Raw genomic sequence first — 144,179 nt, 5'->3', positions numbered from 1 at the left:
GCAGCCCTGGCCAAAAAGATCTATGAATAGTTCATTGTTTTCACATGACAACTGTATATAGAGTAGGTGGACCTTGTTTGATGACTATTTTGGATGAGACTGGAGAGTAGCATCTGCAAAAGAAGGTCATTACAGGGCATTCAGAGTTGGAGCCTGGGATAAAAACAAAACAAACAAAAACATTAGATCATTTTGTCCACCTTGGCATTCAGCATGTTTTCCCTCTTCCCTTTGATATGTTAGTTTCTCCTTTGTTTCCCTTTCACAAGAAGGAAGAGTACCGATGTAATTTTAATGGAGTAAGTTAGTTCTTGAAAATGGAAATAAAGATATTTAAAGAACTACCAACACCATCTCCATCGCATTCCTCACTCTCACTTCCTCTGATCCTAAATAAAACTCATTTGTATGATTTTAAACCTATATGCTTATTGCCTCACTTTTGCTTTAAGGATTAAATCCTGTGGGATTGTGACTGGGTGAGATATGAATGTGTAAATAAATCTAGGATTATAAATTTTAATTGTATTGCAAAATGTGGGTCTGTGGGCACAGCTGAAGGTGTTCAGTGGCATCGTAGTGGGGTTGGGGAGTGTTCTAACTGCCTGCATCTCAAGGTTGGGAGGAGGGGAATGGTATTCAGTTTTCCTCAACTGAAAAGGAATGGTCAGCTGGTCTTAAGAGAAGCCTAGTTAGTCACTCAAGTGTCCCTTTTGTGGGCAGGGCAAAGCTTTGGACCTGATTAACAAAATATATGGAAATGTATTAACTAGATCCCTGGCTCTCTCACTTAAGAGTTTTAATATTTCCCTAGAGAAGCCATAAAGTAAGAAAAGGATGTCAGGTATAGAGGTCACCCAATGGTGGCAGCAGAAGCAATTGCAGATGGAAAGGACAAATGCCAGGTGGAGCAGCATTGATGGAATGGCAAGGAGTTCCTAGTCAAAGCAGAAGAGTTCATAGTTCAAGGAGGTCCTATAAGAGCCGAGCTGAGACAGAGTAAGGTTTAAAGCTATGATGTGGAGGAACAAATTTGGATTTTGCCCTTAACTGGTACTGTAAGTCATATGGATTATGTAGGTCTGAGGAAGGAGAGCATTTTTGTCTGGCAAAACCAATGCTTTTACCATGTGGTGGGCATAGGGAGAGTCTCCACTCTAGGGTGGTACTATAATTTTGGAATGACTGTATAAGTCCTTGGGAAAGATGGGGCTTATCAAAGCAGGTGTGCTGCTCAATTACCTAGAAACCCTGAGCTATTTCTTGAGTGGAGTGGGGCAGGAAACCAGTAGAGGGAAAACTTTCTAGATTGTAACTTAAGTAAGAGTCTCTTCTGTACTCTTTGTCCTATGTAACAGACTTTTCCCATGATGCATGTTTAGTTTCCTTGGTGCTTGAAAAGGAACTGAGGATAGCTAGACAAGTTCTAGAAACTAGACAGAATCTGGTATTTTGGAGGTCAAATGCTAGATTGAGGCATGAACCAAAGAAAATATTATTGAAAAGCTTCAAAACTAAATATTGTTCTTGTGAGCTCAGAGCTTTAGCAATGAGCTGATATCTGGAGAGGGGAGGCTAGTCTAAAATGTGGGATTTTTTTTTTTTTTTTTTTAGTGTTAGGTAACCTGAAGCTGTGATTTAAAAGTCAAGACCCCTCCCAACTTCCAAAACTATATCTCACAGGTTATATTTTAGCAGTTCATGCAGGATTCATTGATGCAGTCTTACCATCAAAGCCTGGAGTCCTGAGTCAGGAACTGACAGGCTTTGGGAGTCCCCCTCCCTGACTTTGATCTCAATGTCTTGGGTTCCTAGATCTATTCTTCCAAGTCCTACTCATGGAGCATGATGAGCTGGCCAGCCTGCAGATATACTATGTGACAAAGTTCAGCATCAGGGCTCCAGCTAAACTGGTATCCTGGCTCCAAATTCCGTTGTTCTTCATTTATCTGCAAAGTCCCCAAAATCTTTTCCTCCCACCAGGAGAGTCGTCTGATCATGTTTCCTAAAGCCAGTGGGAACCCATAGGTTTGCCCAGAGGAAATGCTCTGCCTACCTGGGGCTCAGCTCTGCCATTCTTTCTGGTCTCTCTGGGAGGCAGCAGAACTATGGAGGCCTCCAAGATCTGCCAAGACAAGAATGGATGAGAAAAGACCCATATGAAGGTTGCTTCTAGCAGCTGGAGCCATACTGAACCCCAATAGGAAGAGGGAGGTAAGGCACAATTTTTGTCTCATCCCACAGAAACCTCAAACCTGGCATGTCCAAAACTGAACTCATTATCTTTCTCTCCAAATTTCTCTTTGTCTGAACTTCCCTATTCCCTGTTCCAACCATCCTCCCATTCACGCAAGCTCACAACCAAGTGTAGTCTCCATCTCTTCATTCTCTCTCATCCCCCATATCCGATCTGTTACCAAGTTCTGTGGATTAATAACATCTTTCAATAAGCCCCTTTCTCTGCTCTGCCACCACCACTGCAACGGTACAGTTCCTTATCACCTCAAGCCTTACAATAGCTCTTTGGTTAGTCTCCTTGCTTCAGGTCTCTCCCCTTTCCAGTCTATCTTCCTTTCTGCTTTCAAAGTGATCTTCTTGAAGGACAGATATGTGCTTTTGTGAATTCCATTGACTCCCCATTACCTCCAGGATCAAATATTTATAATTTTTTTAAATAATTTTTTGTTTTTCCCCAATTACATGTTAAAATAATTTTAAACTTTTTTTTTTTAAAGTTATGAGTTCCAAATTCTGTCCCTTCCCCTCCCAGAGATGGTAAGCAATCCAATATAAAATTCTCTGTTTGGCTTTTGAAATCCTTTACAATCTGATCCTTTTCTACTCTTCCTTTTTTCCTTGGTGATCTGGTGACACTGGCCTCCCTGCTGTTCCCGGCACAGGACAGACACTCCTCCCAACTCTGGGCATTTTTACTGGCAGTTCCCCATGTCTGGAATGTTCTCCCTCTTCATCTTTGTCTTCTGGCCTCTCTGGCTTCTATCGAGTCCCAGATAAAATCCCACCTTCTACAAGAAGCTGTTTCTTATCCTCTTCAATGTTGGTACCTTCCCTCTGAATCTCTGCCCCTAGGCAATCCTTCTACACCATCCTTATCAACTGTTACCCACTCTCCAGAGCAGCTCTTAAAAACCTTTTTATCTCTTCTCAAATTTCCCATGGCTTGCCTTACCCCCACCCTCTCAGCTGAGAGCTTTACTTTACAGAAAAAAAATAGAGGCCATTTGCCGTGATCTCCCTCTTTTCTCCTCTTCCTCATCTCATATCGCTCAGATGCTTTCCACTGCTATCTTCACCCCTGTCTCACATGAAAAGGTGACCTCAATACTTACCAAGACAGACCTCCCTCTACCCGCACAAGCAATTCCATACATTCCATTTCCTTCAATTTCTTTCATTCCTATCCTTTCTCTTCTATCTTTCCCTGTCTACTGCTACCTTCCCTACTACTTACAGACATGGCCACATCTCCCCTAAACTCAAAAAACTCCCACTTGATCTTTTCATCCTATATCTCGTCTACCCTTTGTGGCTAACCTTCTGGAGAAGCCCATCTTTCTCTTCTCTCACTTTCTTTTTGTTGTTGTTGTTCAGTCATGTCTGACTCTTTGTGACCCCCTTGGGGTTTTCTTGGCAAAGATGCTGGAGTGGTTTGCTATTTCCTTCTCCAGTTCATTTCTACAAATGAGGAAACTGAGGCAAACAGGGTCACACAACTAGTAAGTGTCTGAGGCCAGATTTGAACTCAGAAAGATAAGTCTTCCTGACTTCAGGCCTAGCACTCTATCCACTGACCCACCTAGCTGCCCTGCAATTCAGTTATAAAAAATATTTTTGAAAAATTTGTGGACCCCAGGTTAAGAACTCCTGATTTAAAGGTAATTTTATCTGAAAGTGTGGGGATAAAATGACTAATGTCTCAGAACCCCTTCCAGATCCTTGACTGCATAATTCTTTGTGGAGCCTATTCTGACATGCTAATCTCAGTAGAAAAAACCATTTTGTTTAGTCAACTTGTGCCCACTTGTGTACCTCCCAGTTTGCAAGGGACAATTATAAACTTTCAGTCTCCCTAGTTCTATCCTTGAGGCTGCCTGGAGGCAAGGTAACACTGTCATCTACCTCCTGGCTTCTATCAGGCTCCTGGCCAGCTCCAGGTCCATTGCTAAGTCCTGATTGGGTTATCAGACTCCCTGGATCCTCCTGCTTCTGTCCGTCGAGCAGCAAGCCTCCTGGAACCTCCCTGAACACAACATCACATGTTGTAAGGTCAGGCCTCAAGCCATGACCTTGAAGCCTTTAATCATCTGCCTCCCTCAGGGGACCTCTCTTCTTCCACTAAAACTCGGCCTAGATTCATTCACCAATGTGAATCATACTTCGAGCCTTTTATACTTTTCATTTTCAGTTGATACAGACACTCTCTCCCAAAGGACTATTCTAGTCTTGCTCACACCTTCCACTGTGCTCTCTGAAATGCTTGCTCCATAATTAACAAACTTCTTTTCATCTTAAACTTCTTTTGTCTTTCCTTCTATCTCCTGACATTCAGGGAGGACTACTTCCACCTTGGCAATGTCAGTTCCTTGGCCTGCTTTCCCAACTATGTCTATAATTCCTCTCATCTCTTTGAATCCTTAGCTGTGGTGGGAGAATGCTCCCCATTATCACTTCCAGACTTTCTGCCACCATCACTCTGTACATTCTCTTGTGAACTTTATGTTATCCAAATTTATCAAGCAATACTGATCCTGCTGGCCATTTCCATTTTCCTTTCTTTTCTTTTTTTTTTTTCAGTTCAACGAGTTCAGTGCTTGGCTCACAACATTTCTTTGCAATCCAACTCCTACCCTCATACTAAGGGACTTCAGCATACATATTGGCACTCTGTCAAACATCCTAACTTCCTACTTCCTCAGCCTACTCAATTTCCATGACCTGTTCTTCCACTTCACCTCAGCTACACAGAGATGGTCATATCCTTGATTTTACCATCACCCACCAAAGATTTGCCTCCAGGTTCATGAACTCCAAAATGTCTTTATCTCATCAAAATCTTTCATCATTTCATCTTTCCCTGTCCTTTAAAAAGCCTTACTCTATTCTTCATCCTTACTGATACCTCCAATTCCCTTACCTCTTAAAGTCTTTCTCAGGCTATCACTGTGGCACTGATTATACTCTACTCCCTTGTGCTGACTCTTGGTAAATCAATTCAACTCCTTTACTTCTTTGAGGGGAGGCATTTGGGGTTAAATGACTTGCCCAGAGACATGCAGCTAGTAAGTGTCTGAGGCCTTATTTGAGCTCAGGTCCTCCTGACTCCAGGATTGGTGCTCTATCCACTACACCACCTAGCTGCCCCTAACTCTTCTTCTTGCAAATCCTTTCCTCTCTTGTCCTGTTACCTATTATGCTTTGACAAACCCCCAACCCTGGATTACTCCCACCAGCCTCCTCCATCCGTCCTATTCACATGCTGCTGAATGGAGCTGGAAACAGTCTGAAAACCATGCTGACTGGCTCCACTTTAAATTTATATTATCTAATTTCAACTGAGTTCTCATTGCAGCAAGGCAATCCTTTCACTCCTCCCTATTCAGTTCTCTGCGCCATTCATCACAGCAACTCTTCCAAAGCTTCCTGTGTCTCTGTCTCTCTCTCTGTCTCTCTTTCTCTGTCTCTCTCTTTCTCTCTCTGTCTCTATCTCTCTCTCTCTCTGTGTCTCTCTGTTTCTCTCTGTCTCTGTCTCTGTGCCTCTGTCTCTCTCTGTGTGTCTGTCTGTCTCTCTATGTTTCTCTCTGTCTCTCTCTCCCTCTCTCTTTGTCTCTCTCTCTCTCTCTCTCTCTCTCTCTCTCTGTCTCTCTGTCTCTCTGTTTCTATCTGCCTCTGTCTGTCTGTCTCTGTCTCTCTGTGTCTGTCTCTCTATGTTTCTCTCTGTCTCTGTGTCTGTCTGTCTCTCTCTGTGTGTCTCTCTCTGTCTCTCTTTCTCTGCAAGCCTCTCACAGCAGCCTTTTCCCCACATTCTCAGCTGAGGACCCCATCTCATACTTGACTGGAAAAAATTGAAGCTATTTGCCAAGAGTTTCCTTTTTTCCCCTTCTCTTTGCTTTACATCCCTGCTTCACTATCTCCTCCTTCACTCCAGGCTTTGATGAAGAGGTAGCCTTTCTCCTGACCAAGCCAATCCCTTTCCATGTGCTCTTTTTAAAAATAGTTCAGAGATTTTATTCCAATAGCTTTAATTACAGTGCTTGATTGTTGAAATAAAAACAGAAAACAAGTATATAAAAGAGTTGGTCACTAATTCTGTATTGAAAGCAGTGTTTCTACAACACCAAACCAATTCTGAGTTTTTTCCAAGATACAATTTAACAGCTCCAGATTCTTCGGTGTTTATTAAAATACAAAAGAAAAAAAAGTAGTTTTTTTCAGATGGCAAATCTGACCCTTGTAGTACGAGGAGTACTAAAGGACATTTCACACAAATATAGATAGGGTGATTTTTCCCAAATGAGACCAAATATTTTGAGAATGGAATGATTCCCCAAGCTCTCATGCTCAATTTATTTTCTTTCAAAAGCCAGACACCATAGAGAAATGTCTGGTGTTCTTGACTGTGTCTTTGAACTATCTCCAACCAAACTCACTATAGAGGGAGGTTGCTGGAGTGGTTTCAAACAGAAGCACCACACTCTTGACAAAAATTAAAAGGTGTTTTTGTCTTCAAAATATGTCAAAAAGCTCTATTTAATGTTTATAACTAACCATAACTGCGTCCTTCTTAAGAGTTATTCAAGTGTAATGGAGAAATAATTCTAGCCTTTCCTGAACTACAAGGGGGGAAACAGTTTGTGATTGAATATCTATTAATGTCAGTGTTCAACTTGCTCTGAACTAGAACCCCCAATTTTTTTTTCCTAATAAGTATCTGTTGCTATTTCATGGTGTGTTGTGGGGGTTTCTCAAATGAATTCACGGACTCAGACCACCTCCAATCCAAGCAAAGGCATTTATTGAGAGTGACACCTCTCAGAAGTAGGCTGGGTTCCTGGGGGGAACCAGCAACTTATCAGAGGAAGATGGAGATTTTTATAGCGTAAAAGATGGGATTATATAACAATATATAAATATTAAAAAGGCAGGAGGGGTTTGTTAAGAGATTAAGTAATGGGGAGGGGTCCTATTCTCAGTGGAACTGTGCATGTAATTACCCTCAATGCATACAGAAAAACCCAAACGGGGGGGGGGGCATTAATATATGATGATGATATTATAATCAGCCTCTCTATGTCATAAGTTCACCTAAAGGACAGCTTTTGCTAGTATTGTGCAGGTGCCTACTTAGGGAAAGTCCCTTCTATTTTTGGGGGGTCCACATCTTACTCAAGCAGCCTGGCGGTACAGCTTTCTGATTGGCTGGCTATTGTGGTCCTTTCTGAAATTAGATGGATGTGGTTGTGGTTGAGTGCATTGACATACCTACTGTTTCTTTGGGAAATATAAGGAGTGGGTCTGGGGGCAATGGCTAGCTAGAGGCAGCGGCTGGCATTCCATCACATGGACACTCCTGCTGTTCTACTGGGGCATGAGTTCATGGACACGCCTGCTCTTCTGGTGAAGCAGTGAGGCATATAGGAGGAAGTTAGGATATTGAGTCCAGTGGGGGGCAGGGCAGTGGCTAGGTAGGGGCAGTGAGGCCTATGATTGAGTATGGGGGTCTATGGTGTGGTTAAAGCCAGATTGTATGGTTAAATCACAACATGCTTGCTGTTCCATGAGGCCCATAAGGAAGTTAGAATATTGGGGCTGGGGGCAGTTTTGTTAGGATTTGTTAGCTGCATTCATGGCATGAGGAAGATCCTGTTTGTTAGCAAACACTAATAAGATGGCATCTTATCTATATGAGCACAATTACAAGCATAAACTCTATAAAATACTTAAAGATCCCTAGGCATAGTTTTTCTTTTTTTTTTAATTTATTTTTTATTTTTGGTTTACAACACTCAGTTCCACAAGTTTTTGAGTTCCAAATTTTCTCCCCCTTCCTCTCCTCCCCCCTTCCCCTCCAAGATTTTGTGTAATCTGATATAGGTTCTATATATACCTTCGCATTAAACTTATTTGCACGACAGTCAAGTTATAAAGAAGAATTATAACCAATGGGATGAACCATGAGAAAGAAGAAACAAAACTGAAAAAGAAAAAAAAAAGAGAGAGCAAATACTTTGCCTCAATCTTCATTCAGCCTCCGTAATTCTTTCTCTGGATGTGGATAGCTGTTTCCATCATGAGTCTTTTGGAGTTGTCTTAGACCCTTGCATTGCTGAGAAGAGCCAAGTCTATCAAAGTTAGTCATCACAGATACCATGTGTCTAATGTTCTCCTGGTTCTGCTTCCCTCACTCAGCATCAGATCATGTAAGTCTTTCCAAGTTATAATCAAGTCCGTGTGCTCCTCATTTCTAAAAGCACAATAGCATTCCATTCCATTCATATAACACAACTTGTTTAGCCATTCCCCAATTGATGGGCATCCCCTTGATTTCCAATTCTTTGCCACCACAAAAAGAGCTGCTATAAATATTTTTGTACATATGGGTCCTTTTCCTACTTGTATGATCTCTTTAGGATACAGCCCTAGAAGTGATATTGCTGGGTCACAGGGTATGCACATTTTTATAGCCCTTTGGGCATAGTTCCAAATTGCTCTCCAGAATGGCTGGACCAGTTTACAGCTCCACCAACAATGTAACAGCATTCTAATTTTTCCACATCTTCTCCAGCATTTATCATTTTCCTGTTTTGTCATGTTAGCCTAGGCAGAGTATTTCATGGATCTCTATTTTAACCATACAAAATTGATCACTTGTTTGCTTTTTGCCATCATTTCTCAAGTTTCAAAGGAGAAATTGTAGACAATTAAAGTGGTTTGGTTTTCAAGTTGTCACTCCAAAACCCCCACTAAGCATATTTCTCCTTTCTCTGTGTTGAAGTGTTTTACTTGTCTTTAATTTTTTTTTTTACTATTAAAAAAATACACTAAGCTTGGGCTAAAAACCTACCACCAAAATGGATTTCAATGTAGATCTCATAAGCCAATAGGAGTAGTATTTGCTTCTGCTACCCCTTGTTAACTCCTAGCAGTTAATGTTCATAAAATACCTACTTGGTATTAAATAATGAGTTGATTTTTTTCTAACAATATGAAAGCTGAGTAATATTGCATAGGAGTGCCAGAAACTGCCTCTTTGGAAGCAAAAACTACTTACATTAAATAAAATTAAATTTTTAGGTCTGCATTTGCCACATTTAAAGTGTGGTACAATACATACTGTGACAAGGGAGAGGAGAAAACTAGCTTCTGGCACTCAGTACCTCAAAGTAGTGTAGTTTGCCATAGTACAGTGAAGTATAGAGCAAATAGGAGGAAATAAGGAAAAGAAGGAAAAGAGGAAGAAGGAGCTTGTTTCATTTCTGGTTTTGGCACTGATTGGACAACTAGTCTAACCCTTCATAGAGCCCATCCCCACTAGTGGTTGCATAGGTGGCTTGGATGGAGTAGTTTCTGTGGTGAAGAGAATGCAGTCTAAGTCATCTGGTATTTCAGCTGCATTCATGGCATGAGGAAGATCCTGTTTGTTAGCAAACACTAATAAGATGGCATCTCTAAGCTTGTCCTCTGCCAGCAATCTCATCTGTTCTTCTGGGGCCTCATTCATTCCTTCATTCTCTGTCATTAGTCAACCATAAAAAAAATCAATCCTTGTATATTCTGGAAATATTGGCATCACAGGGGTTGGATCTTTTCCTGGCCACCTAAATCCTACACCATGAAGCTAAGCTTGTTTTTGTATTCTACAGTTTCTACATTGAAAGCTATAATGGGAATAGTAGTTACCATTTTCACCCAGCTTCTGTTTGTACAAAATAGTTGTTTTTCCTGCTGTTTCCTGCTGCTGTTTTTCTTGCAGCATCCAGACCAACCATCAGAATCTGCATTTCTTTTTTGCCGAAGAATCCCTTGAAGAGGTTAGCAAATGTATACCTCATGTTCCAAGTGTGATGTATTGAACATTAGTGAAAAATACTTCCCTGCTCATGAGTCTCAAGCTTTTAGTATCCTCCCCCAAATTGGCTGCTCCTTCTTTTTTCCACTCTCATGGTGTTGGTTTCTCTCCTAAAAGATGGTAGCTCTTGACGACAACCATATGGGTGCCAGGACTCTACATGTACTTTTGATCTCATCCTTCCTGTCCTCTCCAGGAGATTGTGCCCTCTGTCAACTCTCTCTGTCTCTCTCTCTCTCGTTTTCAATCTTTCCCTGTCTAATGGCTCCTTCCTTGCCTCCTATCATATCAACACACCCGTTTCTCCCCCAATCTTCTACCACCACTGTAAGCTATCATTCTGTAGCTTTCCTACCCTCATCAGCTAAAATTCTTGAAAAAGCTTTTTATACTCAGTGCCTCCACTTCTCTCACTTTTTTCTAAACTCTTTGCAATCTGGTTTACATTCTCATTAAATTTGAATTGCTCTCTCCAAAGATACCAATAACCTCTGGAGAAGCATAAAGTTTTTTAAAATGCCATTAGATTTGTCAATTAACACTACAAGGAAGAGAATTTTAAAGTACCTTGAAGGACCAAGCTGTTGTCAAATTTATGGAGTACATTTTTTTTTCCTGTAGCATAGTTAGGTTCATCGAAGGTTCATTTCCCTGCCTGTAGCACTGTACTCAGTTTTGCTGGGTAAGTTGTTCTTGGATGTAACCCACTATCCTTCACCTCCTGGAATATTATATTCCAAATTCTCTGCTCCTTTAAATCAGTGGCAGCTAAATCACATGTGATCCTGATTGTGGCTCCTCAGTACTTGAATTCTTTCTATCTAGCTATGGTATTTACAGTATTTAAAAAAAAATTTGACCTGGAAATTCTGAACTTTGGCTAAGATATTTCTGGAAGATTTTATTTGGGGTTTTCTTTCAGGAGGTGATGTGGATTCTTTTCATTTCCACTTTGTCTTCTGGTTCTAAGAGTTCTGGGAGATTTTCTTTTAAGATCTCCTAAAATAAGTTGTCTAAGTTCTGTTTTTAGTCATGGCATTTAGATAGTCCAATGATTCTTAAATTTTTTCTCCTCAATTTGTTTTCCAAGTTAGTTGATTTTGCAAAGAGATACCTTAGATTTTCTTCTATTTACTTTAGATTTTGTTTTAATATTTCTTGTTGCTTCGCATAGTCATTGATTCCTAGTCTGTTCTAATTTTCAGGGAATTTGTTGCTAGGGCAAGATCTTGTATTTCTTGTGCCAAGCTGCTAATTCCCTTTCCAATTCTTTCCTCTGTAACTCTCATTTCTTTTCTAATTTTTTTTTCCTTGAATGCTCTCTTTCCATTTATAAAAATATTTTAAAACTCTTTTAAAAAAATCTTGCTTCATGTCTTCCAGGAATTCTTGCTGAGTTTGTGCCCAAGCTGTGTTTTTTTTCCCTGAGACTTTGCTTGTAGATGTTCTGGAGTTAGTCTTATCTGCATTGTGTCTTGAGCTTCCTTGTGACCATAATATTTTTTGTGTGAGTTTTTTTTGTTTGCTCATTCTTCCAGCCTAATTCCTGATATTGTACTTGAAGTTAGGGTTGAGCTTTGCAACACTTCTGGAGGGAAGGTCTGGGTTGGTCCTGTTGCTTCTTTCACAGGAGGTATTAAATGCTTTCTTATTCCAGGATTTCACTGACAGGTTTGAAACACACAAGCTTTCAGTGCTCCCAAAGTGGTCTAATCTAGGGCAACTGATTGCTGCCTCCCTAGTCTGAGCTCCACAAATTCCTGACATGGGTTTGGGTTTATGTAAAAGTAGAATGGTGCTCCTGGGGCAGCTGGATGGTACAGTAGAGAGAGTGCCAGCCCTGGAGTCAGCAGGACCTGAGTTCAAATCCAATCTCGGATATGTACTACCCGGGCAAGTTGTTTAATCCCATTTTCCTGTTTCCTCATCAGTAAAATGAGCCAGAGAAGGAAATGGCAAACCACTCCAGTATCTTTGCTCAAGAAAACCCCGAATGTGATCCGGAAGAGTTAGAAACAACCGAACAACAACAACAACTGAAGGATGCTGCTGAATACTGCCAGTACCATCCAGTTGGAAAGCTCTTTAGGTTCAGAGTGGCAAAACAATAGAGTCACCTTTGGTCTTTAATTCCTGCCCTGGTTATTCCTCTGCAGGCTGGGCTAGATGCCAGAATGGAACCCTGATCTGCACCTGGGATCTGAGCCATGTCGCTGCTGAACTTCCTTCTTTCCCCATCTACTGCCCAAGGCCTCACTACCAGGAAGAGCCACCCCATGTGTATTTTCCCTTCTCGATTGCTCTTGATCTGTGACCCAGAACTGGGCAGTGGGTGACAAAGCTGCCGCTTGGCACCTGTTTCTGTTGTAGTGCCTTGGTATGGATCTGGTGGTGCTTGGGAGGGATCTGAGATCTCTTCTGATCCTGGAGCACAATCTCTCCTTGGCTCCTGGAGTGCTTCATGCAGCAAGCTCCTGGTTAATCTGTCCCCAGTGTCTGCAGACCTCCATGAATGTCTTTCTATGTTAAACTGTTCTGAACAAATGACTCACTATGACTTTTTCTGGATTCCCCATCAGGATTCAATCAGGCACACTTTCTAGATCTGTTTAGAGGAGCTTTTTGGAAAGGAACTCACCATACTTTTTCTTACCAGTTGGTCTTGGCCCTGCCCCTATTCCTTTCCTCTTCTAAAAGCCATTTCAACTTCCTCACAGAGCATATCACATACTGAAGTTATAGTTAAAACATGGTGGTTCCAGTGTAATTGGTGATAAAATAGATATAAAATACAAAGTGCTAAAAAAAAAGTTAACTCCTGTCACTAATAGCAACTTAGATAAATCTGTTCCATTTCCTGACCATTGTCTTTTTCCCAATTTCAGAGGCAGTCTAGAGTAGTGGGCGGAGTGCTAGATTTGGAGTTAGAAAGACCTGGGTTCAAATCCCACTTCAGATGCTTTCTAGTCATATGAATCTACTCTGGGCAAGCCCCTTAACTTCTCTGTGCCTCAGTTTCTTCATCTGTAAAAGGGAGAGGTTGAACTCAATAGCTGCCAAAGTCCCTTCCAGCTTTAATTCTATAATCTAATTATTATCTATAAACGTTCTCAGAATAAGTTTTCTTTGGGGAGTCAGTCAGTCAGTCAATTAGCATTTATTAAGTACCTAACACTTATGGGGTGTTCAGAGAGAACTAGCACCTTTGGAGTGGGGGTTTGTTTAGCCTTTTTCAGGGCTGTTCATCTAACTTTGGGGTACAACTGTACCCAATTCTCACCTATGGTTCCAAAAAGCTATAGTATGCACAGCAGTCACACCCCAGTAAAACTGTCTTGGCAGATGGGCTAAACCAGGTTGAGGGTAACTGACAGGCCTCAAACCATTGGTGAGTTAGAGGGATGTCCACCCAAATGTGTGAAGACTTCCCCTGGCAGAATGGTCAGATGACAACAATTTGTGTTCCAGTGGCCATGAAGGTGGCTGAAGCAGGAGCTGTGGGGCACTTAAAGCTTGATCAGACATCAAAGATGCAAGTAAGGTCATCCATCACATCCTGGACCATTGCCAGCCATCTTGACTTTTATCCAATCATTGGACTTTGATGACTCAGGAAAAGAGAGTGAGGCTGATGACTTGGTGCCACTCTATCTCACTTAAATCCAATTCACAAGCAAGTCAAGACATCACCCCATGATGTCATCCCATGATGTCACTGGTCCTCTTTGAAAATGAAGGACAAAGAACATTAAGCCCCTACTATGTGGCAGACACTGTTCACACTGGGAATACAAAGAAAAATGTGTAAAATCAGTCACTGATGCAGAGTCATTCTGATGTGACCCCTGTGTTTTCACATTGCTTGACATTGGGGAGGGCAGTCCTGTAGGAGAGGATAGCTCTAATCATATTTTCTTAGCAATAATCCCATCTGGTCATGAGTCCCTGTTGCCCCGTGAATCCCTCGAATGCTTATTTACTCCACCTCCTCATTAGGATTGTGGATCAATCAAAATACTTAGGGAGGTGCTGAGGTGGCACCAATTCCACCTTCTCATAGACACATAATCTAATCAAAGTATCTTTGCCCTTATATGGAAGCTGCTCACTTTTGTCTATAAAAGCGGTGCCTACTTTGACAACCTGGTGGCCCAGCAGCAGATCCCTCAATGCTTTTCTGCCTTGTTGTATTAAAAAAACTTTTTAACTTTCTCTTCATGAGTTTTACCTCTTTGATCAAGAAGATGATCTGAACATAAGATTTTCCTTTTAACAAAGGAAAAAACTAGTCCTTGTTAAGGAGTTCACAGTCTAATGGAGAAGACAGCACACATACAACTGTGTATAAACAAGATGCTTGTTGTTTGGACACTTTTTCAGTTGTGTCTGACTCTTTGTGACCCCATTTGGGATTTGGCAGAGATACTGGAGTGTTTTGCCATTTCCTTCTCCAGCTCATTTTACAGATGAGAAAACTGAGACAAACGGGGTGAAGTAATTTGCCCAGAGTCACACAGCTAGGAAGCGTGGGAAGCCAGATTTGAACTCATGAAGATGAGTTTTTTTGACTCCAGGCCTGGAACTCTAACCATTGCACCACCTAACTGCCCTTTATAAAGAAGACATATGCAGGACAAATTGGGGGTAGTCTCAGAGATTCAAGAAGACCTTAGCTAAGGCTTGAAGGAAGTTAAGGAAGCCAGGAGGCAAGAGATGAGGAAGGAGAGGATTCCAGGCATGGGGGACACTCAGCCGAATATTTGGAGAGTCTGGAGATGGAGTGCCTTTTTTTTTTGGAGGGGGGAAAACAAGGCAATTGGGGTTAAGTGACTTACCCAAGGTCACACAGCTAGTAAGTGCAAAGTGTCTGAGGTTGAATTTGAACTCAGATCCTCCTGACTCCAGTTCACTGCACCATCTGGCTGCCCCAGAGATGGAGTGTCTTGTTTAAGGAACAGCAAGGAGTCCAGTGTCATGCTTGGACTTTTGCAATAGTTTGCTGTTTAGTCTGTTTGTTACAAGTCTTTCCCTATTCCAGTCTATCCTAATTGATCTTCTTAAAGCACAAATCTAAACATGTCAGTCCTCCTATTCAATAAACTCCAATGGCTCCCTAAGACTTTTAAGACATCCTATATGTTGGTACTCCTTAGAGATGTCTCATTAGAAAAATTACTACTGCCTAATGAGGTAGGAATGTGTCTCACAGTATGACACACAGAAATAGACATCAGTAGATTCTCTTACCACCTCTAGTAGAAGGTTGTGGAGAGGAATTGGGTATCCTGAAGGCAGTTAAGGCTATCTCAAAGATTGTTTTAAAATTCTTGTAGGTTTTGAATAATGCCATTGTTATGGGAAAAGTATTACCTTCCTGAGTTCAGGTGCCAGATAACAGCTGCTGAAATAGATTTACCATGATACAGAAATTACAATGGTAAAAACCTAGGTTTTATTACTATGCTCATGCATAGGTTCAGGCCTCAGAGAAAACAATAAACCTGAACCTTCATTAGGATTCTAACAAGGCTTTTAAAGGCAAAATTACATCAGAGTGACAGAGAAAAAAATTCTTTTACATATTGCAATCTCTTAAGCTATTAAAATAAAAGAAGCAACAGATTCAAAATCCCATACTTCCTTCAGTATTGTAAAAGTTGGGAGCCATCTCCAGTCCTCCTGATCTTTATCTGGCCATTGGACCCAGATAGCTCTAGAGGAGAAAGTGAAGCTAGTGACTTTGCACAGCCTTTCCCCACTTAAATCCAATTCATTTGCAAGTCATAGCGTCACCTTCCTGATGTCATGGTCCTCTTTGAGAACAAAAGACGAACAACAACAATAAAAGTTGAACTAACTTAGACAGAATTATAATTCATAACTAATAAACCTAGTTAAACAGACTGTAGGTCAATTAAGTCAGGTTACAGATTAAGCTACATTTAGAAGGTTCACAAATAGGCTGATTGAGGGAGATTTACAAGTTGCCAAGGAGTCAGGGATAGTTGAGATTCTTCTTTTGGTTTCTTATTTAAGGAATGTTTAAGGACTTAAGGGACAGGTTCTGGTCAGGTAAAGTTAATAGTAACAGAAGACAGGCTTTCAGTTAACCAAAAGTTGCAGGAGGAATAACCCTGTGCCTCAAATAATAAAAATTAATAAAAGGAAATTAAAAAAAAGAAAAAATTCCCAATGCAACATTATAAGCATTTGTTATGAATATTTTATTTTATGTCCCACATTGTTCATTTTTATTTTTCAGATTTATTTTTAGGAAGAACACTGTTTAATAAAACCCTTAGGACTGGGTTATTGTTTCCTTTGACTATGAATCAAAACCTGCCTCGAGAATATTTTTAAAATTGCTGAGATGCTTTTTAAAATAACAGTCTTTGTGCCTATAACATGCTTTTGGGACTTGTCTGAAGATCCTTTTAAATTGTATACAGCACTTCTACAATCAATGTTCAGTAACAACTGAAAAGTTAGTTCAGCTTCATTCTTTGCAGTGACTATTCTAAAGGGCATGAAATGCCCTTTTTAATGAAATAATTAAACCTGAGGCAGAAGGATGTAGACTTCAGTTTTTTAATGTGGGAAAATGGTCTGTTATATGAAACACTTCATAAGAACTTTAATTTCAAAATAGTGCATACTATACTGGGTACTGTCTTCAGAATGCAGCAGTAAGAGAACATTACAAGGAACCCCTTGTTGCCTACACTGAGGGTTATCAGAAAACAACTGAAACAACAAGAGATGAACTTTGCCCAAGTGGAGGAACTCAGAGGCCTTACTGTAAATAATAGCTAGCATTTGTATAGCACTTTTGGGTTTTGTTTTTCCTCTTTTTTTTCCAAATAGGGTAGAGAAGTGGGGCAGGGGGCATGGCAAAGAGAACGTAGATTTTTTTTGTTAATTGAAAATAAATAAAATTCAATTAAAATGCATAAAAATCTCGGGTCTTCTTGGATCCAAGGCTAATACTCTATCCTTCCCTTGGTCCTAACTTGATGGTAACCCTTAGGCTACTGGTTGAGCTCTGCCTCCTGGAAAAATCCTGACCTGCAGATCCTAGATAAAATAAATTCTAGGCCTTGGGGAACTTCATAGGCTTAGCTATATGATAACTATATCCTATCTGCCTTCCATTCTGGTGCAAGGCCTAGAGAAGTTAGGATTATAGGCTGCCTTTGACTCCAAGCTATAATGAGGAAAAGACCTAGAATCATATTATTAGGGATAAAATGGGCCTCAGAGATTCATGCTTCATTTTACAGAAGAGGAAAGAGGCCCATAGAGGCTGAGTGATTTGCCCAAGATCACAGTTAATGGCAGAGCCAGGGCTAGTACCCTGGTCTTCAGAGTACTGTTCCCAGTGTTCTTTCTACTACAGTTATTCCTTTCATATCATGACTTTCCCCATGTGATTTTGATATATTGCAGGCCAGCATAGCAGATTAAATGGGAATTTGGGGGAGTTCTACCAAAGCCATAGATGACACAAGAAAGCCAGAAGATGATACAGAAAAAGTTTAGACACTCAGAAATGCATAAAACATATGCAAAGTATCGTAATATGTCACATATTTTATCTTTTAGTACCATAATAATTCAGACTTGTTCTCTGGTACAAGGGAGGGCCAAAAAATTTTACATGGATTTTCTAGATCATGGGGGCACCACACCCTTAGCCCCCATAATGTGGAAGGGATAACTATATACAATACTGCCTCATAAATCAGAATAAACAGTTCTGACAGAATCCAAGGAACAATAGAATATATGGAAGGATATATCCTATTCACAATAAGATCTATGAAATATAGTAAAAATGATAATATTTAGCAAACTAACCAAGAGAACACATTAATTAAAGGAACAAAATAGAAAATCCCAAAATTGAACTTGGTGTATATTGGTAGGGTTATAGATTCAGAACTGGAAAGGACCATAAAGTTTACATATAGGAAGGAAGAAAATAAGCAATTTATTAAGTGCCTACTATGTGCCAGGAACTATACCAAGTGTTTTACCATGATTGTCTCATTTGACCCTTACAACAACCCTGAGAGGTAGATACTATGATCTCCATTTTTTTTTGTTTTGTTTTTTTGGGCAGGGCAATTGGGGTTAAGTAACTTGCCCAAGGTCACACAGCTAGTACAAGTGTCAAGTGTCTGAGGCTGGATTTGAACTCAGGTCCTCCTGACTCCAGGGCCGGTGCTCTACTCACTGCGCCACCTAGCTGCCCCCATGATCTCCATTTTATAGTTGAAAAAACTGAAGTAGGCAGAGGGTCAGTCACACAGCTAGTAAGTATCTGAAGCTGGATTTGAACTCACATCTTTCTGACTACAGGCCCAGTACTTTGTCCACCATACCACCTAGCTGCCTATAAAAGGTTACTATTAAGATTGGAATTACTATTCAATGAAAACTGTAGGCAAAACTAGATAACAATATGGTAAAAAATGGGCTTTGATCCATGCTTCACACTATAAGGACATAACTATTTGCCTGCTGATCAATTTCATAGATGCAAGGTACCCCAATATAAGTGAGCAAAAACTCTGAATGAATGTTGACCTCTTTACTGCATCTTTATAGACAGCATGCATTAAAATTTTGAGACTAACTTCTGATAGTTAAGGGTTAAGAAATTCAGGTCAAGGATGAGACTAATGGCATCTTAATTTTTTGATGTTATTTCCCGCCTTCAGTTCTGGGATTACATAAATAAGGAATCTCTCACGGACCTCAGCCAAGGCCATGAGAGCAAGCCTCCATTTCTATGCAATGAATCATGCATTTCCAAGGAAAACCTTGGGTGAGCCAGCCTTAGCTGCCACCTTTTTCTTGTCTCCCTCTTTTATCTCTGTAACTAATTATGATGTTCAAACAGTGGAAGGAACAGTACTCGGCTGTCAAATTGATCTTCCTAAAGCACAGGTCTGACCTTGTCACACCCCCAGCTCTCAAGGGGCTGAGGGGTCTAGTGAGGGAGACAACATGGAAATAACTATGTACAAACAAGATATAGACAGGATAACTTGGAGATACTCAACAGAAGGAAGGTGTTAGTGTTAAGGGGGATTGGTAAAGGCTTTTTGCAGAAGGTGGGATTTTAGCTGGGCCCTGAAGGAGGCCAGGCCACAGAAATGAGGAAGAGAGATTTCCAAACATGGGCAACAGCCATAGAAATGCCCAGTCAGGAGATGGAATGTCTTGTTCAAGAAACAGCAAACAGACCAGTGTCACTGGGTCATAGAGTAAGTGGAGAAGAATAAGGTATAAGAAACCTGGAGCGGTAGGAAGGGGCAAGATTAAGAAAGGCTTTTAAAAGTCAAATCATGTTGTATTTGATCCTGGAAGAAATAGGGAACCACTGGAGATTAACAAATGGGAGGAAGGGAGGGAATATGGATGATGTAGAAAATAAGTACTATAGAAGTCACATTGATTTAACTAATATCTCTTCTCTTCCCATTTCCTTTCTTTCCCTTTCCTGGTCATAGAGGGAGTCCAACTGTTGTTTGTTGTTTGCCCTTCATTCTTGAAGAGAACCAATGACATCAGGAGGATGATTTCTTGACCTGCAAGTGAATTGGATTTACGTGAGGCAGGGATGTGCAAAGTCATCAGCCTCATTCTCTCCTCCAGTTATTGGAATCCAGTGGCAAGACATAAGTCAAGACCACTAGTGATGGCCCCAGATGAGGAGTCTAACTAGACAGGAAATGATTCTGTTTTATCTTGATGATCTTAAGAGAAGAATGGGTGGGAAAGAGGAATACACTGGGAGAGGGAAGGGAAAAGAATGTTAGGGAAAATTATCTCCCATCATCTGGCTACACAAGTAGAAATTTGTATAAACAAAGAGGAAGGGTAGGAAGGGACAGGTTGATACTCAAACCTCATTCTTATCTGAACTGGTTTAGAGATGGAAGAATACATAGACACATATTGTTGGATAGAGAAATACATTCCACTCTACAGGAAAATAGGAGGGAAAGAGGAGAAGGGGAAGGAGGAATTAGAGGGAAGGTAGATTAAGAGAGGGAGCAGTCCTAAGCAAAACAAACCAAAGATATACAAAAATATTTATAGCTGTTTCTGAGGTGGCAAAGAATGGGAATCCGAGGGGGTGTCCATTGGAGAATGGCTGAACAAGTTGAGGTATATAAATGAGATGGTATACTACTATGTTGTGGGAAATAATGAAGAGAATAGTTTCAGAGACTCCTGGGAAGACTTCCATGAACTGAAGTAGAATGAGGTAAACAGAGTCAGGAAAATATACAACCACATCAATATCAGTAAAGGCAAACAAATTTGAAAGACTTAGGAATTCTATCAGTGTAATAACCAACCAGGATCCCAGAGGACTAATGAGGAAACAGGGTACCCATCTCCTGATATAGAAATGAAGGAATAAGAGGACTGAATTAATCACTCAAACCGTGTATGTATATATATATATATATACACACACACATACATACACATGCATACATATGATTATATATATATATGTACATACATATATATTTCTTGTTTTTGTTTGGTTTGGATGGGAGAAGGCAGGGCAATTAGGGTTGAGTGACTTGTCCAAGGTCACACAGCTAGTCAAGTGTTTGAGGCCGGATTTGAACTCAGGTCCTCCTGGCTCCAGGGTGGGTGCTCTACCCACTGTGCCACCTAGCTGTCCCCCATGTATATTTCTAACAGTTTTGTTTTTCTTTTATTCTCAGTTGGGGGTGGGGTAGGAGAAGAGAAGGAGGAAAGAAAGAAAGTGGATTTTTGCTGATTAAATAATTAAAAAAAAGAAGATTCCCTTTAAGGTTAAGATAATTTGCCCTCAACAAGAAGGGGAGATATGGGATACTTTTTAAAATGAGCCAGTACTTGTGAATAGAATTCCATTGATATTACTTGCCCATCTGGTAACCTGTTTTTGCACTGTCTATTGTCTGTCAAATTAAGTCAAGTTCTGCCCTAGCAACCCTGCCTTGGAACTCCTGGTGCCAACCTTTGGCTCATCTGTTCATTATGACTCATCTTGCTCCATGCCTTAGAGTGGAATTACATCCAACATGGTGGTTAGATTCTAAAGTTAGCATGGAAGGTGGAAATTGCATATAGTAAAATTGTCCTCTCTCCATATGCCCTCTGGTATGTTAGAACAATGTAGTGTGGAGAGTAAAATGCAGTAAAAACAAACTAAAGCATGTGTTCCCTGAGCAAGATAACAGTTTATTAGCAATGACAAGTATTAGCTTTTAATCAAGTGGGTCAGACAGGCACCCTCAGTCAGGTCAGTGACTTTGATGAGAACTGAAAATCCCTCTTTATTAAGATACAGGAAAGGAGGAGTTCTGAGTGTTTGGGGAATACCATAATTGGTTACAGCTGGGAAAGGTGGGTTGGTCTTCAGCTGTGGATGATCTTGCCCTTGCACCATTAAGGAAGGCTAATTCCTTTGTGGGCTTCCACTGCCCCCAGTATCTTGGCTAGAAAATCAGTGGCAACCAGGATCGATCAGTAAATTGTACCTTTGGGGGAGATCAAACAACCCCTAATTTTACAAGTTGAGTCCAGGGTGGAAAAATTGTCTTTTGGGGAGCGGCTCAACCAAATCTGGTTTTTGTTTATAGGCAACAAAACTGATTTCTCAGGTTAAACTGGTGAGTAGGCAAATGTCTCAGGGGCTAGTTGAAAGGGAAGGATGTTATTGTCATGAACATCCTTCCCTTTCAACCAAACCTTTAAGCCAATATTGGTCAAAAGAGACCATCTTCTTGTTCTGGATCAATTCAGGCAGAAATTGACCATTATAAAAATCAATACAGAATAAAACCAATTATGCTGTAAAATCAATAGAGTAGAGTAATCATATTAATTTTTATCTCTCATAGTAGGTAAAGGAAGTTGGAAAGACAGGGCTGTAATTTCTGGATGAGGAGTGACTTTCAGGGGTTAGTCAGTAGGACGGGGGTGCAAAATGATACTGAGTATGTACTATGGGCAGAGAAGGCACCACTTGCTCCACTAGCAGGGAATAAGTAGGACAGCAGAGTCTGCTGGGAAGTGAGGGAGCATGACATTGGGGCTTGGAATGCTAGATTCCTATCTCTCATTTTGGGCTTACTTTGGGGAATATGTTCACTGGGTAGAAAGCTGGATAGACTTGTCCACACTATTAACTATTCTTTCTCTATGTATCTTATTAATCTCTCTCTCTCTCTCTCTCTCTCTCTCTCTCTCTCTCTATCTCTCTCTCTCTCTCTCTCTCCCCCTCTCTCTCGCCTCCCTCTCCTTTTTTTTTTTGTCTCTCCTCTGTCTCTTTTTGTCTCTGTCTGCCTCTCTTGCTGAGCACTGGAATTTTGAGGACACCAACAATACGTTCTTTATCAGCAGAAACATCTGAGCTTAGCACCTAATTAGCAAGAATAATTGATTAAAACAAGAAGCTCCAGTAGTTTTGTCCCTAGATTGACCACATCCCACACACACCAGTAGCAATCAGCCCAACAGTGGTCTTTCTATATCCCAGGGTTCCTGCCCCTAAGCACAAAAACTGATAATTACAGATTGGCCAATTTATGTATTTTGAATTTTTGCCTATTTGGGAGCTGTCCATCTGCATTAGCAGTGGGAAAGGGTGATGTACCAGCCCCATCTGCTGGCTGAACTCTGAATAGCTGGTAGATACAAAGTAATGTATCCTGACAGTGTTTGGTGGGGCCCTGCCTTAGCGCCATGGCTCAAAGTTAATATAGCTCAGGGCAGCAGTCTGGGGTGGGATGGGAAAGACCCAAGGCTCGTACCTATACAATCAGGATGGAAACCTGCCTTATGTGCAAGGCAAACTTCCCTGGCTACATGTTGCCTTTTGGTGGTTTCTTTTGTCAGTCAATAAACATTTATTAAACCGTGTACTGGGCACTGTGCTAAGCACTTTATTATCAAGGCTGTTCCTGATATTCGTTTAAAATTGATTTGTATGAAGATATTATGCATGGGAGAAGATGCAGCCTTGTGGTGGGGAGGTCAGAGGAAAGATATGTGCACAGTTTGATTGTTATCAGTCTGTACTAGAGGTTCCCAAACTTATTTGCCTTTCCGCCCTCTTTTAAAAAAGAAATTTACTTAGCACCCCCCTGGAAATCTACTTTCTCTAACCCTTTAACCTTTTAAAAAATTTGCATCATTTCAAAAGATATTAATTTTTTAGAACAATGATGCATCTTAAATTGAATAATTTTTTGTAAATTTTTTTTCCTGCATTGAAATTTTGATGACACAATATTGTATGTCATGTAACCATATGGTATTGTCTTGTCTACAAGTCATTACATGCATATATTCCTGCCAATGCATGCTGGACTTCCCAACAAAGCGCAACATGCTTGCCTCCCAACCCTTGCTGGTTAAGACCTGTCAGTGGATTTGATGACTGATGAGTCATAACTTGCATTTTGTGTGTTTATTTGGAAAATAATGTAATCACCCTGACTTTAAATCTGTTACACAACAGATGAAACATGTGTGAAAAGTTTTTCAAAATTTTCTTCTCTTCTTTCCTTATGCTTCCACCACCCTGCCACCCTCCCCCAATTGCACCTGGGGCACCACCTCCTTGGATCATTCCAGTGCCCCCCCCAGGGAACAGTATTGCCCACTTTGGGAACTTCTGGCTCTATACCTTGAAAATAAGACATGGTTCTATTGCCCTGGAGGGGCTTACTATATCATGGGGGAAATAAGATTTTCAACCACAAATTAATTCCAGAGCAAGATAATATGTAAGAACAAAATGCTAAACTGTGAAGCATAGACAACAGTCGCAATAGAAGCAGTTATAAGCTGTAAATATTATCTAAATCAGTTAATTCAGCAAATGATTATTAAGCATCTAATATGTTCAAGGTGCTATATTAGGCACGAGCAATATGAAGATCAGGCCCCTGCTCTCAAGGACCTTACATTCTACTGGGCAATACAACATAGAAGAAGATAAGTAAGTACAAGATTATGGGAGTTGTTATTATTCAATATTTTGGATGGATAACATATGTATGCATGTGAAATACAATAAAACCTTTTGTCTTAAGGAGCACCAAGCACTTGGGAAAGCTAGGTTTATGTGAATATGTTGTGGGCAATACCTTGCTTCCTATAACATGTTCCCTGAGATTAGAGAGGGGCAGCTGAATGTTATAATGGATAGAGTGCCAGGCCTGGAGTCAGGAAGACTCATTTTCCTGAGTTAAAAATCTAGCCTCAGACACTTCCTAGCTGTGTGACCCTGGACAAGACCCTGTTTGCCTCAGTTTCCTCATCTGTAAAATGAGCTGGAGAAGGAAATGGAAAACCAGTCCAGTATCTTTGCTAAGAAAATCCCAAATGGGGTCATGAAGAGTCAGACACGACTAAAAACGACTGAACAACAAGAGAATAGAATTTTAGACCTTGATGGCACTTTGCTGATTGTCTATATTGTAATCTCATAGCTGTGTATATAAGTTCAAATTCTATGCATTGGAACATATTTGACTCAAAGTTTCTATTATTTAAAGTGCTCTTTGAACAAGACGCCCCTAATGTACTGATAGTATGATTGACTCAGGTTTGCATAAACTATGATACCTTCTCAGACACCTCTGGAAAGGAGTTATTTGCATAAATCGATGTTCATGAGATTTTCCATTTTTAAAATGGGTAGTGGGTTATAAATGGCTAATGTAACCAGTAATTCTACTTTTCTGAGTGTCAGGTTTCAGAAAAAATATTGCAGACACCATTTCATGCACATATACCAGTTTTCTCTTTTCCCTGTGTAGATCAGCTATGTGGCACAGTGGATAGCATGTTAGACCTGGAGTCACGAAGACCAGAGTTCAGATGCTACTCAGATACTTGTTAGCTGTGTGATGCTGGGAAAATCACAACTTCTCTCAGTCTCAGTTTCCTTATCTGCAAAATGGGGATAGTAACAGCACCTATTCCACAAGTTTGTTGTGAGGATCTAATGAGATAACATATGAAAAGCATTCTGCAAATATTAAATAATCTTTGTAAATTTTTTGCAAATATTAAAGTGTTACGTAAATGCCAGTTATTGTTATTGTTATAATTTTTACTACTTGGCAGCTGTTCCCTTTCTCTTCCACCATCAAGGTCCCTAACCACTATTATGGGTCTGTCTCGTGTGAAAGAGAGAGGTTTCCGAGGCCCTTATGGAGTCCATAGCAGGAGCTGATTCTGAGGCTCAAGCTGTCACCATTCGATTCTTCATTGTAGTTTCTGGTGTTAGGTGCTCTAATGGCTTATTGGTACAGACATCACACCTGGGGAAATACACAAACACAGGATGTTTATTCCCTTCTGGTTGCCCTCTCCAGATGGGACTATGCCTTCAGGACACAAGGAAGGGGAGGCATCTGTGGGCCCCAGCACATTGTGACCATGCAGTTTGATTATGTAAGGGTCTTATCTTCCTTCTTTCTTTGCTCCCATTCATTATAAAGTGGCAGAATCATGAGGACCAATCACGAAGGGGTACCATCAGTAACACGCCTCTGCTCCTCTCTCATTTACTGCACAGCTTAATTGTAACTCCAGACTGTGTAAACAGTGAGGTTTCTTTTTCTTGTTATAGTGGTTGCAGCTGCTCCTTTCCCTACCTCATCCTGTTAACTACTGCTAGTCTTGCTGTGTGTAGTAACACCTTCTGCTGAGAGATCGGTGCTCTATCCTATGCCTTGGCTGAAGCTCTGCTCCAATCTGCCCCTCCTAGATTAAGGGAAACCCTGATGAGTATGTTTAATTCACTTTACCCACAAGAGGCAGTGTGGTGCAGTGGTAAATGTGCTAGAAATGGAGCCAAAGGACCCAGGTTCAAGTCCCTTCTCTGTTGTTCTGTGGCTCTGTACCTTTTGTGAAAGCAAGGATTTAGAGTAAAGGAAGAGATGGGCAGTGGTGCTTGAAGACTCTCTGGTAGCTATTTCAATGTGGCCCCAACCACCTCCTCCTCCTCCTCCTCTTCTACCACCACCATCATCATTATTATCATTATTAAGCACTTATTAAGTTCTTAGTATGTTCCAGGCACTGTGCTAAGCACTAAAGATACAAAGAAAAGCAAAACCACAGTTACCGCCCTCATTTCTAGTCTTATTGGACATTATTCTTCCTCCCACACTCTGTGATCCAGCCAAACTGACCTCTCTGTGCTTTCCATTGGATATTCTATCTCCTGTCTCTGTGCCTTCACACTGTCTGTCTCCCATGCCCGGAAAGCACTCCCTCTGTCTCATAGAGTGTCACTCTTCCTTTATTTATTTATTTAAAAAAATTTTTTAAAAAATTTTTTGGAGCGGGGAAGGCAGGGCTTTTGGGGTTAAGTGACTTGCCCAAGGTCACACAGCTAGTAAGTATGTCAAGTGTCTGAGGCTGGTTTTGAACTCAGGTCCTCCTGCCTCCAGGGCCAGTGCTCTACTTGCTCTTCCTTTAAGATACAGCTGCTGATCCCTCCCATCCTCCACTGCTAGTGCTCTCCTTCTTGTATTACTTTGTATTTAACTACTTTTTATATATTAGTATTTGTTAATGTTATAGTTAGGCAGTATATATTTTTATACGTTCTTATACATCCTTGTCTCCTCCATTTATATGTCCTTGTCTCCATTTATATGTCTTTGTGTCCTCCATTTTTTTTTTTGCGTAGGCATTGCTTCATTCTTTGTTCTTGTATCCCTGTCATCAAACCCAGTACCTGGCACATAGTAGGGATTCAGTAAATTCTAGTTGATTGATTGACAGAAATAACAGAAAAGTCCACAATCTTCCCAGGGCATGCATTCAGAATATATGGGGATCCTCTAAAATCCTTTCAGATTGGTTGAATGCTACCCATCTCTCATGATTCATGATACTACCAGATGGAACCTAGGAAGAATTTCTAGGGATTATAAAAGTGTTGGGCAAAACAATTGATGATCCTAGGGTACTGCTTTCATCAGTATTGCCGATTGATGGTAGAGGATTCATAAAAGAAAAGCAGATTTTGAAAATTAACATCTGGCTAAGAAGATGCTGTTTGAGAAAGAGATTTGGACGTCTGGACTATGGGTTAATATATAAGAATGATGGGCTTATAGCAAGAGATGGAATGCACTCAATTTGAATGGATAAAAACATTTTCCTAGAGTCTTGTGAATTTTATTTAGGGCTTTAAACTGAAAAGAGAGTTATTATAGTTAAAGCTGATATGTCTAGTAACAAAGGAAATAGCTGGTACAAAGTAAGAAGGCTAGCAGGAGTAAATCACTGAAAACAGTGTAAGTATCCAGTAAGAGTTATCTTTGCTCCTAGGTGATTGACTTCCCTAATTAGAAATTCTGATGTTCTCTTATCTGACTGAAACCTCCTATCATTCTATCATTGCCTCACCCTTCCAAAACCTATTCTTTGTTCACCTGGAGCGTGTCAGTACCTCCTTTCCTCGGTACTTTCCCAGGCTACTCATTACCTTAATTTTTATTTCACAATCTTCCCTCTCAAACCTCAACCCAATAGTTTGTCTTTTCAACCCTATGCTGCCCTCTGCTCTTGAATCCCTTGCCCCTCTGTTCTATTGCTCCTCTTTTCTTGTCAAACATCAGCCTCAGATTACTTCTATCCATCCCTTCTGTTCATACTCACAAACCACTGAACACAGACAGGGGAAGTCTCACAACTCTGATGATTGGGTATGTTAAAATTCACATCATCCAGTCTCAGCTGGGTCCTCTTTACAGCAGGACAGATCTTTTAATCCTCTCTGATTTCCTATCTCACTGCCCACAGTAGCTATTACAAACCTTCTCTTCCTTCCTCAAACTTTCTACCCATCCCAACCATGTTTGCCTCTCCTCACCTTTCCCCTCACCCCAGCTTCCCCGACCACACTCCCACCTCAACTCAGGACTCTCTGTCTTTAAGTTTGCTGAAAAAAAAAAACCAAAAAACAAAACCTGGGGCCATTTGATGTGAGTTCCTTATTCCATTCTCTTCGTCACAAAAAACCCTTGCTGTCATCTCCTGTTCTCGATTCCTTTTCCTTAATCTCTAACAAAGGGAAGGTCCTTTTCCTAGTCAAGGCCACCCCTTCTATATGAGAACCTGATCCCATCTCTTCCCATCTTCTCTTGCATATTGCATCCTGAATCATACCCCCTCTAGCTTATCTTCACCTTCTCCCTATCAACTGATTCCTTCCCTGCTCCCTCCAAATATTGCCAAGTGTCCTGATCTTATAAATCCTCCACTTAGATCTTACCATATCCTCAAGATATCACACAATATTCTTAGTTATTGTCTCCATTTCCTCTTCTCTCATTCACCTATTCTTCCACCTTTTTCAATCTGGCTTCTAACCTTATCACTCAACTGAAACTGCTTTCTCCAAAGTTATCAGTGATCTCTTAATTTCCAAATCTGATGGTCTATTCTCAGTCCTAATCTTCCTTGATTTATCCGCACTGTTGACCACCCTACTATTAGCTACTTTCTCCACTCTGGGTTTTGGTGATGCTTCATTCTCCCAGTTTGCTTCCTATCCATCTGACCACTCCTCACATTGTTTTGCTGGCTCATCATCCGTGTCACTTCCTCTAGCCTTGGACATTACCCGAAGTTCTGTCCTAGTCTTTTCCTTTCTTCCTCTATATTCTATCTTGGTAACTTCATAGTTTCCATGAGTTTAATTATCATTTCTACATAGATAGCTCTCAATTTTTACATATCTAGTACCAGTCTTTCCCCTGAGCTTCAGTCCCACATCACCAGTTGCCTATTGAGCATTTCAGACTGGGTATCCTGGAGACCTTGAACTCAACATATTTAAAACTAAGCTACTTAAACTCTCTTTCCTACCTAACTTGTCTTTTTTTTCTGTTGAAGATACCATAGTCTTTCCAGTCTCCAGGGTTTGTGATCTCAGCGTTATTCTTGATTCTCTCCTCTACTTATCTAATCAATTGCCAAGTTTTGCCATTTCTACCTTCACAACATCTTTCATTGAACTCCCTCTCTCTACTCACATAGCTAGCACTTTAGTTCATTTAGATTATTGCAACAGCCTTCTAATAGCTTTCCTTGCCTCAAATCTCCTCCTGATCCAGTCCATCCTATATGCTATTGTCAAAATTACTTTCCTAAAGCTCACAATCTAAGCATATGATTCCCCTATTTAATCAACTCCTGTGGTGACCTATTGCCTCTAGGATCAAATATAATCTCTGTTTAGCCTTTAAAACCCTATACAACCTGGTCCCAACCTATCATTCCAGCCTCATTGGACATTACTCTTCCTCCTACACTCTGTGATCCAGCCAACCTAGCCTTCTCTCTGTTTCTCATACACGAAGCTCTACCTCCAGTCTTCAGGGCCTTTGGCACTGGCTGGTACCCATGCCTGGAATTCACCGCCTCCTTACCCAGAGAATCCCTCTTCCTTTGAAATGCAACTTAACCATCATCTTTTGCATTAAGCCTTTCCTGACACCCCCTCCCCACCAACTAATAATGCCCTTCCTCTCTAATTACCTTTTATTTAACTACTTTTTATATATTCATATTTATTTACTTCATATTTATCTTGTATTACGTTTTCATACGTACTTATTTCTCTCCCCCTTCCTCCATGAGCATTAGCATTTAATTTCCTTGAGTGTAGGAATTATCTCATTTTTTGTACCTATCTTTGTACTTACTTTTTTCAAACAGTTCAGAGAAGGGATAGGGAGGATTGAATGCTTAATATTTTGTAGGAGAGAATCTGAAAAATGAAATTCCAAAGACATGAGAGAAATGATTCAATGAGGAGGAAAAAGAGGAGCTGCCTAAAGAGAATGAATGATATAGATTTGAGGTACTCTGACTCAGTGTCCATCAAAGTAGGTATTTAACAAATACTTGTTAATTGTTGATTGATTGATTGAAGAGAACCAATAATAAAACCCTGGACTTCAGATCACAATACAAAATATATAAATATGGGTAATAAATATAGTGAACTAGAGATACTAATAGAAAGGAAAATTTGGTCTCATATCTTTCACTGTGATTTGGTGGGATGAAATTCATTATAGACATTCGGGATAAGAAAAATGAAGGGTAAATACCTTCCCTAGAAAATGTACACTCAGAAATTATCCTGGGTCCTTGTTGTCATCCACTGATGAAGACTTTGCTCCGGCAATGAAGACATAACTCTATGAAAGGCAGAAACATTCCCATAAACATGTGGGGATGATTCATTCAGCCATGACTCAATGGTCTGGTCAAATACTTGAGCCAGGGTAATGAAATTAGTCTCTAAAAGAAAGAATCGGGGGAGGCTAGGTGGTGTAGTGAATAGAGCACTGGTCCTGGAGTCAGGAGGACCTGAGTTCAAATCTGGTCTCAGACATTTGACACACTTACTAGCTGTGTGACCTTGGGCAAGTCACTTAACCCCAATTGCCCTGCCTTCCCCCCTCAAAAAAAGAGAAAGAATCAGAGCTAAAAGATGCAGATAAGAGAAGGACAACACAAAGAAACTTGGTTTTCTAGTGGAAAAAGCCTGAGCATCTTTGAGGCTTCTCCAGAAAGGCGTATCTTCCCAAGAAAGGAATTACATAACAACAAGAAAGAAGGAAAGCACATAGTGCCAGAGATGGCAGTGGTGGGAGGCTGTGATAGGGCTATGAGTAATCTCTGGGGCATGTTGGGAGTTGCAGGAATGCTAGGTGCCAACAGTGGTGACAGAAAGTGATTAAATAACAGAGGAAACTCCTGGAGAAGTGGAAGAATTTAGGAACAAAATCTGGACACTGGGGAGGAATTCCTGGATGAGGCTGATTTTCCTTCTGAAAAAAAAAAAAAAAGAAACTTCTGGAAAACATCAAATTCTGAGACCACACAGAACTACTACCAAGGAGCAGCAAGATACACAGTCACCTAAACCTTTCCCTCCACTAGTATTCTGAGTTATGCTACCTATGTAGGTCTGGGAGAAAGGGAGTTAACTCCTTAGCAAGTCCAAGTTTTTCCCCCTGCCATCTGCTTGGAACCCCACCCTAATGTTTTAAGTCAGGAGGACTATACTGATGCCCAGGGATAGGATTGTTGCTCCATTCACTAGTGACTCAATGTTTTTCTTTTGTGCAGGATTGGGGAATGTCAACTACAAAGAAGTATTGCAAGTCTGGAGGGCTATATAGGTCCCTAGGGAGGGTGCAGACTCTCAGAAGTGGAGAGAGGTGTAATAGCATTGTATACAAAGAAATTATACTCACATGAGGAAATCTAGGGATGCAATAGGAAAAACATGGTAGAGAGTATTTGAGTAAAGATCAATGAAGGGAGTGTAGCAACAACTAGTACATAGAAAGCTGTCAACACAGGTTCTTTGATCTGCTTTTCTAAGGAAAGCAACTTTAAGGGGTTAACTGATGAGGTCAGAGTTGGGAGAGCTGGTTCATCAAATGTGAAAGAATTCACTTAGACCTTCTCTATAGCCATTGGGAGCTTTATTGATGCAAAAGCAGGGGGCCTGAGATTTAGCAAGGAGCTAAACAAAAGCACTGATGTAGGGAAGGAACCAGACTTACATAGACCAAAAGCTGTACAGCCTGTAGGATGAGTTTAGAGTTTCTTATGGGGGTTGGAGATTTAGGGATAGGATAAGCCTTCCAAGATAAGGACACAGGTAGAGGACAACAAACGACACAATATAAGGGAGGTGGGAAATATTATGAACCAGGGTGGGGCAAGAGACAAGGAATTCCATGGTCCAGGATAAGGGGGAAGTTATGTGGTAACTCAAGGGGAGGAGACTTTAGGATGGCCTCAGGTTCAGGAGGGGCCCCACAAGGTCCTTAGGGATCCACATCATTAACAATCTCAGTTTAATCAAACATACAATTATCATTCATGTAAGAAATGGGAGAAGGAGTTTTGTTTCCACAGAACTAAAGGTGTGCTTCCCCGCCCTCCCCCACCCCAGCTTTAGCAGAGACCAGGCCTCAAGGTCGGTCAGGTGAGAGGTCAGAGGCTTGTACACATGTGTGTGCTTTTTGAGAAGGCAGTCTGGGGAATTAGAGAGGCCAAACCCACTTGAACCAGTTCAAGCTTATCTAGGGTCTGGTCTTGGTCAAGAATCCAGGCCTGCTGATTTGAGTAATTTGCATATGTTAAAGAGAGAAAGTAGGGGAAATAAAAGAATATAGTTTAATCCTAAACTAAGACAAGGAAAATCTAATTAACTTCACTTTTGCTTCTGTATCCTTATTACCCTATTTATAGAAACTATATAACCTAGGGAAACTATGTAAAAAACAAAGATTGTAAACTAACCATGACTCTAGCAGGAGTGGAGGGAATGGTTACCCCTGCTCCTGCAGCTGTATCGGTGTGAGTGTTCCCACGAGCACTGCACCTGCTCTCCGGGGGAGTGTAATAAAATGCCTTCCTCTGCCCACTCTGGTCCTGAATTCTTTGGGTGTGAATGGGCAAATCACATGGATTTTCCTAAGGTCAAGTGAAGGGAAGCAACAGGCAGCGGAAGCTCACCAGGCTTACTCCTGGATCTTGTCTTGGGGTGTCATGTGATCCCCACTGTGGTGTTAAGAGGGCTACCACTCTGGATTCCCTTGGGGAACCCTGTGGTCTGCATGGCCTTCTTAAGGGGACATCACATGGGACTTCCGGCCCTGTCTCGGGAGCCTTGTGATCTTACTGCCATCCTAAGGGGCCATCACTTGGGTCCTCCCTAGGAGGCCCTGTGATCCCCACAGATTAAGGGATGGCTACCACTTGGTCTTCCTCTGGGAGTCTTGTGGTCTGTACAGCCTTCCCTAGGGATTATCACAGGGTTCTTCTTCAGGACTTTGGCCCTGCCTAGGAAGTCCAGTGATCGCCAAAACCACGGTTCTCACAATTCACAATTCAGGGGGAAAAGATCAGCCCCCTGAACTTCAAGGCAAATATAAACAGAAATTACAAACATCAACAGACAGACCTTGTCTGATCAAATCATAATTCATAGTTACCAGAGAAGAACCAACATCTGAGTTAGTGAAACTGGGGGGCAGTTACAGCTTGCCCAGAGTCTCAGCACTCCTTCCGTGAGTGTGCCCCAAAAGTCAAAAGCCAAACTCTCTTCAATTATATTCTGTTCAGAGCCCTGAGGGCTCTGGCCTCACCCAGGCTGGGTGTGGGAAAGTTCCTCATCCCCAGTATCACATCATATACAATTCAATGACTCTCTGATTGGCAAAATCCCAGTTTATCTGCCCCATTCAAACAAAGGCCAAGGCACTTGTAGAGTAGAACAGCAAAAAGTCCCACCTTAATTACTATTACAGAGAGAAACAGGAGTCTGGATATAAGTACTGTCTCTATTTGAGCCACTTTGACAGGAGGATGAAGGAGAGGAAATCCAGGTATTATTTGACTAGATTTTGGCTGAGCAGATTTCAAATAGTTCAGAGAAAGGATAGGGAGGATCAAATGCTTTAATATTTTGTAGCAGTCAGTCAAAGAGGAGGTAATCTGAAAAATGAAATTCCAAAAACATGAGAAAAATGATTCAATGAGGAGGAAAAAGGGGAGTTGTCTAAAGAGAATGATGTGGATTTGAGGTACTCTGACTCAGATTTGTTTAGAAGTTGAAAGGATAGGGACTGGATCTGTGATTTCATTGATTTAAGGGATTCTCAGAAGGGAAACTCTCTGGAACGATTCAAATGCAAATTTACAGTCTTAGATCATGGCCTAGAGCAAAGAGAGGCTAAGTGATTGACCTAAAGTCACATAGGCTGTGCAGATCAAAGGAGAGAACATGGAAATGAGGGCAAGTAACTGAAAACAAATGCTGAAGAATAGCAGGAAATCATGTCTCTGAGATTTTAAGTGCCTTCTCCATGGCCTCCCAGACAGCATCTAAAAAAGGATTCAAACCCAAGTCTCCAGATAGCAGATGCAAGGCTTTAACTACGAGGTCATGCTCTTCCAGACTCCACATAAATCCACTCATCATTATTCTTTGGTCTTCCAGTTTGGCAGCTGGTGCCACAGTAGAAAGACCACTAGGCCTGGAATCAGGAAGAACTGAGTTCAAATCCAGCCTCAGACACTTATTAGCTGTGTGAACCAGGGCAAATCTCTTAACCTTGGTCTGCTTGAGGTTTTTTACTCATAAGTGGAGATAATAATGTGCGGGATGAAAGAACCTCACCAATTAAAAGTTAATAAGGAGCCATCTCAGGGTGGGAACAGAAATAAATTTTATTCAGTTCTCAAGAATTGGGCATCCTCTGCTAGCACAGAGCAGAACCAGCAAAGGAGGCACTTTACAAAAGGCAAAGCACCCATAATTATACCTAACACAAAAGAATTCCTGCCCACCTCTGACCCTTCTCACCATTGGCTGGGAGGTGGGCTTACAATCTGAGCAGGAAAGCTAAGCAAAGAACCGGGAAATTGAGGCACAGAAACTCCAATTCCCATTCCCTTAGTTAATGATTACAACTGAGGTGACATCTATAAATCTAAAGAAGGAGAATAGGATAAGGGGAGGGGGAGACCCTCTGCATTCTTCTACAGTACTTTTACAGTAAAGGAAAGCAGGTCACAGTGACCCTGTCCTTACTGAGCAAATCTTTAAACCAGAACCAGAAGAAAGAACAAAAAGTTTCAGGGTAAACTTTCCCTGAGGCTGAGCCATCAGACTCCCATGGCCTTGGAATTTTTCCACTTCCTGTTTCTTCATTTTTAAACATTTCTTAGTAGAGATATAGATATGTATTTATACATATCTTCCCTGTGAAGTCTTCACATTTTATTTACCTCACAGAATTCTTGTGAGGATCAAAAGAGATGATTTTTATAAAGTGCTAGGTGCTATAGAAATATTTATTTTCTTCCCCACCTTCTTTGGTCTAGTTATTCAGCCAATCCTGAATCCAGCTCACTATAGGCATCTGAGTAGTTCAGTAGAGAGAGAGTTGGGCCTGGAGTCAGGACAGACCTGAATTCAAATCCAGCCTTAGACACTTCCCAGCTGTGTGACCTTGGACAAATCACTTAACCCCTGCCTCAGTTTTGCTGTTCCTTTCACAGAGCGTTCCTTCTCCCACCTCTGTGTCTGCATCCTCAGGTTTCTTGGCTTCCTTCATGCCTTCAGCTCAAGTCCCACCTTCTATACGAAGCCTTTCCTGCTTCCCTCAGCTGCTAATACTTTCTCTTCTGAGATTACCTTCCACGTGCTCTGCTCAGATCTCCTATATACCTAGTTATTTATATGTCATCTGTGCGTGAGAATGCCAGCCCCTTGAGAGCAAGGGTTGTTTTTGTTTTTCTTTGTATATTCGATGCCCAACATATATTGTTGTCCAGTCTTTTTTCAGTAGTGTCTGACTCTTTCCTGGCTGGGATACTGGAGCGGTTTGCCATTTCCTTCTCTGGCTCATTTTACAGATGAAGAAATTGAGGCAAGCAGAGTGAAGTGACTTGCCCAGGATCTCACAGCTAGTAAGTGTGTGAGGCTAGATTTGAACTCAGGAAGATGAGTCTTCCTGACTCCAGGCCCGGTGCTCTATCCACTGTGCTGCCTAGCTTCCTGGCATATACTGATGCTTAATAAATACTCTTTGGTGGACTCGTTAATTAGTTTGTAATTAAGGACAGTGGTTCTATTAGTGCTCCTTTGTGTTCTGAAGTCATGAAGAGTCTGACATGACTAATGGATCAAACAACAACAATAAAACCGCAAAAGGCAACCGATTAGAAGGACCCATACCATCTCTGTGGAAGATGCTTTGGCACAACTGATACTGACCACTAAGGTGGGTGCACTGTGTGTACATGAAATGGACTGGAGATACTAATGCTTTTGTCATATGCCAGCACTGCATTCATGACAAAACTGGAAATAGATCTTACCAGTTATAGGCAAGGACATCATACTGTTTTTTGTCAGTGTGACTCTCAGCTCTAAATTATACAATAGTATACAACAATCATAAGAAATAACTCAATTCCTGGGGCAACTAGGTGGCGCAGTCAGTACAGCACCAGCCCTGGAGTCAGGAGGACCTGAGCTCAAATCCGGCCTCAGACACTTGACACATGTACTAGCTGTGTGACCTTGGGCAAGTCACTTAACCCCAATTGCCCTGCCAAAAACAAAAAACAAACAAAAAGGCTAAAAAAAAATACTAAAAAAAAAAGAAATAACTTAATTCCTAAGCCCAGGTGAGGTGAAATAAGAATGGAAATGAAGTGTTTTTTTTTTTTAATCTGAAGAGGGAAAAGACAAAGAACCCGAAGGCATCGAAAATGTACACTTAACACAAACTTCAGAAGTATTATCTCATAATGAAACTGATTGGGAGAAATAATGCTGATGTATTGAACGATTTTGAAAGGCAGATGAGTATGCAGAATGGAATTTCACAAATCCCTCTTTGAGTTTGATGGTACAAATTCAACTAATATGCTAACTTGACTAAGACAGAGTAATTTTTTTAAAAAGGGTTATCTGTTATAACTATCATGAATGAATGCATTCTTCCATTATATGACAGAATTCAAAAACATTTCAGGGCCTGCACAGAATAGTATGCAGCTAAATGGCACAGTGGATAGAATGCAAGGCCTAAAGTCAGGAAGATTCATTTTCATGAGTTCAAATCCAGCTTCGGACACTGTGTGTCCAAATCCAGCTGTGTGACCCTGGACAAGTTACTTTAACCCTCCTTGCCTCAGTTTCCTCAACTGTGAAATGAGCTGGAGAAGGAAATGACAAACCACTTCAATATCCCTGCCAAGAAAACCCCAAAAGAGGTCACAAAGAGTCAGACATGACTGAAATAACTGAACAATAACAGCATAGTATATGTGGCAGCTGTTGCCATGGCAAGGACCACGGGAGGAAAAGTGGAGCTAATTAGGAATAGTCCTAAGGACAGGTGTCAAACATCACCATGGAAGAAGCGGTTTGAAAAAATTACTGAACTGCGGATAGACATTGGGAAATAGTATGGCCTCTGGAGTCAGAAGACCTGGGTTCAAATTACCCAGATGAAGGGGGACAGTGAAGGGAACAAGCATTTATTAAATACCTACTATGTTCCAGGCACTATGCTAAGCACTTTGGAAATATTATCTCATTTGATTCTTGCAACAACCCTATGAGATGGGTTGTGTTATTACTATCCTTATTTTGTAGCTGAAGAAGCTGAGTAGGCAGTTTGCCAACTGCCTTTATCACCTTGGACAACTCACCTCACCTCTGTGAGTCAGTTTCTTAATAAACAAAGGGCTTGGACTAGACTTTTTTTTCCAGCTCTACATCTCTTATCCAGTGATCTATGATGCTTTGATTTTGTCTCTGTTTAGTTGGAAGGCATAGTAGAAAAACATTGCTTAGCTTGACTAAAGGCAATGACAAAGAAAAATACTGAGTGAATCCAGGAAAGAAAAAGTATGAGAAATGTTTGGCATTTGTCATCACCAATGAAGAGAAAGTCAAACTGGGGATGGAAGGCTCCAGAGAAGCATGAAGAACAAAATAAGTAATTCAACATCCATCAAAAACTATATTATAGAGGTTTCAGAAACAAAGAAATGAGGAGAGTAGTGGAGGAGGAGAGAGTGAGAAGAGAGAGAAAGAGACATAGAGAGAGTCAGAGAGAGAGACAGAGACAGAGAAGGAGAAAGAGAGAGAGACAGAGAGATAGAGAGATAGAGACACAGAGAGAGAGAGAGAGAGAGAAAATGCCTAAAGGAGGGGAAAATGGGAAATTTCTGATCGTCTATTTGGTCCAACATCTAGTCATCTATTTAGTCAACATAGGTGCAAGTTGGATCAAACACCAAACAGAAAACCTGTTGTCTATCTTATGAACAACTGAAAGGTTACTTGAAAGGGAGGCAGGTGACTGAAATTCTAGGTTCTGCAAAATTGGAAAGCAGGAGGTCCAGATAAGATATGCAATTCTTGTCTCCAACAGTTTATAGTGGCACATGAATTATGAGCAGAACGCTTCCAGCTTCCTCTCTTATGGAAGTCTGATACCGTCCTTCTAAAAAGAAAGCATCACAAATCTATTTATTTTAAAATAAGTTTTTATTTTTTCATTATTCACCAAAATTTTCCCCAGCACCCCACTTCTTTTCCCTCTCAGAGAGCATTTCCACACAACAAACATTTTAAAATTTTAATATTTTATCTTTTCCCAGTTATATGTAAAAACGATTTTAACATTCTTTTTTCAGATTTTGAGGTCCAAATTCCCTTCCTCCCTCTCTTCCTCCACATTGAGAAGCCAAGCAAGCAAATAATATTTTTGAAGACAAAAAAAGGAAGAAGAAAAAGAGGAAAAACCCTACCAAAACTGATTGATACACTGGCATATAATAACTGTGAACATGGCTAAGTCATAACCTCTCAGAGCCTCAGGCAGCTTTCTAATACTATAAGTTACAAAATAGTCTCTGATCTGCAATGCTAGAGGAAGTTTCTTCACCAGAAGCTTCCAATACTAATGAAATCAAAGGTCTGGACCTATAATAGTAATACTAATAACTCGTATGTACCTAATGCTTCTCCTCTCAACTATGGCTATGGAATTTCCCTTGCCTATTATTCTAGCAATTGTCCTAAAAATTCTTTGAAGGATAGCTAAAATTTGAATAGATATATACGAGGAGAGGAAGAAAACCCACCCCAGGCAAAATGAATAGACTCATCAAAGGTGGGAATGGTCATATAGTTCATTCGGCCAAGTATTTTTATGTGCATTTCCCATAATTCACATTTATTATTCCATTTGATGTTCAAAATATTTCTTTGGGATGCACTGGACAACTATAATTAACTCAGTTTTCCAAATGAGGAAACTGAGACCTAGAGACTTTCTGCAACTGCCAAGATCACAAGCTAATTAGAACTGAGACTAAAACCTAGGTTTAGAATCGAGGAGTCAATTTTATAGGAACGATGCTATAATTTGTCTTGGGCAAATGGCCAAATTACTTATGGAGGAATTTTGGGATGTTTAATATTGGCGGTGTTTGGTTATGATGTATTGATGTTACTGGAAAGTCATGTTGGTTGGGGCAGTATTATATGGAGTATGTCTGAATGATACTCAACTGAACATAGGTTTGGAAAAATGGTTAAAAGCTGCTGAAGTTGTAAACTCCTTGTGGGTAGGGTCTATGTAAATTGTAAACTTCATGAATGCAGGGATCATTTATTCTATTTTTTGGTATCCTCCATAATGTATATAGCATAGTGCTTTATACATAAGGTATTTAATAAATTTTGGCTTGCTGAAACCCCTCTGGGTAGGATGTGGAAGGGTGGCCAGTCCCTTTAGAGTTTTAGGATAAAAAGAAACAGGTGCAGGGGAGGCCCAAACAGTCTCAAGTTCCACTCACTCCTCCCAATTTCCCTCACTTCAATTGAGTATGTCTTCTAACATACCAAACTAGAGATAACTAGCTTTACCCCTCATCCTTACCACCTCCCTGTCATGTTTATTATACATTTTGCCCACACAGCCTCCAAACCTATCATTACCAGGATTTGAATCCAAGTTATTTCACTGTGCATCAGAGTCAGGCTAAAGTCTTTAGAAATCAAAGTCACTTTGGTTCTGGTGTTGTCTTTGATTATGTCTCTATAGAGGGGTATCTAATAGTTAAATACAACTTCTTTCTTCTCTTACTGTCTTCCTTGATAATTTCTTTTTTTTTAAATTAATTTATTTATTTAATATATTTAGTTTTCAGCATTGATTTTCACAAGAGTTTGAATTACAAATTTTCTCCCCATTTCTACCATCCCCCCCCCTCCAAGATGGCATATATTCTGGTTGCCCTGTTCCCCAGTCAGCCCTCCCTTCTTTCACCCCACTCCCCTCCCATCCCCTTTTCCCTTCCTTTCTTGTAGGGCAAGATAAATTTCTACGCCCCATTGCCTGTGTATCTTATTTTCTAGTTACATGCAAAACCTTTTTTTTTCGTTTTTTGAACATCCGTTTTTAAAACTTTGAGTTCCGAATTCTCTCCCCTCTTCCCTTCCCACCCACCCTCCCTAAGAAGTCAAGCAATTCAACATAGGCCACATGTGTATCATTATGTATAACCCTTCCACAATATTCATGTTGTGAAAGACTAACTATATTTTGCTCCTTCCCAACCCATCCCCCTTTATTGAATTTTCTCCCTTGACCCTGTCCCCTTTTGAAAGTGTGTGTTTTTGATTACCTCCACCCCCATCTGCCCACCCCTCCATCATCCCCCCCTTTTTTTACTCTTCTTCCCTCTTCTTTCCTGTGGAGTAAGATACCCAATTGAGTATGTATGGTATTCTCTCCTCAGGCCAAATCTGATGAGAGCAAGATTCACTCATTCCCCCTTCACCTGCCCTCTCCCCTCCTCCCACAGAACTGCTTCCTCTTGCCACCTTTATGCAAGATAATCCACCCCATTCTATCTCTCCCTATCTCCCTCTCTCAATATATTCCTCTCTCATCCCCTAATTTGATTTTATTTCTTTTAGATATCTTCCCTTCATCTTCAACTCACCCTGTGCCTGCTCTCTCTCTCTCTCTTTCTCTCTCTCTCTCTCTCCACATACATATATACATACACATTCACTTATATATTTATATATATATACATAAACATATATATATACATAAACATACATACATACATACACACACATACATATATATATATATAGATAGATATATAGATAGATATATATGCATATTCCCTTCAGCTACCCTGATACTGAGGTCTCATGAATCATACACATCATCTTTCCATGTAGGAATGTAAACAAAACAGTTCAACTTTAGTAAGTCCCTTGCAATTTCTTTTTCTTGTTCTTTTTCTTAATTACCTTTTCATGCTTCTCTTGATTCTTGTGATAATTTCTTGAAAGATGATGTCTAGGCTCTTTTTTTGATCATGGCTTTCAGGTAGTCCAATAATTTTTAAAGTATCTCTCCTGGATCTATTCTCCAGGTCAGTGGTTTTTCCAGTGAGATATTTCACATTGTCTTCCATTTTTTCACTCCTTTGGTTCTGTTTTATAATATCTTGATTTCTCATAAAGTCACTAGCTTCCACTTGCTCCAATCTAATTTTTAAGGTGGTATTTTCTTCAGTGGTCTTTTGGACCTCCTTTTCCATTTGGCTAATTCTTCCTTTCAAGGCATTCTTCTCCTCATTGGCTTTTTGGAGGTCTTTTGACATTTGGGTTAGTCTATTCTTTAACATGTTATTTTCTTCATTATTTTTTTGGGTCTCCTTTAGCAAGCTTTGACTTGTTTTTCATGATTTTCTTGCATCACTCTCATTTCTCATCCCAATTTTTCCTCTACTTCTCTTACTTGCCTTTCCAAATCCTTTTTGAGCTCTTCCATAGCCTGAGTCCAATTGATATTTTTCTTGGAGGCTTTTGATGTAGGCTCTTTGACTTTGTTGACTTCTTTTCACTGTATGTTTTGATCCTCTTTGTCACCAAAAAAGGAATCTAGAGTTTGAGTCTCAATCTGCATCCTTTTTTGCTGCCTGTTCATGTTCCCAGCCAACTCCTTGACCCTTGAGCTTTTTGTCAGGGTATGACTGCTTATAGAGTAGAGAATACTTTGTCCCAAGCTTTAGGGTCCAAGCATTGCTGTTTTTAGAGCTACTTCTACTCCACCATCACCACAGGCTCTGTCACAGCAGTGCTCCTCCTCCCCCAAGAACCCCCAACCAGGACCACAATCCAGATCCAAGAAGGGCACAGCAAGAGAAACTGCCTCTGTATCCACAAAGCACTCCTTGCACTCCCGCTCTGATCCACTGCTAGATTCCTCCTGCCATGTGAGCCAGGGACTCCGGAAGCAGCCTCAGGAGCTTCCTGATGCTGCCACTGCCACTGCCACTGCTGCACCACCTCCTCCACCCCCATGGCTGGTGGCAGGATGGCTCGGAACTCCATCCCGTAGTTTCCCACTAACCCGATCTTTGGTGTTTGTGGGTTGAGAAGTCTGGCAACTGCCACAGCTCAATGATTCATGGCCCTAAGGCCTGTTCCAGCTGTCTGACTCCAGATCTGGTCTGCCCTGGCACAGCCCATCCTGGGCTGCACTTTGCTCCTAGCACCGTGCAATGGACCCTTCCCAGTGGCCATTCAGGCTCTCCTGGGCTGGAAACCTGTTGCCCTCTGCTGTTATGTGCGTTCCGCAGCTCTAGAATTTGTTCAGAGCCATTTTTTCCTGGTGTTTGGAGGGATTTGGGGGAGAGCTTAAGCAAGTCCCTGCTTTCCAGCCGCCATCTTGGCTCTACCCCCTAACCTCTAGCTTCTCTTACCGTCTATTGCCCAAGTTGGGGAGGAAGCTGAGTGTATACAGATAGCTTACAGATAGACATATCCAAGTAGTCATCTACTATGCAGTCATCTTCTGCCAAGGCCACCAATCCCCCATCCTTCATAATTATTGTTGTTCAGTCTTTTCAGTTGTGTACGACTCTTTGTGACCCCATTTGGGGTTTTTCTTGGCAAAGATACAGCACTCTATCCATTGTGCCAGCTAGCTCTCACCTTCCTTCATAATAGTACCAGTAAAAGATGTATTTGGCTCTCAATTAGTAGAAGACAACCTGTGGTTAAAGGTGGAAAAGGAAATGAATAGAGATTTATAGGTATGTATATTGAGGGTGTGTGGGTAGAAACTGTTTTCTTTCTTTCTTTTCTCTCTGACCATTTGTTACCACCCTCTCCCCTTTGAACCAGGCACCTGGGCTAAGTAGCACAACCACATTTTTTTTTTGCTTTGAAATTTAAAATTTATTCTGTTTAATGCACAAGTTTTATATAGCTTTATTTAAAAAACAAAAACAAAAAAAGACAACCTCTCCACCCAACAAAAAAATAAGTAAAATATAATGGTGAGACCAAAACTGAGACCCTTTCACTTTTCAAAAGCAAGAGCTCTGAAAGTTCAGTTTACCAACTGGAAGAACCCTAAAAAGACAAAAATCATTAATGGGGCCATGGTGTCATTTCACAACAGAATTTTATGTAACTGAAGGAAACTTTCTGAGGCATAACTGTCTTTACAAGCAAATGGGTGGTGGGATGGGGGGAAGAAGACAGGAAAAAACGAAATTCCAGTGTTCCAAATCAGCTAGCTACATCAGTATAAGCCCATAGTGTCTGCAAGGATGCTCCTGGAGCAAGCAGTTTAGAGGAAGAGGGTAGGGAGACTGCAGAGAGAGAGTTTGGGCTTCATGGCCCCAAGGTCTTAGGTGGGCAGAGACCCCTTCCTGTGTCAAAAAGACAGAGACTCTGGGACAAGCCTATGGGAGAGTCAACAATTCAATCTAATTCCAAACAACAAACATTAAGTGTCTACCCTGCTAGGCACCAGAAATACAAAGGCAAGAATGAAACAGTTCCTGCCTCACAAATAATTTACATTCTCCTGGTGGGGAGAAGACAACATGCATACAAGTAAGTGAATGCAAAGTACGTACAAAGTAATTTCAGGAGGCAGAGTGTACCAATAGTTGGGTGGTGTCAGAACACTTGGCGTAGCTGCTCTATGAGCCAGCATGGGTGGTGGAACAGGGTGAGCCTGGAGCAGGGTGAGCGCAGACCAGGGAAGCACTTCATGGTGCTTTGGAGAGAATGCTGACATAGCATCAGCACAACCTGATTTTAGACAATTATTGGTTCTGTTGCCCTGGGCAAAGCACTTAAATATCTCTTGGTCTCATTTTCCTCTTCTGTGAGATTGCATTCATGTAAGAGGATTAAATGTGATGTCTTCTAAGGTCCCTTCCAGCTATAATTCTATGATCCTATAAACTCTTATTTGGAGTACTGTCACCAAAGTGATTGCTTTCCTAGAGAGAAGAAAATTCCATCAAATAGTTTTACAGTTTAAGTAATTATTCTTATTAAACGTATGCTGAGGTTAGCTATTTCTAACTGCTGAAGGAATAGAGATGCTTTCAGTGCTCTCTAAAGTGAGCAAAGTCCTGTTGCCATACCTTGGTTATCACTCTGTCTAGACTGTCAAAAGTCTGAGGTGCAGCAAAATATTTCTCTGCAATATCCCTGACTTCACTTCTTTGTCGTTCAGTCATTTTTCCAGTCATGTCCAACTCTTCATAACTCTATTTGGGGTTTTCTTGGCAAAGATACTGGAGAGTGGTTTGCCATTTTCTTCTCCAGCTCATTTTACAGGTGAGGAAACTGAGGCAAAACAGGGTTAAATGACTTGCCCAGGGTCACACAACTAGTAAGTGTCTGAAGTCTGATTTGAACTCAGGACTTTTTGGCTCTAGGCCCAGTGCCCTCTCCACCGCACCACTTAGCTGCCCTGACTCCACTTCTAATTACAGGTTATTCCAAACCTTTGTTGCCTGTTTTTACTCAAGAAGGAGAGATACTATCTTCCACTTCTCAGTATCTCTTGCCTCTTCTACATCTTCTAGTCAGTAAATGAATGATGACTTGACTGATCACTTTCATAGGTAAATGATCCCTAGTTGTTCCAATTGTTGGACGTTGTATGAAACTCAAATTTCTAAAATCTGTAAACATGTAGAAATAGATATTATTTAAAGGGGTCCTATTATGAATTCTTCTGTAAAGTGTGTAATCATCCACCAATTTTTTTAATATAAATTCAGAGTTTTGTGTTTCAGGCTGGTTTAAAGCAAGTAGTCCATGTAGAACATGTTGGTATGTGCTCAAGAAGATAAAGACTGAAATCTATAAGCAATACAACCTTATACAAAATTCCGCATAAATTTCAAAGTAAAATTTGCTTTCATAACTTCATTCTTCCTTATCCACATCCTTTCTTATGTCAGTGAGAGCTGGTCCTCTGAATCCCCTGGCTTCCATTTGTCCACATGGTCTCCTTCCCTCCTTAGACTGCTCCAACCTTCAGCCCTAATGAGTTGTAATTTCAGGAAATAACCTCATAAATTAATTCATACAGAGGTATAAACCACTACTAAAGCCTAACTTTTTTTTTTTACTTTCTCAGGGGGGTATTTACAGGTTAACAAAGAACAAAGACTTCATGTTAAAGGAATGAATCTCAAATAAGTGGAATTTTCATTATCAGCAATCTGTAGAGGAAGTAATTTACTTTTTCGGGGGAGGGGAGTTTGGGGGGGAGGAAGGAGATAGAAAAGTCCAGACTACTTATTTATTCAAAATTGTTTACTGTGATTTTTTCCCCCAGGGACCCTGGTATAATCAATTGATGATATGATTTAAAATTAAGTGCCCCTAGTTACAAATTTTTAGACAGTGTTTGTGGTCCATTTATGCATTCAGTTGAAGAGAGCCTTCCTCCTAAATACCCAAGACATAAGCTGAATGAAATGAAATAATTCTATTTACTGAGATTTGTTTTCCAATCTTGTTTTTAAATAGATTTTTGTATGTTTTGTTTTTATATGACCTTTTGTTTTTATATTCCCCCATATATCTTTCTTGCTTCCTTTCCCAGAGCCATTCCTTATAACAAAAAAAATTTAAAGAAAAGAAAAAAGGAGGAAAAGAAAAAATTAAAAAGAAAAGAAAGGAAAAAAATTAAACAAAACCAATCAACACATAAAAAAAATCTGATGTTACATGTACACTTCAAACTAGATGACTCTGACCTCTGCAACCAAGCAGGCTGAAATTCTTCTCACATCTTTTATCAGGGGCTTTATAATTTTGTGGCATTCAGTCTCAATTTTTTTTCCATTTATATTGCCGCCATTGTGTGTATTGTTTTCTGGCTTCCACTACTTTGATTTGTATCAGTTCATATTTCTCTACAATACTCTGTATTCCTCCTGCTTCTAATTTCTTATAGAACAATAATAACTAATTACTTCCAAGTACCATAATTACAAGTCTGTTTTATGGAAATTAATATGATATTTGTGCCAGTGGGTAAGATTTTTGAGTTCATCTATTGGTCACAGTAGTAGAGACAGGACTATTCTGTGTGATAGTAATCTGAGCAGCAAAAAGTCATTGGTGTTCTTTCACAGAATACCAGAACATTTAAAAAAGGAACTTAGAACCCATCTAGACAACCAACCTCCTTATTTACAAAGAAAGTGAGCTTCAGATTTCCCAGTTGATAAAGTCATGAATAGTCAGTTTTCAGAGGAAGAAATCCAAGCTATCAATAGCCACATGAAAAAAATGCTTTACTAATCAGTTGAGAAATGCAAACTAAAACAACTTTGAAGTACCACTTCACACCAATCAAATTAGTTAAGATGACAAAAACAAGAAATGACAAATGTTGGAGGGGATGTGTGCAAATAGGTACACTATAGCATTGCTGGTGGAACTGTGAAATAGTGCAGCCATTCTGGGAAATAATTTGGAACTACATTCAAAGGGCTATAAAACTATGCATATCCTTTGACCCAACAATACCACTACTAGGTCTGTATTCCAAAGAGATCAAAGAAAAAGGAAAAGGACCTCTACAAACAAAAATATTTGTAGCAGCTCTTTTTGTAGTGCCAAAGAATTTGTAGTGCCCATCAACTGGAGGATGGCTGAACAAGTTATGTTATGTGATTTTAATGGAATATAATTGTGCTGGAAGAAATGATAAATAAGAGTGTCCCTGCCCTCAACAAGGAACTTATTCTTCCTTCACTAAATCTTAGACCAAGATTGGTGGTTTCTGCTGGGTTTTCCAGAGGAGAAAACAGTCAGTTGTCAATAAGCATTTATTAAGTAGCTACTATGTGCCAAACATTGTGCTAAGTGCTGGGAATTCAAAGGAAGGAAAAAGAGAGTCCTTGTTTTCAAGGAACTCACAGTGTAATTTTGTTGTTCAGTTGTGTCTGACTCTTTGTGACCCCATTTGGAGTTTTCTTGGCAAAGATGCTGGAGTGGTTTGCCATTTTCTTCTCCAGCTCATTTTACAGATGAGGAAAATGAGGCAAACAGTGCTAAGTGACTTGCCCTGGGTTGCACAGCTAGGGAGTATTTGAGATTAGCTTTGAACTCAGGAATATGAGTCTTCCTGACTTCAGGCTCTATCCACTGTATCCATTGCCACACCTAGTTGCCTTCATATTGTCATAGGGGAGACAATATGCAAAAAGATATAAACAAAATAATAGAAGCAGGATAAATTGGAGATAATCATCAGAAGGAAAGCATTAGCATTAAAGGGGATTGGCAAAATTTATTTATTTTATTTTTTGCAAACGATGGGATTTTAGTTGGGACCTGAAGGGAGCCACTGAAGCTAGGGGACAGAGATGAAGGGGGAGAGAATTCCAGGCATCAGGGACAAGGCTGGAGTGAAGAGATGGAGTCCTGTAGGAGGAAAACAAGAAGCCCAGTGTCATTGTTTCATAGTGTGACTGGAGAGAAGTAAGGTATAAGAAACCTGGAAAGGTAGCAAGGGGTGATGTTATGAAGGACTTTAAAAGCCAAACAAGAATTTATATTTGATCCTGAAGGTGATTGGGAGCTACTGGAGTTTATTGAATTGAGGAGTTAAGTGGCCAGACCTAGGTTTTACTAAGTTCAATAGAGAGGCTGAAAGGAGAATGGATTGGAATGGGGAGAGACCAATAACCCAGATGTGAGGTGATAAGGATCTCAATAGAGAGGTGACAGTGTCAGATGAAAGAAGGGAGTGAATAGCAGAGATGTTTTGAAGGTAGAATAGACAGGAGTTGGCAACAGATTGGATTAATTAGGAAGAGGGGAGGGCTGAGTTTAGTTTTAGACCTGTTAAGTTTGAAATCTATAGGACATCTAGTTTGAGATTCCATAGGCAGTTGGAGATACAAGTTTCAGGGTTAGAATGGATAGAATGGGGGCCTGGAATCAAGAAGACTCATCTTCCTGAGTTCAAATCTGGCCTCAGCCACTCACTAGCTGTGTGACCCTGGGCAAATCGCTTAACTCTGTTTGCCTCAGTTTCCTAATCTGTAAACTGAGCTTGTCAACAATAATAAAATCATCAACATAGAGATATTCCAATCCATGGGAGCTGAAGAAATCAACAAGTGAAATAATATAAAGAAAGAAGAGAGAGGAGGTCCCAAGACGCCCAAAGTCAGGCTGGGGGAAGATTCAGCAGAGCAGAGAATCTTTTAGGATGAATCACTTTTTAATCCCACCGATTTTTAAACTTCGTTTCCCCTACTTCATAAAATTAGGAACCCGAGGGATTATTAGAAACAGGTTTCCATGAGGCACGTGGGCCTCGAGCATTCTTGATGCTGAAGACTCAGAAGTATTCTCTACCTTTGAGTCCAGCAAAGAAAGCGACCTGGGACCTTGGGCGAGATTTGGTTAGGGCTGACTTGGGTGGTAAAGGGTGGAGGGATGAAGGGCGTGTGCTGCACAGTTATCCACTTCTCTCCCATCTCTGCTCAGAGGTGGTACTGAACACATCCCGTCCAAACAAAAAGGCTTGCAAACTTCCAGGGCTGGGCTAAGAAGATGTGTAGATACGTGTCCGAAAGTGAGAAGCGTTTGAAGACTGGTTATGTCGCTCAATCACCTCCGCACGCTCCCTCTCCTCTCCTTCCCTGGCCTGTCCCCCAGTTAGCTCCCTTCACCACCCGTCCAGCTCTGCTTTCCCATCCCCATCCCGGGCTCCGCCTCCCCGCCCTTCTGTTCAGTGCCACATCACTGGCCGCGCCTGCAGCGCCCGCTCTCTGTCTGTAGAGGGAGGCTGGAGAGCCTGGTCTTAGCGGTGGGCTGGAGGATGGAGGGAGAGTGGCGGAACGGGGAGCCAATCAGAGAGCAGAGAGTAGTCGTAGCCACCAATGAGCTTGGGTCGCTGCCAGCCGCGGCAGTCCGAGTCCTTGCCAGGGGTGCGGGCAAATGAAGCACATCTGGACAGTTGCGCGGCGCTGCATGAGGGCTGGTTCATTTCCCCTTGGTTAGTTTCCAACTTATTCCGCGTTCTCTCTTTCTGGCCATTTAGTGACTTGTTGCCTTCCCCAAAGAAGAAATAGAGGACCCAGACTGAAAACTTTCCCCAGAGAAATGGGATCAAGCACCTAACCTAATTTTCTTGAGGTTTTAAGAGCAACAAGAGCAGAATCAGCCCCATCAACAAAAGCCCAGCTGTTGTCTGGTTTTAAATTGACTATAGTGAAGACTGAGTCGTAAAGAAACTGAAAAGTTAGGTAAGGTTTTTTTTTGGGGGGGGGGGGCGGGTGTTGCGTGCCTGGTGTATTGTACTTCCAATGCTAAATTTTAGTTGTGAGTAGTGGCCGCTGTGTTCTCACTAGCGCTTTCCCTGGTTGATGAAGGAGAGAAAAACACTGCTTTGTGCCAGAAACTGCACAAACTCTTTCCCCCTTCCTTCTTTCTCTTCTTATTTGCTAATATCCTTTCCCTGTCCCCCACCGCATCCCTAATCTACACGGTTTTTTCCCCCCGTGTTGGGAAGAAAGGCAGATGTTTAATTAGTACTTGGTAGTAAATCGACCCTAACTCCGATGTTGGATATACTGTACTTTTTTTTTTTTAAACAGAGAATGAAGCTCGTCCTTTTAATTATACCTCTGCTGTCCTCTTCTTTTTAGGCTGTAATTCCCAGCACTTAGCACTGTGCCTGGCACATAGAAAAAGCTTGGTAAATGCTTATTGACTGACTCATGGATGTATTTACTTTTGGGGGATTGAGGCATTTATATAAATAGCCAGATAGACAAAATTTTTGCTTTAATTATCTGAATATTTCAGGTTAAAGTGCTTTAAACTTTAATCATTTAAATAATTGCTGTGATTTTCTCCTACATTTCAGTGTAGATACAGCCTGAAGATTTCCCCTGCCCTGCAAGTGTTGTTATTTTAAATACATACACATGTTTAACAGAAGAAAGTGCATATTATTCATCAATATCCTTTTAAAGGTAGTTTAAGTATGGGATGCTGTAAGAATAATGATTAAACTTGACTTGTAAATACTTATGATTGCACGTAATTGATGTTTAAATATTTAGCAAGGTATTAGGAAACAGTTGGATGATGTGAACAAACTGAGTCCTGCCTTCTTTAAGACACCTAGAATCATAGTTTTTTTTTTTTCTGCTTGTAATATTTAGTTTCTTATTTGGGATATTTTTTATTTAATAGGCTAAGAGGTCTGATCTGTATTTCCTGAGTGCAAATGGAGTAGAAGGGAATTTCTATACCTTGAGAGCATGTGTGTTTTTGTTACCTTCCCCCACCCTGCCCCCCCCAACAAAAGGTGGTCATCATTGATGCAGTTCAAGGAAGAGATGTCACTCATGATCCTTCCTCAACTGTCACTGTCATCTCGATATCCTTCTTGCCATTAATCACCACTGAACCCCTCCCTCCCTTCCTTGGGCTGCTGCATTCTTTTACTTTCTCTTTTATTTGTTTGTTTGTTTTTCCTCCTTTCCATCCCTAGTTGAATGCTGGGCAGGGCTGGAAAGGAGAGGCAGGGCACGTAGTCAGACCACAGTACTTTTCACAAACTGTCACCTGGAAACTCCACCTAGTGACCTGTTTTCAAGACAAGTTGCCTTGTGTACTTTGAGGAAGCAGTTCACAAAATACCAGCCCCGGAAGGGACCTTGGAGATAATCTAGTGGTTCGATAGCCCATCATTCTTCTTTCTGGCCCCCCACATGTGATAAATGAGGAATGTAGAGCCCAGGAACTTGGATAAGGTCACATGGCTAGAACTTGATGGAGTGATGGCAAAGAAATAGCTTATCTTAGCCCTGTTTAAAGATTCACGTATTGGTTTAATGCTACTTTTAGCTTTACTTGTTTCAGTTACTTTGCAATATAACATCATTTGAATTATTTAAAATAAGTTTATATTTTGAATTCTCTTATATCTTTTCTAGTTGTAGCTCATGAATCTCCCTTCCTCCAAACCTCCCTACTTCTCATCAATCATTCATGAGAGTTAATTAGCAAAGGCATATAGCATATCCAGCTTTGAATTACCATAATTAGAAGCCCATTTTGGCTAGAGCATAGGATCAGTGGAAGGTAGTAATATGAGACAAGATGGGGCAGATAGGGTGGTGCCAGATTGTGGAGAGCCTTGAAGGTCAGATATAGGAATTTGAACTTAGCGAATCATAGAGCCAATGAAGAGTTTTGAGCAGATGAATGATATGTGAAAAGGGGGATAGTTATAATAATAATCCTAATAGCTAGTATTTTTATAGCACCTACTATGTGCTAAGCATTGTGCCTAAGCACTCTACAAATATTATCTCATTTGATTCTTGAAACCTCTTTGCAAAGTAGGTGCTATTATTACTTCCCTTTTAGAGATGAGGAAACTGAGGTGAACAGAGGTTGAATGACTTGCCCAAGGTATCCTAGCTAGTAAGTATCAGAGGTCAGATTTGAACTCAAGTCTTCCTGACTCCAGGCCCGGCACTCTATCCACTGTGTGTTCCTCTCAATGAATAAGGAAGAATAATTTGGAAGTGGTTTGAAGGATAGATTGGAGAGGAACAGAGCAGAGGTGATAGGACTTGTTAGGAAACTATTAGAATGGTCCTGGCAGGTTGTAATGAGACCCTGAACTAAGGTAATGGCGGTGACAACAAATCAAGGGATACACGTGTGTAATATCAATTAAGTTGAGTGTCTTTGATTGAGTCTTATTAGGTGCTAAGCCCCAGGCCCAAACTCCTATCTATTAGGTGCTAAACCTATGTGGGTGTGAATCGTTAACTAAGGTGGGGCTCCAGGTGGGGCCAATGAAGGGTGGTCTGATTATATCTTTGCTCCCAAGTAGGCCCCAAACCCCTAACTACTAGGTGCTAAGCCTGTGTGAGCCTGAAGCCCTCGAGGTCCTAGGGGGAGGTGCTAACTCCAGAGCCTAAGCTCTGGTTGCTTAGATGACAGTTTGATGATGTGCATAAAAAGAGAAGACAGAGCTATTTGCTTAGGGCTCTCACTCTTGGTGGTGTGCTGATGTGGGGACTCTGGGTGGCTGTAGTTAAGAGCCCTACAGCTTGCCTGGATGTTCAGACTTGGTTAAACTCTGGTAACTATGAACTGGGATTTGAATCAGACAAGGTCTGTCTGTTGATGTTTGTAATTTGTTTGTATTTGCTCTGAAGCTCAGGGTGCTGGCTTTTTTCCCCTGAACTAAGTGAATGATATTTGTATGCTGGATTAAAGTAAGATTGTTAACCCCTTAATGTTGCTTTCCTTAGTAGAGCAGATCCAAAGAACCTGGGCTTGCAGCATTCTGTGAGCTGGTTGTTGTTGGTTTTATACCCCAACAGCCGGATTGTTGAAATAATGTGAGAAGTCAAACCTGTGGGACTTGGTAACTGATTGGCTATGTGAGGCGAGGGAGAAGGAAGGGAAAGGAAGAGTCAAAGTTACCACCCCCTCTCCAAGGTCTGAAACATTGGAGGTAGCAAATAGTGGTGCTGTGGACAGAAAATCATGAAATCATAAGGAGAATCAGGTTCAGGGAAAAGACAGTGAGCTTATTCTTGGAGATGTTGCCAAGCTTGGGGTGCTGGTTCATTTGAGTGGTGCTATCCTACAGGCAATAGGAGATTAAAGGTTTGTAGATTTTAGAACTAGACTAGAAGTCATCCTCTGTCTGAATCCAGGTTCCCAATTTCTAAATCCAGCTCTCTTTTGTCAGTGCCAGATGTGGGTCTCGAGATCAGAAGAGAGGTCAGAACTGGAGAGAAAGATTTGGGAGACATCTTCACCAAGTTATTTTGTGGGCAGCAACAGCATTTATGGTCATTTTATTAACTAATTAGGTACTTACAGTGCACTAGGCTTGTAAACACATTTGTTTAGATAACTTTCTCTCTGTTTTAGCACTCTGAGATCATGCTTTCCTTGTGCACAGAGGCTGATGGAGATAAGAAGCTTTCTCCACCATCTTCTGTACCACCATCACTTTCAGGCTCAGGTCCTTGAGTGATACAGTCCATTCTGTGTGATAATGTTTAGAAAACAGTCCTCCTTGGCTGCCCTGTAACAATTATTGGCTATACTCTTTTTTAAGGGGGGGAAGGCAGGGCAATTGGGGTTAAGTGACTTGCCCAAGGTCACACAGCTAGTAAGTATGTCAAATATCCAAGGCTTGATTTGAACTCAAGTCCTCCTGACTCCAGGGCCAGTGCTCTATTTACTGTACCACCTAGCAGCCTCCATCTGTTGTACTTATTAACTTGATTGACTTCATCCTTCTGGTCAAAAAGTAACTATGAGGAACCAAGTGGAGACCTTTGGAGAGGTAAGAAAATGAGTAATGTGTCTACTTTTTTCTCATTTATAGGATGATAGATTTAAAACTGGAAGGGACCTAAGAGATCACCTAGTCCAACCTCGCCTGCATGCTGCATATGAGGAAACTGAGGCCCAGAAAAAAGAAATGTTTTGTGTAAAGTCATGCAAACCCAGATATTCTTGCTGTAAATCAGCATTTTTTTCTCCATTTCATCCATTCATTCAATAAGTTAAGCATCTTTTATGTTTAAGGATAATAAGACAAAGACAAAAGTTAAGCAGCTCTTGCCCTCCAAAAGCTCACATTCTACTTTTACACACTGATAAGTGAGGGGAAAATAGAGGGATGGGCGTATATATCCATATCTCTACCAACAGTGTGTTAACGTGCCTTTTCTCCCCACAACCCCTCCAGCATTTTTCATTTTCCATTTTTGTCAGCTTTGCCTGTATGACGGTGGTACCTCAGTGAAACTGCTTTTCTTCCATATATGCAAAGTAGTGAGGGTAGGAGGGAATAGGGAGAGCACCAGCAAACTCAGTAATTATATAAAAACCAGTGTTCGTGGTTCTCAAAGAGCTTATAGCCAAGCATGATTTCACTCTCAAGGTCATGGCTGTAAGTTTTATTATAATGCTGAGTTTTCCTTCGTCTCAGTATTCAGATTTGAATCAACTTCTAATGTTGAGAAAATGCTATATTTTGGGATCATAACTGCAATAGTGAATGAATTGGATGGGAAAGTCTTCTTTTAGTGTAGACATGGGATTCTCATTGTAGTATGAGATGGGATAACCGGGTTATCCTTAGTGATGAGTAATTTTCTTGTAGGAAGGATGGTGCTAAGGCTAGTACGTCCACTCCCTTTTAATGATCTGGAAGAATTAATTAGGCCACCAGAAGCTGGGGTGTCACAGATCTATGCATTGAAACTTATGTGAGCATGAGGGAATTTGGCTTCTCTTCCCCCCCTATAGGATTGGGCAGCTAGGTGGCACAGTGGATAGAGTGGTGGGCCTGGAGTCAGAGAGACTCATCTTCAAATTTGGCCTCAGACACTTACTAGCTGTGTGACCCTGGGCAAGTCACTTAACCCTGTTTGCCTCAGTTTCCTCATCTATAAAGTGAGCTGGATAAGGAAATGGCAAACCACTCTAGTATCTTTGCCAAGAAAACCCTAAATGGGGTCATGAAGAGTTGAACACGACTGAATAGCAACCCTTATAGGATTAGACAGTGGAGACATTTCTCTTGGCCACATTGAAGAGGGTTTTGTTTTACACACACACACACACACACACACACACACACACACACACACACACGTATATATGACATATGCATGTCACATATATCATGTATATGTGACATATCTCATATATATACAACATATACATATATATGTATATACATACATACGTATGTATGTATATATGTACACACACACACACACACACACACACACACACATATATATTGAGAGCCAGAGTATTACATGGGGGACATCAAAAGTCAGAATTGGTAAGAGGGTGGGAAAGGACAAATTTATAAGAGAGGTATTATTTAGGTATTTTGTGTATTTTATTTAGTAATAAGTTTGGAAAAATGAGTATGCTATCAAACCGATTGTGATGAAAACTGATATTAACTGTGATAGCTTAGAAGAAATCATAAGATCATAGAACCAGAGGTGGAAGGGATTCTCAGCCATCATCTTGTCCAATTCTCTTATTTTACACATAAGGAAACTGAAGAACATGGAGGTTATGTCACTTTGGTCACTGTCAAGGGCAGGATTTGAATGCAGTTCCTCTGCTTACAGAGCCAGTGCTCTTTCTCTTGTACCAGGTATTGAGTAGGTTAATTGAAAAGAAAATGAATAATTTTCTAAAAAATGGACTTGTAATTTTGAGTATGGGGAATGGACAACAGTTGAGGAAAAAAGGTTTTTTAGAGTCAGTTTAGAGAATTAGGGTCAATGTTTCTGAGTGAGTGCCTAGTTGAGGAGGGGCCCTGTTGTTGGTCCACCCTTGATCTGTCTTTATCCCTTTGCAGCATTCAGCTCTGAGGTCATTTCGAGAGGCATTCCAGGCTTTGTGGCATGGAGGACAGGCCTGGGAAGAGTAATGATAACTCCTATTTATGGAGTATTTTAATGGTTACAAAATGCTTTCCTCACAACGAAAATACTTTGAGGTAGGCAGTGCAGGTGTCACTATACCCAATGTCTAGAGGAGGCAATGGAAGCCAATGGGGCTTGAGGCATGACTAAGCACTTGTTTTTGTCTCAGTCAGATTTCTTATCCTTTTGGCCAGATGTGTGCCAGGCAGAGTGAGCCTAGTAGTGGGATCACTGGATCAGTGAGTATGAGAAGTATAGTTACTTTTTTAAAAATAGAATTTTATTTTATTTTCAGTTCTGAATTCTTTTTCTCCCACTTTCCTCAAGAGATATCACTACTAGGTTTATATCCCAAAGAGATCAAAGAAAGAGGAAAAGGATCCATGTATATAAAATATTCATGGCAGTTCTTTTCATGGTGGCAGACTTGAAAACTGAGAGGATGTCCATCAAATGGGGAATGGCTGGACATTCCCCTTCCCCTTCCCTTCCATTGAGAAAGCAAGAAAAAACTTTATTAGAAATACATATATAGGCAATCAAAAAAAATTCCTACATCAGACATGTGAAAAAAAATTATGTCTCAATCTGCACTTTGGGTCCATCATTTCTCCTTGGAGGTGGATAGTATGTTTCGTTCTAAGTTCTCTGGAATTGGCCATCGTATTGATCAGAGTTCCCAGGTCTTTCAGTTATTTGTCTTTATAGTATTTATTCCTGTTGTATAAATTGCCCTCCTGGTTCTATTCACTTCACTCTATGTCAATTCATCCAAGTCTTAGGTTTCTCTGAAACCATTCTCTTCATCACATCTTACAGCATGATAGTGTTCCATCACATTTATATACCGTAACTTGTTTAGCTGGTCCCCAGTTGATGAGCATCCCTTCAGTTTCCAAGTCTTTGCCACCCTGAAAAGAGCTGCTATAAATATTTTTGTATGGATGGATCTTTTTCCTCTTTCTTTGATCTCTTTGGAGTGTAGACCTAGTACTGATTATCACTGGGTCAAAGGGTCTTCATACTTTAACAGATTTTTGGGCATAGTACCGAATTTTTTTCCAGAATGGAGGGACCAGTTCATAGTTCCACCAATAGCATATCAGTATATCTGTTCCCCCCAAAGCTTTCCTAGTATTTGTCATTTTCCTTTTGTGTCAACTTTGCCAATGTGATGGATATGAAGTGGTACTTCGGTGTAGCTACTTGTCTTCTGTAATTCCAAATTATCATCTAAAATAGTTGGACTAATTCAGAGCTCTACCAACGGTTAGTTAGTTTCATTGACTTCCCACAGCCTCTCTAGCATTGACTGTTCCCATTTATTATCATCTCTGCTAATTTGTAGGATGTGATTTGTTTATATTAGCATTACTTTTATAATCCCATTAATTTTTTAGGGGCAAAGAAGACATTCAATCTATATGATCCAATGCAGCCCTTAAAAGAAAGGCTTTGGACAATGAATGACTTCTGTTTTTGTTTGCCTTTGACAAGAAGGCATGACTCCCCAGGCATCAGTTTTTGAGGAAAATATTGAAGATGTAGACTTCCTAGTGACCTCTTGAATCGTCATTTCCCCAGAAATCTCCTTTCTGTAACTGTCTGTACAATTAATTGATTGTTCTAGACAAAGTCCATTTTGGCAGAGGAAGTGTTGCATGTATGATTGTCATTTTCTCCTTCATGTAGATGCCTCCATTTTGCCATTCTTTTCATCTATCTACCTCTAGGTCCTCAAGTGCGGCCCTTTGGCTGAATCCAAACTTCACAGAACAAATCCCCTTAGTAAAATGATTTCTTCTGTAAAATTTGGACTCAGTCAAAAGGCTACAACCAAGGACTAAGAAGGCCTTGAGGCTGTAGTTTGCCCACTCCTGGACTAGACCAAGCTGGTCAAGCCTTCTGACTCTGATCAGGTCCAGATGGCCTCCACAGAACAAGTTAGGTAAATTCTTACACTGTCTGGTCACTAGACACAATATCGTGGCACTAATATCTGCTTCTGTTATTCCTCCCAACGTGACAGCGATGGTAACAAAAACTCACATTGACACAGCACTTTAAAGTTGGCAAAGCTTCATTATTCTTCAGGGTAGGCAAAAGGTTAGGTTGTTTCAGTTCTAATTCAACAAGCATTTCTATTTAGGGGACCATACTCATTAAAAAATGAAATAGTCCCTGTTCTTCCAGAACTTTTTTTGTGCATGACACTCGATGCCTTTGTCATTGCTGTTCCCATTATCTCCCCCATGTTTTCCCTCCTCATCTGCACCTCTTAAAATCCCTGGCTTCTTTCAAATCTCAGCTCAAATGCTGCACTCTACAGGAGATTTTTCTTGGCTTCCCCTGATTGCTGCAGCCCTCCCTTCTAAAATTACCTTCTGTCTACTCTATGGATCTTGTATATACCTATTCATTTACTTGTTGTCTCCCCCATTAAAATATAAGCTTCTTGAGGGAGGGGATTTGTTTTTGACATCCTTTGTATCTCTGGCACTTAGCACAGTGCCTGGCACATAGTGAGTATTTGATAATTGCTTGTTGATTGATTGGTTGGCTGAATCCATGTACAATGATAAATAAATACAAAATATGTTAAATATAATAGAGGAAGAGAATCTTAACAATGAGGGATCATGAAAGATCATGGGGAGGAGGTGGTCTGGAAGGAAGCTGTGTCTTTTTTTTTTTTTTTTTGCAGGGGGGAAGGCAGGGCAATTGGGGTTAAGTGACTTGCCCAAGGTCACACAGCTAGTAAGTGTGTCAAGTGTCTGAGGCCAGATTTGAACTCAGGTTCTCCTGACTTCAGGGCTGGTGCTATACTCACTGCACCACCTAGCTGCCCCAGGAAGCTGTGTCTTAAAGAAAGATAGGGATTCCAAGAAGTGGCGGTTAGGAGAGAGCACATTCCAGATCTGAGAACAACTGTACAAAGACTCCAGAGACAGAAACAAAAATACTCCAAACAAGGGAACATCTAGTAAAGTAGTTTGACTACATAACAGATAGTATATTTTGGGGAATAATGTGAAATAACACTGAAAAGATAGATGGGAGCCAGACTGTGGAGATACTCAAATGCTAACCTGAGAAACTGGTGTTTTATCCTAGTTCAACCCTGGTGGAGAGAAGTAAGCAAGGAAATGGTGTAGTATAGAAAAGAATACTAATAGGGATCATTTAGGACTCAGAGTGGATCTTAGGATTTGAATGATATAATCCATAGCAGCAAGCATTTACTAGGTATCTGCTATAACCAGTAGGAATGATTTACTGGGTGCCTGCTATAATCAGCAGCAAGTATTTATTGGGTGCCTGCTATAATCAGCAGCAAATGTTTATTGGGTGCCTGCTGTAACCAGCAGTAAGCATTTATTGGGTGCCTGCTATAACCAGCAGCAAGAATTTATTGGGTGCCTGCTGTAATCAGCAACAATTATTTATTGAGTGCTTGCTGTAATCAGCAGCAGCAAGCTTTTCTTGTGTGACTGGTGTAGGTCACCGTGTTAGGGAGTAGAATGACTGATCTGGCTTGACATTTGACACTCTTCCATTTTCTCCAATCAGCAGCACATCTATTTAGTTGTTGCTGTATTTTCAGTTTATATATTAAATTGTTAGTTTGTATTTCTTTTGTTTCATTTATATATTTCCATTTTGCCAATAGACTGGAAGCTCCTTTAAAAAAGACATCACTGACTTAACAGTATTGTATATCAGCTTCCCCATCTCTATAGTGGAGACAGAATCAGAGGTGAAATGATACATCCTCCCCAGACTGTTATGTTAGTTCAATAATTCAGTAAACATTTATTAAGCTCCTACTATTGCCAGGCACTGTGCTAAGCACTGGGGTTACAAAAAGAGGCAAAAGACAGTGCTGCCCTCAAGGAGCTTACGGTCTAATGGGGGAGACAACATGCGGACAAATGTATACAAAGCAAACTATATACAGGATAAATAAGAAATCATTTAAAAAGGGAAGAGCACTGAATTAAGAGAGGTTGGGGAAAGCTTCTAGTAGGAAGTGGAATTTTAGTTAGCATTTAAAGGAAGCCAGGGAGGTCAATAGGCAGAGATGAGGAGGGAGAGCGTTTCAGGCATAGGAGACAGCCAGAGAGAATGTTTGGAGCTGAGAGATGGAGTGTCTTGTTCGTGGAACTGCTAGGAGGCCAGTGTCACTGGATTGAAGAGCATTTGTCAGGAAGTAAGTTGCAAGAAGACTGGAAAGGTAAGAAGGAGCTAAGTTATGAATGCCAAACAGATAATTTTGTATTTGCTCCTGGAGGAAATAGGAAGCCGCTGGAATTTATTGAGTAGAGGGGGTGACATGATCAGATCTGAGTTTTAGGAACATCCCCTTAGTGGATGGATGGAGGCTGGATTGGAGTGAAGAGATACTTGAGGCAGGCAGATCCACCAGCAGTCAAGGCATAAAGCTATGAAGGTCGTCACGAGAATGGGGGCAATATCAGAGGACAGAACGGGTGTGTATTCAAGAGATTTTGCAAAGGTGAAATCAATAGGCCTTGGCAACAGATTGGATATGGAAAAGGGGAGCCGAGACAGTGAGGAATCCAGGATGACTCTTAGGTTGTGAGTCTGAGGGACTAGGAGATTGGTGTTGTCCTCTATAATAATGTGTGTGTGTGTGTGTGTGTGTGTGTGTGTGTGTGTGTGTGTAGGATAGAATAGCATAGAATAGGTAGGAAGCAGGGAGGGTTTGGGGGAAAGATAATGAATTCTATTTTGGACGTATTGAGTTTAAGATGCCTACTGGATACCAATTTGAGATGTCTGAAAGGTAGTTGGAGATGAGAGTTTGGAGGTCAGCTGAGAGACTGGGGCAAGAAAGGTATATTTAAGAATCGTTATCATAGAGATGGTAATTAAATCCATGGGAGCTGATAAGATCACCAAGTGAAGTAGTATAGACTGAGGTGAGAAGAGGACCCAGGATAGAACCTTGAAGGACACCTGTAGTTAGAGGGTGTGATTGCTCAGACTGCACTTTTATGAGTAACCTTCTTTAGGGCTTTATAAACACAAGAAATTTCACAGAATTCAGCAGAGGAATTCTCCCTCTCTCTCCCTCATTCTTTCTCTTTCTCCCCCCCCTTTCTCCCTCCCTCCATCTCCACCCTTCATCCCTGTCTGTCTCTGTCCTCCTCCCCACCCCATCCATCCGTCTGTCTTCTCTCCCTCCCTCCCTCTCTCCACCCCCATTTTTGGATTGGAGCTCCTGATCTAGTTGTAAATTTAAATCATGAGATTCTATTCCTCTATCAGCCTAACCTTTCCTCCTCCCCCCAACAATGTTTTAGAGAATGAGAAACAGTTTGAAAGATAGTGATGGGAGGCCATCAAAGGGGTGAGGTGGGTGTCACCAACTGTGATTTTGAAGGGTCACTGCTTTGGGATGAAATTGCTATTTGTGAAAACAGAAATATGCCTAACAGTTATTGAGCATTCCCTCCCTGGGGTGTATTCCCTCCCTGAGGGGTGAGATACCCCTCAAAGTGTTTGTTTAGAACCCCACTTGTGGGGAACCATCCTGGCTTTTACCTCACCTGGTTAATTGGCTGTAATTAAGACCTTCATGTTCCTCTAAATACAGCTTGGGCAGACGTTAGCAGTTTATTTTAGAGGATATGGCAAACTTGGAAGATAGAGTTGACTCATAAGAGGTCTTGTAGAAACAAGAAAAAGGGAATCTGAATAGCTCTCATAACTTTAATGAGATTTTCATGCTTTCAAAAGTCATAGACGATAATAATAGTTTGCATTTATAGAGCACTTTAAGGTTTACAAAGTAATTTCCTCACTAAATGTCTATGGGAGAGGTTTGTACTATAGGTCAGCCCCATTTTATGGGTGAGGAAACTGAGGCTAAGAAAAATTGTTTGACTTGCCCAGGGCCGCAGACGTCCTGAGTGTCAGAGGCAGGATACATGTCTAGGTTTTTCCTGACTCCAAGTCTAATATCCTTTTTTTTGGTGGGGGGGGGTAATATATATGTATACACACATATATTCTTTTTTTTTAAACCAATTATATGTAAAAACAATTTTAAACATTGATTTAAAATTTTTTTGAGTTCTAAATTTTTTCCCTCCTTTCCTCCCGTCCTCTTTTTTGTGAGATGGCCAGCAATTGCAGGGTACAAGGCGGAGTTGACTAGAATGAATTCACACACTCAAACTGTCTTCCAGTCAAGTGGCAAAGTTTATTGTGACTCCAGTAGAAGCAGGAGTAGTTCCAAGGGGGAACCTGCAACCTGATAGGAGTGATGTTAAAGCTTATATGGAAAAAGGAAGAGTGAAAGGAAGCCAAATATGCTAATTAGGTGATTTGAGGGTAGTTTTAGGGAGTGGTCAGAAGCACATGAAAGTAGTCTAGGTGCTGCTGCTGGAATGCATGGGAAAACTCTGGGAGTCTACAGAGATAACTTTGTTGAGGGGTCAAGACAGAACGGTTGCCAGAGTATGGTTCTTGGGGAAGGTACCAGAGACAGGATTCTTGGGCAGGAACCAGAGAAAGAGTCCTTGGGGCATTCACCCCTGAGATAAGCTTTTATCTGAGGAATTACAGGGTCAACTCTGTGCCTGTAACAAGGAGAGAATTTTCTCATAGGGGTGGGGGGGGAGGGGTCTGGGTTATTTAGACATGGTTTAGGGTTTTTTGGGGTCCAGGTCCCACCATCCCATCAGTTATACATGTGAAATCATGGAAAACATATTAGTCATGTTGTGATAGAAAACACAGACCAAAAAAAATCCACTAAAAATAAAGTGAAAAATCATGTGCTTTGATCTGCATTCAGACTCCATCAGTTCTTTCTCTGAAGATGGAGAGCCTTAGGAGTCCTTTGAAATTGTCTTGAATCATTATATTGCTGAGAATATCTAAGTTATTCATAGTCCTTCATTGTACAGTATTGCTGTTATTGTGTACAGTATTCTCCTGGTTTTCTCACTTCACTTTGTATCAGTTTGTGTAAGTCTTTCCAGGTTTTTCTGAAATCCTACTGCTCATCATTTCTTATAAAATAGTATTCTATCACACTTATATACCACAACTTGTTCAGCCATTCCCCAATTGAGGGTATCCTCTCAACTTCTAACTCTTTGCCACCTTGAAAAGAGTTGCTATAATATTTTTTGTAGAAATAGGTCCTTTCCTCCCTCCACCCCTCTTCCCCTCCTCCCCCCCACCTTAAAAAACCTCTGGGGTACAGACCTAGTAGTTGTATTGCTGGGTCAAAGGGTATACACAGATTTATAACCCTTTGGACATAATTCCAAATGTTCTTCAAATATATGCCCCGCCCAACAGTGCACAACTCCACCAACAGTGCATTAGTGTCCTAATTTTCCCATATCCCCTCCAACATTTATCTTTTTCCATTTCTGCAAGCCTATCATTTTTGCAATTATGCCATTCTGCCACTCTAACAAAAATCATTGTAGTGTTCAGGCTGGCCTTTAAGTTGAGGTTTCAGGGAGGAGGAGTAAGAAAGTTAGATAAGACCTTTTCTTGGAAAGAATAATATTGTCCTGGGGGCTGGATGAGATCCCAGGATGACTTCACTTATGCATCTGTGCTTTCCTTTGATGTGCGTACATAATCAAATTTTGTTTGCTGGACTGTGCCGTATGCTACCTGAGAGTGTGACTCACGGATTGTAGATAATAACTTTGTCTTATACGACAAAGTCAGAGGCAGCTGTGTTATTTATTTCTTTTACAATATTTTATTGATGCTCTTTCAAAAACTAGCACTATTTCTCAATGATTTCTCTAACCTTATAACAAAAAAACACAACCAAGCAGAAAGGCATGTTCCTTTATTGTTATTACTGAAACTTAAATACACAAGAAAAAGAAACATATTATAAACTTAAATGTTGAAACCGTGTGGGATGAAAGACCCTCACCAATTAAAAGTTAATAAGGAGCCATCTCAGGGTGGGAACAGAAATAAATGTTATTCAATTCTCAAGAATTGGGCATCCTCTGCTAGAACAGATCTAGCAAGGGAGGTGCTTTACAAGGGGCAAAGCATCCATAATTAGGTATTAAGTTATATAGGTATTAGGTATATAACACAAGAGAATTCCCACCCACCTCTGACCCTTCTCACCATTGGCTGGGAGGTGGGCTTACAATCTGAGCAGGAAAGCTAGACAAAGAACTGGGAAATTGAGGCGCAGAAACTCCAATTCCCATTCCCTTAGTTAATGATTACAACTGAGGGGACATCTATAAATCTAAAGAAGGAGAATAGGATAAGGGGAGGGGGAGACCCTCTCCATTCTTTACAGTAGAGAAAAACAGGTCATTATGACCCTGTTCTTACTGAGCAAATCTTTAAATCAGTACCAGAAGAAAGAACAAAAAGTTTCAGGGTAAACTTTCCCAGAGGCTGAGCCATTAGACTCTCACGGTCTCAGAATTTTTTTTTTCACTTCCCTATTTCTTTATTTTTAAACATTTCCTAGTATAGATATATATTTAAACATATCTTCCCTGTGAAGTTTTCACATTTTATTTACCTCACACAAAACTTAAATACAAAATAAGAAAAAAACAAAAAGCATGTCATGTGCACAGCAGAGCATAAGATAGGATTCAAAATATATAGCAAAACATTTCCATTTGAAGAAAGCCTGTATAATAAACACTACACATCATGTTGAGAGCTGTCCATCTTTTCTTTGTTTCCTTGCTAGTTCTCTTTTCTTCTCTGCTGTGCACTTTTTACCTTGTTCTTTTCCCCCCCTTCCCTCACCCCACAGGCTACAATTAAGCATGGATATATTTATATATGGATATATACATACCCAAATACATATATACACACATGCATACATATATAAACACAAACTTTCCCTAACAAATTCTACTTCTGATCTTTGTTTTTATGTTTGTGTGTATCTCCTACTTCCTATGCCTCCTAACTCCTCTACTTTACTCCTACCCTTTATCTTGCCCTCCTTTTACTTAATCTACCCTCCTCCAAGGATCCCTCCGTTGTCCTCCCATTCCCATTAATTTAAACACCCTTGTATACCCCCCCCTTTAACCTATTCCCTCACCCTCCCCTCTAAAGATCTCTCTCTCTCTTGTTCTCTCCCCCTCCCTATCCCCTTATAATTTTATTTCTTCTGAATTTAGGAGACTTTTATACTCTTCTAGATATATATGTATTGTTCCCTCTTGAACCCATTTCCCATGAAAGAAGGTTTCCAGAACTAACAACCCTTTTCCCCTCCATCTAATTCCTCTTATTGGCTCTTCCTTTCTCACTTCATTTGTATAAGACAATTAATATTTTTAGCTATTCCTAAAGAGTTTTACTTTTTAAAGTCGTATTATACTCAGGTCTACCCAAATCTTTTTCATGAACTAGCCAATTACTAATAACAATCTTAGACATATGTTTTACATTTTACGTACATAAAAAGTAAACAGTCTGTCCTTGTTGAGTCCCTTATAATTAATCTTTGGTATGTACCTTATATTTCTCTTGGTTCTTGTATGTCAAATCTTCTATTAAGTTTATTTTTTTTTTAAACTAAGTCCTGAAAGTCTGACAGCACATTAAAATTCCTTTTTGTTTTCATTTAGGATTATGCTTAGAGATAGGTATGTTCTTGACTATGCCTTTTGAGCCCTTCCCTCTTCTCTTGGGAGTGCTCCTTTCAGAAGCTGTTACACCCTGTGATGACATGAATTTGACTTCTCCAAAGGGAACGTCACCCTGGATGGTATTGTAATTGTGGTTCAGAGCTTGGTGGAACAGCTACAGCAAGCAAACACTGGGAGGAATGTGGGAATACCCAGGGCAGGTCATACTTCCAACCCAACCCATACCTTCTGTTGCTGGATTGTGGCCTGAGCCCGTAATTCCATCCCTGCCCATTTTGGAGGTGACAGGAAGAAGAGAAATTAGCCTTCCTTGGGCAGTATCAGTTTGTCGTTTTGATTCAGTCCTCTACTTTTACATTGGATTAGATATTGGTGCCATTTAATCTATGGAGATTGGGAGAATTTGCCCTTGACTGGGCAGTGTCCTTGATTAGAAGATAGAAATACTTTGTTGGAGGGGAGGAGGAGGTATGTTCCAGAGCCTCAAGTCTCAAGTAAGATGCTACATCTTCAGGATATAAGCCAGGAAGGGAGACCATTTGGTGGCCTAGGGGAGGATGTCTATGGAGTGTGGGAAGGTGGAGGCTTCTGGACTGTGAGCCATGGTAGAGAGGGAAGATCCCATAGTATGCCTTGTATATGTAAATGAGTTAGTATGCCTTGTATGTAAATGAGTTTCACTAGCTGATATCCATTTGCAAGATTGGTTGGCAAGAACATTCTGTCCTCCAGACAGATGATATCTAATATCAGCTAGTCGAGCAACAAGCATTCAAGCCTAGAAAGTGTCAGGCCTTGTCCTAAGCACTGGGGGCAACAAAACAAAGCACAGACCAATCGCTATCTTCGAGAATCTCACAATTTATTGGGAGAGACAACGTGCAAACAACTATGTACAAATAAAGATAAAATTGGAGATGATCTCAGAGCGAAGGCACTAGCATTAAGGCTTCTTGTAGAAGGCAGGCTTTTAGTAGGGACTTGAAGAAAGCCAGGAGACAGAAGAAAATTCCTGACATGGGGAATAGCCAGACAAAATGCCTGGTCTGGGGATGGAGTGTCTTATTTGAGAAATAGCAAGGAGGCTGGTGTCACTGGATCTCATACTATGTGGGGATGAGCAAGGTATAAGAAGACTGGAGAGGTGGCTGTCTGTGGAAGACATTATAAAGAGTTTTGAATGTTCCAAAGAAGATTTTATATTTAATCTGAGACATGATAGGAAGACAGGGGAGTTAATTGAGTCAGGGTGTCAGGGGGGAGTGACGTGATCAGACCAATGTTTTAAGAAAATCATTTTGGCAGCTGAATGGAGGGTGGACTGGAATGGGGAGAGACTTATGGCAGGTAGGCCAATTAGAAGGTAATTGAAATGGACTAGGTTAATGGATAGGCTGGTGTAGCTGAATGTTCAACCAAAAGAATAGAAGGGGAACTGAATTCAGTCCTGAAAAAGACATGTGTTGTGGTGATCTTGAGAAGGTGATATAACACTGAGCCAATGGAATTGTGGGTCAGTTAACAATGTCAAGGTTCTTAGGGACAGCAATACTAGGCTCCTGATGACCTGTGGCACTCTTGGTCATCTACCTGGGCTAACATCATTGATGAGTCTGGGTTTGGGACAATGAAAGGGAGTCCTAGAGAAGGTAGAGGAGAGTTAAAGCTAGGCTCATGTGACTGAACCTTAGTTACCCAAGCTATGGCTGTGTGAGGGCTGTGTGTGCCTGTGTTTTCAGCGCGGTAGCCCTGGTCATTTAGCGTGTTGCGGCAGGCAGCAGGATCCCCATCTTTTTTTTTTTAATAGTATTTTTTCCAATTGCATGTAAAGACAATTTTTAACATTTATTTAAAAACTGTTTTTGAGTTCCAAATTTTCTGCCTACCTCTCCTCTTCCTCTCTAAGATGATAACCAATTTGATATAGATTATATATGTGCAATCTTGTAAAACGTATTTCCACATTAGTTATGTTGTGAAAGAAGAAACAGACCAAAAGAAAAAAAAGACATGAGAAAAATAAAGTGAAAAATAGTATGCTTTGATCTGCATTCAGACTCCATCAGTTCTTTCTCTGATTGTAGATAGCATTTTCCATCATGAGTCCTTTGGAACTGTCTCGGATTGTTGTATTGCTGAGAAGAGCTAAGTCATTCATAGTTGATCATTGCACAATGTTGCTATTACTATGTACAATGTTCTTTTGGTTTTGCTCACTTTACTTTGCATCAGTTCATGTAAGTCTTTCTAGGTTTTTCTGAAATCCACATGCTTGTCATTTCTTATAGCACAATAGTATTCCATTCCATTCATATACCACAGCTTGTTCAGCCATTCACCAATTGATAGGCATCCCTTAATTTCCAATTCTTTGCCACTATAAAAAGAGCTGCTATAAATATTTTTATATAAATAGGTCCCCCCCTGCCCTTTTAATCTCTTTGGGGTACTGACCTAGTAGTGGTATTGCTGAATCAGGGTATTCACAAGATCCCCATCTTGACTATACATATCAGAGCAGTGAACCTATGTAGGACAGCTTTCTGGGCTGAGTCTATTTCCTTCCTTCCCTACCTCTCCACTCTGTACTGTAACAAAAAAGAACCTAATTTCAGAGTCACTTGGTGAGAGGAATTGGAATATGTCAGAACTCAAAGGAAGACTTGAAATAAAGTAGAACCAGCATTTCCCGTGGCCCTAAGCAGGTTGAGCCAAGAGACTTTTGTCCAGGGGTAAGTCTTTGGGGAAGCATGTTTTCTACATCTGGGCAGAGACCATAAAGAAAGAAGACAGCAAGAAAATCAAGAATTCACCCATTTTGGTGGTAACTTGCCTAGAGAAGGGCAGGATAGAAGACTAGCCAAAAGATAAGTCATCATAGAACAGGATGCATTGAGCTAGGCCTTATAGGTCTTTAGGTGTGGAGAGGCAGCAATTCCATAGCAGTATGTATGGATAAACCTTTGAGGCACTGGTAGTTTCCCTATCCCCAGGGGCAAGAGGCTCTAGGCCAAAGACAGAGGATATTGTTATCATGGTCTTTGAGGGAAGGTAGTTGATCTGTGTGGACAGGGAGGCATCAGGTTCTGCTAATAGCCCTAATGAGGGCATAACTTTCTACCTGTTGTTTTTCAGTCATGTCTGACTCTTCCTGACCACATTTGAGGTTTTGTTAGTACAGATACTGAAGTGTTTGCCATTTCCTTCTCCAGCTCATTTGACAGATGAGGAAACTGAGGCAAACAGGGTTAAGTGACTTGCCCAGGGTCACACAGCTAGGAATTGTCTAAGACTGGATTTGAACTCAAGTCTTCCAGATTCCAGGTCCAGCACTCTGTCCACTGCCACCTAGCTGCCCAGTTCTACTTGTAGGTAGTTTACAAAAATACATTGAGCTAGAAATCTGCTGCTGATTATAAAAGGTAGGTGTCTTGGATGGAGGAAGAACAAGAGAGGGAGGTGGGAGAATTTCATAGGATCATGAATGTTAGGTCTACAAGAGACCCTCATGGTCATCTAACCAAACTCCTTATTTTATTAAAAAAAAATTTTGTTAGAAGCTTAATAACCAGCAAACAAAAACCTGTTCTTTAGTACCCCAAAATGAACTGCTCTAACAGTTTTGTGCGAATTAAACCTTTTCTTCTTTCTTTGATCTTTTTGTGGTAGGGTATATACCACAAAGTCATATGATCATCAGTAATTTCTTACACTTGTTTGATGATAATGTATGTCTTTTCCGAATTTGAGACTAATATGAATGATTTATATAGATATGTATTTGAATGTATTTGAATATATGTAGATAGGTGTGATGTATGTGTATGCATGTACACGTATATATGTCTATTTATTTTGAATGGCTCTTTGATTTCATTGGTATAGCTGTTGGTGAGGAGCTTCCTCTATCCATTTAGAGTGGTACTTTGCAATTTATTGTCTTACAGAGTTACCTAGAGCTCTGAAGAAGTTCCTTTCTCACTTAAATGACTTGCTATGGGTCACAAAGCCAGTAAGTGGCAGACCAGGACTTGAAGTTAGGTCTTTCTGATTCAGAGGTCAGTTCTCTATTCACTTTAACAAGTACGTTATTCCTTTCTCCCCAATTTTAAAAAAATCAACCTCACTAATCCAATTAGAGTTTATTGTGGTATGTGGTGTGAAGTATTGGCTCCAAACTCCCTTTTTTGTTGTTTACTGTCCAGTAAACTGCCTAGTTTTCCCAGCCCTTTTTATGGTATGGTAATTCCATTCCTTTCATTCTTTAGAAAAGCAACCTCTTCATTTTGCACATTAGGGAAGTAAAGAAACTGAGACCCAGGGAAGTGAATTGGGTAGCCCAAAGTTGCCCTGAAAATTAATGGAAGAACCGGAATTCATATTTAGATTTTCTATATGCTCCCCCCCCCATTATGCCACCCCCTCCCAATAGCAGACCATTGTAGATCCAGGGGTCTAGTGGCCTTCTTTTGGATGCTGCATTGTGTTATGTGTGTCCCTCAGAAACTCTTTTGCTTTTAGGTACCTGAGGGCACAAAGCATTGAAGGGCTGGGCAGTGATGATTATTAAGGGATAACATATAGTTGAGTCCCTGACAGCACCTTCTGAGCCCTTGCCTTTTCTCTTTTTTGAGAAATTAAAAAACATTTTTTCAATTAATCAACATTTAAAAAATTTTTGTTTCTTCAATTTAAAAAATATTTATTTATTTTAAACATTCTTTCCTTTTTGAATTGTGAGTTCCAATTCTCTTTCTCCATTCCACTCCATCCCCCACCCACAGAGAAGGAAAGCAATGTGATATCAATTATACATGTGAAATCATGTAAAATATATTTCCATATTAGCCATATTTTTTTTTAAATGGACCTTTCTTTAATATGTTAAGTAGTATCTACATAAAACCAAGAGGCAGCATTACAGTTAGCAGGGGTAAACAAAAGTCTTTTTCAAAAAGATCCAGAATAAAATAATGATATTCATTATCAAAAATACTACTTGCTATAGTGGCAAACAGTAATATATTTTCTTTTCTTTTTTTTTTAAATTTATTTAATATATTTAGTTTTCAGCATTGATTTTCACAAAAGTTTGAATTACAATTTTTTTCCCCGTTTCTACCCCCCCCCCCCCACTCCAAAGTTGTGTATATTCTGGTTGCCCCATTCCCCAGTCAGCCCTCCCATCTGTCACCCCACTCCCCTCCCATCCCCCTTTCCCTTCTTCTCTTGTAGGGCAAGATAAATTTCTATGCCCCGTTGCCTGTGTATCTTATTTCCTAGTTGCAGGAAAAAACTTTTTTTTGTTGTTGTTGTTTTTGAACGTCTGTTTTTAAAACTTTGAGTTCCAAATTCTCTCCCCTCTTCCCTCCCCACCCACCCTCCCTAAGAAGGCAAGCAATTTAACATAGGCCACATGCGTATCATTCTGTAAAACCCTTCCACAATACTCATGTTGTGAAAGATTAACTATATTTTGCTTCTTCCTAACCTATCCCCCTTTATTGAATTTTCTCCCTTGACCCTGTCCCTTTTCGAAAATGTTTGTTTTTTATTACCTCCTCCCCCTGTCTGCCCTCCCTTCTATGATCCCCCCTTTTTTGTCTTCTTCCTCCTTCTTTCCTGTGGGGTAAGATACCCAATTGAGTATGTATGGTATTCCCTCCTCAGGTCAAATCCGATGAGAGCAAGATTTACTCATTCCCCCTCACCTGCCTCCTCTTCCCTTCCTACAGAACCACTTTTTCTTGCCACTTTTATGCGAGATAATTTACCCCATTCTGTCTCGCCCTTTCTCCCTCTCTCAATATATTCCTCTCTTATCCCTTAAATTGATTTTATTTTTTTAGATCTCATCCCTTCATATTCAAATCACCCTGTGCCCTTTGTGTGTGTATATATATATATATATATATATACATATATATGTATATATACCCACATATATACACACATAGACACACACACATGTATATAAATGTTTACACACACACACACACACATATATATGTGTATATATATATATATATATATATATATATACACATATATATATATGCATATTCCTTTCAGCTACTATGATATTGAGGTCTCATGAATCATACACATCATCTTTCTATGTAGGAATGTAAACAAAACAGTTCAACTTTAGTAAGTCCCTTATGATTTCTCTGTCTTGTTTACCTTTTCATGCTTCTCTTGATTGTTGTGTTTGAAAGTCAAATTTTCTGTTCAGCTCTGGTCTTTTCACTGAGAAAGCTTGAAAGTCCTCTATTTTATTGAAAATCCATATTTTGCCTTAGAGCATGATACTCAGTTTTGCTGGGTAGGTGATTCTTGGCTTTAATCCTAGCTCCATTGACCTCCGGAATATCATATTCCAAGCCCTTTGGTCCCTTAATGTGGAAGCTGCCAGATCCTGTGTTATCCTGATTGTTTTTCCACAATATTCACATTGTTTCTTTCTGGCTGCTTGCAGTATTTTCTCCTTGACCTGGGAGCACTGGAATTTGGCGACAAAGTTCCTAGGAGTTTTCTTTTTGGGATCTATTTGAGGAGGTGATCTGTGGATCCTTTCAATTTCTATTTTACCCTCTGGCTCTAGAATATCAGGGCAATTCTGCTTGATAATTTCTTGAAAGATGATATGTAGGCTCTTTTTTTGATCATGGCTTTCAGGTAGTCCAATAATTTTTTAAATTATCTCTCCTGGATCTATTTTCCGGGTCAGTTGGTTTTCCAAGGAGATATTTGACATTGTCTTCCATTTTTTCATTCCTTTGGTTCCGTTTTATAATATCTTGATTTATCATAAAGTCACTAGCTTTTACTTGCTCCAATCTCATTTTTAAGGTAGTCTTTTCTTCAGTGGTCTTTTGGAGCTCCTTTTCCATTTGGCTAATTCTGCCTTTCAAGGCATTCTTCTCCTCATTGGCTTTTTGGAGCTCTTTTGCCATTTGAGTTAGTCTATTTGTTAAAGTGTTGTTTTCTTCAGTATATTTTTCAGTATTTTTTTGGGTCATATTAGCCATATTAAAAAAAAAAACGAAGAAAAATAAAGTGAGAAAATTGTACTTCAGTTTGCACTTAGAGTTCATCAGTTCTCTCTCTGAAGGCGGATATCAACTTTTACATCATGTGTTCTTTGAAACTGTCTTGGATCATTGTGTTGATCAGAGTAGCCAAGTCTTTCACAATTGATCATCATTACAACAGTCTGTTTGTGATGTTGTTTAGTCAATCAGTCCTATCTAACTCTTCATGACCCTCATGGACCAACTGTCCTTGGGGTTTCTTGGCAAAGATACTGGAGTAGTTTGCCATCTCCTTCTTAGGAGGATCCATTGAATATTTTTGTCAGGCAATCAGAATTTAAGTGACTTGGGTCACATAGCTAGGAAGTGTCTGAAGCTGGATTTGAACTCAGATCTTCCTGACTCCAGGCCCAGTGCTCTATCCACTGAGTCACCAGCTACTTTATAGACATTGCTGTTACTGTGCATAATTATCTCTCAGTTCTTCTCATTTCACTTTGCATCAGTTCATATAGGTCTTGCCATGTTTTTCTGAAACCACCCCTTTGTCATTTCTTATAGCACAATTGTATTCCATCACAAGCATATGCCGCAACTTGTTCAGCCATTCTCCAATTGATGAGCATTCCCTTGGTTTCCAGTTCTTTGCCAGCATAAAAAGAGCTGTTGCTATAGATATTTTTGTACATATAAATCCTTTTCCTTTGATCTATTTGGGATATAGACTTAATAGCGGTATTGCTAGGTCAAAGGGTATTGCACAGTTTGATAGCTTTTTGGGTGTAGTTCCAAATTGTTTTGCAGAGTGGTTTGACTAGTTCACAAGTCCGCTAACCATTCATTAGTGTACCTATTTTCCTCTCATTTCCTCCAACATTTGTTATTTCTTACAGGTGTGATGTGGTACCTCAGAGTTGTTTTGATTTGCAATTCTCTAATCAATAGTGACTTAGAACATTTTTTTCATATACTTATAGATAGCTTTGATTTCTTCTTTTCAGAACTTCTTGTTCATATCCTTTGACCATTTATCAATTGGGAAATGGCTTTTTTTAATAAATTCAACTCAGTTGTGTTCTAAATATATATTTGAGAAAGGATGTCTTTATCAGAGAAATGATGTAATTTTTTTGATATTACTTCATTGTCTATGGTACTTTTTTTTAAAGCAAAATGTAGTTTCCTTGATTATCTATTTTAATTAGGTCTTTTTTTGTTTTTGCCTTGTCTGAAATCATGATTGCTACCCCTGCCTTTTTAACTTAAGCTAAAGCATATCATTTTAACTCTGTGTGTGTCTTCCTGTTTCAAGTGAGTCTCTTATAAACAATATATTGTTGGAGTCTGGTTTCTAATCCACTCTGCTGTCTGCTTCCATTTTTTTTGGGTGAGCTCATCCCATTCCTGTTCATGGTTATGATTACTAACTGTGTATTTCCCTCCATTCCATTATCTTCTGTTTCTTCTTCTTCTCTCTCTTTTTATCATGTCCCTCCTCAAAAAAAATCTATTTTGCTTTTAACCATTGCCTCTCTTAACTCTCCCTCCCCTTTATCATCCCTTTTCACCCCTCTGCTTTCTCTTATCTTCTTCCCCTGCTATTTTCCAATTAAGTAAGTTATGTTTCTATGCACAACTGAATGTATATATTTATTTTTCCTTCTTTGAACCAATTTAGATGACAGTGAGGTTCAAGCATTGCCTGCCATGTTCCCTCCCTCCCATTTTCCCCTCCACTGTAAAAGCTCTTTCTTGTGGACCTCTTTTGTGTGAGAAAAATTTTTCCACTCTACCTCTCCCTTTCTCCTTTTCCCAGCGCATCCCTCTTTCTCCCTCCTTTATTTCTTTTGGAGATCATTTCAACATAATGGACTCATACCCATGTCCTCTGTCTAAGTTAACTTCTTTTAGCTGCCTTAATAATGAATAATAAAGTTCTTAGGTGTTATATACATCATCTTCCCATACAGGAATGTAAACAGTTTAACTTTTTTGAGCCCTTTGTTGTTACTCTTTCATATTTACCTTTTTATGCTTCTCTTGAGTATTCTGTTTAAATGTCAAATTTTCTGTGTAGCTCTAGTCTTTTCATCAGGAATTTTGAAAGTTCTCTATTTCATTAAATATCAATTTTTTTTTGCTTGAAGGATTGTACTTAGTTTTGCTGAGTAAGTGATTCTTGATTGTAATCCTCGTTCCTTTGCCTTTTAGAATATCATATTCCAAGCCCTCCAATCCTGTAATGTAGAAGCTGCTAAATCTTGTGTGATCCTGACTGTGGCTCCACGATATTTGGATTTTTTTCCCTGGCTTCTTGAAGTATTTTCTCCTTGACCTGGGAGCCCTGGAATTTGGCTATAATATTTCTGGGAGTTTTCATTTTGGGATCTCTTTCAGGAGGTGATCAATGGAATCTTTCCATTTCTATTTTACTCTCTGGTTCTAGAATATCAGGGAAGTTTTCCTCAATACTTTCTTGAAATATGATGTCTAGCTTAGCTCTTCTCAGCAATACGATGATCTAAGACAATTCCAGAAGACGCTTGATGGAAAATACTATCCATTTCCAGAGAAAGAAGTATGGAGTCAGATGCAGATTGAAGCATACTATTTTCTCTCTCCCTTTTTTCCCTTCCTCATGGTTTTTTCTTTTTGCTCTGATTCTTATTTTACAATGTGACTAATGTGAAAATATGCATTTTGGGGAGGAGAGAGGGCAAGGGAGGGAGGGGGAAAATTTAAAACTCAAAATCTTATAAAAGTTAATGTTGAAAACTAAAGATAAATAATTTAAAAAGGAGAAATATGATGTCTAGGCTCTTTTTTTGTTCATGGCTTTCAGATAGTTCAATAATTCTTAAATTATCTCTCCTGGATCTATTTTCTAGGTTAGTTGTTTTTCTGATGAGATATTTCACATTTTTTTTTATTTCATTACCTGGTTATACTTCTCTTAAGTCTTGCATTTGAGAGTCACAGTTTCTATTCAGCTTCAGTCTTCTTATCAGGAATGCTCAAAGATCTTGTATTTCATTGGATATCCATTTTCTGCCTGAAGAATTATACTCAGTTTTGTTGGGTAAGTGATTCTTGATTGTAATCTTAGCTCCTTTGTTCTCTGGAACATATATTCTGAGCCCTCCAACCCTTTAATGTAGGAGCTGCTAAACCTGTGTTATCCTGACTAGGCTAGAAGGAAGTCCATTAGCTCCATGACACTTCAATTGTTTCTTTCTGGCTCCTTGAAGTATTTTCTCCTTGACCTGGGAGCTCTGGAATTTGGCTATAATATTCTTGGGAGTTTTTGTTTTGGGATCTGTGATATCAATTAAGTTGGGTGTCTTTGATTGAATCTCACTAGGTGCTAAACCCCAGGCCCAAACCCATATCTACTAGATGCTAAGCCTATGTGGGTGTGAAGCCCTCAGGGTCCTAAGGGGAGTTGCTAAGACCAGAGCCAATGGTAGGAGCCCAAGTTCTGGTCGCTTAGATGATGTTCTAGTCCATTGGATGACGTCTAACAACTGTATAAAGAGAGAATAGAGCTATTTGTTTAGGGCTCTCACTCTTGGTGGTGTGCTGATGTGGAGACTCTGGGCAGCTGTAGTTAAGAGCCCTCCAGCTTATAAACCCGGATATTTGGACTTTGTTAAACACTAGTGACTATGCATTGAGATTTGAATCAGACAAGGTCTGTCTGTTGATGTTTGTAATTTGTTTGTGTTTGCCCTGAAGTTCAGGGTGCTGGCTTTTTCCACTGAACTAAGTGAATGATATTTGTATGCTGGATTAAAGTAAAATTGTTAACCCTTTAACGTTACTTTCCTTAGTAAAGCAGATCAAAAGAACCTGTGTTGGCAGCTTTCTGTGTGCTGGTTGTTGGTGGGTCTTACGCCCCTTCAGCAGCTGCTAGCAGATTGTTGCAATAAATGGCATAGTCATGGCAGGATCTGCATTTTAAAAGGAAAGCATGTTTTTTTGGGGTACTGGGTTGGTTGAATGTTTCCCAGGTTTTGGATTGCTCTTTGTACTTGGGGTGGCTATGGTTCTGTGGAGCCCCAGGAGCAAAAAGGCCTGAAGGAAAACAGGCAGTGGTTTCCCAAGAGCCCAGAGCAGTGCCCCTGGAAGATAATCCCTCCTTCTGAGGGCTTAAGTTGATAAGCCTGGCTCCGGAGGACTGTGCTGAAAGGGTGAATGTTTTGAGATTATATAATGTATGAGGAGTTTTGGAACAGGAGCAAAGAACTGCCTTCGTACAGACTTGAGAGAAGAATCAGAGAATGGCCTTCCTGCAGATTTGTCAGGAGTAGCTGGTGAGGAGAGAGAAGAAGCAGACAGTGGCTGCTGACATATTGATCCAGACAGAGCAGAAGACTGCCTGCATGAGAACTTTAGAAAGGTGAGAGCAGTGAGTTTCTTTCTAGCTGGCTTTGGTGAGGTGAGCAAAAAGATGGAGAACTGCCTACGTAGAGATCTGGATCCTGGCAGAAGCCAGGAGAGGCCAGCCAGAGCTAGACAACCAGGAACCCATGGGCTTGGAATTCAGCCCTGGGGCAAGATGGAAACTTTGCAGCAAGGAAATGTGTGCCTTTTTGTGGCCTCCCCCTGGGCCTGTTTGGAACCCAGGAGAGGGGGTGGATTTGTCTATGGTGGGGTGGGGGAAGTGCCATGGACCCCCCAGGGATCCCACCCCACTGACTTTATTGCCCAGCTGCCCCTTAGGACTTGGAAGTGGCAACTGGAATAGCATGGGAAAAACAGACTTGTGACAGAACTTTGTTTGGACTTTTTCTTTGAGTTGGGACTTTGGGTACTAAGAAGAAGCCTGTAGTGACAGTGTGGGGAGAAGGACATATCCCCAAGAGAACTTCCAGAAACTGAGACCTTTGCCCCTTGCCCCAAATGATTTTGGGTCCCATCTATTTAAGGGGGGAATGATGAGGTGCTTGTGCTTGGACCCTAAATTCTAACAGCCTTTGCTTGAGTGCCTGTGCCTGAACCCCGATCCCAAAACACATCCAGTTCTCATAAACACATCTAGCTCTCAAAACATATTCTCTCTCAGACTGTTTCTCTCTAGTTAAAGGGCAGCATGATGCAACTTATCTCTGCTTCTTCCTCAGGAAGCAGCTATGCCCAACTATAGATTGATTTCCAGATGCTGATAACTGACTGTACACTGAGTCATAACCATATTTACTATTCACTGACCTTTCTAACATGTTTCCCAGACATAGTATTTTGTCTAACAAGGTACTAGATGAGAAACTATTCCCTTTAGCCCTGACCAATACTGAACTTAGTGACATTCCACAGTAAAGACCACACCCCTAGTAACCCAACTGTGGGCTATTTCCTAGAGAACTCTGGGTAATATGCCTGTGTAATAGATACTAAATGTGCATGTTCCTTTAAGAACTAACCGCTCTCTGAACATGCCTTAACCACTCCCTAATCCCACCCCCAAACACCTAACTGACATGTCCCCCCCTTAATCACCTATTAGCTTATATAAAGATTCCCCCTGCACCCCTCTGTGGTTGCGGGTTCCCTAAGAACTCTCGCCCGCTGAAAAAGCATAATAAATCTTTGCCTCCTTGACTTAAAGAATGCTTGGGTCTGTGAATTCATTCCAGGCAGCCTCACCCTGGGAACTTTGGTTTGGGATCCCTGCATCCCTGGGTTTCTTTCTCCTCCTCTACAAGCTTACTTGTATTGTAAACAAGTATTTTGGAGGATCATACTGAATGATATATTTTGTTATAATTCCCTGATTGATTAAAGAGATTAACTTGCTTTGACCTAGGGGTGGACATTTGAATTGTAAACAAGTATTTTGGGAATGATTGATTGAAGAGGTTAACTTGCTTTGACCTAGGGGTGGACATTTGAATTGTAAACAAGTATTTTGGGAATGACCGGATTGAAGAGATTAATTTGCTGGGACCTAGGGGTGGATCATGTTTGCATTGTAAACAAGTATCTGGGAATGACACTGAATGATTTGTCCTGTTGCGAATGATATGTTTTAGTTTCCTGCTTGATTGGATCACAATGTATAACGCTTCTATTTGTTCCAGGATCCATGGTCATTTAATTTAGATTGTTAGGCCATGGAACCTGGAAGGGGTGGAGTGTAATATCAGTTAAGTTGGGTGTCTTTGATTGAGTCTTATTAGGTGCTAAACCCCAAGCCCAAACCCATATCTACTAGTTGCTAAGCCTATGTGGGTGTGAAGCCCTCAGGGTCCTAAGGGGAGTTACTAAGACCAGAGCCAATAGTAAGAGCTTAAGTTCTGGTCACTTAGATGATGTTCTAGTCCATTGGATGACATCTAACAATTGTATAAAGAGAGAATAGAGCTGTTTGTCTAGGGCTCTCACTCTTGGTGGTGTGCTGATGTGGAGACTCTGGGCAGCTATAGTTAAGAGCCCTCCAGCTTATAAACCTGTATGTTTGGACTTTGTTAAACCCTGGTAACTATGCATTGAGATTTGAATCAGACAAGGTCTATCTGTGGATGTTTGTAATTTGTTTGTATTTGCTCTAAAGTTCAGGGTGCTGACTTTTCCCCCTGAACTAAGTGAATGATATTTGTATGCTTTATTAAGGTAAGATTGTTAACCCCTTAATGTTGCTTTCCTTAGTAAAGCAGATCAAAAGAGCCTGTGTTGGCAGTTTTCTGTGTGCTGGTTGTTGGTGGGTCTTACACCCCTTCAGCAGCCACTAGCTGATTGTTGCAACAGGATCTCTTTCAGGAGGTGATTAGTAAATTCTTTCCATTTCTATTTTACCTTCTGGTTCTAGAATGTCAAGGCAGTTTTCCTCAATAATTTCTTGAAAGATGATGTCAAGGCTCTTTCTTTGATTGTGGCTTTCAGGTAGTCCAATAATTCTTTAATTATCTCTCCTGGATCTATTTTCTAGGTCAGTTGTTTTTCTGATGAGATATTTCACACTTTCTTCTGTTTTTTTTTTCCCATTCTTTTGACTTTGTTTTATGGTTTCTTAGTGTCTCATGGAGTCATTAGCTTCCATTTGCCCAATTCTAATTTTTAAGGAATTATTTTCTTTATTGAGCTTTTGTACCTCCTTTTCTACTTGGTCAATTCTACTTTTTAAGGAGTCCTTTTCTTCAGTGAATTTTTGTGCCTTTTTTTTTTAACCATTAGGCCAATTCTATTTTTTAAGGTGTTATTTTCTTTAGAATTTTTTTTTCTGTGCCTCTTTTACCAAGCTGCTAATTCTCTTTTCATAATTGTCTTGTATCATTTAAATTTTTTTTCCCAATTTTTCCTCTACCACTCTTCTCTCCTTTAACTCAGTAATTCTTGTTTGTATTGTGCCCAATTAGCATTTTTCTTTGAGGCTTTCATGGTAGCTGCTTTCACATTGTTGTCTTCTTCTGAGTTTATGTCTTGGTCTTCTCTGTGGTAGTTTTTTATGGTCAGATTTTTGTTGTTTGCTTATTTTTCCAACCTATCTTCCCGGTTCTTTCTGAGCAGTTGTCTGACCCTCTTACTGTCTTTGAGTTGAGAGCTCTTGAAGTTGCTGCTGCAGCCTCTGTTGCTTCCAGGACATGTGTGGGGTCCAGATAGACCTCCACCAGGCCTTCATAGACTTCTGCCTACCTCTTAAGTTTTCTTAGGCTGGAAAATGTCTGACTTTTTGTTGAGTCTGCCACTCAAAAATTTGATTTGAGGTTTTATTTTAAAGTTGTTTGTAGGGGAATGTTCCCTTCCCTTTTCTCTTGATTGTGTCTTTACCAAAGTTCTCTGGACATTACACGAAGAGGGAAAGGGTTTTAGAGCACAGGGCCTTCTGTTTGGTTCCAGCTGGGACTTTGAACAACTAGAGGAACTGGGCTCTGTGAACTTTAATTTTTTTTGATAACTATTTTTTTTTTTTTAAATTTTTTAAATTTATTTTATTTTTTTATTTTTAGTTTACCACACAGGGTTCTACATAATTTTGAGTTCCAGAATTTCTCCCCTCCCTCCCCCCTCCCTCCCCAAGACGGCATGGAATCTCATTTAACTACCATGTATAACTTCGCATTGAATTAATTTATACACTTTTTGATAACTATTTCAATATACTTAGTTTCCTTCATAGAAATCTTTAAACTAAAAAAAAAAAACAACAACTGTGTATTTTATGCATTTAAAAACATTATTCTGAGATAAGGTCCATAGGTTTCACCTGCCAAAGGGATCTGTGACATAAAAAAGGTTAAGAAAACCAAAACTAGAAGGTAGTCAGTCAGTCACTGAGTCAACACGAATTTACTAAATGTTTATTATGTCCTAGGTACTGGGGACACAAAGAAAAGCAAAAACCCATGATCCCTGCTCTCAAGGAGCTCACAGTCTAATGGGAGGGACATCATGCAAACAACTATGTGCCAACAAGGTGTATATGGGATAAGTCAGAAAGAAGGCACTAGCAGTGAGAAACCCAGAAAGACCTCTTGCAGAAGGTAGGATTGGAGCTGAGTTGGAGCTTGAGGGTTTTGGGGGAGGCAGATGGTGAAGAAGGAGAATTCACAATCAAAGGAAGTGACAGAAAAGCCTAATTGGGAATGGAGAAGGGGCATGCATTACAAGAATCACAAGTTTTCCAAGAGAAGCAAGTTTACTCATCCTGCTTCATTCATACAAATGCTTGCTATCTCAGTCAAACTGAGACCTCTTAAAGACCTTAGCTTGAGAAGGCCAAGGTCTCCCATTACATCCTGGGCCATCTCTAGTCATCCTGATCTATATCTGAACACTGGACCTAGATGACTCCAGTGGTAAAAGTGAGGCTGGTGACTTTGCACAGCCCTCCCTCACTCAAATTTAAGTCACTCGTATGTCATGGCATCATCTCCCTGATGTCATGGTCCTCTTTGAGAACAAAAGACAAACAGCAACAGCAATGTTTTTATGCCTAGTCTTCATGGAGTTTTAGACACATTCCTAGGCTGATGACCAGAGAGATCCCACAAAATTAGGCAGAGGAAGTCCATTGGGTCAGTTTAGACTAGCAGTGGATGGTTATGACAAAGCTACTATTCTTTAGCTTTTGAAGGCATGGCTAATTCAGTCTTTTCATCCTTACCCAGCAAGCCCAGACTGGGCTCAGTGAATTTTATGTAAGTACAAAGGTCACCAGCTGCTATTGTATAGAAACACCTGACTTGTGAAAATATTGTACAGTATTATTCGAGATAGGAAAAGTCCATCCTTTTTTCTCCAGCCTGTAACTGGGTGGAGTGAGAATCAACAAGGGCTCTTTCCTTCTGCGTTTAGAGGCTACAAGGGGTATGACCAGGCTTATGGGGTAGTGTTGCAATAATTCAGCTAGCAGCTGCTGTGGGGGTGAAAAACCAACACGAGCCAAACAACAAGAATGCTGCAAGCCCAAGTTCTTTTGATCTGCTTTACTAAGGAAAGCAACATTAAGGGGTTTACAATCTTACTTTAATTCAGCATACAAATATCATTCACTTAGTTCAGGGGAAAAAGCCAGCACCCTGAACTTCAGAGCAAACATAAACAAATTATAAACATCAACAGACAGACCTTGTCTGATTCAAATCTCAATGCATAGTTACCAGAGTTTAACAAAGTCCAAACATCCGGGTTTATAAGCTGGAGGGTTCTTAACTACAGCTGCCCAGAGTCTCCACATCAGTCTCCACCACCAAGAGTGAGAGCCCTAAGCAAATACTCTGTTCCCTCTTTTTATGCACTCTTTATCTGTCATCTGAGCAACCAGAACTTAAGCTCTTTCCATTGGCTCTGGTCTTAGCAACTCCGCTTAGGACCCTGAGGGCTTCATGCCCACATAGGCTTAGCACCTGGTAGCTAGGGGTTTGGGGCCTACTTATGAGGGAAGATAGAATCAGACCTCCCTTCATTGGCCCCACCTGGTGCCCCACCTTAGTTACCAATGCAGGTAGGGAGATAAAAAGGAGTATCACTCATATTGTGTAACAGCTTTCAGTTCCCTTCAAGTTTCCAGGGAGTTTTCAAATGAATTAAATTTCAGGTGTGCCCTCTTTAGCTGCCATATAGCTGTGAAACAGGCTCCATCAATGATTCTAGATGGGAATGAGGAGGATGGAAATGTCTCAGGGTGACAGGACAACTGCTTCATGTGATCTGGGAGAATAGCCAAGGCTGAATCGCAGAAACTTCTAAAATAGAAAGTAGTTGGGAATTAGGGGGGCAGTTATTCACAGTAAAATTGGGGGGGGGAACCCAAGTACTTCTTTGTTCATCTGTCCACTAATTGCAAAAGTTACAAGTCTTTTAAGTCAATTGAATATTTGATAAAATATTTTGTTTCTTGACCATAGAGAAGAACTGAGAAATGCACCTCCCTCCCTCCCTTCTTGGCAGAGGTAGGGGGCTGTGAGTACAGACTATTTATTGCATGTGAGACACCATCAATGGTTAGTCTACCGAACCGTTTTTTCTCTTTATTGGGGATAGCTTGTTGGGTAGTGTAGGCAGGAGGGATATATTTGGAAATGAAGGTCATAAAGCAGAAGACATAGATAAATTTTTTTTTTTAAAAAGATCTTAGCATCTTTATTTCATTGGACTCACTTAATTAGCATATAATCTTTTAAGATCATTCTCAATGGCTTTTTTTTCAAAGCAGTCCCCAGACTGGTTCATGTTTCACAGTTAAATCAGTGAGTCAGCCATGAGCTTATAATCATCGTAAAATAAACCAATTTTTGAATGTAATGTTTTCTTTTTTCTATAATAATGAGACATGGCACAACCTCATGTCCTCCTAGATGTGCCCCACACATAGTTAAATGTTGTTTCTTGCTTAATCATTGATGGCTAGATTCTAAATGATCAAAGCAAAGTGTTAGAGCTCAGTAGCCTCTTACTGTATGCAAGAGTTTTATGATCTCTGAGACAGCCATACCTGAAGGTCTTGGAGGGCGTCATTAAAGGAGGCAAGTTTTATTGCCTTTTTGGTATAGAGTCATCATCATTAACACCTTAAGTGTTTTCTGATTTTTGGTAGCTCATAGTATAGATATCCCAATATACTTTCCTAGGTATCCACACAATGGACACACCAAGGAAAAGCCTTCCAGTTTACCCAACCTCCATAGCCATATTGCTATCTAAGGAGATCTTTACCTGATTCCTTTATTCTTCTAGCATGCATGGCTCACAATTGCAGTGTATAGGTGTTGTTGTTGAGTCATGTCAACTCTTTTTAAAAAAATTTATTTAATACTTTGTTTTTTCCCAATTACACGTGAAACCAATTTTTAACATTTGCTTTCTAAAGTCTTGAGTTCCAAATTCTCTCCTCTCCCTCCTCCCCACTCATTGAAAAGGCAAATAATTTGATATAGGTTATAAATGTGCAGTCATACAAAACATCTTTCCGTATTAGTGATGTTGTGAAAGAAAACACAGACCCCAACTCCAATCCAACAACAAGAGAAATAAAGAAAAATTTTTAAAAGTATGCTTTGATCCATATTCAGACTCCATCAGTTTTTTTCTCTGGAGATGGATGACATTTTTCATTATAAGTCCTTCAGAATTGTCTTGGATCTTTGTATTACTGAGAGTAGCTAAGTCATTCACAGTTGATCAATGTATAATATTGCTCTTACTGTGTGCGATGTTCTCCTCGTTCTGCTCACTTCACTGTGCGTGAATTTGTGTAAGTCTTTCCAGGTTTTTCTGAAACCATCCTGCTCATCATTTCCCATAGCACAATAATATTCCATTACAATCATTTACCACAACTTGCTCAGTCATTCCCCAATTAATGGGCATCCCTTCAATTTCTAATTCTTTGCCACCATGAAAAGAGCTCCTATAAATATTTTTGTATAAATAGGTCCTTCCCCCTTCCCCCGCCTCCCCCCCCCCCTTTAAAAAATCTATTTGGGATACAGACCTAGTAGTGGTATTGCTGGATCAAAGGGTATGCACAGTTTTATAGCCCTTTGGGCATAGTTCCGAATAGCTCTACAGAATGGTTGAATCGGTTCCTAACTCTACCTACAGTGCATTAATGTCTCAATTTTCCCACATCCCTTCCAACATTTGTCATTTTTCTTTTCTGTCATACTAGCCAATCTGATCTGTGTGAGGTGGTACCTCAGAGTTGTTTTAATTTGCATTTTTCTAATCAATAGTGATTTAGAGCATGTTTTTATATGATTATAGATAGCTTTGATTACTTCATCTGAAAACTGCCTGTTCATATCCTTTAACCATTTATTAATTGGGGAGTCCCTTATGATTTCTCTTTCCTGTTTACCTTTTTATGCTTCTTTTGAGTCTTGTATTTGAAAGTCAGATTTTCTATTCAGCTCTGGACTTTTCATCAGGAATGCTTGAAAATCTTTTCAGACTCACCTCTCTATATATTTGAGAAATGAGGCCCTTTTCAGAGAAGCTTGCTGTAATATTTTTTCACAGTTATGATTACTATGTATTTCCCTCCATCCTATTCCACCTCTCCCCCCTTTTATTTTATTTTCTCTCTCCTTTCATCCTGTCCATATTCAACAGTGCTTTGCTTCTGACGATAGCCTCCCCCAATCTGTCCTCCCTTTTATCTGCCCCCCCTTCTGCTGTCTCCTTCCCCTTTTACTTTCCTATATGGTAATATAGTTTTTTATACGCAGATGAGTGTGAATGTTATTCCTTCTCTGAGCCAATTCTGATCAATACCCCTTGCCTCATCTCCACTATCTTCACCTCCACTGTTAAAGCTCTTTCATGCCTCTTTTATGTCAGATAATTTATCCCATTCTACCTTTCTCCTTTACCTTCTCCCAGAAACTTCTTCTTTCTCACCCTGTAATTTTTTAATCATCCCATCATATTCAACTCATATCCATGCTCTCTGTCTATGTATACTCCTTTTAACTGCCCTAATAATAATGAAGTTCTTAGAAGCTGCAAGCATTATTTTCCCATGTAGGAAGTTTAATCTTATTGAGTCCCTTATGATTTCTCTTTCCTGTTTATCTTTTTGTGCTTCTCTTGAGTCTTGTATTTGAAAGTCAAATTTTCTATTTCATTCTGGCTTTTTCATCAGGAATGCTTGAAAGTCTGCTATTTCACTCAATATCCATTTTCCTTCTGATGAATTATACTTAGTTTTGCTGGATAGGTGATTCTTGGTTGTAATCCTAGCTCCTTTGCCCTCTGGAATATCATATTCCAAGCCCTCCAATCCTTTAATGTAGGAGCTGCTAAATCTTGTGTTACTCTGACTGTGGCTCCATAATACTTGAATTGCTTCTGTCTGGCTGCTTGAAATATCTTCTCCTTGATCTGGGAGCTCTGAGTTTGGCTACAATATTCTTGGGAGTTTTCATTTTGGGATCTCTTTCATACACCCTATTCAGAAGTAGATTCTTTCCATTTCTATTTTACCTTCTGGTTCTAGAACATCAAGGCAGTTTTTCCTCAATAATTTCTTGCAAAATGATGTTTAGGCTCTTTCTTTGATCATGGCTTTCAGGTAGTTCAATAATTCTTAAATTATCTCTCCTGAATTTATTTTTCAGGTTGATTGTTTTTCCAATGAGATGTTTCACATTTTCTTCTCTTTTTTTCATTCTTTTGATTTTGTTTTTATTGTTTCATAATGTCTCATAGAATCATTAGCTTCCACTTGTCCAATTCTTATTTTTAAGGAATTATTTTCTTCATTGAGTTTTCATACCTCCTTTTCTATTTGGTCAATTCTACTTTTTGAGGAGTTCTTTTTTTCAGTGAATTTTTGTGCCTTCTTTTTTACCCATTAGGCCAATTCTCATTTTTAAGGAGTTCTTCTCCTCAATGGATTTTTATTCCTCTTTTACCATTTGGCTTGTTCTGGTTTTTTGTTGTTGTTATTGTTATTTGCTTCCATATTTGCCTCCTTTACCAAGCTTTTGATTTTTTTTTCATGATTTTCCTGTATCACTCTAATTTCTTTTCCCACTTTTTCCTCAACTTCTATTATTTGATTTTTAAAATCCTTTTTGAGTGCTTCCAGGTCCTGAGACCAATTCACATTTTTCTTTAAGGTTTTGGATGTAGCAGTTTTGACTTTGTTGTCTTCTTCTGAGTTTGTGTTTTGATCTTCCCTGTCATCATAGTATCTTTCCATGGTCAGGTTCTTTTTTGTTGTTTGCTTATTTTCCAGCCTATTTCTTGACTTTTAACTTTAAGTTAAAGTTGGGCTCTGCTTTCAAGGTGGAGGGGGCACTATCCCAAGCTTCAGGATTTTTTGTGTAGCTGTTTTTAGAGCTAGTTTTAGGGGTCTGTAAATTTTCAGTTCTTCCAACATAGTATGATCTAAAGAGAGGTGTGTTTACTACTCACCTGGCCTGTGCTCTGGTTTTTGAGAGACCACAAGCATTCTTTTCTGCTCTGGAATTGTGACCAGGGGTCCTGCTCCTCTGTGGTTGCAAGCTCTTGTGTGCTAGTGCTTCTCCTCACCCTGGGATTGTGACCCACATCTTCATGTATGAGTAAATGCTAGAGAATCTCCTCACCTTGGGATTGTGACCCATATCTTCATGTATGAGCAGTACTAGAGTCTGGCACTCAGTGCCAGCAAAGGAACTCCTGTAATCTTCTGACCAGTTGTCCAACCCCATTACTGTCTGTGGGCCGAGAGCTCTGTAAGTTGCTACCACCAATTCATTTGCCCCCAAAGTCTGCTGCTGGCTTGCCAAGACTTGACCAGCTGCTGACTTGCCAGGACATTGCCTGGGCTGGACTGTGCTTCACTCTCACCCCAGTGTGATAGATCTTTCCTTCAGACTTTCTGAGTTGTCTTAGGCTGGAAAATTGTTTCCGTCTGTCCTTTTGTGGGTTCTGCTGCTCCAGAATTTATTTTGAGGTGTTATTTAAAGTTGTTTGGAGAGGAATTTGGGAGAGCTCAGGAGAGCCTTTTCTTTGCTACATTGGCTCCATGTCATGTCTGATTCTTTGTGATCCTAGGGACCATAGCATGCCAGGCTCTTCTGTGAGCTAGGGGGCTCATCTTCTCATGTCATATCTTAATACTGTCCATGGAGTTTTTCTTGGCAAAGATGCTGAAGTGGTTTGCTATTTCCTTCTCTAGTGGATCATCTCTTTTCAGAACTCTCCACTGTCACCTTTGCTCTTGGGTAACCCTGCATGGCATAGCTCATAGTTTCATTGAGCTATGCAGGCCCCTCTGCCACAATAAGGCAGTGATTCAGGAGGGGCAGTATATAGTAGGTTAGGCTAAATGCCCTCCCAGAAGTTCATGGGGTCCTAACTTCCTAACTTTTGTATGCTGACTGTCTGCAGGCATTCTCAGAGTGGGAGAGAGGCTGATAAGCTTTTGAAGGCTAAGGGCAACTTTTGCTGCCTCCCTGCCTTAAGGCTAAATGCTCTACCTTCCAGATTATGGTAGTTTTCCTTCTAGGATCTGTTTTCCCTACTTTTCATCATGGATAGTGGTGATGACCTTGCCTCATTATGTATCCCTGGAGGCAGGCACAGCTTGTGAAAATCTGGCTTGACAATACTGGTATATGGATTTTTCCTGAACTGGTGGCTCTGAATCCATATAGGCCTTTATGACACATTACAGCATATCTCAATTTAGTATGCTCTTTTCTTTTTCCTGGTCCTCTTTTCTGCCCTTCCCTGAAAAGGCCAGACAATACTAAAGACCACTCCAGTCATTTCCTCTGCCCTCTTTATACCTTCATAGCCCTTTTAGCAGGAGTAAAATGTTACTTTTTTTTTTTTTGCAGGGGGGAAGGCAGGGCAATTGGGGTTAAGTGACTTGCCCAAGGTCACACAACTAGTACATGTGTCAAGTGTCTGAGGCCAGATTTGAACTCAGGTCCTCCTGCCTCCAGGGCCAGTGCTCTACTCACTGCGCCACCTAGCTGCCCCAAAATGTTACTTTAATCAGCCAGCCAGCATGGGCTGAAAGCTCATGCCTGCCTCTGCCTGCCTCTCTGCCACTCAGACCTGTCAGTGTTAGTTCTCATCCCTCCCTGACCCCATCTCTCTCTCTCTGCTACCTTTCCACTGTACTCTCTGATACCCCCATTCTATTGTTAATTGTTTTTCATATTATATCTGTTCCTCCTCTTCAGAAATTACTTTGCATATATTTTATATTTAAATATGTACATATGTAGCTATGGAGGTCAGGTAGAGGAACCAGCATTCCATCGGACAATGTAGTTTGTAGCCTCTTAAATCTCAGTGGCCTGGGGAAATTTACTGGTTGTGCTGCTGTGGTTATGGATCTGCTTGCCAGGCTTGTGGTTGGTCTCAAAATGGGACTCACAGTAGTCTAAGAAGGATTGTGTCTATTCAATGACTGGCTCAGCACTGTGGCAAGGGGCATTGCTGGTAGAGTTGCCTTGGTCCCCTGTCTAGAACTTTCTTGCTATACTGCAATCTTAGCAAATAACTGCCGACATTTGCAGAGTGGATGCTTTAGCCTGTATATTGCTTTTACCAGACCTGCTGGTTTATGGAGGGGACAGTGGATAGAGTGCTGGGCCTAGAGTCAGAAAGACCCATCTTTCTGAGTTCAAATCTGGCCTCCGACACTCACTAGCTATGTGATCCAGGGCAAGTCACTCAACCCTGTTTGCCTTCGTTTCCTCATCTGTGAAATGAACTGGAGAAGAAAATGGCAAACTACTTGGGTATCTTTGCCAGGAAAATCCCAAAAGGGGTCATGGAGAGTTAGATATGACTGAAAGGACTTAACAATAGTGAAGTTTATGGGAATGGATTGAGAGGATGGGAGGAGAGTCTCTATGATATCCTGGTATCATTGTCAGGGATCTGTAACCTCTGACACAAGGCCCATGCTCAAGGGAATTGGGAAGGGCTCCAGAATTGTTACCAAGGGCTCAGCTGTCTCTAACCACCAACCAAAGCCATCATTGCCTGGTCCTTGTTTGTGCTTAAGGACCTTGACCCCCTGCAGCTTGTCTCCACACACAAACATTTCCCAGGGTCATACATAGCACAGGGGAACACAGTCACATAAGGACGGCCACCTTAGAAATACCAGACTCACCTCAGAGTTATGGTTTTCTTCCCTTCAATCTTCCCAGGTCTTCATCACTAGTTTAGAAGGTTAGGTTAGGAATACCAGACCCACCCCAAGGCTATGAAGATGTGTTATCTGGTTTTCTTCCCCACAACCTTCCCAGTTCTGCACCTGTATTTTAGGAGGTTAGGTTAAGCCATATTCCAGAACTTCAAATTCTGGCTACTTTTCTATGCTGGCCACAGGTAGTCTTTTTTAGTAAATGTCTTACGGTCAACTGTTTTGACTCTGCTTATAATAAGAAACTCAGAGACTTCTTTTATTCATTATAAATATCTCTCCTTCTGGTGTAATTCTGGGGGTCACGTTTAAATCTGAATTGTGTCTATTCATTGTTGTTAGATAGCTTCAGAATGCCTGTAGTGATGTGTTAGATTCTACTTGGTTCAGTAATGGGAAAGGCAGCTTAGTATAATGTCTAGTGTTGGCCTTCTGGTCAGGAATACCTGTGTTCAAATATGGCTTCTGTCATATAAAGTCACTGAGCTTCAGATTCCTTATCTGTAGAATAGGGATGTTAACACTTGGAGTACAGTTATCCCTTTTACAACGTCACTTTCCCCATCATGGTTTTGGTATGTCATGGGTAGGCATAAAAAATTAAATGTGAATTTTTTGGGAGTTTTGTGGAAGCTGACAACACATGAAGGCCAGCAGACAACACAGAAAAAGTTCTTTTTCATACAGTATTTTTACTTACCTTTGACCTTCATATAGCCTATGACTAAATACTTAACCTAGATTTTGCAATAAGGTACTATAAATACCCCATAAAAGAAAAAGAAAAAAAAATTAGACTTCTCTAGTACAAAGAGAGGGCCAAAAAATTTTATGTGTATTTTCCAGATTGTGGGATCACCGGACCCCTAACCCCTGACATGTGGAAGGGATAACTGTAATACCTTTTCTTTGTATATACTGAGAACACAGCATGGTGCCTGACCCAGAGTAAGCACTTTATAAGCACTTGTTGAATTGAATCTCTATTGGCTCACATGAACTATTTGTGTGTCTGTGAGATTCTTTGATATGATACTTTAACCAATCAATTAATGAACAAAAATTTATTTGGTACCTATCATGTGCCAGATACTCTGCTAGGTACTGGGGAGTACAAGGACAAGGAATGAAACCACCCCTTCTCACAATGAACTTATGTTCTAATGTAAGAAACAACAAGTACATACAAAACATGTATGCCATGTAAATGTAAAGTGAACAAATGCAAATATGTAAAAAGCAGTTAATAATACAAGGTAGTTTGGGAGAGTGGCACTAGCAATTGGCGAGGATCAGGAAAGGCTTTTTAGTGCAGAAGAATGTGGTGTTTGAGCTGTATCTTAAATGTTAGTCATTATAAGTATGCCATATTCATGAGACTCAAGCAAGGACTGGTGTCCATCCCTGCTTCGGTCACAGGCTATAAACTGTCTCATTGACGTCTACCAGTAGACTCAAGAGAGACTGAGAGAGAAAATGTGTGTGTGTGTGTGTGTGTGTGTGTGTGTGTGTGTGTGTATGAGGGTAGATGGATCAGGCAAAGTCCATCACCCCTAACGGAGAGTGGCAAGTCAATAGTATACTTTGAGTACAAAGGACCATAAATACTGATAAACTGGAGGCATGAATCCAACTGAAAACAGACTGTTTGAGTGTCATGTCAGTCTTATGACAGTAATTGCTAGGTGCCTGTTGGATGAGATACTGTAAGCTAGGGTGGAGGCTGCTGGTAGGGATTGCAGGCCCCAAGGGAGAGAGAAGTGAGTGGGAAGGTGAAAAGTAGTTTCTTTGGTGTTGTTGCAAGACTGATGCTATTGCAATATGCTGGTCTTTCCAGACGATCCAGCAAGATTTGCCAGGAGAAGCAACTGCTCTCAGGCACGTCTTCTATGGTTGATGACTAAGTTATGGTGGATTTTGGCCAAAGTCATAGTTTGTGGTGATGATCAAGAGTCTAGTTGGGGGTTGAATTTTAATATGGTATGTTTCTTCTAGTCTTGTGAACAGCAGTACGTATAAGAGATACTTGTATGGGACCAGGTTTCATCTAATGAATTTACCACATTTGGGGAAAGGTTTAGCATTCAGTTAGAGGCTAAGGCTTAGTTTCAGCCCCCTTCCCTCATTCCCCTCTTGCTCTGCTCTGTACATTTTGTTCCCATAGAAGTCAAAAAGAGGTGAAGGTACAGATAGGGGAGGGGTGGGCATCAAATTTGGATTACCCTGAGACTAATAAGGCATTTGTAGGCCAAGCTGCAATTGGTGGGCTGGTCCAGTAGTAGGAGGGGACATAAGAGGCCTCTCATGCCCAGATGCTGAGCATCAAGGCTCTTTGCCCATGGTACTTTTAGAATGTCACCCAATACTAGATAAAAGGTGAATTATTTCAGACTACTCTGGGTCTAAATTGGAGTGGTCATCAAGTCTACCTTCCTAATGGTTATTTTAACATATCATGTTCACATAGAAGTCACTGTGACAAGATGAAACTTTGATGGATGACTAATACGGGTAAGGATGCAAATGTGTGTTTCTTAAATAATAAAATATACCTTACAACTTTGTAGGTGGCTTTTGATGGGAGAAGGGAGGCTGAGGATATGTCCTTGCCTTCTTGGCTGAAACTGTAATATGTCCAACTATTTACTGTTCCTGTCCAACACAGGTCCAGAAATGATGGGGCAGTAGGAAACAGTGGCAAGATGTCTGCAAGGACAGTAGTACTGTGGGTATCCTCAGACATTGAAGGATGACCTTTGTCTATGACCTCCTTGGATCCCCTGCCCTGGAAATTTTAGGTTTGGAATCTGCCAAAATCCATTTTTTCTTCTGGCCTGGAGTCATTGTGAAGGCAGATGCTCAGATGAACATGCTTCAAAAGGATGCATGAGGTGTAGAGAAGTGAGGAGATGACTGAATTTGGAGTCAGAGGACTTGGATTCAAATGTTGACTCTGCCCCTTACTACCTTTGTTAACTTGCAGAAATCCAACCTTTCTGAGCCTTAGTTTTCTCAACTGTCTGATAATGAGGTTGAAGCCAATCACTTTGAAAGTCCCTTGCATCTCCAGATCTATGCTCCTAATTTTTAAAAATGATATCTTATGTTTTAATATCAATTTTCCCCAAATATATCCTTCCTCCTTCTAAGAATTAAAAAAAAGAAAAAAACAGTTTAATATAACCAACTAACACATCAACAGACTCTGACAGTATTTGTACTGTTGCATATCCACAGCTATTGCTTTCTTGGGATATTGAGAGTTGTGCATTTTCTCTGTTCTTCAGAGAAGGAAAGGAGGTACATCTTCTCCATCCTTCTCTGGCACCAATGTTCACAGTCATCATAGCCAAAATATTAATTTTTATCTTTTTGTTTTTTACTCTTATATTGTTGTGGTCACTGTATATTCTTTTTATATTTCTATTTGCCTTACTTTGCATCATTTCATAGAAATCTTCTGTTTTTGAGCTTGGTGACCACTAATATCCCCTCCAATTCTACTGTTCCATGATCTGTGTAGACACTGGAGAGCTATTGCCAGGGAATTTTCAGGAAGAAACATGGCCGATATCAACCCCAATAACTCCTCCACACAGATCTAAATAACTCACCAGACTAAGTCCTCAGAAAACTGAGGGAAAAAAAATCACAGTGAGTCATTTTTCCAGCCCAGGTCAACAAAGGGAGACAGAGTGACCTCTGGATAATGGGGATGGGACTAGCTAGGAACACTATAAGACAGAGCATTCCAATGTAGGGAGGAACAGTGCATAAAGCCAAGAAGTCATCCCAGGGGCCAGAACTTGTACATGACATAGGAATAGACGCCCACGGCAGCTTTGTCACTTACTACTCAGTTCCAGTCACAAATCCAGGACTGAGGAGGGGACCTGTGCTAAAGATGGTTTTCCAGGATGAGGAACAATTGTGTTCTTGAAGCTGTGTACTGAGCAAAGAGCAAATTCAGAAGTGAGTGGTAGTGGTAGTAGTAGTAGAAGCTATGTGGCTCTGATTCCAGGAGCAAAGTGGAGACTCAGTTCTAACCTCCTGCACAATCTGAAGTCTGCAGTGAAGTAACAGGAGCAGGAACTCCAGACCAAAGGAGAGCCTGAAATTCTGTCATTCTAAATCAGTAGAGCTTTCTAGCTGATTGACAGTGACTGAGTCCAGCAGCAGTCTTCTGAAACCCCAACCAGAGTCAAGCCCACAGGTGTATTGCTCAGATCTGAACCCAGGTCAGGAACTTGCAGAGCTCTGAGTAGAAGGGCAGTGATCAGATTTTTACCCTGGATCATACCACTTTGGGGGCACTAAAATACAATACTTCAATAAAGCAGCAGCAGGACCCAAGAGGATGAAAACTTTATCCAGAAATTCCCTCCAGAAGTGCAAAGAGCTCTGCCATAATATCAAGTCCAAAGTCAGGAAGTAGTCTGGAGGAATGAGGGAAACCCCGCCCCCCCCCAAAAAAAACAACAACCCAATCCCAACATAAAAACTATCATGGTGACAAAGAAGCTTAAGACCTAAAGCTAGAAGAGAATGATTCCAAAACATGTACAAGCAAAACTCAAAGGATCTCAGAGATAGATCATACTGGTGGCCCAGAGCTTCCAGGTCAAAGAAAAATACTGCCAGCAGCCAGAAAGAAAGAACTTAATACCAAGGAGCTGTAGTCAGGGTCATTCATGATTAAGCAGCCACCCCTATAAAAGAACTGAGAGCTTGGAACATAGTATTTCAGAAGGCAAAGGAGTGAGTTTACAGTCAAGAATAACATACCCAGCAAAGCTGAATATAATCCTACTAGGAAAAAATGGATTTTGAATGAAATAGAGGACTTCTAAGTGATGAAAACACCAGAGCTGCATAGAAAATTTGAATTACAAACACAAGAATCATGAGAAACATAAAAAGGTAAACATGATGAAACAATCATAGGGGATGAACAAGTATGAACTGTTTACATTCTAACATGGGGAGATGATAAATGTGTTCTCTCAGAACCCTATCATCATCAAGGGTGATAGAGGGAGTCTAATTAGACAGAGGCCCTGGGAGTGGTTTTATTATGTTTTGATGATCTTGAAAGAAGGATGTAAAGGGAGGGGAAGAAGAACACACTGGGGGGAAGGAAGAAAGGGTAAGGAAGGATGGGGAAAATTATCTCACGTAATTGTAGTGAGCTAGGAGGACTCTATACAAACAAAGAGGAAGAATTGGGGAGAGCAGGCAACACTTGAGCCCCATTTTCATTTCACTTGGTGAAAGGAAGAAAGAATATATACAACTGGGTACAGAAATACATTTCATTCAATAGGGAAACAGTATTGAATGAGGAAAGATGAAGATGAGAATAAGAGGGAAGGTAGGTTGAAGGAGGGATTAATCCTAAGCAAAACAAATTCTAATGATGTACAAAAATATTGATAGCAGATTTCTTTGTGGTGGAAACTGTGGGGCTGTCCATCAATAAGGGAATAACTTATGATGGCATATGAATGTGTGCTTTCAGAATTGATGAAGGGGATATTTTAGAACAGTGATTCTCAAGCTTTCTGGTCTTATGACCTTTTTGTACTCTTAAAAATGATCAAGGACCTCCTTTCCCCAAGAGTTTTTGTTTTAGTGTGTTGTGTCTACTGATATATACCATATCAGAAATTTATAAATGTTAGTATTATTATAAAAATGGTTTTGACCCTGCAGACCTCCCTGAAGAGGTCTTGAGGATCCCCAGGGGTTCTTGGACCACACTTTGAGAACTACTGTTTTAGGGAAGCCTGGGAAAATTTGTATGAACTGTTTCAGAGTGGAGTGAACAGAACCAGGAGAACAATTTATATCATCACAACAATATTGTAAGTAAACAACTTTGAAAAGTTTAGCAACTCTGATCAACACAGCTATCAACTAATTCTAGAGGGTTTATTATGAAACATGGTTCACTCCTCGTGATAGAGACATGAAGGACTCAGAGAACAGATAGATATAGGTACACACACACGTATGTGTATACATATGTGTGTATATGTATGTATTTAGACATGATCAATGCAATAATTTGTTTTACTTAACCATACATGCTTATAACAGGGGTTTCATTTTTCTTTCTTGATTGGGCGGGGAAAGAAAAAAGATACATTTTTGTTGATTGAAAAAAATTTAAGAAAATAAAGAAAAAGTGGGGAGGAAGTGAGAGAGGAGGAGAAAGGGGAAGAGAGAGAGGGTGGGGGAGAGAAGGAAAAAGGGAGAGAAGAGAGAAAAAGGAAGAAAGAGAGGGAAGAGGAAAGGGGGAGGGAGAGAGTAAGAGGGGATGGGGTGAGAGAGAACAAGGGAAAGGGAGAGAGAGAAAAGAAGAGAGGTGGGAAGGAAGAGGAAGAGGAAGACTATGAGTCAGGAAGTAATGGACTGTGCTTGACAAAGACTAATCATAGGATTAAGACTGCCTTCCAGATTCTGGGCAAGTCATTAACCTCTCATTGTTTTAGGCTCTAATACTTGAAAGTATAGATCAGGTACTTGTCTGCATTAATAGGGAGGGAGTTTCCTCATCTGGGAGTTCCCTATACTAATGGAATCATAGGTCTACTGCTGGTTGCATATTTCCTAATGTGGTAATGTGTAGGATGGATGAAATGGCGTGGGAGAAGTACCTGGAGGTAGACAGATGAGTTGGGAGACGAGGTGATCCAGAAAACGTAGCCAGTTTTCTAAGACTAGCCTTACTTGTGACAGATTCATTCTTCCATTTTCTCCTGCCTGGCACCCCACCCCACTCCCCTTTCTGTAATCTTCTGTGCTTAGAACCTTCAATGCCCCATAAAACTTCAGTAATTGGCTCCTTTTTCTGTGGTATCAAAGGTGGAGTGCTTCTACATCATGATTCCTTAACCTTTTGTTTTGTGATGAATAAAAATCCCCAAGAGACAGAGTTTCCAGGTGATTAGGCTAGCGAATAATCGATAATTGATGGATGCCAAGGGAGACTCTTCTGAAAGGGAACTCACAAGTGAAATTCAGCCCTGATTGGTGGACATTTAATGAGGAGGTGGGCTAAAAGTTTTCACCTCTTCCTGCTGAGAATGTGACTTGGTCATGCTACTCAGCAGCTTCAAGGCATCCCGGCGGGGGAAACTATTTCCATCTGGACCTCTTCGGCTGGTTTTCTCCTTCATGAGCTGGGTTGCCCTAAACCCTGATGGAGGACATCAAGGACAGTCAAGGTTCTCACAGACTGGTTTCTGCATGTACTCTAAACAGAAATTAGGTTTCCCAGTAGAGTGGGATCCTGCTCAACCTAGTTAACTAGCATGTGCCTTGGGGGCTAGTGATCTGGTCACTCAGCCATACCCTTCAGAGACTTTTCAGGCCTTGGGTTTGGGGTGGATCGCAAATTAATAACTAGTTATTTATATTATAAAGTTATAATTATCATTATATTGATAACAAATCTAATAGTATAATTATTTCTTTCAGTTTGTTTATGTGTTATGAACCCCATTGTCAGTCTGGGGAAACCCTTTGCAGGATAATGTTACTGAAGGAAATGCCAAGTGAGGTTAATGAAAATAAAAATATGATTTTTTTTCCCATTCAAATTCCCAGGCCCTCTTAATCTTCTTTGCTGAACTGCTCTAATGCCTAGAGTGACGTAAGAAACTCCTTCCATTCGTTGAACTTCAAAGACTGTGTGGAAGCTTAGTTACTTGGCAATGCCAAGACCAGAGAATGACTTCTTAAGGATCCACTATGCACTTCCTCCTCTTGCCTTGCTTGGCCTGCACATCATTTCACTCAAAGCCCTAATGGCATCCTTGGTTGTTTCCCTGCCCAGTGCTTCTCCACTCTGCTTTGGAAATGACAGGTGCTTCCTTAGATTTTGTGTGGGGTGTGTGTGTGTGTGTGTGTGTGTGTGTGTGTGTGTGTGTGTGTGTGTAGGGACTGATGCTACCCTAGTTGCATTCTTTCCTTTTTTGGTTCTGTTTCCCCCTGTCTGTATGCTCACTGCTGACTGTCCCCCATTTCTTCCCTTAAATCTCAAGTTTTTCCTTGTGTGAATTAAAATGTGTCTAGTAAAGGCCTTTTGCTTTTAGCAAGCTAATTCTTCTATGATGGACTGAAGGAGAAAGCTCTTACAGGAGTCCAGAGGAGAGGTAAGAAGGCTTGTAGTGGGATGGCAGTAATGAGAATGGAAAAGAAAATATGGGATCCATCATGATCACTGTCCAGATCAGCCCATAGGTCTCATCTGAAGCAGTAAGGCAAAGAAGGTGAGGCTGCCCCTTCTGTTTTCTATGCATATCACTCACCTTTCCTGTTGGAATCCATTGTGAGACATGGGAGACATGGCACAGAACTGCCCATCATGGTGTGCCTGCATCAAAAAAGGCTCTGTGCTCCGTGAACAAAGCAGAATCATAGAAATGTGAGATGCATCAATTAGGGACACCTCCATTCCAAATGCTCATATGGACTATTACATGTCTGACCTGTGGCAGAGCTTTCTGAGCTTATGGCATAGTGATGTCATTTGGTCTTCTTCCAACACAAAGGACAACATCCTTTAATAATGACTTTGCATCTTCACTGTTCTTTGAGGCATAGAGGCAGCAACATAGAATGGCAAGCCACAAGAGTCGGAATGGCCTTTGGGGGTCTTTTAGTCCTCTTTTTGCTCAAGTTGAGAATTCCCTAACCAGCAAACATCATGCCAATGTGGGGTTCTTTGCTCATACACTTAGCTTCAAGGAACATACTGTCTCATAAGGCAGCCCATTCTCTTTCTAGATAGCTCTTATTGTCAGACCTTTTCATTATATCGAGCTGAAATCTGTTTCTCTGTAGCTTCATTGATTCTACTTCTCCCTTCTGGGGGAAGAAATAAGTCTAATCTGACAGCTCTCAAAATTCTTGAAAATGGCAATCAGCATTTAACCCAGTGCTTGACACACTGAGCTTAACAAATGCTTTTTCAGGTTAATCATCCCTAGCCCCTTTTAAAAAAAGTTCTGTTTGGCATGATTTCAAGCCTTTCCCCGTCTCGGTCATCCTGCTCTTAGTATACTCTGTTTTCTCAATGATTCTTCTTAAAATGAACATAGTTAAAAGTAGAAACAAATACCATAATTCAGATGTGGTCCAACTAGCACAGGGAACAGTGGGACAGTTATACAACTATGTGCAAATGCATGTTCCCCTCAGAGAGTTAGGATACAGGCACTGTCCCTATTTGTTCTCCTCAGTCCGTTACACTCACAGTTCTATTGCATTCCCTGAAGTCCCAAGGGGATTGGAGCATTTCAGAAGGGTGGTGTGGAATCTGGCAAGTGTTTAAATAGAAACTTTATTAGACTCAGAGCCAGTACGTGACCCACCCTGCTATGGTTGGCCAGTTAGAACACTAGGGGAGCTCCCCTGAAGTGTGTTGGATGGAACTTGCGGAATGTTTGGATATCCTGTTACTGGCACACCAGCCAATCTGAGGTCTTTCTGTGGCATAGTTTGTTGAGGATGACAGAATAAAAGTTCTTACTGGTGAAAAAAGTATCTTCATCCTAATTACGTATGGTTGTTTCTCTCTCATATTAATAATCAAGTATTGACTAGGACCAGGACTTTTTCAGACTTGTAAGTTATTCAGTCTCTGAAGGCCATTGCTGATACTGAGATTGAATTAATTTTCTCCTTAATCTTGTTCAGACCCCACCCAACCTTACGTGGAATTTAATCTAAGGTGGAGAAGCCCATAGTGTTCTACATGAGTGGGGGTAAATTCTTCAATTAGATTGCCCAAGGCAGGGAAATTTAGAAGTAAATGATAACATCAAAGTTACATTCCCCTAGTCCCTCCTTAGAATAGATTCACCTCTCATTGTAATACTCTCAGGAATTGTTAACCAATCAGAGTTGATTGCCACCCTCAGAACAACCACACTCTTCCAAAGGCATATGAACGGTGAGCCCACCACCTGTGATTCATCTTTGACGTTCAAGAGTGTCACTAACCCATTTTATTGTTGATATGCTACCGTTATTAATACATTGATTAATTACCCAGCAATAATTTTTATAGAATTTTTTAAATGTCACAGAGAGTCTTGCCATGGCCAGAGCTGTGTAAACACACTGACGAGTGCAAGGCCAAGGATAAGTTTAGAGGGAAAGCCCTTTTTGCCTTCCTTTGCTGGGTTCTGGGTACTAGTATCTTCAATGATTCAATGGTTCAGTGATCAGTGTGACCCTAGATGTTTGGGAATTCACTAAGCTTGCACACATTCCCATCTCTTTGTGTTGCAATGGGTAGAGTGAAGGACTTAGAGTCAGGAAGATCTGAGTTCAAATCTTGCATCTGAGCCTTACTAGAGCCTTACTGACCACAGGCAAGTTGCTTAACCACCATCAACCTTAGTTTCCTCATATGTAAACTGGGGATAGTGGTTTCTATAAGTACTTAGCTAAAAGGATTATGGTGAGGGTCAGATGGAATAATGCACATAAAGTACCTCACAAACCTCAGAGGGCTATATAAATATCAGTTATTATTGATAAAATGTTGGTGTGGCATAGTAGCTAGAGAGCCAACCTCAGAGCCAGGAAGACTTGAGTTTTGCTTCTGCCTTCTGACATGTACCAGCTGTGTATGGCTCTGGACAAATCACTTAATCTCATAATGCTCTAGGAAACTCTTTTAAGACTCTCAGTTGGAGTGAAAGTTCTGGCCTGCATTAGTAGTAGGGGTTTGTTCACCTGAGAATTTCCTAAATGAAATCACAGGCTTATTCCTTCTCCCTCTCTCTGTGGTAGGGTGTAAGAAAATCAAACCCTGGACTCACATAATTTGAAACATTTGAAGAAAGTACGTATAGCCTCTTGAAGGTTCTGGCCTTGGAGGACTGAATGGCAAAAAACTATCCACACCAGGGGATATATTGAATTAACTTTTAGGATTCCCTGAAGATATTGCTGGTGTCAAGGAAATGAACATTCTGGCCCTTGTATACTCAGATAGAGTGTTAGCTTTGGTTGTGATTAATTCTATTTAGGATATTATCAGAATACTGTAAACATTATGCTAAGAATGGATGAGATGATCCATTCAACTTGGGCAGAAGCACACAGGAGAGAGTCACCTTGAATAGCATAAGAGTCCTGGATTTTCATCTTCTTTTTTTAAATAATATTTTATTTTTTCTCCCCAATTACATGTAAAAACAATTTTAAACATTTTTTTTAAAAAAATTTTGAGTTCCAAATTCTATCTTTTCCTCCTCTCCTCCCTCTCTGAGGCAATCTGATATAGGGTTTACTTTGCAATCATGTAAAACATTTTCATGTTAGTCATTTTATGCAAGAAGACTCAAAACAGAAAGAAAGAAAATGAAAAAATAGTATGATTCAGTCTGTACTCAGATAACATCAGTTTTCTCTGGAGGCAGATAGCATTTTTCACTGTGAGTGGGATTGGGATTGTCTTGTATCATTGAATTGTTGAGAAGACCTCAATTATTTACAGTTCTTTATCACATAATATTGCTGTTACTGTGTACAATGTTTTCCTGGTTCTGCTCACTTCACTTTGTATCAGTTTGTATAAATCTTTCTGGGTTTTTCTGAAGTCATCTTGCTTGTCATTTCTTATAGCACAATTATATTCCATTACAATCATATACCACAGCTCGTTCAGCCATTCCTCAGTTGATGGCCATCCCCTCAATGTTCAATTCTTAGCCACTACAAAAAGAGCTGCTATAAATATTTTTGTACAAATAGGTTCTTTTCTCTCTCTGTTTCTGTCTCTCTGTCTCTCTCTCTATCTTCTTGGGGTACAGACCTAGCAGTGTTATTACTGGACCAATGGGTATGCATAGTTTTATAGTTCTTTGGGCATAGTTTCAAATTGTTCTCCGGAATGGCTAGATCAGTTCTCAACTCTACCAACAGTGTCTTAGTGTCTCAGTTTTCCAACATCCCCTCCAACCTTTGACATTTTATTATTTTGTCATGTTAGCCAATCTGATAAGTGTGATGTGGTACCTCAAGAGTTGTTTTAATTTGCATTTTTCTATTCTAGTAGTGACTTAGACCATTTTTTCATATGACTGTAGATAGCTTTGATTTCTTTGTCTGACAACTGCCTGTTCCTATCCTTTGACTATCAGTTGGGGAATGACTTGTATTTTTCATAAATTTTACTAGATTTTCTACATATTTGAGAAATAAGGCCTTTATCAGAGAAGCTGGCTGTAAATTTTTTTTCCCCATTTATCTGCTTTTGACTTTTGACTTCTGATGAATTTCAACTTCAGAGAAATTTGATTTGAGAAGTTTCCCAGCACATGGAAGGAACAGCTGAGAGAGAAGTTTAGCAAGAAGACAAACATTTTTAGTGCATGAGTGGCCTTGTAAAGATGGTACACCACAATCACTTATTGTTAATAGGTAAATTAGTTGTGAACTCCATAGGGGGAAAGTTGAGGTGATGGACATTCTTCTTGGAAGGCTCTAAACCAAAGAGACCACTTGGGGGTCATACAAAACCCACTTGACTCAGACAGGTTGAGAAGCAGATATTTCAAATGATGAAGATTTTGCGTACTGTACCTCAAGAACTAAATACAATGCCAGGTCACCAAGCTCCTCCATAATCTCAGATTTAAGAAGTCAGGACTATAATTCACATGAGGATCTGATAGTGCCATAATCTAGCACTGGTATAAGCTAGATAGGTTAGCAGGTCACAAAAAATTAAGGGCATCTGATGGGTGAGTGGCTAACTTTATGAAGTCCAAGGTAAAACTGGGGAAACATTTACTCATATTGCTGCATACTTCTCCTTTATTATTTTTCTTATTTATTGTACATTTATTTGGTTTATATTAGCATGCGCATATGTTGTATAATCTGTTAACTGCTTAATTTTCTGTTAGAAAATTAATCTGGTTATTTTTCATTGTGTACCAATGTTATCATTGTGTGAATTGTGATGGTTATTCCAGCAAGGAACATCCTGGCTGCCTTGAAAGGGAAGCCTGGGTAGCTGAAAACCCTGGATTGTGTTTCTTTCCAGTTCAGGATGAGAGACACCTATCTAGGGATCAGAACTGAAGAGCAGAGTTTTCTCCTTAATGGGAAGTTTAAATCTCATGGAGAGAGAAAAATGTTACTAAATTTGGTTATAAACTATATTGCAAAGACTTTTTTTCAAATTAGTTAATGCCAAATCTTGTGAAATCAATAAAGAACTAAGCAGGTTTTGACCTTTGCTGGGCAAACTCCAGTAAATTTGTTGAGGGCAACAAATATTAAAACAGAGAGGAGAAGGGAAGGGTGATATCAGGACCACCCCATTTGGCTGGGATGCCTTGACTAGACGTGCTTTTTTTGGAATTAAATCAGGTAATCAGAACTGAGTGTTAGTAGGGTATGTACATCTTTTTGAGTCAATCAGAGCCGTTGTGTGAGAGATTGGGTCATGCCCTAAGGACTTTGTATAAAAGGGAGAAGCCATCTTAGAATTGAGGAACAAGAGATTATGAGCCTTTCGATTTGAGAGTTTGGGACAAAGGGAGGACTGAGCTGTGGCAGGGAAGAGAGATATCAGGAGACTCCTTGGCCTTGTGGGCCAAGATGAAGAAGATGCTAGATGAGATGAAGAAGAGCTAGGTTGAGGGAAATCCCAAGAAAAGGTCAACCCTCTCCTGGGTGACTTAACCTTTCTGTCTGTCCACAGACACTATAATGTAATCTGCTGTTTTATTAGCTAAATGTTTCTAGGAAACCGAATTTTGATTCAACTTCAAAGGCCAGTGACAACCTAGAAGACAGAAACTTTAGGCTGAGAACTGAACCTATGCCTAAGTGTTAAGAGTTTTTTCTAACTGAGGCTTTGGAGTGATTGTTACTGAACTCAAAACTTTTCATTTAAAATCAGCTCCCTAAAGCTAAATAGCAGGAAATGAAGTGAACCCTAGGAACCCTTATATTGTCTCCTACATATAAAATGAGGTAGTCATTGTAATTTGATGTTATACTTCAAACATCCACCTCATCTCTAACTGGTGAGGCCTCCCTATCTCACTGTCTTTGAGGAGCCCTGTTTCAGCTACAGCTAGGCTGAGTCTAGAAGTCATTCCTTGATCCTCTGAACAAAGCTGGCCATGGTCTAAAACTCCTGGATTCCTGGATTTTGGTTGGCTCCTGACCTTTTAAAACTCACTAGGTTGTCACCTCTAATATTTTTTGGTTAAAACAAAAGAACTAACTCTGAAGCAAAAACAGCCAAGGCCCACAGTCCCATGTTGGCCTTGGGTGGAGAGGATCCAAGGCCTCTTTCCTTACAGCATTGTTTCTCCTAGTTGTTAAAGGAGTCTATTCAAGAGAAGAGTTCTAAACAAGAGAGAGAGGAAGAGGCCTAGGCATAGCCAGATCTGCAACTGCAGTCGGTATAAGAGGCTGTTGTCCACTCTATGGTTAGCAGACCAGAAACCAGCTACAGGATGGCTACACACATGCTCCAAAGTCTCTCCAGGGTACTTTGTGACTTAACCAATCATAATCTCCCCAGCTTCTTCCATATGAGAAGTTGCCTCAATGGCAGTTTGTTCATGCTTGTAGAGACTAGGTTTATTGGCTAATCTTTTGTTACACATTTAAAAAAGGGGGGAAATACAGAATCTGAGTGACACTATCATTCCTTAGCCTCGAATACAGTCACTAAAGTTAGTGTTAATACCAATGTTAGTATTGTAGGGAGCTTTGCAACTTTTTACATTTGTGACTTTAGGCAGATAATTTAAACTCACTGGGCCTCAGATTCTCCAGTGGTAAAATAATGGAGTTAGACTAAATGATCTCCAAGATCTTACATAACTTTAAGATCCTATGAAAGTGCATGCATCAATGCTTTTTTTTTTTTTACTTTTTTTTGCAGGGGGGAAGGCAGGGCAATTGGGGTTAAGTGACTTGCCCAAGGTCACACAGCTAGTAAATGTGTCAAGTGTCTGAGGCCGGAATTGAACTCAGGTCCTCCTGACTCCAGGGCTGGTGCTCTCCTCACTGCGCCACCTAGCTGCTCCATCAATGCTTTTCTTTGCAACTTTTTTTTGCAACAAGAAAATTGCATCATTGTACGGTCTTTCAGCAATTTCAGATTATTATCTTTGCCTGGTGAATGGATCACAACCACACAGTCCTCCACCTGCAGAGACAACAGCAACATGTTTCATCAAGTTTGTATTTGTACTATTGTCGCTATTATTGGTATTTGTAATATTGTTGTAATTGTTCTCCTAGTTGTAGTCACTCCACTCCACATTAGTTCATCCAAGTCATCATCCACTTTGTCATTTCTTACAGTACAATAGCGTTGCATCACTTTCATATATCATAATGTGTTTAGTAATTACCTGGTTAATGATAATCCCCTCAGTTTCCAATTCTTTTCCATCCTGAAAAGAGCTGCTATCAATACTTTTGTACATATAGATCCTTTCCCTCTCTCTTTGATCTCTTTGGGGGGGGGGTATAGACGTAGTATGGGTCAGAAAGTGTGCACAGTTAAATCGTTTTTTGGCCGTAATTCCAAATTGTTTCCTTGACTGGCTGGTTTCTTGACTGACAGTTCACAGTTCTGCCAATAGTGCATTAATATACTTGTTTTCCCACATTTCCTTCAGCATTTATCATTTTCCTTTTTTTTGGTCAGCTTTGCCAATCTGATAGGTCAGATTTGAATAAAGTTAAAAAAAATTAATGAACAACTGTACTTGGCAAAATATGTTTCTACATTTCAGTGACTCAGTCTTTTAACTTAGACTGTAAGCTTCTGGAGGGCGGTTTCTATTCAATCTCGAGTGTCCCCAGAAACCTTGATTTTTTTCTCTGTGTAGTGTCTGCCATCAGTACTCATAGCAACTAACATCTTGGAGTTGATGGCTCTGGTTGATGCAAAGCTATTTGTTTTTGTCTCCTGAAACTCCCTTAAATCCTGTGCTGTGTGTATATAAGTTAGGGCAGCTAGATGGCACAGTGAATAGAGCATTGGGTCTAGAGCCCGAAAGACTTGAGTTCAAATGTGACCTCAGACACTTACTAGCTGTGTGATCCAGGGCAAGTCACTTAACCCTATTTGCCTCAGTTTCCTCATCCACAAAATGAGAAGGAGAAGGAAATGGCAAACCATTCTAGTATATTTACCAAGAAAACCCCAAATGGGGTCATGAAGAGTCAGACATGACTGAAACAACTGAACAATAGCCTAACTCCCCAGGTCCAGTATACTCTATCCAGTAGACCAGGATAGTTTAGTCTTTTATAGGATGCTTGATTCCCTCTTAGGAAAGAGAATTTAAAAAAAATTGTATTTTAAAAATCTACTTATTTATGTTTTATATTTTTTTTATCACATTTCTATATTATTTATGTTTATTTTTATTACCACCGCCCTTTGATGTTCATGTCAGTCATGTAAGCTCTTCTTCTCAGCCTCCCTTTTGATTGCTTCTGGCAGAGATGCTTTCCAAGTCAGTCTGCATTCTCAGCTTAATTTTCAGGATTAATGATTGCTTCTCAGAGCCTTACGGGGAAGGGTATGGTTAGGAGAGTGAATATGATTTAGAGCGGATTTTTGGAACAGATAATTTAGACATGAATGGAACATGTTTCAAGGGCTGTGCTCTTTGGATATAAAACCACTCATAGCATTGGGACACATTCTGAAGACTTACCTATTTATAAATTCCTGCTTGAAAGGCAAGACTTCAGTTTAGCCAATGGGGAGTCAGGGAGTTGGCTATTTCAGAAGTAGGACTGGTTGTGATTTGTTTTCACTGCTTATCCCTGGAGCCGTTTTGAGCTCTTGGAAGAAGTGAAGCGGCAGGTTGTGGTTCACTTCTTGGAAGGAAGTGTGAAGGTAAGATTTGACAAAGAAATCCTGCTGTCTTTTAAAACTGGTGAGGGATAGAATGCTGAGGGGCAGTGAGGGTAGATTGATGAAGTGAGGGAGTGAAGGTTAAAAAAAAAAAGACAAAATCTTGTTTAAAATTGCATATGCTTGCCTCATTTTGGCTTTGGGTGGTTTGCAAATAGAATTACAAGGAACTGTCCAAAGTGCTTTGTTGTAGCAAATGTTGATAGAATGAATGCTACTTGTTAGAAAGATCTTTTCTTTTTTATGTAGTGAAGCTAGGGAGAAGGAACTAGTGTTACTTAGTATTTGTCATAATGGGATTTGTCTTGTAATGTTATGAGCCCTTTTGGTTGAGAGTTTTGAACATGTTGCCAAGGAAAGTGGTGCTGTTAGCAAGGGCTGTAAATTCTGGAGAGGTGCATTTTTGGCTCAATGTAAGAGAATTCTTTTGACCAATGAGAGCTGTCCAAAAGCAGAATAGAATGCCCATAAAGCTAGTGAGTTTTCTCCTACGGGAAGTATTTATGTGGAGGTTGAAGAGGTTGAATGGCCAATTTTTAGATGAGACGGTTTAAGTTCAGCCCTGCTTTTGTAATATTTGTAAAATACTTAGCAGTGCCTGGCACATACTAGTCACTTAAATGCTTGTTCCTTTCTGTTGAAATGATCTGTGGTTATGTGGAGGGGAAATATTCAAAATCAGGCATTATCTGTGCATTTACTAGTAAGAGGCAAAAACCAGTTCTCTTACTTGAATTAGAATTTATGGTTTTCTCTAAGATCTTGTTTAATTGATATAGATTTGTATCAGGAGGGCAGAGTTTATAATCTCAAAGAGGATCATAAACATGTCTGAAAGGTTCGGAACCGCCGGATATAAGAAACTCTCAAAGTAGAAGGCAGAAGAATCAAAACATTTATTTAGGCTCCACAGTAACCAACCCATGAACCAGAAGCCCCATTTTGATATGTTGATCAAAATCTTCCAGGCCCAATAAGTACGCCTTGCAAGAGTAACCAGGAGGCTACAGAGAAGCATGATTGCGTAAAGCAAAATCATGCTTCCCCCTCGATGGTAATAAGATTACCCACTGGCCTGAAGTCTTTGTTCAGCTTCCTCCCGTAGATCAGCTCTGCTACTGGCAGCTCCTGCCTCAGCTGTGTCTGTGTCTGTAACTGAAGCTGCAACTGAAACTGACGATGTAACTGTCGCTGTAACTGACGTAACTGTCGTAACTGTCGCTGGCTCCAACAGGAAAAGGAAAGAGAAGAATCTCTTCGAGCTGTCCTCTCCCCTCTTATAGGGTCTCTGACATCATCAAGCTCCGCCCGAATGACCAGGGCCGATTGGTTCCTGAGTTGGCCCCTCCCCCTAGCATAGACATTAACACCTCCCCTCAGCCAGCCCCATGACTCATCACACAGGAAGTTGTCTGGTCCTGCCCCGGAAGAGCAAGCCCCAGCATCCAGGGAAGCTCAATGAGGTAAGCTGAGTCATTCAAAGAAAACAAAGGCCATTCTGGCTACAAGATTTTAAGTTAAATTCCATTAGATAGGGCAGCTAGGTCGCGCAGTGTGTAGAGCACCGGCCCTGGAGTCAGGAGGATCTGAGTTCAAATCCGGCCTCAGACACGTGACACATGTATTAGCTGTGTGACCTTGGACAAGTCACTTAACCCCAATTTCCCTGCCCCCCCCCAAATATATAAATTCCATTAGATAAGCTATATGAATGAGAACTTATGGGAAAAAAAATGAGTGTGAAAGCTGAAACAAAAAATTCCCCCCAAATTGCAAATGATTGTATAGGTCTCTTAACTCTCATTACTTACTTGTCACTAACCCTACCCTTAGTATATTGACTTTAACATAATATTAGCCATATGGTTCTAGGTTTTTTTTAATGCTTTTTTTAAAAAAAACCCTATTTACTGTGTATATGACACTTTTTGTTGTTATTGTTTATTACTCGGTTAAAGTCAAGGTACAATATGTATTCTACTGATTTTCCCTTAATTGCTGGCATTTAAACTCTCCCCCTCCCATATGTATACCTATAGAGACATGTGTGTATATATGAACATACATATCTATCTAAAGAGTTCATATCCTTTGACTATCAATCATTTGGTCAATGGTTCTTCTTATAATTTTGAATCTTATAATTTTGAATCAGTTCTTAATAGAGCTTGGAAATGAGACCCTTTTCAGAAAAAAAAACTCACTTCACAGCTTTTTTTCTGTGTTACCTGCTTCCCTTCCATTTTGCCCATCTGGCCTTCTTCTGTTCTTCACACACAATGTTCTGTCCATCTTTCCTGTGCCTTTGTGTCCCCCATGCTGGAGATATGGTGTCTCTCCATGGCAGGCAAAACTCCCCAGTGTTGCCAGAACCAACTTGAAAAGCAATTGGAGAATATTTAACAAGACAAATAAAAGCACAATACAACATAATGTTAATGTGTGGTTTTCTAAGTCAATAGGTGGCTTTGAGTTTGACACTACTGACTAGTCCAACCCTCGCATTTTACAGATGAAGAAACTGAGGCACAGAGCAGTGACAGGACTTGCCTAGAGCCACATGGATAGTGTTTAAGAAGGGATTTTTGAAACTTAAATTTTGTACAAATTTTAATAGCCTAAGTTGTACTTCTGGCCAAAATAAAAAAAAACAAAACAAACAACTTATAATGATGATGATGTTAGCTAGCATTTATATAATGCTTTAAGGTTTGCAAATCTCTTTACAAATGTTCTTGCATTTAATCTTTGCTACCCTGGAAGGCAAGTGCTATTATTATTCTCATTTTGCAGATTTAGAAGCTGAGGTGGATAGAGGTGAAGCGATTATCCCAGGGTTGCACAGACAGTGATCCTGTGAGGTCAAATTTGACCTTAGTTCTTCTTGACCCCAGGCCCATGGCATCACCAGCTGGCCAACAGGAATTTCCTTGGGTTTTCCAAGGCCTTTAACTTCAATATCTAGTGAGTTAACTTGCATTCTAAAGAGGATTTGTCTCAGTTCCATTCCTGGGATGGCGGTGGGGCCTATAGTATGTTCTCCACCACCTATGGCCCTTAGAAGCTCTGCTATAAGAGCCAAGAATTTAAGCTGTTGGGTGAAGAAACCCTTGATATGCAGGGTCCCTGGTCATCTCATTGACCTGTGTAACAAGTGTCTTCCCCAACAGTGGGTCAGGAATTCTTTGATATCTTTGTGCAGGGCCCAATTGTCGCCTTTTCAGATCAGAGTCCACTGAGTAACCTCAGTGTATACAGGGAATGTGGTGCATCTGAGAAACAAGAAATGAAGTAGGAGAAGTTAGGTCACGGAAGGATCCTTTTGGAGTCTGCTAGCTACTTGGTATGGAGTAGCTTTGGTGTTTTAGAGGCTTTGCAATGTGTGAAAGGGATATGAAACTGTCCACAAGTCGGCACTCTTCCATGGACTGCATAACCTCAGAGTAGGCGGGTGGCGCTGGATCCTGAAGACCAGGCCCCTTGGCTGCCCACACCTCTTTATAGTGGCTTGGAGCCCAGGCAGGAATGTTGCCATTACCATTCTGGTGGTGTAACCTGGTCAAGAAAAGAACTTTTTATCTCCTCTTCCAGCTTCCTATTAATAGGACACCTAGGTGGTACAGTGGATATGGTGCCAGGCCTAGAGTCAGGAAGACTCATCTTCCTAAGTTCAAATCTGGCCTTGACACTTACTAGCTATGTGACCCTGAGCAAGTCACTTAACTCTGTTTGCCTCAGTTTCTTCATCTGTAAAATGATCTGGAGAAGGAAATGGCAAATCACTCTAATATCTCTGCCAAGAAAATCCCAAATGGGGTAATGAAGAGTCAGACACAACTGAAATGACAGAACAACAATAACAACCAACTTCCTAATACCTGGACTCTTCCCTAAAGAGAAATGTGAACCCAGCTCTTCCTGATTCCAAGTCCAGTGCCCTATCCACTACACTGTGATCCTTATTAATTGAATGAACCTCAATTGCCTTTTCTATAAAACAGGGATTATAATACCTGTAATATACCTTAGGATGGTTATGAGGCTCATTTGAGATGATAAAACATTTCACAAGTCTTAAAGTGTTACTCAAATTTCTACTGTTATAATGTTTGATTTCATCTTGTGGATCACAGATGCTTGTGCTCATTGAATTAACAGTGGTGCCAACCCCCCATGCCTGGAGCTGGCTTCCTCCTTATTTCTGCCTTATAGAGACCAAAGTGTTAGCTTTTATATTTATCTCTATTACATTTATCTTATTAGAGTTAACCAATCATTCTAATTCAGTGTCAGGAGCTTTTTTTTTTTTTGGATTCTGATGGCCATCAGATGTGTTAACTCACCCTCTGAATTTAATAAGCTTGTCTTTTTCACTCTTGTTTCAGAATAGCCTCTCCTTCTACTCTCTTTAAAGGCAAAGGTGCAGATAGAATATTGAGAAAACAGTTTTGAGTTGGCATTGGGAGCTGCTGTCCTCAAGAAGGAGGAGGTGGGAAAATCCCCCTTTCCAAGGAAGCTGTTTTCAACTTTATCATGCAAATAAGATTTTGAGAGATTTGACTTAATATGTGAGGCGCCTGGGTGGCAGGGTGGATAGGGTTCTGGATTTGGAGCCAGGAAGACACTGCTTTGAGATCTTCCCCAGACACCTGCTGTATGTTCCTGAACAAGCCACTTAGCCTCTTGTAGGCTCAGTTTCCTTATCTGCAAAATGGGGATGATAATATAACTTCCCTCCAAGGTTTTTTTGTGAAGATCAAATGAGATAACATATATAAAGCACTTGACAAAACCTTAAAGCACCATATAAATGCTAGCTGCCACTATTATTAACAGTAAGAATAACATCTTGAGAGAAAAACTGAATGGTGTAAAACTTTCCAGAAAAGTGAAATCGGTTGGGGTTTTATATTGAGGGTTTGGGGTGACCTCGACTGTGATTTTGATCATAGCTGAAATATTGTAAGTAGTTATATATGTCATAGATTCATAGATCTGGAATTGAAAGGGGAGAGAAAGGACCTCAGAGGCCATCTAGGAAGGAAGGAAGGATATAAGCATTTATTAAGCTCCTATTATGTGCCAGACACTGCACTAAGCGCTTTACAAACACCATCTCATTTGATCCAACGATGCTGGGTGGTAGGTGATATTTTTATTCCCATGTTGCAATTGTTATAAATGTACTCCCACTGTCTAGGAATAAACAATACGCGTTGGGAAGTCAGGAGGGTTTTCATTATAGCGTACACTTATTCCTTCTGAATAAATAGGTACATCCCTTGAACAGAGTACAGGAGAGTGCAAGGACTCAGACAAACACCAGTCCTTTTGACTCCCAATTCGAATCTCCTGTCTGGCTCTTCGTTGGCCAGATGCAACCCCCTGACTGCCTATGTCATGCCCTCTTCAAATGGCTCATTAAGCATGAGTACAAGCCTCTAACCTTTCACCAGATCAGAAGCCTAGTCTCTGCTAGATCACAGCTCTGATCAGAACTGGTTCTAATCAGTCACATGACTTACAATCTGTTATCACTATCCTGTGGAAACAAAACTGCTCCCACCATTTCTCACACAATTGAGATAACTGAAGCAGGCAGAGGTTAAGTGACTTGCCCAGGGTCACATAGCTAGCAAGTATCTGAGCCTGGATTTTAAGGAGTCCCAGGACTTCATCCACTTCAACACTTAGCTGTAACCCCCTCGTTTTACAGATGAGGAAAGTGAAGCCCAGTGAGGTTTTAATATTTATTGTTACTATATTAGTAAATAAATACTATATATTCAGTAATTTAATATTCATTTAAATAGAGATAATAAGAGTATTACTGGGAAAGAGAAGGTATCTATAATTTGTTAATCTATTAGTATTTAATGAACTAGAATGGAAACTTGAGCTAAATAATTACCTATTAATTTATTAATGAGAAATTATCACAGCATACCCCTAGACCACTACAGAGCTCAGGGGGGAAGTTAAATATATAGAAATCAGTCAAGTGGCAAGCTGAAGTTGGATGACATAATGTGAAGTAGCATGGCAGACCCCATAAAACATTGCTACATGTAAATGTGGGGGTCATGTTCCTTCCTTTTAACCATGTTACATATTCAACTAAATCATCAATAAAAATGTGAAACAGAGTAGGATCCAGGACAGAACCTGATGACACTCCATTAGAGATATATACCTAGATTGGCACAGATCCATTCATTAATGGCCATATTTGGGTCCTCATTGTTCAATGGGTCCTGGCACCTTCTAGCTCATATCTTTCTTATTTTGTGTGTAAGAAAAATGAAAAATTTCATCAAATGCCTTGCTGAAATCAGCTGTGTGTGTATTTCTCCTGATCTTGTAAACCTGTCAACAAAAAGGAAATGAGGGTATCATAAACCGTTCTTTTAATATAGGTTTTAACTATTTAGGACAAGTCTATGAGATGTAAGAAAACCATGAGAGATTATGAAATGAGTCTTATCTATATGTAATTGCTTTTGACTACTCAATACTGATGTTCAAGAATTAAGATAACATTTTCAGATGGTATATATAAACAATCATCTATTCTTCTGTATGTGCCTTCTTTTCATCCAGCCCACCAGTTTTATCTAGTTCCTTGTCACTTCCGGCCTGGTTTATTATAATGGGTTCTTCAAATTTCTCCTCTGTACCTGTCTATCCTATGTCCTGCTGAAAGATTTCTCTTAATAGATGGATCTGATCCTCTTATATCACTGTTCAAAAACTGTCCATGAATTTCTGGTATTTTTAAAAAAATTGGATAAAGTCTAAATTTGTTAAGCCAACATTCAAACTTTGGTACAATATTGTTTTAACCTATTTTTCCAACCTTATCTCTCAGGAGGTGAATTTCAAATACTCCCTTAGACATTCACTACCTGACTGACCCTGGTAAATTACCCAATCTTGACCTACCTTTCACCATCTGTGAAATGGGGACCATAACTGTGCCTACCTCAGAAAGTTGTTGAGAGGATCAAATTAGATAATATATGCCTAGTGCTTTGCAAGCCTATACTATACTATAGAAATGCTAGCCATTTTTGTTACTATCACTACATATTCTTAGTGCTTCAGTCAAACTGGATTACTCAACTGAACATACTCTACATTTTCCTATCTGCATATTTTTATTAACTCCACCTTTGTCTCTGACTATGGAAAGACATCTTTCAAGACCCATTTCAAATCTCACCTAACAAAGCTTTACCTGATCTATGCCACTGCAAGTTATCCCTCCCTTCTCGTTAACTCTAACATAAATTCAAATGCAATTCACTCAGGAACTGTTTATTGTCTGTGGTGGCCAGGTGGCTGCCTGAATGGAGGCAGGCTCACAAGCTCCCCCATATACCTACTCCAGCAAAACCCCCAAAGAACCCTTTTATTTATAACTGTAAGTGCCCAGTGGGGATGTTAGCAGTACCTGACCACCAGTAGCCAGTGAGGGTGGGGGACACTAGTTTGGGTAAGGCTCAGAGCAGTAACTGTCCTGAGAAGCTAGAGTGGGCCCTGAAAACCAAGCACTATAAAATTCAAAGATTCAGGTGGGGGGTGGTGGTGGTGGTGAGGCTAACCCGGAGGAGGAGGGTGACTCTGGGTGAACTAGGTAGAAAGCATGCAGGGCTAACCACCCTACCCAAAGGCACATGTGGGTAGGGCAGAACCTGGCCCTGGAACAAAATTCCAATTCAGGAACTAAGCTAGAGAAATGAGTAAGCCAAAGAAGATCCTAATCAGTATAATAAATTATTATAGATCCAAGATTCTCCCAAAAACAGCCTAGAAGGAAGAAGTAATTCTGTATCAACTGCAAGCAGAGACTCAAAGGAAATAAGGTGGATTTTAGACAATGACTACATGAATATGTAGAAGAAACAACAGAAAAAAATGGAATGAAAGCTTATTGAGAAAAGACTTGGAAGGAGAATGAAAAGGTTAGAAGAGAAAGTAGCAAACCTTACCCAAGTAACAGACTTTAAAAACTAGAAAAGACAAAACAGAAATCAATGACTCAATGAACAGCAAGAAATATTAGAACAAAATCAAAAGACTGAAAAAAAGAAGGAAATATAAGATAATGTGATTAAAAAAACAATCATTATACTCCCTGAAAACCATAATTTAAAAAAAAAAACAACTCCGGATAGTGTGTTTCTAGAATTTCTAAATGAAAACTGTATGTGAAGAAAGAAAGAACCCACTGATCATCTCCTGAAAGAAATCTTAAAATGAAAAGTCCCAGGAACACCATAGCCAAAATCTAAACCACCCATATCAAATCAAAAATAGTGCTAGTATTCAGAAAGGAGTTCACATACTAAGGAACTCTAACTAGGATCATACAACATGGAGCAGTTTCTACAAAAAAAAAGTGAGAGGAGATGTAGCAATACTGTACTCTAAAACCCAAAATATATAGGCTTGTAGCACAACTTTATTTGCTCTTCATAGCTGAGTAAAATCCCTTAGGGAAAAAACTTTTGGACCTTTAATTGAAAGAGAACTTATAAGCATTTCTGAGGAAAAGACCATATCCAAATAGAAACTTTGAAATGCAAACCCAAGAGTTAAGAAAAACCTAGAAAGGTAAATTTATTTGAGCCATTAGAAGATGTATGATGATGTTATGCTAACATTTCTAATAGGATGAAAAGAAATTAAGTGTCTTCTTAGAACCTTAATGTCTTTATGGTGAGAGTTAGATAAGATGAAGAGAGGACAGAGGATTTAAGAGAAGAGAGAGTAAAAAAAAAACCCCACATATATAGAAAGGAGAAATAAGGAGGTGAAACCTGATATTTCTCATGATTGTGGAGTGTGACAAGAAGAGTGTACAAATGTGTAGGAAAGGGTACAGGGTGTGGACATCAGATCAACTTCACTCTTATCTGAACAGGATAAAGGAGTGTTGATTACACACATTTTAGTGTAGAAATGCATAACATTCAACAGAAACAGGTAGAAATAGGGAAAGGGGAGGTTAACAGGAAAAATAATACCAGGGAGAGAAGAGTCAGAAGCAAAACAAACTTCCTGATTCTGAATGGGGGGGGGGGGGTTAAAAGGAAAAAAAAAAACCACCAACAACCAAAGAGCTGGAATCCGCAGAAAGAGGCTCATCAATTGTGGAGTGGCTGAACAAATTGTGATATATGGATGTAATGGAATGCTGTTGTGCTTATGAAGTGAGGATAGAGATGATTTCAAAGAATCCTGGATACTATGAACTGGTGCAGAGTGAAGTGAGCAGAACCAAGAGAACAACTGACACTATGATAACATTGCAATGAAAAACAGCTCTGAAGGACTTAAGATTTAATTGATCAATGCAATGGCTGACCAGTATTTCAGAAGACCTACCATGAAGTATGTTACCCACTTCCTAACAGAGAAGTGATAGACTCAAGGTTCAGGAAGAGATTTGCATTTTGGACATGGCCATTGCCTGGATTCATTTTATTTGGCTATGCTTATTTGTTAACAAGTTTTTTTTTTCCTGATAAGTTTTTATTTTTTAATTAGGGAGTTTTGGAGGAAGGGGGGATTAGCAAAGGTGATGTTAAAAAAAGGACTGTTGAAACATTTCTAAAAATGAGCAAAAGAGAACAAAAAGAAGCTCAGAAAGATGCACAGGCAAGCAGGACAATTTTGAAAATAATGTATGTAATTCGTTATATAATTAAAAATTAGCAGTATGAAATGGAGATTCACAGCTTCATAGCTTCATTCTTCTTGTGTTCTGTATATATGAAATGCTCTTTTTTGGGTATTTATACACAGAATAAATTTTTTTTCAAATGTAGTGTGTAAAGCATTGGGTATGCAAAGATGAAGAATGAACCTTCCTTTGCACAACTTACAATTTAATTGTGGGGATATGGCATATACACAGATTTATTATGATAGAAGTGAGAATGTGATAAGGGCATAGGAAGAAATGAAAGTCATATTTTCTATTATCAAACATGGTACCAGAGCTAGAAAAGAAAAGAAATGTGAATGAATCAAATAGACAGAGATGTGGAAGAGTTCATTCCAGGGATGGGAAATGATGTGCACAAATGCAAGGAGGTAGGAAAATGCAGAATGAGATAAAAGAACAGCTGACGGTACAATTTGGATAGAAAAACCAGTGGAAAGAGCACAGAATTTGGAATCAAATGATCTGGGTTTGAATCCTGTCTCTGCTACTTACAACCTTTGTGACTTTTGGCAAGTCACATAATCCTTTTTGGACCTCAGTTTACTCATCTGTGAAATGAGGGAATTGGGTTAGATAACCTAGCTCCACTTTTATGGTCTTTATTATACTGAAATAGAGTACATGAAAGGGAGTAGTGTGAAATAAGATGGGAGAGGTATTTTGGAGCCAGATTATAGAAGGCCTTCATAGCCAAGCTGAGAACTTCGGATTTTGATAGGTGATGGGAAGTTATTGAAGGTTTTTGAGGAGGAAAATAACATAACCACAACTTGTTTAGCCATTCCCCAACTGATGGGCATCCCCTTGATTTCCAATTCTTTGCCACCACAAAAAGAGCTGCTATAAATATTTTTGTACATATGGGTCCCTTTCCCCCTTATGTGATCTCTTTAGGATACAGTCCTAGAAGTGGTATTGCTGGGTCAAAAGGTATGCACATTTTTATAGCCCTTTGGCCATAACAACTAAACTTTTGAAGAGTTTTTATTGAACTTTTAAGTTTATGTCAATGAGAGATTTTAATATCAGAGGATTTGAGAGCTTTAAGGAACCTAAAGTCATCTACTCTGGTAGTATCAAACTCAAGTAGAAATGGGATCCACTAAACCATACATAAAGATCCCTGTGGACCTCATGGGAACTTTTTGTTGTTGTTTAGTTGTTTCAGTCATGTCTGACTCTTTGTGATGCCATCTGGGGTTTTCTTGGTAAAGATACTCTAGTGGTTTGCCATTTACCCAGTTCATTTTACAGGTGAGGAAACTGAGGCAAACAGGATTAAGTGACTTGCCCAAGGTTATACAGCTAGTAAGTGTCTGAGACCAGATTTGAACTCACAAAGATGAGTCTTCCTGATTTTAGGCCCAGTACTCTATTCACTGTGCCACATAATGACATAGAAAACCACATATTAATGTTATCTCTGTTTTGTTGTATTTTTATTTATTTTGTTACTCAATTTCATTTTAACACTGGGAGTATCATGGGACTCCCTGCAGTAGAAAATTTGATGCCTATAGTCTGTATCCTTCATTTTGTAGATGAGGAAATTGAGTCCCAGAGAGGTTAAATTACTTGTCTAGGTTAGGATCATATGGGCAGTAAATAGAAAAGGCAAGATTTGAACCCATGGTTTCTGACCCCAAATCCAGTGCTTTCCTTTGATTGTATTTTCCTTTACAGGGTTGTGATGAGCAAAGTGTTTTGTAAACTGTAATGTACTATATAATTGAGATGGTTTTTTTTTTAAACTCTTGGATGACCAGCTAGTTTGGATCCACCCTGAGTCAAAGAGTTAGAAGATTCCTATGACACGGTTACAAGACTCATTTTGGAATTCTTGTTTGCTTGGAGTAGATGGCTTACTCAGTCAACAAGCATTTATTAAGCACCTTCTACGTGCCAGGCACTGTGCTAAGTGCCATCATCCTTGACCCGTAGGTGATGTAGACACAAAAGGTATTAATAAAAACATGTATTTAAAACCTTAAAAACAACAATAACCCAACAACAACTAATGGCCCACAAGAGTTTGGTAGTGGCAAAATATTCTTCTGACAGGGAAACTCCTGGATCTTCATGAGTCACATGACCTAACTTATTCATCTTTTTTATGGTAATGAGTGACACCTGAAATGCTTCTAGAAATGCTACAGATGTTGTTTTTCTTTTTTCCCCTAGGTTCTGCCGTGCTAGAGTACAATGGGGAGTTTCAGAGGTCATGCCCTCCCTGGGAGCTTTTTCCTTTTCTTCGGCTTTTGGTGGAGCGTGAAGTGCATAATGAAATATGTCTGCAAAAAGAACAAGAAGACCTGTTTCCCTGGATCCAGAGCAGGATTTCTACGTTTGGAAATTATTGAGGGCCTGATCAAAATCTCCATGGCATTAATTGGTAAATTGGTTATTTCTCAGGTTCCCACTTTTTCCACGTAGGTGTCCAGATTCAGGATTGGATTCAAGAGAATGGGAACATCTTTCTTTTTTATTTGTCTATTTATCTATCTATCTTTCTATCTATCTATTCATTTATTCATTCATCTATCTCTTGGTAAAAGGATTAACATTTTCTTTTACTTTCTCATTTAATTATTGCTGTTGAACCAGACACTGAGTGACAAATTGTATCTTTTAATTGTTGCAGCTGAGTATGAAAGTTCAGATCATCCTGTCATTATCTGTGAGAACAATCTGTTCTCCTTACCTGTCCCTTCTTTCCAGTCCCATAATTGATACATTTACAAACTAGGCAAGTCACTTATAAGTTAAGAAACAAGTGCCAATATGTGTTGGAGGATAGATTGTCCTTGTGATAGAGCTCCCTACCCTGATAAAATTGCGATTGGTGTAAGAATAGGGAGGAGACTTCTGATGCTGAATAGCTTCATCCATTTTCTGTTGATTCTTATTTAGTTCTAACAAGTTTAGTGGATGACATTTCTAACATACAAATTCTCTTTTTTTTGGGCCTGATGTCACTTTTCCTCCAACTCATTGTGCCCTGACTGATGTATTCTCTGATGTGTCACGGCAAAACTCTGAGGGAAGCAGAACAACTTTTTGACTATACTCATCTTGGAGATGAAGCTTAAACCCAGAGAACTGACATGCTCAAGATCTTAATGTTAGCTGTTCTTGGTCACATAAAAAAAAAAAAGCAAAACAAAACAAAAAAAAGCCAAAACAAATAATTGAAATAATCAATAAAATTGCTATCTTATTTTTTGGAAAACAAATAATAACACAGATTAGACCATTAGCTAATTTAATTTTTTTTAAAGAAAGGAGAACCAAATTGCTATTATCATAAATTAAAAGGGTAAATTCATGAATGAAAAAAAGAAAAGAAAATCATTAGCAGCCATTTTGCTCAGTTATTTGCTAACAGAATCGATAAATGAAATGGATGACTATATACAAATATAAAATACTGAGATAAACAAAACAAGAAGTAAAAATTTAAATAAGCAAATATCAAAAAAAAATTGAAAAGGAAACTTCAAGAAAAAAACCTCTAGGACTGGATGCATTTACAGGTAATTGTATCAACCATTCATCAACCATAATTCTAATTTTACATATATTATTTGTGAAAATAGGAAAAAAAAAGGTCTTGTCAAACTTATTCTTTAAGACAAGTGTAGTCTTGACTAGATCACTATCTCTAATGAATATCAAGGTAAAGATATCCAATATAATATTGGCAAAGACTGTAACAACATATTAAAAAACATTATATGCTATGACTCAGTTGGATTTATGCCAGGAATGCAAAGTTGGTTTACCTTAGAAAAACTGTAAACATAAAAGTGAAAGACAGGATGGCACAGTAGATAGGGAGCTGGCCTTGAAGCCAGAAAAATCTGGGTTTGAGTCCCATCTCTGACACATACTTGCTTTGTGACTTTGGATAAGTCATATACTCTTTCTTACTATTCTAGGCAATTCTTTAAGATTTTAAGTTGCGGGAAAGGTCTTGACTTGTATTAGTAAGAAGCAATTTCCTCACTCACATGTTTCATACAACAAAGAAATCAAGGAGCCCAGTTGATATCCAACTCCCTATTAGTTATAGTTATAGAAAAGTTATAGACCATATTAATTAGTTATAGTGATAGAAAAGTTATAGACCATATTAATAACCAAAACAATAAAAATTACATGATTATATAGGTAGATTCAAAAAAGACTTTTGATATAATGCTGTTTAAACAATCTGGCTAGCAGCTTCTGTGGGGGTATAAGATTCACCCACAGACAGCACCCAGAAAGCTGCCAACAGCACAGGTTCTTCTGATCTGCTTAATTAAGGAAAGCAAGGTGAAGGGGTTGATGAGCTTACTTTTAATTCAGCATTCAGATATCATTCAGTTAGTTCAGGGGAAAAAGCCAGCACCCTGAACTTCAAAACAAAATGCAAACAAATTACAAACATCAACAGACTTTGTCTGATTCAAATCCCAACACAGTTACCAGAGTTCAACAAAGTCTCAGCATCCGGGTTTACAAGCTGGAGGGCTCCTTAGCTACAGCTGCCCAGAGTCTCCTCATCAACACCATCTCCAGAGCCCCGCACAAATGGCTCTGTCCTCCCTTCTTATAGGGCTTCAGACATCAAACTTCATCTGAATCACCAGAGCTCAGGCTCTGGTGATTGGTTCTTGAGTTGGCCCCTCCCCTTAGGACCCTGGGAGGTTCACATCCACATGGATTATGTTAACACCTAATGGGGTTTGGGCCTGGGGCTTAGCACCTAGTAAAGCTCACTGAGATAAATTGAGTCACTCAAAGAAAACAAAGGCCATTCTGGTTACAAATACAATACTCATTTATGCTTAAAAACATTAAAAAGTACTGAAATAAAATGACCATTTTAAAATATAGCGAATAGTATATACCTAAAATAAAGAACTAATATTATCTGTAATGGAGAAGCATTAAAACAAATATTTTAAAAAATAAAAAAAAAATCTATTTCTTCTACCTCCCACCTCTGTTCTCGATTGAAAAACAAAGGAAAAAAAATCCTTGTAACAGATATGCATAGTCAAGCAAAATAAATTCCCATATTGACCATGTCCAAGAGATATATTTTTTATTTTGCACCCCAAGTCCTTTGCCTCTTTGTCTGGAGGCTCTTAGCAGACTGCTTGTTTAGTCATTGTGGTGATCAGAGTTCTTAAATTTTTCAAAGTAGTGTAACTTCACAATTATTATTATATAAACTGTTTGCCTGGTTCTGCTCATTTCACTCTATCCATTCATACAAGTTTTCCCAAGTTGCTACTAGAGGCCTTTTCCATAAGATCGAAGTAAAGCCAGGATGTCCATTGCCAACACTATTATTTGATATAGTTCTAGAAATTCTAGCTATATGAAAAACACAAGAAAAAGAAATTAAGGCAATAAGACTAGATCAAGAAGAAACAAAATGATTGCTTTTTATATATGACTTGCTTCTTTACTTAGAAAACCCTAGAAATTCAACTAATATTAATTGAAACAATTAATACTTTGTTATATATAGGGTTTAAAATAAACCCAATCAACTTTTCTATATACTACCAACATAACTCAAAAAGAAGAGAAATAAAAAAACCTGTATAGTGTATAAAGCATTTTTGAGTCCAGCTACAAAGACTCCCACAGGAATTATATGAATACAACCATAAAATCCCTTTTACAGAAATATAGAACTAAATAATTAGATATTAATTTTCCTCATGGTTGAGGGCATGTCAATAGAATAAAAACAATAGTACCTAAATTAATTAAAGATTCATTGCCACATCAAACTACCAAGGGATTACTAGGAAATATAATAAAATTCATTTGGAGAAATAGAAGATCAAGAATCTTCAGGGGAATGATGAAAAAATGAGAGAAGGAAGGGGACCTATCAGAACCAAATTTCAAACTATGAGGTTATTATTTGATGACTGACCACTGCTTTGTAGTTATCAAAACTATTTGGTACTGCTTAGAAAATATAGCTGTTTATCAGCGGAATAAATTGGGTACACTATCTAATGAAGCAAACAAAATCTAATGGCCCAGCGTTCAAGAAACCCAAAGATACAAAGCTATTGGGCTAAGTACACAGCTTGACCAAAACTTTGGAAAGTAGTCCAGCAATGGTCTGGCAGAAATTAGTTTTAAACCAACATTTCACAGAATATACTAAGATAAGCTCCAAATAGATATATGTAAAGATCACATCCTAAACAAATTAGAAGAGGAAGGAAAAAAAAACCTGCCTTTTGTATCTATGAGTAGGGGAAGAGTTCATGGACAAATGAGGGATATAGAAGATAGGATGAGAAGAAGAAAAACATAAGTGCTTGGTAAATGAAAAAAATTTAACCACGACAAAAAAAAGACACAATGTATGGTCTACGTTCGTATGACTGAGAGAGAGCTGGGGTGCAATGCAGGCCAATGACAATAATGCTAAAAAAGAAGAAAAGAAAGACTGTGAATGAATTATTTAAAAAATAAGCAAGAGAGAGTTGAAGTTCAGATGGATATACTGGGCAGTGTTTGAACTATGTTAAATTTGAAATCTACACTGGAGAGGAGAAAGTCAAGAAGGGAGGTGGAGCCAAGATGGCGGCTGGAAAGCAGGGACTTGTGTGAGCTCCACACCAGGACCCTCCAAACACCTATAAAAATGGCTCTGAACAAATTCTAGAACTGCAGAACCCACAAAATAGTGGAGGGAAGCAGGGATCCAGCCCAGGACAGCCTGGATGGTCTCTGGGTGAGGTCTATCGCAGAGCTCAGCATGGGAGGCAGCAGGACCAGCCAGACCAGGAGCCGGGCAGAACAGGCCCTAGCACCCTGAATCAGTGAGCTGTGGCAGTTACCAGACTTCTCAACCCACAAACACCAAACACAACAGAAAAGGTTAGTGGGAAAAGCTGCGGGGGGACAGAGTTGGCAGTTCGGCCACCCCGCCCCGCCCCCCAGGGGAAGCAGGGGAGGTGCAGCTACAGAACTACAGCTGCAGTTACTTCTGGCCCCAGGCCCATATGGTGGGAGGAATTAAGTGGCAGATCAGAGCAGGAGTGCAGAGCCTGCTGAAGATTTGCATCAGGTCCAGGTTGGTGGTTCTTGAGGAAGGAGGAGTGCTGGGGTGGCAGAGCTGGCTATATAGAAATAGCTCTGAAATCAACCGCACATCCCCTCAGGCTTGGAACAAAGTACTCTTTGCTCTACAAGCAGTGATACCCCGACGAAAAACTCAAGGGTCAAATAAGTTGGATGGAAACATGGCCAGTCAGCGAAAACGCACCCAGATTCAGTCTCAGACTTTGGAATCTTTCTTTGGTGACAAAGAAGACCAAAACATACAGCCTGAAGAAGTCAACAAAGTGCAAGAGCCTACACCAAAAGCCTCCAAGAAAAACATGAACTGGTCTCAGGCCATGGAAGAGCTCAAAAAGGAGTTGGAAAAGCAAGTTAGAGAAGTAGAGGAAAAATTGGGATGAGAAATGAGAATGATGCAAGAAAACCATGAGAAACAAGTCAATGACTTGCTAAAGGAGACCCAAAAAAATACTGAAAAAAATATTGAGGAAAACAACACTTTAAAAAACAGACTAACTCAAATAGCAAAAGAGCTCCAAAAAGCCAATGAGGAGAAGAATGCCTTGAAAGGCAGAATTAGCCAAATGGAAAAGGAGGTCCAAAAGACCACTGAAGAAAAGACTACCTTAAAAATGAGATTGGAGCAAGTGGAAGCTAGTGACTTGATGAGAAATCAAGATATTATAAAACAGAACCAAAGGAATGAAAAAATGGAAGACAATGTCAAATATCTCATTGGAAAAACCACTGACCTAGAAAGTCGATCCAGGAGAGATAATTTAAAAATTATTGGACTACCTGAAAGCCATGATCAAAAAAAGAGCCTACATATCATCTTTCAAGAAATTATCAAGGAGAATTGCCCTGATATTCTAGAGCCAGAGGGTAAAATAGAAATTGAAAGAATCCACAGATCACCTCCTCAAATAGATCCCAAAAAAGAAAACTCCTAGGAACATTGTCACCAAATTCCAGAGCTCCCAGATCAAGGAGAAAATACTGCAAGCAGCCAGAAAGAAACAATTTGAATATTGCAGAAAAACAATCAGGATAATACAGGATCTGGCAGCTTCCACATTAAGGGACCGAAGGGCTTGGAATACGATATTCCGGAGGTCAATGGAGTAGGATTAAAACCAAGAATCACCTACCCAGCAAAACTGAGTATCATGCTCCAAGGCAAAATATGGATTTTCAATAAAATAGAGGACTTTCAAGCTTTCTCAGTGAAAAGACCAGAGCTGAACAGAAAATTTGACTTTCAAACACAAGAATCAAGAGAAGCATGAAAAGGTAAACAAGAAAGAGAAATCATAAGGGACTTACTAAAGTTGAACTGTTTTGTTTACATTCCTACATAGAAAGATGATGTGTATGATTCATGAGACCTCAATATCATAGCAGCTGAAAGGAATATGCATATATATATGTGTGTGTCTATGTATGTATATATGTAGGTATATATATGTATATATATATATATATATATATATATATATATATGTATACACACACACAAGGGGCACAGGGTGAGTTGAATATGAAGGGATGATATCTAAAAAAATAAAATCAATTTAAGGGATCAGAGAGGAATATATTGAGAGAGGGAGAAAGGGAGAGACAGAATGGGGTAAATTATCTCGCATAAAAGTGGCAAGAAAAAGTGATTCTGTAGGAAGGGAAGGGGGCAGGTGAGGGGGAATGAGTAAATCTTGCTCTCATCGGATTTGACCTGAGGAGGGAATACCATACACACTCAACTGGGTATCTTACGCCACAGGAAAGAAGGAGGAAGAAGATAAAAAAGGGGGATGATAGAAGGGAGGGCAGACGGGGGGAGGAGGTAATCAAAAACAAACACTATCGAAAAGGGACAGAGTCAAGGGAGAAAATTCAATAAAGGGGGATAGGTTAGGAAGGAGCAAAATATAGTTAATCTTTCACAACATGAGTATTGTGGAAGGGTTTTACCAGAATGATACGCATGTGGCCTATGTTGAATTGCTTGCCTTCTTAGGGAGAGTGGGTGGGGAGGGAAGAGGGGAGAGAATTTGGAACTCAAAGTTTTAAAAACAGACGTTCAAAAACAACAACAACAAAGAAAGTTTTTGCATGCAACTAGGAAATAAGATACACAGGCAGTGGGGCATAGAAATTTATCTTGCCCTACAAGAGAAGAAGGGAAAGGGGGATGGGAGGGGAGTGGGGTGACAGATGGGAGGGCTGACTGGGGAACGGGCAACCAGAATATACACAATCTTGGAGTTGGGGGGAGGGTAGAAATGGGGGAAAATTTGTAATTCAAACTTTTGTGAAAATCAATGCTGAAAACTAAATATATTAAATAAATTAAAAAAAAAACAACAAATCTACACTAAATACCATAGTGTACATAATGGAAATTCATGGCTTCCTTTTCTGTTTTCCTCTGTATAGAGAAATATTCATATTTGTTGCTATTGGGTCTTTTTAAAAAGGATAAAAGCAATCCTGAATTCTGGACCCAATAGCATCTGGGAAAAAAGAACCACCTTTTACTTGTATTTATATAATTAGTTGAATCATTCTTGTCCTTCTATAGCTGTCTATACCCGAGGAAAACAAATTCTCTGACCCATGCAACCATACCCTGGCTTCACGTTTCCTCTGGGAGAAGTTACCTTAAAGCAAAGTGCCCAGGAAGACAACATCAACCTCTACACGGCTAATCTGGCAGAACCAAATTTATTCAGAGCAAATACATTTGAAATGATTTTTTGGAATAAGACCTATTTGTTATAATGGTTAGTTGACCTCTCAGGTTGCTTTCATTTCTAATTCTATGATTCTATGATCCTATGATTTTTACTATAATGACTGACATTTATATGTGCAAATTCCTAAAGCAGCTGTGATTTCATCCATGTAGGAATTTCTTCTACCAATGTAGAGCCCAACTTTATAATAACTTAATGGCATGCATGGGTTTGAATCCCAGCTCTTCCATTTACTATCATTACTTTTTCCATTGTATTTCACTGCTTTAAGACTTAGAACGACAACACCTTAAATCTGGAAGGGACCTTAGTAATCCTCTAGGCCAGTGATATCAAACTCAAATAGAAATGGGGGACACAACCATTCTAAGGATCCTGTAACATATTGACTTAGAAAATGACATATTAACATTATCTGTGTTCGGTTGTACTTTTACTTATTTTGTTAAATATTTCCCAATTACATTTTATTCTGGTTTGGGCAGCACTCTGGAAATGTTGTGACTTCAGTGGGAAGGAGCCTGCATGTGTGACACCTCTGCTGTAGTCCAGTACTGTAAAGATGAGGAAACTGAGGCCTAGAGAGACTAAGTGCCTTGCCCAAAGTCAGCAAGGTGCATTGTCTTTCATTTTGGGGCATGAGGAAACATGGCAGCAGCCTCATCATGACCTTGGAATCAAGAGGGCCTGGATCCACATTACTGATTCTTAGAAATCAGTCTAAAAGCCTTTCCCATCAGTTCCCTTGCATGACAATGAAATGCTTAGAAGGGGAGACATCCAGTGAAGAACTACTGCCTTGCTCATCCTAAAGGGCAGATCCAATGGAGACGAGGTGTGGGACTTAGGAATCAGTATCCTCTTATTATAGGTGAGGTCATAGAAAGGGCCTTTAATTTTTGTTTGTTTGCTCCCACGTAGGCATGACAGCAGAACAGTTTGTTCCTAGTGGACCCCGCCTGAGATTATACAACTACGAAGAGAAACACTGGACTAACCTCATGAGTTGGCAGCACTCGACCATGTATTTCTTCTTTGGACTTTCTGGATTGGTTGACATCTTGTGCTTCGCCACCCGTGCACTGCCAGTTTCCTTAAGCAAGATGATGCTCTCAAATGCCTTCTTTGTGGAAGGTAAGCCTGAGTGGGTATTTTCCTTCATCCACCACTCCTTATTAGGGATTACATATGTGTGTGTATATATATAATGTATATATAATATATATGCATGTATATATACACACATATGTGTATGTATGTATATATACACACACATACAGATAAACACATGCAATTATACATTAAAACTGGCAGAGCTCTCGGAAGCCATTTAGTCCAGCTTCTTAATTTTATAGATGAAGAAATACTTTGTCCTCAAGGAGAGTTATGGTTGATTTCTCAGTGCAGTCCTGTGAGATAGAGTAGCATTATCCAGGCCTACGTTTAGAGCTGGAAAGGGACCATACTTCGGTCCAACCCCCTCTTTTTACCTCTGAGAAAACTTGGCCCAGAGGTTAACTTACTTGTCCAAGGGCACATAGGTAGAATGTAATGAAGCCAAGATTTGAACCCAAGTCTCTTGACTCCACATTTAGCCTTCTTTCCTTTGCCATTGCTTCTTTTTCATTTTTCAATTTTTTTTGAAGCTCGGATGCTAACCTTTTTTCCACTAGTTATTTCCTGATAGGCACCAAGCCAGCATCTAGTAAACATCTACATTGTACTGGAGAAAAAGATAAAAATTAAACTTTTCCAGTCCTGGAAGAGCTTCTGTTATATCAGGGTGAAACAACATGTACAAATATAAGTGAATAGGAAATGTCTCCACATTGAACACATTTCAGGTGAGGAGAAGGAGGAGGAAGAGGCTGTAGCTGCAGGGGGAAATCGGGAAACACCTGATGTAATAGGAGGCTGTGAGCTGGGCTTTGCAGGGAGTTAGGGTTTCTAAGAGGTCCAGGTAAGGAGGGATGGTGGCAGAAGCTTGGGGGTGTATGGGCAGCTTGAACGAAGGCATAGAGGCGGTAATGGAATGTTGTGTGTGCAATAGGAGTTCAGTTTCAACCCTTCTTTGTAACAATGACAGTTAAGCTAAACCAGTCACCTCAGTCATCGAACCATTCTGTACCCATAAACCTTCCATCTTTCTACAAAGAGGGGGAAATTGTTTTTCATCATCTGTTATCCTAGATCAGTATTGAGACATTGCAGTCAATCAGCATTTGGTTGCCTTTTCAGTGTTGTTTTCATTTATATTATTGCCATTGTGTGTATTATTCTCCTGGACCTGCTCTGTTTGGTATTCAAAGCCCTTCATAACCTAGCCCTACCTTTCCAGGCTTCTTATACTTTATATTCCCTATCATGTACTCTTTGATCCAGTGACACTGGCCTCCTGGCTGTTCCATGAACAAGACACTTCTGTTGAAGTAAAACACATCTTTGTCTCATCCACCAGGTTTTATCTTTTACTTCCACACTCATGGCCGGGCAATGCTGGACATATATATACATCAGCTGCTTTTCCTGTCTGTCATTGGTGCAGCGATCTGCATATTCATGGAATTTCTCTTCCGGGGCAATATAGTTTTAGAGCTCCTCGGGTCAAGCTTTGTGTTGCTTCAAGGCAGCTGGTTTTGGCAGGTAAGCCTGTGCTTCCACTTACCCGAGGCAGCATTTACATTTAGAAAGGGATGTCCTGAATGCTCAGAGAAACCCCAGTGAGAACCTTGCCAGGGATTGGCCAAGAGGGAGCCCCTTTCTGGGGATTCACGTTAGAAAGCAGTTGCTGTCCTCAAGGAACTTGCAGGCTAATGGGATGATAAAAGAGTCCGCGTGATTGATTATCTGTCTGTAATCTGAAGACCAGCCTAGCTAATTTCAGAAAAGGTTTCTCACCAGACTGATCATGGGGTGACAAATTTTTCAGCTAGAGAAACTTTAAAAAAATTTCAGAATTTATCCCTCCCCACTCTGCTATGCAAGACATTCTTATAACAAATGTTTTTTTAAAGCAGTTCAGAAAACCAACCAACAAATGAGTTGAGTCTTACAATATATATAAAATATTCCGTACCCTGAGTCCCTCACCTGTGCAAAGAGGACCTCTTGATGACAATCTACTAAATTGGAGAAGAATTGAGATTTGTGTACATAGAGTGAGTACACATAATGACAAAATCATAGGTGATATAAGTTTGCGTATATAATAAAGAACACATTAATGACTAATATACCTACACATAAATTTAGGGAGGTGGAAAAACAACTGGTAAATCTAGACTAGTTAGGGAAGAATTCCCGGAGTACATTCAATTTGCAGTGATCACTGATGAGAAAGATGGTGAGAAAAGTCAACTCACCAAGAACTTTATGGTCTAGTTAGAAGTTCCAATTTCGTAAGTGATAATAAGCTGTAATAAGTAATAATTTCATAAGCAATAAGCAGTTATGGGGACTTTGGAAAGAGGTAGATGGCACCATCAAGGCAACAGGAAAGATGTGACAATTTGAACAGAGAGGAGTGTTGATTGAGAGGCTGAGGAAGTGCAGACTGGTGAGAGAAATGCCAGATTTGGAGCTGTTCGGAAGAAGGAAATCAGTCAGTCAAATCTGTCAGTAGCAAGCATTTATTAAGTAAAAGCAACAAAGCCATCCCTGCCCTCAAGGAGTTCACATTCCTCTCAGCGGAGAAATGAACATGTCTAACTACATTCACATTATATACAAAATAAATATGAAATAATTTTTGGGGTGTGGGAGGTGGCAATGGAGTTGAGCTTTGAAGGAAATAAAGGGAGAAAAGGACAAGGAGGAGGCAGGAATGATGGAGTGATGTCCTAGCCAGGTATAGAGCACTGGGCTTGGTGTCAGGGAGACCTGAATTCAAATCCAGCCTCAGACACTTACTCGCTGTGTGGCTTTGGGGCGAGTAAATTAAGTTCTGCCTACCTCAGTTTCCTCAGCTGTAAAGTGGGGATCATAATAGCACCTACCTCTCAAGGTTGGTGTGAGGATCAACTGGGATAGTAATTATACAGCATTTACCATAGGACCTGGTACATAGTAAGCATGATACAAATGTTAGCTATAATAATAATTATGATGATGATGATGATGATGATGATGATTATGGGGATAATAATAGCACCTTCCTCTCAGGGTTATTGTGAGAATCAAATGAGATAATATTTGTAAAGTGCTTAGTTCAGCACCTGGCACATAGTAGGGGCTTAATAAATGCTTATCCTCTCTCTTTCCTCAAATAATTGAGTACTGGTGAATTTTTTCAGTTTAATCGGGTTTTTGGCAGTGTGTCTTTGACAGGAAACTAAGTGCAGGAAATTTATGGGCATTTTAGGGGTGTTATGTGAACAAATATTGTATCAACTAAGTGATTTGGTTTCTAAAAGAGAGAATATTGGACAAATTTAAGATTTCTGCTCACCAACAAAATCAGACTGAGTCCTTTTGATGTTTATTATTAGTAAAAAGTAATTTGACTTTGGATGCAACAGAAATTTATTCAGGCCTGTTAGGCATGTATTCACTTTCCTTATAATGTTCCCCGTTCCTTTCAGTGATTTTTATTAACTTTAGAAGCAAATATTTTTATTGAGCCATAGTCTCATCTTCCTGCCAAAATGGATGTAAACACTTCGGTGACACAGGGGAGGAGAACTGTCCCTCTGCCCAATCCAAAAGTGTCTTGTAGCTCTGGCCCCCCTCAGGCATGAGGTAGAAAAGTTTGTTAACTATAAATAATGGGTGTGGTTCTATATTGGTGGAGGAAGTTTTCTCACCCAGAGTACCCTACGCCAGTGAAACCACAGGTCTACCCTTTCCCCTCCCATACATGGATAATACAGATTATCTTGTTTTCTTTGGCAGTAAGAATATAGACATTTTCCATTACAGTACTGGTTCCCTGGCAAGGAGGGTGCTTTTTTATTTTCCTCAGCAGTCTCAGCACCTGACATGATACCTCTGTTACTTGTTGTGCTTGCCATACTCTTGTTATGCTATCTTATACTTGCTAATTGGTTGATACGCTTCTTTGGGGTAACTCCAGACCTGGCACCTCTTTCCCCATCCTCCATTCCCTCAGTTTTCCCTATATTACAAAAATACAGCCAAGCTCCAGCCACTTGCTGGATATACTGCATTTCGAGCAAATACATTTAAAAATGATTTTTTGGAATAAGACATGTTTGTGAGTCAGGGTGGCAGAGTATGGTAGAAGCAGTTTTTATAAATCTTAAAGTGCTATATAAATGACAGCTATTATTAATCCACTTGTAAATAACTGAGAATTGACTCTAGGAGAATGAATTTGTTTCTATGGTGTTTCCTTCGACAGGAAGGATACAATTCAACTGTGTTCTCCTAAAGAAAAAAAAAGGAGAAATTTGTATTCTGCTTTCTTGTAGTGAGCATGTCATTTGAGCTCCATAGAATGGCACAGGGACAAAGATAGCTTGAACACTTACTAATCTTTACATTGTTCCTGATTGTAATGACTTTGCCTTCTACAATTCCATGTCTTTGAACTTCTGGACATCTTTAAAAGGGAATTCTTTTAGAGTTTCTGTTGTAGCTTTGTACCAGTACTACCACTGGAAGGAAGCATTTACAAGACTCCATCAACAGACTTAGAAAAGAACTGGTGAATTATACCATCCTTTGGTGTGTAAATTTAATTCAATAAACTTTGAGGTGCCATCCAGGCACTGAACTGAAATTATAAGGATGAAAATGAGAAAGCTCCTGCCCTCGAGGAGATTACATTAAGGTCATAGTTGTTGGTGAGTGCGTTTTCAGAAACTACTCTTGGATCAGAGAGGAAATCTGAGGTTAATGTTCTTAAGCACTAATGCTATAACTCTTTTAATATTTTCTTTTCCTCTATAAATGTCTAGACTGGTTTCCTTTTTCACTTGGTGGCCAGATGAAATAATAACTTTGAAATATTTGAGGCCTTGAAAAAAATAAAACAACCCACTGAATACTCAGGACCAAAGGAAGTGTGCACATTGTCAGGAAATGAAAGCCTCAGCTGCAGCTTTTCCCAAAATCCACCTGTGAGAAAAATATTCAGTGTCTGAGAATTTGTTTTTGCTTAGTTGGCACATTTCCTCTTGGAATATATGAATATTCTATAACAGAAGCTTTATCTTTAGTGTGTGCCTGCCTTAGTGTCTCTACTTTTCAGTTTCTTTTTCAGCGTTTCCTCAGTGTCTAGAATTCATGGTGGTACTTGTCTTCACAGACAGTCAACAGTACCCTGACACACACACCTAGGATCAGAAATTTGGAGATTATCTAGGCCAGGTGTTCTTAACTTTTTTTGCACGACCTGATTCCCTTCCCCTCTCCTTCCCACTCCCTCACTTTGAAGGTCTAGTGATGCCAGTGACCCTTTTTTCACAATAATGTTTTAAAATGCATAAAGTAAAATACATGGGACCACAAAGGGACTTAAGAATTAAGAGACTGGGCCTCTGAGCAGAGGTATTTTTTTTTGGGGGGGGTGGAGGTTGGGAGAAGGCGTTAACAGCAGGTGGAGATCTTCTATGAGCTCTTCCTTCCCCTTTCTCCTTCCCACCCTTTGACCATATCTGTCACCCTCCCCAAAATACTCCAGTAGATTCCTATCAAACACTATATGAATGTATAGGTTTGGGTAAGAATATTTGTTGTTCGCAAGCTTCTGTCAATCTGATTTCTTTTCCAGCACAAACCCAAGATGCTACCTCACGTCTTTTCTTGTAGTCCTCTTTCTTTCTTCTTTTATAGAAGATCGTATGAGGCAGATTCTCATTTTCCAGATACCAAAGGCCAAACAGTTGGTGCTTTTGGGATGGGAGGAGATGACTAAGTAGATTATTGTCCTTGCTTTTTAAAATTTTATTTATTTTTCAATTATCAAGCATTTATTTCTCTCCCTTTCATCTTCCCCCCCACCCCCATGAATAAAATAAAAAGGAAAGAAAGGAGAAGGAATACACAACCTTTGTATCAAACAGGCGTAGTCAGGCAAAACAAATTCCCACATTAGTCACATTCAAAAATGTGTTTCCCATTCTGCTTATCAGTCCATCATCTCTCTGTCATGAGGCTGGGTTCTTTATCATCAGTCCTCTGAAATCATGGTTGATCCTTGTGTTGGATCAACATTCTGAAGTCTTTCAGAATTACAATATTGATATTACAGTATAAATTGCTTTCCCCGTTCTGTTCCTTCAATCTGCAGCAGTTCTTATAAGTCTATCCAGGTTTCTGTGAAACCATCTTTGCCTTCATTTCTTATAGCAAAATAGTATTCAGCCACTGCCCAACATCTATTGGCCCTTTTAAAAGAAAGAGCACTTGGTAGCTCTTGGGTAGCAGGGGGACTCTCTCCAGGCCCTATTCCCAGATTTCCCAGCTCCTCATGTAGAATCATGGGAACTGAAGTCATTTTCTTTCTGCGCTTTCCTATTATTAAGAGGCTTAAATCATTAAGATGAGTGTATTGAGTCATGGGATTGAGGCCTTACAGCAATCTTGCTTGGTGGTGCTGGGTGATGCCTTTCCTCATCAGAGTTGAGCCTTAGTTCTGGAGGAGGCCCCTATTTCTCTACCTTTCTAAGCAGATATTCAAGAACTAGGTGTGTTGAGCAACAGCTCCATCACTCAGTGCCATCATTTCTGAGGTCATCTCTGTCACTAATTGGGATTAGAAAGGTGAGGCACTTAGATCTCTCTATCAACTGCCAACTTCTGGCACAGAGGTCTTTTCCTTCCTGGTATCATTAAGAGACATAGCCCGAGTCAATGGTCATAATGCCCTCTGTAAAACTGGGAAATTTGGCATTTCTGTTATTTTATCCCTTTAAAAAAACACAGTTTCTCTGTTACTAATTGACAAATGAAAAGCTCAGATAATTTGCTGGTTATTTTATCTTCATGGCCCCAAATAGCTATGTGGTTGAGGTTTTTTGTTGTTGTTGTTGGTTTTGGGTTTTTTCCCCCACTGAAGTTACTGGTTGTTGGTGACACAGAGACCCGAACAAAAAAGCAGACTTATGGTGTGGTGGGAAGAATATTGGACATGGCTTTAAAAGATCCAGGTTCACATTCCAGCACTTGCTAGCCGTATGGCCCTGGGCAAGTCAATTCATCTTTCTCAGCCTCTGTTTCTAAAATGGGGATAGTCTTATTCTGCTTACTACCTTATAGGGTTCTAAGGAATGTGATTTAAAAAAAAAACTGTTAAGGAACCATATAAACATGATAAGTTGTTGTTAGAGTCTCAGAAGACCTTCCCCATCTTTGCGCTTTGTAAGAGGGAGTTTCTGGGTAGGAAGAAGGCTGAAGGCTAACACCATGACTTTGTCTACATGAATTTGGTGAATTGGGCCATGATGCAGTTCAGAAAGGCCATGTGTTTGCCACAGTAATTGCTCTTTCACAATTGCCACATATAAATCTTTGAGACCCTATCTTATTTTCTTTTTATACATAATTATGAGCTTTTTTTTTGCTTTTTTATTACTGAAACTTAAATACATAATAAGAAAAGAAAAAGAAACATTATAAGCTTAAATATTGAAGCTTAAATACAATAGGAAAAGAAAAAAGCATGTCATGTGCACAGCAGAACACAAGAGAGAGCTCAGAATATATAGCAATAAATTGGCATTTCAAGAAAGCCTATATAATAAATACTGTGAGTTGAGAGCTGCCCATCTTTTCTTACTTGTTAGTTTTCTTCAGTCCTCCCCCCTTCCTTCTCCCTCACCCCCCAGGAAGGCTACAATTAACCACAGATATATTTATATGTAGAGTTTTGAGCTCTTTGGATGGCCATGTCTTCAGGTTAAGCCATCAACTGAGAAAACCACCTAGGTAATGCAAGTGAGAGCACGCTTTACCCTGACTTAACCAGCTGAGTTAGAATTCTTTGAGAACATCTGAATGAATTGATTGATGTGGGTGAAGTGAGCATAGCCAGGAAAACAATGTAAACAGAAAGATTGACAACAAAACTGAATTTAGCACTACACAATTATAATGACTAAGGGAAGAGTTGAGTAAAAAAGCACCTCCCTTCCTTGGGGTCAGAGGCCGGGCCACTATGGGTAAAGAATACGGCACCTATTGGGGAACTCCGTCCAACAACCCAGGGTTGGTTTTCCTGAACAGCTCTTTTTCTTTTTCTTATTTTATTCCTCAGGACATGGGATGGTTCTCTGGGTCCAGGAGAGTGGAGGGACATATCAGAACAATAAACAAACAAACAAACAAATAAATAAAGATGATATAAAAATTGATAAAGATGTTAAAAATTAAAGGAAAAAAAGGAAAAAGGAGGCAAAAGAGTTAAAGAAAAGGCTTGATCATGTACTCTGGGTGGTTTGTTCATGAATTATCAAGACAATCACTGTGGTTTTCCACTTTTCTGTGGCTGTTTATTTTTAGATCATCCAGTCATCCCATTTTTGTCGAGGAGGGTCACTGATTCTGAGGCTTTCTCCTTAAGCGTTAAGGCTTTGGCTCTTCTCTCTCTTCATCATCTCTCTTAGAAATCTCGTCTGCATTCTAGGTTTGTCATTTCTGTGAGGATGAAAGCCCAAATTCCCAGGTCTTTCTTCCAGACTCCAATCTGGTCTTGCATTTTCAGCTCTCAGTAGGCTGTCTCCATTTGATCTTTCCCTCTTTCAAATCATAGCCAATTTAGGATCCTATGAGTATGGATCTGGAGCTGGAAGAGGCCTCCGAGGCCATTTAGATCGGGGTGGGGAACCTGTGGCCTTGGGGGCCACTCGTGGCCCTCTAGGTTCTCAAACCCTAATCCTTTGACTAAAGGGCTGCACTTGAGGACCTAGAGGGCCATATGTGGCCTCGAGGTTGCACGTTCCCCACCCCTGATTCTCCCTCCATTTTAGAGACAAGGAAACTGAGGTCTAGGGAAGTTAAATGATTTATACAAGGTCACACAGGTAGCATCATGGATGGGATTTGAACCCAAGCCCTCTGACTCCAGGGTGAGTATTCTTTCACTCTCTCATGGCTCTCTGTACCACACTATCTAAAAATGGATTTATTTCTTCCCTCACTTGCTAATATCCTGTTATTCGTCAAGGACTTTGGAGCCATCCTGGATTTTTTTCCTCCATTATTCCTGCCCCAGCTTCCTCAGGAGGCTTTTACAGAAAACTGTACAATCCAGTAATACATTGAACAATTGGCCTTTATTATATTAATTACTATAATTTTATTATAATATTTTTATTTTTAAATAAAATTTATTGTAACAACTATATATTTTTCAAAAAAGACTGGGTGTGCCTTTATCCTCCAGGCTGGAAGTTTATTATCTTTCCCCCCAAAACCCTTCTTCTCTCCTCAACTTTCCTGTTACTGTCGAGGGTATTTAAATCCTCAAAGTCATCCAGGCTCACCACCTTAGTGCCACCCCTGACAGCACTTACTACTCCTTATCCAATCTTCGGTATAATCCTGTTGTTTCTACCTTCCCAGCATCTGTAGGTAGCCTTGAGGCAGGTAGGTGGTGCAGTGAGTAGAGTGCTGGGCCTGGAGTCAAGAAAAACCAGGTTCAAATCGAGCTTTGTGACCCTTACGAAGTTACTTAATCACTGTGTGTCTCAGTCTCCTCAAGTGTAAAATGGGAATTATAATAGCACCTGTCTGCCAAGGTTATTGTGAGGATCAAAGGAAATAATATTTGCAAAGCATGTAGCACAGTATGCTTGGCATATAGGAAGTACTTGATAGGTGCTTGTTTTCTTCCCTTCTCTCTGTAACAACGATGTTAATTAGAGCACCAGCACACAGGAGGGCTGCTAGCGCAGGATCTTTGATCTGCTTTTCTAAGGAAAGCAACTTTAAGGGATTAACAATCTTACTTTAATTAAACATACATATATCATTCACTTAGTTCAGGGGGGAAAGCCAGCATCCTGAACTTCAGAGCAAATACAAACACAGAAAAAATACAAACAGAGCAAACAACACAAACCATTCTATCCATAGCAATACATAGTTACAAGAGAAGCACCAATATCTGGATTTTCAAAGCCAGGGGTTGTGGGGGCGGGGAGGGGAGCTGCTTCAATGGCTTGCCCAGAGTCTCAGGACTCTCATGACCCTATTTGGCAGTTTCTTGGCAAAGACACTGGAATGTTTTGCCATTTCCTTCTCCAGCTCATTTTATAAATGAGGAAACATAAGCAAACAGGGCTAAGTGATTTGCCCAGCTAGTAAGTATATGGAGCCAAATTTGAACTCAGGTCTTCCTGACCCCCAGGCCTGGTGCTCCATCCACTGCACCACCTAGCTGCCCTCTGACTATGTTACCCCTTACTAAATCAACTCCAATAGCTCCCTAATGTCTCCAGAATAAATATCAAGTCCTCCATATGGCATTTGAGGTTCTTTATAATCTAGCCACTTCTTACTTTTTCCACTCTTGTATTTCACTCCTTTCCACACACACCGTACCATCCAGCTTACTTCCCTGACCTGACTTCATGCCTCGGGGTGAGGTGGGGTGGAGGTTTCCAAGTTTCCCTAGCTTCCTTCAGGACTTGTCTCAAATCCTGTCCTCCAAAGGAGACCTTTCTCAGTCTTCCTCCTCTCTGCTCAGTGCCTTCCTTCTGAGATTGCCTTCCATTTTCACTGTAGTCATCCTGTATGTACATATTTTGTTGTTGTCTCTCCCTCTAGAAAGTAAGCTTCTTGAGGACAGGGACAGCATTTTGGCTTTTCTTTGCATCCCCAGCACTTAGCACAGTGTGTGGCATATCATATGTGACTAATGAGTGCTTGTAGAAGCAATGTTGTAATAAGAATCAACTGTGAAGGCCTTACAACTCTGATCAGTACAATGATCCAAGAAAATTCCAACAGACTCATGATGAAAAATGCCATCCACCTCCAGAGAGAGAACTGATAGACACAGAGTACAGATTGAAGCATATTTTCTCTTGATTTTTTCTTGTTTTTTTTTTTTTGCCACATGGCTAATATGGAAATAGGTTTCCTGTGACTCCACATGTGTAATGGGTATTGTATTTCTTGCCTTCTCAATGTGTGTGGGGGGAGCTGGAGGGAAGAAGAGAAAGTGGAACTCAAAATTTAAAATAAAAATGCTCATTGACCAGCAGATTTTATGAGCCTCAGTTTCCTCACATGTCGAAAGAAATTTGCAGATGATTTCATTTCCTTCTAGTTCTAAATCCCAGGAAGTCTGAGAGGTGATATAGCGGGCTCTTACACCTGGCCTTTATGTGCTTTAGGCAGCTGCAGCCTGCATTACTGGAAAGAACAGAAGGCCCATTTTTGTGGCAATCAGGGTCTTGGGTGTATGGCTTGCCAGTAAGCCTGAAACCATTTTTAAAACTTCACCATCTTTATGATGTATCTGATGGCTTCAATGATGATTATTGTTTTCTATTACAGATTGGCTTTGTATTGTATCCCCCTGATGGAAGCCCTGAATGGAACCAAACAGATCATGGCAACATGTTGTTTCTGACCGTTTGCTTTTGCTGGCATTATGCATTCGCTTATTTCATCCTGGGTGTGAATTATGCTTTTATCACCTGGTAAGTTAACTGCCATTGGTCATTAGGGAGCAGTTCTACAGAATCTAAGGTATATAGAGACTTGGTGGTGCTGAGCTCTGATTCATTCAGAGCGCCTAAAATGAAAGTCAAGGAAGAGGAATGCTGACTCAATATTTCTTGCAGACAATAACATTACTGTTTAGAAAAGATAGAGGGGACTCATGGAGGTTTCTGGATGCCATGCTAAGCAGTTTAGACTTTATCTGGTAGGCAATAGGGAGCTAATAAAGATCACAGCTGTATTTTGGTAAGATTTTTCTGGGCACTATATACTAATGGGACCCCCAGAAATATTTATCAGATACATTAAAACATAAAGAGATGAGGTCATTCCTACTCCTTCTTTCTTTAAATGTCCTTACTTGCCTGAGCTGTCAGTTAGCAATCAATCAATAAACATTTATTAAGCAGCGACTGTGTGCCAGGCACTGTGCTAAGCACTTGGGACACAAAAAGAGGCAAAAGTCAGTGTTTTAATTGGTGGTTTTAGCATGTTGTCTATCCTGATGTTAAATGATAATTCGTTTTAGCCAACCACTTACGGATTTTAGGAACATGGAAGATGCCAGATATGTGCTCCTACACTTCATTCCCTCTGTTCATTCAATGCAAGGGTAATCCTCTGAGGATTCAGGGCATTAGTGGATGTCCCAGAAACCCCTTGAACCACTATTGGCACTGCCGAAGCCACTGACTACTGCTTAGCATCTCTCATGCCACCTCCAAGACTAACTGGGAATGATGTGGGAGTTGGGGGAGAAGATGGCCCATGCCACAATGGATTGTATGGTGTGGAGGGGAACTAGGTATAGGAAGCAAGAGAGGTAGGAGGAGGCCAGATTATGAAGGTCTTTGAATGCCAAACAGGATTTTATCTTTGATGTTGGAGGTAATGAGGAACCACCAGAGCTGACTGAATAGTCATGGTCAGACATACACTTTAGTATAACTAGCGTGGAAAGTCCAAGGTGCTGATTAGCTACTCAATTGTAACTTAAAGTTCAAGAGAGTTGCCAGGAGGCACCCAGAGGTTTTTAATTCTAAACTCTCCACAAATATCAGGTCATGAAACAGCAACATTAGGCAAAAAGATAGGTAAAGCTGCTTAAGAAGTGAATTTTCTTTTGTTTTCTTTTTCTTTTTCTTTAACATGGGACAATTAATACCCAGATAAGTCACAAGTGAGGGGAAGGAGAGAAGTTGCACTGATGTGGTTTTTTAACTGAATTCTTTTGTCTGAATTTTCTGAGATTAATGTTGTATTGAAAAAAAAAGCAGTGGTATAAGGCTCTTAATGCTTTTTGTTTGTTTTTGAACATCACGAGAGGCAGTGTGGCACTATAGTTAGAGGCTGGTCTTGGAGTCAGCAAAACTTTGGTTCCAGTCTTGTCTTTAATACATGATAGCTGTGTAACTATGGACATGTTATATCTTCTCAGTGCCTCAGCAACTCTCTAGGCATTTATAATACAGATGAATTGTCAACCTGTATCCATGGAGGGAATTTGTACCCTTGTAGTCCCATTCTGAGGAAGTAATAGGTCTGGACTAAGTCAAATGGACCAAAACATTTCATTTAATATGTCCAGAACCAAATTCACCACCCTTCTCCTGGATAATCTCCCCTTCCTACCCTTCATTTTTCTCTCTTAGAGTTCTCACTTTCTCAGCAAGGCATTCACAATTATGATATACTCAAATAGAGAAAAGTTCAGTGGGTTTATGGTTCCTACAAGTGGATAATTAATAGTTACAAATCAGTGCTAAATTTAAGCTATTCAGCAAGACGCCGAGAGCCAGGTGGTCCCAGTAATGTGCATGAGGAAAATATGGCTTAGACCCTAGCGCAGATTCTCATTGTTCAGAAGCAGGAGCTTCATGTTTCCCCAGAAGCAGCTCAGGACCGAGATTGGTCATTATGATTATACACTTTGAGTTTCACGGGTCTTTGTTGTTGCTTCCATTTATATTGTTATAGTTATATATGTTATATTGTTATAGTTAAATGAATATTGTCTTCCTGGTTCTGCCTCCTTCACTTTGCGTGAGTTCACATAAGTCTTCCCATGAATCTCTCTAGCCTTCATATTAATTATTTCTTAGAGCACAGTTATATTCCATTACATCCATGTACCACAATTCGTGTTGCCATTCCTCCTCCCCAATCAATGCAGCCTTTGCTACTCATTAGCAATAATAAATAACAACTCCTTCATTTAGTGTTTTAGGGTCTGAAAACTCTCTGGCACATGATTTCAGTTGATCTTCACATGTTCCCATGAATTAATACAAATAATGCTATCCTCATTTTATGATGGGAAAATTGAGCCTCGAAGAGGTTAAATGGTTTGCTTATCGACATATGGTCTTGGAGAATTAGAGAACTTTATACTGGGTGAGATTAATTTATACTTAACTCATTAGCATGGTGTTTAGCACATTTTTCTTGTTGTTCGTTCGTGTGCTGCTCTTCATGACCCCCTTTGGGGTTTTCTTGACAAAGATTTTGGAGTGGTTTGCTATTTCCTTCTCCAGCTCATTTTGCAGATGAGGAAACTGAGGCAAACCGTTAAGTGACTTGCCCAGGGTCACATAGCTAGTAAGTGTCTGAGGCTAGATTTGAATTTAGGAAGATAAGTCTTCCTGACTCCAGGTCCAGCACTCTATCCACCATGCCACCTAGTTGCCCTTCCTAGCACATAGTAGGCACTTAATAAATATTTATTGAATTGAATTGAAAAACTACACAAATGAAAACCGTTGCTTTTGTTGGCCTTATCTTATACAAGCTAATATATATATTGTGGTGTTAATTTGTGAAACAAGCTATTTGCCAGTATGGATATAAGCAAAAGCCAATTACGAGGATTCTTGTATACAAGGGAAGATGGTATGGTAAGGTAGAATGAGTACTTTACTGGGAGTCAGAAAAACTGAATTTATGACTCATATCTCCCATTGAGGAGATCTGCCATCTTCCACACTGTATGATATTGGGAACACCATGTTGTGTTTGGGTCACCATCTAATGCCTCTGGGCCTCATTTTCTTCATAAATAATAGGATGAGGCTGGACATAATGATTCCCAAAATCTCTTCTAGCTCTACTGGACTTTATATCTCTGTAGTTATTTCGCAGTAAAGGTGCTTTGTTGACCTGGTAACAGCCCATTCCCTTCCACAAATAACACAACCAAATGCTTTCTTGGGTTCATATAGCAGTGACTCTCTATGAGGAAAATACTTGTCTGCATGTAGTTTGTATTAGAGCTGGGCAAGGGGTAAAATCAGCCGGATTATTCATGATTTTGTTCTGCCTACAGGTAGGATGTACCTTCTACTCCCTTCACCTCATTCATTCTCAAAAATCCAATCACTTCCCCTCCTCAGCAACCCATCTCAGATGCTGAGCTGCAAAGGGAACCAAAAGACTAGGAGACTAGGAAAGGAAGGGGTTAGAAGTGGTTCGGAACAGGTCCTACCCAGAAAGGCCAGGTTAGGCATTTGTATAGAAATAATAATTGAAGTCACGGGAGTGAATGCGATCACCTGGGGAGACAGTATAGAGAGACTGGAGGATCAAAAACAGACCACTTTAAGGGAGGAGGAGGAGGAGAAAGAGGAGTAAGCAAGGGAGACCCAGAATTAGATAAGAGAGACAGGCAGCGAATCATGACCATGAAGGCCAGGGAAGAAAAGTTATCACAAAGGAGGAGGTGGCATAATCGAAGTGACTGTTCAGTTGTCTGCTCTTTTGGATTGCCCTTTCAACTTGAAAAGCTAATTCCCTTGATTTGATTTACAATGTCCCCAATTCAAATCTGTTTAGCTCTGTCTAATGACAAACTATTCTTTCTTCTCAGGTTAATTAGATCAAAAGTTAAGAAGAACTTTCCTTCTGACATGAGATTGCTGAAAAATGTTGAACGAGACCAAGAATCAGAAGAAGAAATATAATTTTGTTAGGCGTCCCTGCTTTTCCAGTTAGACTTCTTACCCTTAGGTTGATGTCTGCAAACGTGGTTTGTGCCATTATTCTCGTTCTTAGGTGACTAGCCTTGTAAAGGGCAACCTCCAGGATAGTTTATCTTGTCCTTTTATGCAACTAGGTCCTGTAAGGGTCAGTCTCTGCATACTGTATTCTCCCACCTTGCTAAAGTATCTGCATGTATTGTTTTTAGGCCCAGGTGTACATTTGGAGAGTGGTTCACTTTGCACTTTAATCATGGAATTAGAGGGTTGAGTGGGGTTTCCCTGACAATTTAGCCCATCCTCCTAATGTTTGATGTTGCACATGGAAAAAGATGTGCGCTATTTTTCCTTAAGATGGGCTTAGATTATCTGAGTTAAACTTGCAACTGTTTGTAATTTATTAAGCACAGGATTTAGAGGAAGCATGGTGTAGTGGATCGGGTACTGGCCTTAGAGCTAAGAAGATCTGGTCTTCTGTGCATATACTGGCTGTGTGACCCTAAGCAAAGTCACTTAGCACCTTGGTACCATGGGCAATTCTCTAAGGCTTTGATACAGACAAAGTGCTGATGGGCCTTGGTAGAGGGAGCTTCCTTACCTGAGAGCACCCTATACCAATGAAATCATAGGTGGTCCAGGCACAATATCCTGCCCTAAACTCAGAATTAACATGCCCTCCATGCCAATGGGTGAATGTCATTCAGAGCAGAGACTTTGCATCTTTCTTGCTAGCTATCCACCCAGGGCCCTGTCCTCACTGGCACTTGGTGTGGACATCTGTTGGCGGTAGAATGGACTCAATAGAGATAATAAGACACTCCCAAGTAGCAGCTGCACAAGTTAATGTATGTTTAAATTTATATGTGAATAAAAATATTTAACCTACATGGTCTCTATTTCTATGTCTTCTCACAGTAGTCTTTAAGCCAGTTCCATGAGAAGAGTAGATTAGAAAGCAATCCGAGGGTGGATAAATCCCCCTTAGTCACTCTAGTGCTAGATCTGGGATGTGTCAACTTGCCAAGGGAACAAGCAAGGAAGTTAATGAAGGAGGCATTTTACTTTTACTTAATCTTGACATTGCCATGATCTTCAAGGGATAGGACTGTCATCCCCCAAAGCATCTCCATGGTGTCGAGATGTTCTTTGATTTGGGTCTTCATTATGGTTAGATTGACCATGAGTCAGAAATCTACTATGGACAAGAGGAAAAATCTCACAGAGCACCTTGAAGCTGTAAGCCTGGGCCTTGAGCCAAGCTGAGAGGAAGGTTGATGAACAGAATGAGCCCTGACTTCAGAGTCCTGGATTCTGGTTCCAGCTGGTTCTGAGCCTCATTCTCTGCTCCTAGAATGAGGAGGGTAGACTAGACCAGAGGTGTCAAACTCAAATAGAAATGGGGGCCACTAAGCCATACATATGGATCCCTGTGGTTTACATATTGACTTAGAAAACCGCATATTATTATTAAGTGCTATTACATTTCTATTTTGTGAAATGCTTCCCAGTTGCATTTTAATCTGATTCAGTTTATATTCTTTATTGTTTGACACCTTTGGACTAGATGATCTCTAAGTTTCCTTCTGGCTTTAGAACTGATTGCAGCATGTGCTGTTTTCAAGAGTCATTCCCGATTATCCCATAGTGTTCCCATATTTGAGTCAGTGGCACTGGGGATACAAAGAAAGGTAAAAGACAGTCACTGTTCTCAGAGTTCACAGTCGAGTAAGGGAGACAACATGCAA

At 40.0% G+C, this 144,179-nt stretch overlaps 2 protein-coding genes and 1 pseudogene across 2 annotated transcripts in view; 2 read left to right on the top strand and 1 right to left on the bottom strand.

Moving 5' to 3' along the window:
* LNP1 (leukemia NUP98 fusion partner 1) overlaps positions 1-30 on the top strand; it is a 22,815-nt gene extending 22,785 nt beyond the window's left edge. Inside the window, exon 3 of the mRNA XM_036747537.1 lies at positions 1-30. This exon is cut by the window's left edge and continues 120 nt beyond it. Coding sequence (XP_036603432.1) covers positions 1-30 — 30 coding nt within the window.
* Positions 31-9,488: 9,458 nt separating this feature from the next.
* Positions 9,489-10,070, bottom strand: LOC118838528 (annotated as a pseudogene).
* A 38,910-nt stretch (positions 10,071-48,980) lies between these two features.
* TMEM45A (transmembrane protein 45A) lies at positions 48,981-143,319 on the top strand. The gene is made up of 6 exons (XM_036743068.1): positions 48,981-49,330; positions 118,170-118,380; positions 126,752-126,964; positions 128,289-128,473; positions 138,296-138,441; positions 142,326-143,319. Exons 2-6 carry the CDS (start codon positions 118,191-118,193, stop codon positions 142,417-142,419), a joined length of 828 nt encoding a protein of 275 aa, XP_036598963.1. The 5' UTR covers positions 48,981-49,330; positions 118,170-118,190; the 3' UTR covers positions 142,420-143,319.
* Positions 143,320-144,179: the final 860 nt, after the last annotated feature.

The sequence above is a fragment of the Trichosurus vulpecula genome, chromosome 2 (genome assembly GCF_011100635.1).
Source record: "Trichosurus vulpecula isolate mTriVul1 chromosome 2, mTriVul1.pri, whole genome shotgun sequence".
Classification (NCBI taxonomy): domain Eukaryota; kingdom Metazoa; phylum Chordata; class Mammalia; order Diprotodontia; family Phalangeridae; genus Trichosurus; species Trichosurus vulpecula.
Note: the sequence above shows the minus strand (reverse complement) of the source record. Positions and strands in the feature narration are given on the sequence as shown.

Coding starts and splice junctions, on each gene's coding strand:
- TMEM45A (XM_036743068.1), top strand. CDS start 118,191: ATGGGGAGTTTCAGAGGTCATGCCCTCCCTGGGAGCTTTTTCCTTTTC. Junction 128,474..138,295: donor AAGGCAGCTGGTTTTGGCAG/GTAAGCCTGTGC, acceptor TTTCTATTACAG/ATTGGCTTTGTATTGTATCC. Junction 138,442..142,325: donor AATTATGCTTTTATCACCTG/GTAAGTTAACTG, acceptor CTTTCTTCTCAG/GTTAATTAGATCAAAAGTTA.